Source organism: Lepidochelys kempii, chromosome 6 (assembly GCF_965140265.1).
Source record: "Lepidochelys kempii isolate rLepKem1 chromosome 6, rLepKem1.hap2, whole genome shotgun sequence".
NCBI classification, from domain to species: Eukaryota; Metazoa; Chordata; order Testudines; family Cheloniidae; genus Lepidochelys; species Lepidochelys kempii.
The window spans coordinates 78,982,759-79,126,937 of record NC_133261.1 but is presented as its reverse complement, the minus strand read 5'-3'; positions in this window follow the sequence as shown (position 1 = coordinate 79,126,937).

Below are 144,179 nucleotides of genomic sequence, written 5' to 3'. Positions count from 1 at the left end.
TGATTTATAAATTGCCTCCACACACCCCCATTAGCATTTAAAAGAGAAAAATCTTTTTGGTCAAGTAAATATGTAATTATATATTTTTCATAGATTTTGCATGAATCTGGTAGACTGCAGAGAATTATTCTTCAAGCTTGTCAACACGGACAAGCTTGTCATCACAATGCCATTGCTAGTTCGGTCCTGAGTTTCTCTTGATTGGAATCTCCAAATTGTACCCTAACCTGACTCGCATTTTCACTTCTGACCTGAAATAGGATTTAAATGCAGCCCTCCAGAAGTGAAAGGCAAGACATTAGCTCACTGTATCACATAACCCTCTAAGAAGATATCTTGTAAACCACATATTACAATGCATACTCTATGGTCTGTACTATTGAAGTATACAGAGTGTTATCCCTTAATGTAATGGATGAACTCCTGGCCACATTGAAGTCAATGGAAATTTTGCCATTGACTTTAAAGGAGTCAGGATATCACACAATAAGTTTAGGGCCAGAATTCAATGGAGCTATGCCAGTTTACGTCAGCTGAGAATCTGATCCTGATACTATATCTCTTATCCCAAATTATATGCAAAAATTACTTCATCTGTCACTAAAATGCAGTCACTTCTGGGTTGGAACATAGCACCTGTTAATTAGGGTACAGAAACACTATTCAGTAGTTCAGGCCAGCATATGAAGAAGGATAACTAAAGTCACTGGTACTGCAGGGAGGATTAGAATAGCAGAACACAATTACCCAAACTGGAATTTGCCCAGAGTACCAGGACTAGAAACTGTTAAACTGGATAGATATATTCAAAATGTTGTAAAAGTTGCTGTGCTTATGCAGCAGCCAAATTTCAGTCTTGACTATCCCCTCTAACCTTTTATTCCCTATTGGGGTCTGTAACTTCCTCCTCTTTTCAAAGGAGCTCTTTAAGCTGCTCTAGTCCCAAAAGAGAACAATGCCTCTTTCTGGAAGCCTTCAGCCTCCTTTCCCACTAGATTGCCTTTCCTGTTTAGCAAGCAGCTCTCTAGTGGGTACAAATTCCCGCATAATAAGCCAATGAATTTTGTTTGCAGATTCCAATAAATATCTAAAAATGTAATATATTGTCTATGTATAATGTATATATGAACACATAATGCACCATCTACACATACACTAGATCAGTGGTTTTCAAACATTTTTCTGGTGACCCAGTTAAAGAAAATTGTTGATGCCCACGACTCAACGGAGCTGCGGATGAGGGGTTTGGGGTGTGAGAGGGGCTCAGGGCTGGGGCAGAGAGTTGGGGTGCATGGGTGAGGGCTGGGGTGGCGCTGGGAATGAGGGGTTCAGGGTGTGGGAGGGGGCTCTGGGCTGGGGCAGGGGGTTGTTGTGTGGGAGTGGGTCAGGGCTCTGCGCTGGGGATGCAGACTCTGGGGTAGGGCCAGGGATTAGGGGTTTGGGATGCAGGAAGGGGCTCTGGGTTTAGGGGGGCTCAGGGCTGGGGCAAGGGATTGGGGCGCAGGCTTACCTTAAGCGGGTCCCCATCAGCGGCGCAGTGGGGGTGCTAAAGCAGGCTTCTTGCCTGTCCTGGCACCACGGACTGCGCTGCGCCCCGGAAGCGACCAGCAGCTGGTATGGCTCCTAGGCAGAGGCGCACAAGCGGCTCCGCACAGCTCTCGCCCACAGACTTCCTTCCCCCCCCAGTTCCCATTGGCCAGTTGCTGGCCAATGGGAGTGCGGAGCCAATGCTCGGGGCGGGGGCAGCATGCAGAGCCCCATGCCCCCCCGGCCTAGGAGCTGGACCTGCTGCTGGCCACTTCCAGGGTGCAGCACGGTGCCAGAACATGTAGGGACTAGCCTGTCTTAGCTGGGCAGCACAGCCAATGGGACTTTTAATGGCCCGCTTGGCGGTGCTGACCAGAGCCACCGTGACCCAGTGCCTTACATTCTGTGACCCAGTACTGGGTCGCGACCCACAGTTTGAAAACCACTGCTCTAGATCAATTACAATGAATCATTATATTTTACATGTTATAGAATGATGTCATATAGATATACAGTATATGTTACATATATAGCTTTCTGTTGATGCAAACTCATACCTGATGAATTTTCTGCCATTGAGAGTCTTTGCTAAGATCTCAAAGGGCAGAAAATATTGTAAATTCTGAGCTGTATCTGTCTCATGATGTTTATACAATGTGTTTAAAGTATATTAAATTATATATTCAATAATTGTATTATTATTTCACTGCATAGATATAGAATAATACATTATACATATTATGTAGGGTTGGTATAATTCAATTTTTAATATACTTTTCAAGGATAATATAGATTTTTAGAACAAATTTTCTATTTTTATTGATCTACATTTTCACAGTTGCATGAAATTATGGGGTGTGTGTGTTAATATCATATGTAAAAATACAAATATGCAAAGTAAATATCCTTAAATCAAACTTTAATAAGTTCCCAAGCTGAATTTTTCTTACTTTGTCTATCTGTAAATTTTGATTATCATCAGTAGAAATATTTTTAATTGGTTTTTGTTTGTACTGTGAAATTAATATTTACTGATAAATATCTAATCCTTCCAAGCCAACATACAGTGTAAAATTATTCTGCAGTTTTATTCAGGGCCGAGCCCTGAAAGGTGATGAGCGCCTGTTGACCTACATGCTGCTTGTACTGAATATCTTACAGGATTGGACAGAATAAGATGCATCATTGATTTGATGCAACAAAATCCTGCACGTATATCTAAGTGCAGAATTTATATAATTTAGGAACATAGTCAAGAGCAGGTGAATGAGCAATGTTTAAGAAATCATGACTACATACAAATGAACATCTGTATATAGGATGTTCATTTACTTCTCTTAAGTAGCTCATAGTTAATGAGTTAACTATATATATATATATATATATATATATATATATATATATATATATATACACACACACACACAAATTATTGTTATAATAGTAGATGAGGTCTTCAGGTTTTTTAGCAGGAAAAAAACAGGATGAATCATATGCTTTTTCTATTATCCAGTACCATCTTTGATTTTATATTCAATCCCAACTATGTGCTGAGTCTCCACATTCTTTGCTAAAACCTTGGTTTGACAGTAAACCGTCCAGGCTACTTTATTTCCCACTAGCAGCAATTTAGTATGTAGTTGCGTCAATTATTTAACTAAATAAGTTGTTTAATGTCAACTATATCTGAAAGGCCAGAAGATGTTTCTAAAATCTAATGCCCTTTTTATATCATAAACCTGGATTAGTTTTACAACCCTATTCCCCTTCAGCAGTTTGCAAATCAAACAAAGGATGTAGAACAATGCATAAAAATCTCTGTGAAACTACCCTCAGAGTTTTTGTTAATGACAAAAGCATTTCAAGTCTGCTGGTGGGTCCCAAACAGTGCTGGATGGCTTATTTTATATTGCATTTACTCTGAGACATTGGAGGCTACCACATTTGTGTGTAGTATATGGAGATTTTAAATGTAACTTGAGTGTCAACCTTGTTAAAATGAAAATCCAACCTTTGCCTGTATAACCTAGGGATGAAATTCTAAGGTTTCTGTCACAGGCTGGCTGGCTGGCTGGCTCTTTAAGTCAAGTCAGCTTCAGCCTTGACTGTGACCTACCAGCTAGCCCCCCAGATGATGGTGATATGGCATCTTAATGATAATTAGTGAGTTAAGCTCCAGGGAGCTACTTAAATAGAGCTGGACATTCAGTCTAAAGGGAGATAGATTACAGAGAAGGTAGGTAGATAGAGGAACTCACAGGAAGTAGGGTCAGGCCCTTGTAGGGGATGCCCTGAGGTAGGGTCAGTAAAAAGCACTTTTGTGGAGCCTGAGAGAGGTAGAAGACTTATTAGTTCAGTTGAGAAGCCAGAGGCCTGAGAACCAAAGGGAGGCTGTGTTAAGCACAGGGTGTGGGGATGCAGCACCAGGGGACATAGAGGTAGGAAGTAGCTCAGGGAAATATCAGCACGTCAGAAGAAGCAGATTAGCTGCTTAATACAGGGTCCCTGGGCTGGAACCCAGAGTAGAAGGTGGGCCTGGGTATCCCCTACCAGCCCCCGAGGAAGGAGCATGAAAGCCCAACTGCAGGAAATACATTAGACACCTGGAAGGGACGTGCAGGAGGGCCAGTAAGGGATATTTCAGCAAGCAACAGAGGAGGAACTCTGCAGGAGCAGGTTAGGCTCGTGTGTGGGAGGTCAGTAAGAACATGTCAGTGGAGCCTGAGTGGGGTGGGAAAATTGTTATTCTGCTGTTTAGCTTGGACTTTCAGTTGGACTGTTTGTTAGCATGGAAGGGGACTGAACTTTATCACTTAGCTTGAGGACTGAGACCTCTCTTAAGACTTCAAATTACATGCATAGAACACCAAAACCATTGTCTCTAAAGAGAGAGACAGTGATTAATCTGCATTAAAGTCTGTCTTCGAATTTGAAAAACAAAAAGTAGGTTTTAAACTACAGAACTCAAGAAAAGGGTGTTAAAGTATCAAGATGAAGTTCATTTTTGCTCTGCTCTCACTCAAAATGCCTAGAGGGATGTCTTTTTTCCAAAATCTGTAACATAATTTGCTTTTTTCCCAAGTTCCAGCTAAGGCATTGCTATAATTCAGCTCTGTACTTTCTAGAATGCCTCCCTTCCTCCCTTCAAATCATCTTTTCTTTTTAAAAAAAGACATGTTATATGTTTCCTCTGTTTCAGCTCTGTAATATGTCAGCAAAGCTATTTTGTTCTTAATTGATTTATTGGAAGCAATTTTGTTCTTATATTGTTGGGGATTTTATAAAAATTGTTATATAAAGGAGTTGGTTTTTTTTATAACTGACTTTTTACATCCTACATTTTAAGTGTTTACAAAGTGTTTCAGACCCTTGGTTATCCATGTCTGCGACTTTCACAATCTCATTTCTAAATTATAGGATTCTATGGGGTTTTCTTGTATCACTTCAAAACAAGAAACTAGATTCATCCTTGATGACACGGGGAAATTGTAATTCAATGCACTAGCTCCATGTATTGTGACACACCTTGGCCTATTGTGTTATCACTGTGTGTCCTCCTTAAAGATTTCTGCTGGCAGAGGCAGCTTAAATCAGTGCTGTGGGCTTCATAGGAACTCCATCAGTAGAAGCTGCCTTGGAGGATGTGCCGCCAACTTTTGGGGCAGGACTGGATGGTTTCCTCTGCAGAAGCACTCTACGGAGGAGAGGCTGTCACCTCAATTCCTAGGCACAAATTCTGCTGTCAGAGGCCGCTGTCAGAGGCCTTGCACCAGAGTCTGAGTAAACTTGATATTAATTCCTAAACTCAGATTCTTTCTTACACACTGCCCCCTCTGTGCAAAGTGGGGTCCAGAAAGCAGCTGGTTCAGGCCAGCTGAGAACTTCATTTCCATGGGGGAGCTCTCAGCTGTCATAGATCTGGTGTAGCTGGCTTTTGTGCCACACCCTTATGTGGCCCTGTTGTAGAAGGAGTATTGGAGTGGGCAGAGAGGAGTAGAGAAGAGGAGTGGCTTGCACATGGATTTGCACTGATAATCTCCTTCTGGTGTTTGTTGTTCTAATCTGTGCTGCAATGATACAGTTTGGTCCAGAGGATGAGAAAAACATAACTGGCTCCCTATTGCTCTTTTGCCAGACAGAACTCAGTGCTGGAAAGAATGTGGGCCTTAGGGTTCTTTTTCTTATTCTTATATGATGACCTTATGGTCATTATTATTATTTTAATATTAAGTGCGTCAAAGAAGGGATAATAATGTTGTAGTTTACAATTTTTGAACCAGGAGAATTAATGTTAATAGTACTGGAAAAATGGCATGATTATATCCCTGATTGGACTCTATGGGCCTGATCCAAAGTGTATTGAAGCCCATGGAAAGACTCCTGTTGACTTCAATGAGTTTTCGATCAGGTTGTATAGAACTAGCTGCCACAAAATAAATACTGTAAAAAGCATTAAAATTATTTATAAGCAGTGCAAAAATACTGCAGTACATTTTTAGGGCAGGCAGTGTGGACTGGCTGATAAAGGATGAGTTATTTGGTTATACTAATTAGTTTTTTATTCATCCTCTCATAATTAAAAACAAATATAATATGGCATGGTATGAATTTAAACAAACATTTTACAAGAGTTTGGTGGTTTTCTGACAAAGAATTAAAAAGTGAGTTTGAACAGAAGGAATCTCTCTAGGATAGACTTGTGCAGTTAAGATAAATGTTTTGTTGCATAGTTCTACTTCAAATCACAAGCCTTTCCAGCATTTTGCAGAAATGAAGGGCCAGCTGGACCATTTTAATGATACCACAAGTTTGATGGAGAGAGTGACTTCAGTTTAATAATAGATGCATCTTTATAGGTAAGGAAAACTCTTTTGTTCAGACTTAACAAAAACGGCAAGATTTTTTGTAATTGCCATACTTAACTTATGGCAAAAGATTCACAAACTTTTTTTTTTGGTAATAATTAAAACATTGCATGTGTTAGTTTTTTGTGACAGCAAACATCCATCTGGCTGCCTACTTGAGTAACCCAAGTGATGGTATTTATGAAAAGTTGTGCATTGCATTTGCAGAAACAGACTGAAAAAAATAGTGCTCTAAATGAAATGAATCTTTGTAGTTTCTCTCTTTACATGGTTTTTTTTTTTGGGGGGGGGGAAGGGAATAGTGAATTCTTACTTTTATAGTTGGTTAATAAATAACTTAAACACCAATTAATTATACACACAAAAACAGGAAACAAAAAGAAGTTCATTAGTTGTGTAACAAAGGGTCTGATCCAAAGTCCAGTTAGTTAGCTATTGCCAACAAGCCCTAAATGCATATAATATGGATGCCTTCTTGCATTCAAAACCACTCAGTGAATTGCTTTATAAAGAGAGAGAAGTTACCCTAAGTAAGTTTGAAGGTTGCAGTGAGATAAGGTTGTTAAGCTTTTTCTCAATAACATTAGAAATGGAAAAATGCTGAGTCACAATGTTCAGTAAATATTACTAAAATAAATAGCATTTTATTAGTATAATAGTATTCTCATAAAACCTATAATGAAAAACTTCTGTAATTGTTTTCCTTCTAGTCTATTGTTCCTTTTCCAAGTGATGTCTCTCTTCTCTCTGAATCTATAAGCTTAATGACACTAATTCTATAAGTATATTTAGGTCTACACTTTTATCTCTTACTTTCAATGTTCCTACAATATTATTTATGACATCTTTTTCTTTCTTTCCTATAAAGTTTGTTTTCCCTCAATTCAGCCTCAACATTACTACCCTCTCGCCAGCTATCATTGCCTGCCAGGAACCTTCCCACCCCATTCTTCCACACTCCTGTTGATCAGGTTTGATTGAAGGATGAGATTTTCTTATCAACCTCGGCTCCCTGCTCATTCCCCATTTAAGATCGGCTTGTGTAGTAGAGAATTTTAAGTGTGTAGTCATCCCGTTCCTCTACTGGTGTCTACCTGATAAGTGGGGTAGCCAACGTTATGTGAACAATATCCCATTTTGACATTAAAGTAATAAGACTACTTATGACAAGTTGACCAAAACTGAGCATTGTATATTAGATGTAGTCTAGTACTTTGTGCGGTTGAAGTATGAGTTGTTATGATTTGAGTTCCATATTCCTTTTCCGATGCACCCCACTGTCAGGTTTATCTTTGTTCCTGCATTTACTGAAGTCAAACACTGGGAATATAGTTTCAAGGATTTTTCTCCGGTAACCCCTGAATCTTTTTTTTGTCCAGCAATTACATTTTATCATTGTTCAGCACTTACTGCCTAGATTGTTACTCCTAAAAACATTTTATATTTCTGTATCTTAAATGAGGTTTTCCAGTGTGTGGTTAAGTATAAGCCATTCAACTCACACAGTATCTTACCGAATTGTTATTTATTTTCATACTAAAGTTATCAGTGTCATCAATGATCTTTATTACATCTTCAGTTTTATTCATTTTTATATTTTATTACATTGAAGGTCTCCTTAACCAACCTCTCTGGGTCTACAACTGTAATTTCTCTACAACTACAAAAGCTAATATCCTCATAGGGCCAAATCTGATCTTGACTACATCTGTACAAGCCCTTGCAACACCTTGTAATTAGGCCAGTCCTTGCTTATTCTATTTTTTTAACCAGACACTATATATTATAAAATATAATGTGTTACTGTTATCATATATTTGAAAATCTAACTAGATAATATCCACAGTATTTGAAACTTATTAGTCATATCTTCAAAGAAATCTAATGAATTATTTAAGCAAGAGTCATCTTCTGAAACTTAATTTAAGAGAGCCAGCATATGATTTTGAAATGATTACTTTAAAAAAAATCTGTATATCTCTCCAATGTACAACAAGATGAAGCACTAGAAAGGACTATCCCAAAACTCAGCCCAACCATTGCCAAACTTTGGAGAGTCCAAAATTCACTTCCAAGCTTTGTGATTTGATTCCATTGCTACTAAGCTCTTATTTACATAGGACTAAATTCCTGAGATAGTATCACATTTTCTACTTAGGCAAGACTCTCATGCAAAAGTAAAATTTGAATAAGTACCTGTGCAGAAACTGAGTAAGACTCTCAAGACTGAGCCCACAGATCTAAAGTGAACTCTGCAAAGTGTTGAACAAACACCAATTCAGCCCCACATCATTTGTGGTAGGTGAATACTTGTAAGTACTTGGAAGTGTTGCCTCCATTTTAGGGATAACAAACTGGGATAAGAGGAAATTCAGCAATATGTGCTAGTAAAGCTATTCAGAATAAGTAGCAGAGCAGCAATCAGAATTCAGGAAATTCTCACTCTTCATCTTCTACTTAGTCTACTAGCCCATGATCACATTCTAGGCAAATGAACTGATCTATATTTGTGAAAAAATAAAATAAATTATAATATGTTTGCCACTCTCTGATTTGGAAAGGACTTGCCAGTTAAAAACTTCCAAGAGTATTTTGACTCTTTACACTGATCTTAATTTACAATGGTGAAAATGAGATCAGAATCAGGCCCTATATTTTTCTAGACAGAGTCTTTTCTCTATTTGAGATGTTTAGCTCTCTTTCCATGTAATCTGATTCCAGTCTTGGACTGCTTTCCATTCTCCTTTTCAGGAAGGATAATGATAAAATAAATGTGTCATTCTCTCTTTACTCCTTTTCTGAGATTGCAGTGGTTGGTGAAGTTACCTTTATAGATAACCCTGTCACCATTTATTTTTAGACCTCTGGGTTCTTTGTTTCTATAAACCTGATTTTCAGAGGTCTTAATGCCAACTGATTTCAGTGGGATCTGTGGGTCCTCTGAAAATCTGACCTTATCTGTCTAACTTCTAGGTACTAACTACATTTTGCTAAAAACTGCTAAATATAGAAGCATACATGAATATCCCAAACCATATGTTGTCTTTCATTTTTAATGGTGTCCACACAGCATGAAACCAGGAAAAATTAAATGCAGTCTGTACAGAAAATGTTCTGGACTGAAAAGATAAGCCCCATTGCAAAGCATAGTACAATGGAAAGAGCAGATTATATAAGGGCAATCCAATTTCAAATAAACTTGTGTAGTTAGATAAAAACATTAAATTTGAAAATCAATCCCTGTCCTATATTTGTAAGTACTGATGGTGGTATCTATAGATGGCATTGAAAACACTGGAGTATAAAAAAACCCGTTCAAGTAAGATAACTGGCTGACTAAACTCTATACTTTACACTCTATAAAAAGTGCTAATGTCATAAAGACAAGGTCTTTCACTAAATAAGTTAATGAAAATCATTTTTTTTCTTCGGTTTGTTTAACCCAATGGTCATAAAGTTTCAGCTGAGCAGTCCAATACTGCTCAAAGAAGTAGAAGTGCTTTGAATTTCACTGTACTTCAACAAGGTACAGTTCTGGAGAAATTGGACTCTGTACCTTTAAGAACTTAAAACTGGCCTTTTTTGACGACATCACTTTCCCACAGACAAATGGTTGGAGGCTAAAAGACAAAAGGAAGATTTTCTGTGTAAACAATGGAAACAGCAGCAAGATGGAGGGCCTGTTGGAGAAGCAAGACTATGCCTTTTATTTTGAGACTCAGCAAAGAAACAAAGGACTGCATGGATATGGATACAAAGGCTGAATTGCCCTCTTAGCTCTAGAGATGCCATATCTATTTTGTGGCTGCTCTGAGTGAGTCTTTAGAATTAAGATGTCTCAGTGCCTCTCAGAGTTATTTCTACTTTATTTGGGATTTAATTTGGCTAGACTGTTCCCTCTTTAGACATCCTTTTTCCCTAATAGGTTCCCAGCCTTGCATCCTAATTTCTTCTGTCTTCTCTGGAGAAGCTCAGGTGGTCTGCAATTTCCCCTGTCCCCCTCACAGGGTTTATAAGAGGCAGCCAACTGTCCCACTTCCTCATCTGCAGTTATAGAGGGTCCCCAAACTTTCTGGCCAATAAAAATCTTCATGGGTTGAGCTGCTTACCTGTTCCCCATACTGTTACAACAGGGATCTCAAAGACTGCTACTGCAGCCTTTACCTCAGTCTGGGATTGGGATGCATGAATCCAGATTAGCAAGAAAGCTTCTCTTGGGTTCCAGGCCCTGTGAGTTGGTGGGAAATCTTGACAAATTTCTTTGGTTTTGCTGGCATTCATTAGGGTTCATAGTGTCATTGAATTTTCTTTTCGTTTTGAGGTTTACATTAAACTCTTTCAATTTAAAACTGCATATTTCACGCAGCTCTAGCTACTCGTCCTTCTTACAACATGAGTCCCTTTAGTTTTCCTTTAACCTGTGCATAGTAACAAGGATACTCGTGTGGCAAGGAAATGAGATGATTTGACGCTTTACAGAAAAAATATTCTATATGGGTTCTTATGCCATCTTCATCGCTGTAGCGTCTTTTAATAGTGCATTAAGTGATGTAACTAACATTTGTCACATCCAGCTTGTATATACTTCTCTTTCTCTCATCCTCTCACCAGGGTGTATATTTTATGTGAATTGTGGTGTTTTGTTTTGGAAGGGTTGTTTTCGTTTTCTAATATGTCACACCTGGTGTGTGTTTATATTAGAGAAAGCATGGTTGAAGAAGTGCACCTTGCACATTTTGTGGTATCCTGAAAAGTTGCCATCTTGTATACTAGCTTTAGAAAGTCAGGACATGCTGGGGAAGCAGCTGGAGTCTCCCTCCCCTGGCACTTAGAAACAGAAACAAAAGTCAGGGAGGAGTCATGCCTGTTTTTATTTTATTCTTGACCTCTGACCACTAGAGTACATTAGAGTATCCTGAACATTCATTTTTAATGTGAGGTCCATCGTATCAACCATGCAGGCTGTAGTGTTGAAGTTACTATATCTCAGGGGAATAATTCATTAATATTTTTAAATGACAAAGACACGTACAGGTAATTCAAATCCAGCTCTCTACTTCTTACGATGCTATACTTAGCTGCATGAATAGGGTGATACAGGTGGGCTTCGGTGATGTAAGGCAGTTTTTTCTCACTGTTGTATCTCAATATCTGCCTCCGCACTCTCCATTTCCAATCCCTCTTCTCATTTACTGTGGACTCTTTTTAGGGACTAGGGATGGAGAACATTCAGGTATCCAAGATACTGCTTTCACTTACCTCCCTAAACAGGATTGAGTATCTGTCCTGTCCTGGGCATTGTGATTCAGGATATTATATTCATTTGAATTGGCTCACAGACTTTGGAATCTTTCTATTAGAATAAACCCTCCAAAGACAGAGCGAGTTCAAATTCTTAAATCAATCTATAATAGTCTCTAAAAATAGTGCTTCTCTACCATAGGTGGCTAAAAGTCCTGCTGATTTCAGTGGAGCTACTTGTGATGTAATACCCCAGTACAGATGCAATGATGGTGCAGTTATAAAGGTTTCATCAGTGTGAGATTGGATGGCCCAAAGGCCACATTACTTGTAAGTGACAAAGCCACAAATGAGTTATACAGGTCATCCCAACTGCCAGTAAAACCACTGTAGCACACCACACCATCCAAGCGTTCTGTATATGATCCACATCCACAGCACTGCACTCCCCACTATTCTGCACAAGATCTGCAACCTTAACTCAGGCCACAAACATCAACTACTCAAAAAAACTACAGAAATGTATTTTCTGGCATTTTAATGTTTGGTTTTGGTGATCTATAAACATGGGCAATCTTAGCTGTTTTTTATCAGAATATTTTATTCACTAATATATCTTGTGTACACTTATTTTTTTTTTATAAACAATTCTTTGGATGTGGAGAAAAATAATCCCGCCAGTAAAGCCTACATATTTTTCATTATCCAGCAAGATAGCTGACCAAATAATATATTTTTCCTCTGGACTTATATTGATTCACCCTGCTGTGAATACAAATTATGGGATATGACATTAAGATAATAAGACAAAAAAGAAAAAAAGTGCAAAAATTTCTTTGTTTGCAAATCTGGAGCATTAATTGCATTCCTGTGAGGCAATATGGACAGAGCTTCTGCTAAGCAAATTAGATATAAACTGAAGGTGAGGGCAAAAGGGTCACCACAGCAAGGGAGCGACGAGTGACAGGCTCTGGGACCTCCGATGCATGGCTTGCAGAGCAGATGTTCTCAAGGATGCAGTGATTATTGAACTGGTAATAAAAAAGCATCAGCTTACAGGCAGCCACGATGGATGCTGGTAATTATAAAGCATCCCCTGGGAGGAAAATGACACAAGTCAGCCGCATCTCTGCAATCACAGGGGTATAATTAAAGCTCCAGTAACAGTTGTTAATAGGGTGCAAATAAAACAGGGAAAAAAATTGAACACAGACTTTTTTTTTTAAAGAGATGGCAAAGGACAATGTAATTGGGGGGACCGAAGTTTTATAATTTTACTATATGCAGTAAAACAAAGAATTTTAATTTATATCTTACATGTCACTATACATACATACATGTACAATATAAACAAAGACAAAAATGTTTTACTTTTTAACGATGTAGTTATGGTGGGGAGAACACATTTTTAGCAGAATACTTATCTTTTAATTTTCAAAATGGGCAAAACACAAATTGTAAAGAAAATGGAATATATGTAAATATTTGGCCATTTCATCAGCACAGAAAGATCTGTAAAGATGCAATGTGACAACATAAGGGTTGGTTGGTTTAAATGGTAGGGCAAGCTTGTGCATCCCTTACTTACACTGCTGAGAATTTACTCACGTAAGTAGTTTTGCTAACTTTAATGGAAATACTTGTTTTATCCGAGCTGAATAAAGAATGGAAAATCTAGGCCTGAGATGTTATTGAGGGCTAGATTCTGCCGCTATTATTCATGCTGAGTAGGACCACTTACTGCAAATAGTCCAATTTTAAGTGGAACTAGTTTGATGTAATTCCCTGATCCACAAAGGCATTTAAGCACATGACTAACTTTATTTAGAACCTGAATAGTCATGTTGATTTCAAGTGGGGATTTAAAGTAAGACATATGGTAAATTTGTTATTGAGTTGGGAGCTAAGGTACTGCTAAGTGGATGAAATCCTGGCCCTATTGAAATTAATGTTGAAAGTCCAATAGACTTCACTGGGGCCAGGATTTCACCCAGAGAGAATAAAGGTGACATAATCTGGCAGAAGCAGAGTCATATTATAATTTCCAGTGTTTGCAGAAATAGTTTTATAATCACCTAATGACACTTTACCAAACTTACACGCAAAACACCATGTATAATTATTGGCAACTATTTTTGTTTAAAGCATGACAGGTTCTTGAAATAATAAAGAAAGGCAAAGTTGAATAACTTTTTCATAGAGCCGGTCAAAACACTGTCCCTTTATTTTTTGGTCAAAATGTCAAAATTCAAAATATTTTGACTAGTTCTACAATGAGTCAAAAATAGGATAAAGTTTTTGTGACCATTTTTGCAAGAATGTGACCCTTTTGGGGTGACAATTTTTAAAATTTGAAACTTTTCAACCAACTCTAATTATTTTACCATATATGCTACATTATATTTTGTGTAGCCATGAAGCCTTAATTCCACCTACACTTTCATAAAGAAAGTGTTTGTCTGTTTTAACAGGATCCCAGTGTTGTCCAATGGAATTCATCCCAGAGTACAGAAGATCCATTGCAGGTTGAATTCTAAGGCATCATCACTGTACCTGTTTTCACTAAAAAGAATATAACAAGATTTATTTTAAAAAAACCAAGAGATCAATAAGGTTTCAAGAGACCTGATGGGACACATGCCTTTAATTTCTATTTGAGAGACAAGGTGGGTGAGGTAATATCTTTTATTGGACCAACTTCAGTTGATGAAAGAGACAAGTTTCAAGATACACAGAGCTCATCTTCAGGTCAGACCAACAGAAGTTGGTCCACTATAAAATATTACTTCACCCACCTTTTTCTCTCTCATATCATGGGACCAACATGACTACAACAATATTGCAAACAACTATGAAAATATTTAATTTCTATGGATTTATCATTTTAATGAATATTAATATAATTTATAAGGACACTTTATCCCACCACAGACAAAGAATTTGAAATTCACAGAAATATAAACATAGCTAACTTCCTTCTACAATGTTTCTGAATGTGGGCTGTGCTAATCTCATTGCTGTGAATTATTTTACCCTATCAGCTTCTCTTTCCTTTTCTATCTCAATATGTATGGGCGGTTAATGGCACTTGCATAATCCTATGGGATGTTATTTTTCTTCTTTATATATGATTCATTAACAAGCATATAACACCCTGTGTATTGTTACCCCTTTTAATCCAAGTGCTTAGCCAATATTTGGGGCCTTGTCAGCTTTTTTCTGTCATGAGGAGAAATTGATTAGAAGAATCAGGGATTTGTTGAATTTCTGTTTACTTAAAAGAATGACAAAAAATTCTGGTTTACTGAACACAGTAGGAACAAACGGAAAGCAGTTTCCTTGTTCAGAAATCCAAGTCTGCTTTTTCAGCAATTTCTCTGCCCAATAGGAACTCTTAACTCTTGGCTTCTTCCCAGGGCCACACTTACGCTGTTTCATCTGTTTTCACATACAGATATGTGCAGCTAACCAAATCAATGACCCTTGCCTTGAGTTTGCCAGCAGTCTTCAGGTAAACCCCTTGGGTCATGTGGGGCTCAGCTTCTACTCAGCCCAAGCATCCACACCACAGTTAAGCTGCCCCCACAAGCCCAACTCAGCTGACAAAGACCACCTGCAGGTGTTTAATTGCACTATAAACATACCCAATGTTTCACAACCAAACACAAAGTGGAACAGATTGTTTAGCATTAGTAGTTAACACAAATTGTAAGAGACCTTTCAAAGTGAAGTTGCTAGTTAACATCTCTTAAGTCATAGGACCATAAAAAGGTGTGGGGGGGTGTTAGTGGATTGCAGATTGTTGGACTAAATCATAAATTCTGTATCTTTATTAAGGCCTAGTCAACACTAGAATTGCTACAATGTTGCAGCTGTGCCCCTGTAGCATGTCTGGTGAAGGTGCTCCTTGCCAGCAGGAGAGAGCTCTCCCATCAGCATAATAAAATCACCTTAGTGAACTCTCGCTCCAACATAATGCTGGCCACACTGATGCTTAGGTCAGTGTAACTTATGTTGCTCAGGGGAGTATTTATTCACACCCCTGAGTGACATAAGTTATATTGACATACCCTGTAGTGTAATCAAACCCTCAATCCATGATTTTTAGTGTATAGCAAAGTTATGAATTTAAGCAGCTAGGCTCTTCTTTTGAAGGTGTTGTGCAAGTTTCCTTTGAGGGTGAGAAGTGAGGTCAGATATGGAGTGATCTCTCTGTGATGTGTTTGCCCATAGGTCACATGGTATTTTTTTTTGTCTTTTATCATTTTACTGTTTGAGTTCATCTGAGACCATAGTGATTGTCTGATTTCACCCACATAGTTGTTACCGGGATATTTAGTGCACTGGAGGAGATACCTTACCAAATCTGGTATGCTAAACAATGTTTATTTAAATTTTATTTAGCTTGGACACTCAGAGTACCTTTCTAAGACCTGAAGAAGAGCTCTTCACAGCTTGAAAACTTGTCCCTGGAAGTTGGCACAATAAGAGATATTACCTCACCAACCTTGTTCTTCTAATATCATGGGACCAACATGGCTGCAACAGCAATGCTTCAAAATAAAAAGACATAAAAATAAAAACACATGAATCAAGATTTTGAAGAGGCTTTTGATGCATGGATAGTTACCCAAAGGTGCTCAGTCTAGAACAAACCAATTCATCACTTCATTAACCACAAAAGGAACAGTCATGGTAAAGAAGGCCCAGCATGCAGATCTCAGTATAACCTGGGTTACAAGAAATAGGACTGTTTATGTTCTGATGTTAAACCATGTTATATAAATGTTAAACATACCCATGATTTTTCAGTGTTCTTCATTTCCCCATACGTGTACAAACTACCCACATTCCATCATTCTGCAACGTAAGTCTCGCTTCCTAAAGGGTCAATATCTAGGAAGAAGAGCCACTTCACTTGTTATGAGCATGTTCAAAACTGCTGGAATGGTACTTTAAAACTGATAGACTTAATTGATGACATACTTATATAAGTGTACATTTGTAGTAACGCTATTCAACTCAGTGAAGTTTTACCTCTGTGTAAGGGAGACCAAGTGAGATTAAAATCAGGGCTGATAACCAGTGTATAACAAAACTCCATCCTCACAAAGTCCAACATATGTACATTACATTTACTTTTTGGTATAATACTAGACGCTAAAAATGTTTTGTGCATCTAGTGCTATCACTTGCAAACAGCAGAAATACCAGCTTGTAGAAAACTGCCAAATTACTAATAGTGAAATAATGGATTTAAAGTTATACAGGAAATTCAATCACTGGATAAAAACGTCTATAAAATAAAAGGACAACTTAAAGGCTCAGAAAAAATTGGTTGCCTTACATTGAAATAAAAGAAAACCAACAGATCTAGGAATTAGATTTATTACTTAGTAATAAACAGGTTAAAAAACCATGGACTGTTGACTGCACAGGCAGCTCAACATATAATATTGCTAACAACAACTTTAGGCTCACATACTGCAGCAGCACAACCAACAAGATGCTGTCACCATATATTTCAAATGGATTGTATTATTTTCTATTTACTATTTGATATCTTCTTTTATTGATTTTGCTTTGTTTTATATAGCAAAATTTCAAACTAAAGTTGTAAAAATTTTCAGAATAACTTTTGCATTTAGTAAGGTACCTCATATGATGAACAGTCAAAGGGTCCCTATAAATGAGTAATGATTATCTAAATTGACCAATACAACTGGGACAGCATATTTCAATTTTTAAAAAATATTTAAAATACAGGATGTTTTAATAACCTTAAGTGCACAAAGCACATACCTGAAGGGAAAGGTGTTACTCCTTCCACAAAAAACATCATAGAGGGGCAAACTATACTTATAAATTTCAAGAGGTTTCTGTTAATAGTCTTCAAATATGTTAAGGGCTGTTATAGAGAGGATGGTGATCAGGTTGTTCTCCATGTCCACTAAAGGTAGGACAACGAATAAGTAGTGTAATCTGCAGTAAGGAAGATTTAAGTTAGATAGGAAAAACTTTACAAGGATAATTAAGTAGTGGATTGGGTTACCAAGGGAGGTTGTTGAATCCCCATCAGTGAAGGATTTTAAGAACAAGTTATATGAACACCTATCAGGGATGGTCCAGGTATACTTGGTCCTGCCTAAGTACAGAGGGATGGACTAGATGACCTCTTGGGGTCCGTCTAGCCCTACATTTCTGCAATTCTATGGCCAACTTTCTGTTTGTGTTTCTGCTTAATGAAAGACAATAGAAACCTCATGGAAGAAGACACTAGGTCAGGATATACAGTCACTGGATTTTCAGGTTCATCCAGACTCTTTGCAACAAATACAGTTCCTGTGTATCTTCCAGGCAAAGCAGTGCTGGCGCATGCATCACACAGCTATTGGCTCTCCAATCCTAGCTATGCATTTCTGCTTTCACATGCCAGTGGGAGTGTGAGGGCTGGTCTGACTCATCTCCTCGAATATTTCTGGAGTTTGAATCTCATTTTGTTAGTAAGGTGGGCCTTCTATGGAGTTTTTAGTGGGAGAATGAGCAGACAGAAAAGTCACATTTTCCTCATTCCAGGATTTTCAAAGCATTTCTTCCCAGATTTTCAGTTCATCCTAGTAGAGAGGATTATCTGGACCAAAGATTTTTAGCTCCTTTTGTCTACTTTAGCAGTAATCCAGCATGTTTAGGACTTTTGCCAAGAAAGTCAGCCAATTTTGTCTAAGATTTCTGATAGGACTTCTTCAAGCATATTTACTTTAAATTCTTCCTATAGGACTTCATGATTTATTTGATCTAAATTATAAATATATTATAGAAATTTGATAAGTGCAATTTCAAAACACTTCACACTTGACCCATATCAAGGCAGCTCATCTCAAAAGTGGGGCAAGCTGCATGGGAAAAGACTTAGCTTGTTTTTTGTAGAGTGTCCACCTAGCACATGTAGGAATGTGGGAATATGAAAGTTGACTTTTAATAGTTTAGTATATTTGGGGGTGCATTGTTTGAACATGCACATGCAGTTTTATAGTACCTGAAATTACTCTTTTTACTTTATCTTGTAGGTTTAAGCACTTGTTTTCTATCTTAGGTGTTAAAAATCCCACCTCTATAAAAATCCCCAACTATTCAGTTCTGCTTGTGTTGTTCCTTACATATAGGAACTTCTCTAGTAGTTGAATGGGAGTTGACTCAGATTCAAACAGTTGGGCACTTTCACAGTGCGAAGACCTTCAAGCATTATTGCTCAGTTTATAGCTCTTTATAATTGTGGCCTGTGTGTGGCTCTCTTTTAGGGTTTGTGTAAGGCATAACATGACATCTTGATGATGATACAAAGGTTTCCCTGGGGAAACTTCCTTATTCACGTCAATGATAATATATGGCAACATTTCATAAGCAATTTTGGAAACTCATTATTTCAAGTAATCTCCAAGCTTGTGAGACATGACCTTTTCTGGTTTTCTTTCCATCTATAGATGTGAAGGTTTTTTTCTGCACTTACACAAATAGATGAAATGGGCCAGATCCTCTGCCACCGTAAATCACAATAGCTCTATTTTACACCAAATGTCTATCTTCCAGGTACTTCTATACCACAGTATTTGAATGCTTGAGTTGAGGACCTGGACCCATAACACATAATCACCTCATCATCCCATATACTGTAATAATCATTGTGATCATGCAGTCTGATCTCTTGCATAAGATAGGCCATAGGTTCTTCCGGAATCAATTCCTGCTTCAAATCTCATAGCGCTGTTGAACTAGAGCATATATTTTAGAAAAAATCCAATCTTGATAAAAGATATTTCCAGTGATGGAGAATTCATCACAACTTTTGATAATAGTAATGATGGTAGGTAGCTATATACATGCCATTTAGCTAGCAGTGACATCAAAAGAACCAAACTTCTCAAAACTAGTGATAGTGACAGACTTCAAATGCTAGGTTTCTCAAGGAGTTCTATAACACCACTTGGACTGTAAACATTATGTAGTTGAATTGATGAATACAGAAACTAGGACTAGATGACCTCTTGAGGTCCCTTCCAGTCCTATGTTTCTATGATTCTATTACCTCAGAATAAAGGGATAACCATCCTTATGGTAGCACTGTGATCCTACCTCTCAGCACTAGGAACAAGGTACTACTGAGCTTACTCCTTTTACTTTTCCTAACCCCATAATAGCATATCTGCTGGTGAGACAGAATTTTCAGCCCCTGCTATGGTAAAACTACTTCCAATATCCAGGAGTTTAATGCCCAACTCATTCTACTATAGGTGAAGAGGATGCTGATGAAAGATAGGATAGAGGGTGTTCCTTCCTACAGAAGAAAAGACAACCTAGTCAGATGATATCTGAATTTGCTCAATAACATCTAATTTCACCATTCTTTTGATTTAGCTTTTAATGTGTTTTTCTGAATTAATGGGCCTTTATATGTATTTTCGGCAGCACACTGGAATCTGTATTAATGTGATGTATTATACCCACAATGTATCCCAATTCATTAAAAATATACCAAATTCTTCAAGAATATCTTTTCTGTTCAGTAGACAAGTTACATATTTATTTCATGATTTACAGATTCCTTTTCAACCCCAACAAACTTGGAAGTTGCTCTTCCATTATTTCAAACTCTACTGAGTGGTATATGTTCTTATGCAGACATGCCAATGTAGCTATGCCACAAGGGCTCATTTTGTATCTACTATATGAAAAAGTTTAGGTTATGGTTTTACCATCAGGCAATTATTAATCTTTCTGAATTCACCTGCTCTGATTACATTGCACTTAGATATGGTATCAGCTCTGGAATTCATTTTTTGTTCATTTATTTCCAGTGTCACAAACAAATCACTTGTATAGCCTTTATGAAGCTTTGTAAGTTTATTGAGATCCAATAAAGAACTATGTTTTTGCATAATAATTATCATTATGCTCCAGCTGTATGTTCTGCAATTTATTTTGCTTTTGTAGTTCTTTGTAATTTGTACTAACAGTGACTAACTTTCGCAAAATGCTTGCTTTTATTGAAATCATAATGACACAGCACACCTTGTGCTTGACACCTTTGCTTTGTGTTGTAACTTTTTCCATGTTTACTGCAAATAAATCTGGTCTCTGCCATTTATTTACACCTTGTAATTGTGCCTTTGGATGTGTATATAATTAGATGTATTTAATTTTTTGCTCTCCTCATTAAGAATTTCAATTGTGAAGTACACGTTTCCACTTGTCCTATCTTACTGTCATTGGCAAAGTCTATTTCTCACAGTAACCTTGCTTTGATTCTGGTTATCGGATATACAAAAAATATTTTAGTCTTTATTAGTCTATGTATTAGCTGGTCAAGTTCACAATGAGCTTTATTATTAGTAATAGTAATCGTCTCACCTGGCATCTGATTTCTTTTAGAGAAACTGTGCCTCTCCCAAGTGGTTTTCTTGCATGTGGCTAAGTATTCCTGAATTTTTCAATGGCATTGTTCTGTAGTTTACTGTACCCTTTGTGGTCCCACTGAAATTTTTATTGTCTATCTTCATTGCTACTTGCACCACTACAGAGGATTTTGCCTTCTCCAATTTCCTTCAGATACCACTTATAGGCAGCACTGTAACCACCTCCTACAATTGTTGGCTATGTTCCCTTCAGGATGGATGAGTGCAAGTGGCTTCATTTGTCCCTGTTTTGCCAATAGTAGTTTACTTCTGACACAATGTAATAATGAATGGTGTGACAGACAGGAGTGCTGGTAAAAGACCAGTGTTTATTTTCTGGCTTCAACCACATGATATAGGAAAGGGTTACAAAAGGCTATCCCCCCTGTCACATAGTAGAGGTCAGTTGCACCCCCGCCCTCCAGAAATAACTTTAATAAACTGTCAGGTTTCTGTTAGGGAAGCTGAATTTTTTAAAGGCAACATTTTTGAAAAAACAACTTCTTTTGTGGCCACGTTCAAAGTATTTCTTTGGGAACTTAAGGTTCAGCTGCTGAGTTAAGGGGTATTTGTTTTGCTTTACAACAGTGACGTAAAGAAACCCTATAACCTATTATTTAGCCATGGGGAGGACCTGTAATTAGAAGATGATTCCAGATATTATGGACTGATAATGCCTTTTTTATTTTAAGAATGTTTCACCTCCTTTAATACTGTGTCAAATGTTTCCCGCCACCACGAGTGAGGCATCAGAGGCAAATTCCACTGCAGACCTACATTTCACAAGAAATAGTTGCCATTACTTCACAGGGCTGCCTGTCAAGACGCTTACTCAATATCCTCAATCAGTTTAAGGGGTAGAAATAATCATTTTGGCAAGATATCTTATTGTTTCGCCAAATGCTTAGTCTCAGTGGACGGCCTTCAAATTCCTGCTTCAAAGTAGTGCTCGGTGTGACACTTCTGAATTTAACAGCATCAAATTATCCCCAATTTGTTTTGTTTGATTTCCTTCTTGTGAACAGTTATGTGTTCTTAAAGCCCCATTTCTGTGCATTAATGCACAGCAGGAAGGCAGATGTCAAAAGGTGACTTTACTACCTGTATGTTCTCCTCTGTGATAGAACTAGTTCACATTCCAGTTTTAAACGGCTTCCCCAAAATACATAATGGTCCCCACCCACTGAGATCTAAGTCAGCCCTGGCTGGCTTGGAGCCTGGCCAAAATTACACCGCTGTGATGCAGAGCATGGCACTTTGCTTCTCCCTCTGATGTGGAAATGGAACTTTAACAGTCAGCAAATATCCCCAGTTTGAATCTCTTCGGTGTAGGATACAGGTTGGAATCTTCACTCACAGCAGCAGCAACAAGAACAAACCCATGCCTCTCTCTGTGTTTAAATAAACTTTCAAAGGTGTGTAAAAGCAAAGCTTTAGTCTCAAAAGAGAAACTTGTAGTAACAGAAACAGCCAATCTTCAGAGTAAGAAAATGCATTTTAAATTACTTGTTTTCAGTGCTCCATTTCAGAAAGCAAAAAGAAAAGGAGTACTTGTGGCACCTTAGAGACTAACCAATTTATTTGAGCATGAGCTTTTGTGAGCTACAGCTCACTTCATCGGATGCATACTGTGGAAAGTGTAGAAGATCTTTTTATACACACAAAGCATGAAAAAATACCTCCCCCCACCCCACTCTCCTGCTGGTAATAGCTTATCTAAAGTGATCACTCTCCTTACAATGTGTATGATAATCGAGGTGGGCCATTTCCAGCACAAATCCAGGGTTTAACAAGAACATCTTGGGGGGGGGAGTAGGAAAAAACAAGGGGAAATAGGCTACCTTGCATAATGACTTAGCCACTCCCAGTCTCTATTCAAGCCTAAGTTAATTGCATCCAATTTGCAAATGAATTCCAATTCAACAGTCTCTCGCTGGAGTCTGGATTTGAAGGTTTTTTGTTGTAATATCGCAACTTTCATGTCTGTAATCGCGTGACCAGAGAGATTGAAGTGTTCTCCGAATGGTTTATGAATGTTATAATTCTTGACATCTGATTTGTGTCCATTTATTCTTTTATTTAGAGACTGTCCAGTTTGACCAATGTACATGGCAGAGGGGCATTGCTGGCACATGATAGCATATATCACATTGGTGGATGTGCAGGTGAACGAACCTCTGATAGTGTGGCTGATGTGATTAGGCCCTGTGATGGTGTCCCCTGAATAGATATGTGGGCACAGTTGGCAATGGGCTTTGTTGCAAGGATATGTTCCTGGGTTAGTGGTTCTGTTGTGTGGTATGTGGTTGCTGGTGAGAATTTGCTTCAGGTTGCGGGGCTGTCTGTAGGCAAGGACTGGCCTATCTCCCAAGATTTGTGAGAGTGTTGGGTCATCCTTCAGGATAGGTTGTAGATCCTTAATAATGCGTTGGAGGGGTTTTAGTTGGGGGCTGAAGGTGATGGCTAGTGGCGTTCTGTTATTTTCTTTGTTAGGCCTGTCCTGTAATAGGTGACTTCTGGGAACTCTTCTGGCTCTATCAATCTGTTTCTTCACTTCCGCAGGTGGGTATTGTAGTTGTAAGAATGCTTGATAGAGATCTTGTAGGTGTTTGTCTCTGTCTGAGGGGTTGGAGCAAATGCGGTTGTATCGCAGAGCTTGGCTGTAGACGATGGATCGTGTGGTGTGGTCAGGGTGAAAGCTGGAGGCATGTAGGCAGGAATAGCGGTCAGTAGGTTTCTGGTATAGGGTGGTGTTTATGTGACCATCATTTATTAGCACTGTAGTGTCCAGGAAGTGGATTTCTTGTGTGGACTGAACCAGGCTGAGGTTGATGGTGGGATGGAAATTGTTGAAATCATGGTGGAATTCCTCAAGGGCTTCTTTTCCATGGGTCCAGATGATGAAGATGTCATCATTATAGCGCAAGTAGAGTAGGGGCATTAGGGGACGAGAGCTGAGGAAGCGTTGTTCTAAGTCAGCCATAAAAATGTTGGCATACTGTGGCGCCATGTGGGTACCCATAGCAGTGCCGCTGATTTGAAGGTATACATTGTCCCCAAATGTAAAATAGTTATGGGTAAGGACAAAGTCACAAAGTTCAGCCACCAGGTTAGCCATGACATTATCGGGGATAGTGTTCTTGATGGCTTGTAGTCCATCTTTGTGTGGAATGTTGGTGTAGAAGGCTTCTACATCCATAGTGGCCAGGATGGTGTTATCAGGAAGATCACCGATGGATTGTAGTTTCCTCAGGAAGTCAGTGGTGTCTCGAAGGTAGCTGGGAGTGCTGGTAGACATTCTTGTTAAACCCTGGATTTGTGCTGGAAATGGCCCACCTCGATTATCATACACATTGTAAGGAGAGTGGTCCCTTTAGATAAGTTATTACCAACAGGAGAGTGGGTTTGTGGGGCGGGGGGGGAGAAAACCTGGATTTGTGCTGGAAATGGCCCACCTCGATTATCATACACATTGTAAGGAGAGAGGTCACTTTAGATAAGCTATTACCAACAGGAGAGTGGGGTGGGGGGAAGGTATTTTTTCATGCTTTGTGTGTATAAAAAGATCTTCTACGCTTTCCACAGTATGCATCCAATGAAGTGAGCTGTAGCTCACGAAAGCTTATGCTCAGATAAATTGGTTAGTCTCTAAGGTGCCACAAGGACTCCTTTTCTTTTTGCGAATACAGACTAACACGGCTGTTACTCTGAAATATTTCAGAAAGCGTCTCCTTAAAAATGCCTCATTTTTTTTGCACCTGTCTGTCCTAAATGTATCTATCCACATCTCCTAAACACTCAGATGCAAGAGACAAAAAGTTTCCCTGACACTCATGAAGACAACTCTAAACTGCCTTAAATTTTAGTCCTGGGGAGCATCTTCTTATGGATGTTGTATATTACATCAAACTGTGTCTCCATGAGATTAAACATTCCTGTATATGATAGATGACAACATTTTGCAATAAGACATGCAGGCTAAAGAACTTGCTTATTTTTGAATGATGAATCTGCTTCTAATCTAAACAGGACAGAACAAGATAGGGCACTATAGAATCACTCTTATGCTACCTTATACTAGTGTAAGGCCAGACAGAGATCTGTGGTGGTGGATAAAATGACAGGCAACACATTATCAGCATCTAAAAGTGACTGCAGCTTCAGTGATGAGTGCAGGAAATCTCATGGACCAGAGCTGTATGAAAAGTGGGTGGGTAGTACACTGACTCACCACCTCCCGCAATAGGCTCCCATTAACAGAGCTCATTCCAATATTAATTCTACCCGCTCTCCAGTGGAAACCTGATGATAGGACAGCAGCAGTGACACCACTTGCTATGTGCAGAGAGAATCCTCTCGCTGGTGGAAGGAAGTATCATTTACCTTTCCCTGCGGCAGTATTGCTGAAATTTGCCACCTACGTCTGCAATGAAGGGTGCATGAACCCATGAACACATGCAGAAGGGTGTTTCGTTTTACATGCATAACTCTCATTACATAAAATAAAAGTATGAAGTCTGAAACTCCTAACTTCTATCTTAGGTACTTATGTGGCCCCCATTATTGTAGTATAGTAGTGGCTCACAATCTTTAATGCCTTTATCCTCACAACATCCCTGTGAGGAAGGCCAGTGTTATTTTCCCTATTTTATAGTTGGGGAACTCAGGTTGAGAGCGGCTAAGTGACTTGCCAAGGTCACACAGGAATTTGTGGCGGAGTAGAGAATTAAATCCCAAATCCTAGGCTAGTGCCTTAACCAATGGACCATTTTTTCTTGTCATGGACACAGTTGCTTTGTTGAGGAGAAAGCTCCTAACAGGTGGTTAAGTTTTGTAAGTGCAAATTCTAACACGTGGTTGCACACAAGTGTGAAGCTATTTAAAAGGTATGCCTAAGTGCTAGTGCTCATATAGATGGCTGCACCTGCTAAGTGGAGGCATTACGATTTACTCAATTGTTCATGCAAATGTGGAGGCTGCCATTTGACATTTCATTGTTTAGACAGAACACCATAAATTAGACAGAAACAAAACAGTATGATTCTTAGAATGCATATTCAAAAAATGGTATTTCCCATTTGTTCGTGAATAGATTATACATGCAAACAAGCTGACTTTCCAAAGTCACATGGAAGTTTTTATCCACTACATGAAAGAAGCTTATACAGAAGTGCACAGTGCTGTGCATTTTAACTATTATTCCATGGTAGAGCCTACAGAAAAGGCAGACTTGACCTATGAATGCTAATAAATGAATTTGACAGATTGCAAGCACAAGCATGCTTTTGAGTAGTTTAACATGACGATCTAATGGGGCTTTTCCATTTAGGTCAACCAGAGAGTGTTAGCTAGTAGGTAGAGAAGAGGACTGGTAGTCAGTAGGCCTGGTTTTATTCTTGACTTTGTCCCTGTTTTGCAGTGTGATCTTGGGCAAGTCACTTAACCATGTTTAGAGCCTCAGTTTACCCATCTGTAAAATAGAGATGATAATATTTACCTATTTCACAGAGTGTTAGGTAGCTTAATTGAGGTTTGTGGAAACACTCAGATTCTCAGATCACAGGTGTCACACATATGCAAAGCATTTTTTAATAGGCACATTTTAACAAAACCCTCTATATTTCTGAAACGCTTTACTCACACACCCTACAGCATGAACTATTTCTGTCATGGTTTTAGCTATGCTATGGGAGAACTCTCTATGAAAAGTTTGTATTTTTACCCCAAATACAGTTAGTACCAACTAAAAAGGGCCTCATTTTCTAGGGGACAAATTATCTCTTGTTGCTGTCTTGTAGCTCACCAAAATATGTCAGGAAAACTAAAGGTTTTAGTTTTTTAAAGGAAATACCCAATGCAGGATTTGAAATTATGTTTTCAGACTTCTGTAGACAAGCACTTTTTATGGGGGCTCTGTATTTTCCCCCAGTAATTTTCCACCCACTTTTCTTTAAATGACTTTGTTGTTTTTACTTAGCTTTTACTGTCCAAAAGCAGCTTTCATCACCAGACTGGGGCTCTCCGTTCAGCATTTTTAGAGCAGTCAGGGGTGAGGGTATAGAACTCCCATGCCCATATTAGTAAACTGCAATTTGGCTCTGTGGCACTATCCATTGCTCCCTGTGCAGCAACAGATCATAGATTGATTGTAAATCACATCCAGTATGTTTTCCTAATTTTTAGGTTTGGGCTAACCATCTAATAGTAAAAACATCTGGTCTAGTTTTGCTTTTATTCTGTTTTTTTATAGCAGGAACCTCATCACCATGGGACCAGTGCAGTCACACAAGGTCAAGTTTTGTACCTGTACACAGTTAATGTGCAATATATGTGAATAATAAGGGATTGCTTTATATTTGTGTTATATGGCTTTTATAAGCATAACATTAACAATAAAACATTGATATGACAATCAGATTTAAGCAATAAATTCCAGATCAGTGAAAGGCCTGGAACCTGATATATCCTGGATAAAATGAAGCAGGGAATGTGATAGCCGAAGCATTTTGATGTAATATAGGTCTGTCACTGATAATAAGTTTGCAGAGACACAGGACATCCGAGCTTCAAAACATTCAATGTCTGTGTTGAATTTTGCTTTCATACACCACAGTAAAGCATGCATTACCTGAAAGACTTTCTCATGTACCAGTATCCTGGAAACATCACAGGAGAACCAATGTCATGTGAAGTTGCTTTGTTTTCTATACATATTCAGCTTCTGAGATAAAAATACATTGGAAAATAATTCCAGCCCCAATAAATAGGGGAATAAAAGTAACTTTAATTTTACTATTGTGATTGAAGCATAGAGCAATTTGAGTGCTTAAAATAACTTCAAGAGGCCCTAAAAACTATATTTTCACGTAATTTTTCACTTGAAGTTCAGTGTTTAAAAATACATTTCTTTTAAAATACATTTGACCATTCTGGAGAATTTTCTAATCAAATTGATAAAAATCTTTTCGTTTGTTTTCTGTTTTAATGCTGTGAGACTTCCTCAACTGTCAAAATAGCTACAAATTCACTACTTAGTTATCCATCTCCTATGAATCTGATAGAAATTCAGGGTCATCCGGAGCAGCATGGGAGCATGCAGAAATAAATTTCATATAGCCTGGGGGCTAAGAAAAAGCCCTTCCCAAATCTACAGTATGTTAGGGGACTTCTGCTCCCCAAAGTAATGTTAATGTTTATGCACTCCAGACTCAAAGTTCCTTTTAACTGGGTCTTAGCAGGAGTGCATAAACAGCAACATTAGTTTAGTCAGCAGGAATTAATTATTGAAATCAATTATTGCTTCTTTCAGATTACAGCAGTCAGTCCACAGTGAGCTGACATAAAAACCAGTTGTCTTGTTTGCTGCCTTTGTGGCAGCAGAACAAAATAAATCATAAAGAACAGGCACTGGTACAGGATTTCTGCTCAGTTCTAGCATCGTAGATTTTTAGAAAATGTATCCTATTCTTTATTCTGTGTATTGGCAGGGCAAGACAGCTATGCGCGCGCACGAGAGAGAGAGTTAGGTTTTGCTCTGGTCCAGTGGCATTTAAAAAAACACCAATTAGTCTATTTTTATCATGTCTGTGATGCTGTATAAAAGGAAGATGACGAGGTACACTAATACAGTCACCACTGTTACAAAGTTGCAATAAATCTTATACAAACTATGTCATGTACATTATCAGTGGAAAAGTTATAGACCACTAAGTATTATTGTCCTGTTTAAATCCATGTATCATCTTTCTATATGAAGTTATGAATATTTGCTATGTGTTTGTATCTCAAACATGTTGTTTTCTTGGGTGGCTCCCCAAGACAGATTTGCATCCAGGCTAGTGCCAGCCTGTTCGATGGCCCATTAAAGACAATCAGCTCTCCCAGTGAGCCCCTCCTGGAGACTTTCAGAGGACACTTTGGCTGCCCTATGATTCAACAAGGCAGGTAAGGATGTGAAAAGGACATGTGATCTAAAACTCCAGGTTTGGCCAGTAACTTTCCATGCACTGGGGCTGCAAGTATAAAAGGAACCTATGATATCACTTGTCTTCATTCCTGCTCCACAACTCTGGATGTGATTTCTAATAAAGAAGAGCTTTGAACAAAGGACTGATGACCCTCAATCTAATGAATGAACCAGAAAGTCATATTACAAGCTAACAGATTTACAATCACTGCTGTGACTATAGACTCTGAAATCACTTGTAATTTATATGATTCCTTTAACCATTTAATAATGGTCTTCTTTTCTTTTTAGTTACTAAAGGATTGGCTACAAGGGTGGTATTTGGTAAGAGCTAAAGTATATATATGGACCTGGGGGTATGGCTGATCCTTTGGGATTAGAAGAATCTTATGTATGATGAATTTGGTTTTCAGTAACCTCTCATCTAAAAACCAGATGCCTGGATGGTGAAAGGGGCTAGAATGCCGAAGAGGACTTTGGTTTAGCTTCTTGTTAAGCTGTATGGTACTTACTTTTGTTACTGGCTTGATGAAATCTAATTATAGAATAAACCACAAGTTTTGGGATGTGTCTGCCCTGCTTTTTTATCAGTCTGCCCTGAATTTGGCATTCACAGCTGTGACCCACACTAGGCACGGTCACAATATACATTTGAATCAAAGTTTGCTTCTGCCTAGAGTTCCATTAGTAGTGTAAAGCTTGAAATCTAGAATGAGAATTATGTTATGAGAGCACAACTGGGACCTCATTATTCTAGCCCAATTTACACCACTTAAGGATCTGGTCTTTTATCTCTTAAAACAGTTCACTGACTGTTTCTGTGTTTTGTCTGAGAGGATTTCCATTTTATTTTTCTTTCTTGTAAGCTACTTTAGAAAATAATAGTTTGTTCCAACCTTATCTTCCCAGCAGTATTTTCTAGCATACCTACTTTCACTGGGATTGATCTATCAAATAGTAAGTATTTTTTCAATTTTCTTCCTTAAATTATGGATCCAATTTAGGTTAGATTAGTTGCTTTTTTAGCCCTTTTTCTTGATCATATTTCTAGTTCCTTTGTAGTAATGTGCATCCCTGCATGCTGTTGTAATCCAATCCTTACATAAATCCTTTTGCAGATATCTATCTTTTCTGGGAAAGGTGACTTCACATTTCCCAGAATGGATATTTCCTGTCACCTGTATGTCAAATGGCTTCTTCAAAGATGTGTCATAGAGGGCAACTGCCAGAACTTCCTGCAGCCACCTGAATATTTCTCTGAACATTATTACCCCAGAACTTGAACTTGACATTAGGGACAAAAGGTAACACGACATATGCTACTTTCTTGTAAAATTCAGGAGAAGATCTGACCTTCCTTACCAGCTGTTCTCACAACCCCAGGATGCTGTGTGCTGATACAAATGCTTTGAATTAGACCTTGATGTCTGAGGAAGCCTATTACAATACCACACACACATATCTATATCTATCTATCTATATATTAACAAAAGCAATTATTTGATGAGAAATGCAACAGGCTTCCTTAATATTATGGCCTAATGAGCTCACAACTCTAAAATCTTCAATTAACAATATATCTCTATCTGTGTAATCTACAAATATTTATATCTTTTGTTTCCCTAGAGAGAAAAAAAAATTCTGGGTCATGGTCCTTACTTGGTTTAAATTGTCAAAGTGCTATTGGAGTAGATGGATCTATGACAATTTATACCAACGGAAGATATAGCCCTCCCCCCCATATTTGAAATTGCAGCTTTGACAGCTGTTGTAACACAACTGCAACCTGTTTGATAGATTATTTTACACCTGGCTTATGCTGGCTGTACTACTGCTTCCTGCTAGTCATGCGAAAGGTGCTAACTTAAACAAATATAATACATCACCTCCAACAGTTCTTGGCCTGCAGCAAGTTCAGTGCTTTTCCAAATAGACAAACAGGGATCCAGTTATAACCTTACATAGCAGTCTGACTGGTGTTTGAGACTGCTCGATACACAAAACAACTGTTCAGTCTTAAAAATCAATATTGTAGTCAAACTATGTAACGTCAATGATTTCTGTTCTGGCACTGGATAGACAGGCATCTTACTTGTTATAATGTACCATAAAGCTCCTCTTTCAGTTTGCCAGTACAATCAACATTTCAAGCAAAAATCTTGTTTCCAGCTCAAACCACTTTGCACTGCCTCTGCCGCAGAAAGCAACTGGAAGGTAGCCCTAAAAAGAGCAGCCAAAGATTCTTCCTAACTGATGGGAATCTTCAGATCATGCAGTTCCAGCATAGCTCTATGTCTTTCATTCCTCACGCAACACATAAGATGTGTTAGCAATGAGGAGGAGGCATGACATGGTTGTGGGTGGGGAAAGGACATGGACTCTGGCTGGCCCTAGCTGGTACCAAGTTTTCTATAGGACCACTGCATCTGACATAATTTAGAGCAGCCCCTAGACTGTTATAACTTATGACAGGGGCCTTTTTAGTTCCTGGATAGCCCAAGACTGGGGGAGTGGAAATGTGGCTTAGATCCATTTTCTTCCTTAACTCTTTAGCTGCACTGATTGTCCATTCATCACAGCTGAGGATGTGTCTCTTCACAACACACACTTGTCTTCTATTTCTGTCTTTCTCTTTTCTTTTTGTGTGTTTGTAGTTTCAATGCCATGCCTAATCTAGAGGAACCTTGACATACTTAATAACCAATATTTAACAAAAAGACAAACTTTTGCTTTGCTCCCCTTTTGAAAAAAGTCTAATGGAGAAAAATGCTTTTCATATATAAATTCAAATCTGCAGTTTAGGTTATCCCCAAATTATGTCCTTTCCTGAGAAGGTTGATTTTGCATCCCATATTGACTTCAAGCATTTAATCCTTTTAATTGTAAATTAGTGCATATATTACAGAGCTTTTTAACATAAACCCAATCATATCTGATATAAATGAATGACATCTGTCTTTTGATTTTAGGGTGAATTCAGTAGGGTGACAAATAACTATTCAAAAGGCAGATTTATTGGTATTTCTGTCCTCCAGCTGATACATAAAATATATTGCTTGTTATCTTAGTCTGAGTCTATGAGTCTGACGACATAGGCTGCAAGACAACACTGACTGGTTATCTAACAACTCCAGGACCGTTGGTCATTCTTTGTTCCACTTGAAATAAAATAGTTAATTAGTTTAATGAAACAAGTGTTGTTTGAAAAATACATGGTTGGTTGATTCTTGGTGAGTGAAAAGTTTACTTGCTTTACCCTTTCAGTATTTACGACTTCCCAAATAAATATTACACCTGGGACACACAGACAAATACACAAAACTGCAATTTGTAGAATGCTAGTTTTACTTTCCTGATGGGTTTTGTTGGCACTATGAAGACAGATTTGTAGCTGGTCCTGCATGAGTATACAAAATGGGGAAAACAAAAGGTAACTGCACATGGATTTTTTAAGAAAATCCCAGAAGTTTTAATCATCATGTCACATTTGGCTGTACCCCATGAAACAGAAGGGGCTAACAAGATGCAATATGGTGTGGCCAGCTAAAATAATAACGAGAGACAAATCACCTAGCTCCTCTCCTCAGGGAAGGTTCAGCAAGTCAACAGATCTTCACTGGACCTTGTGTTCCAGCAAAAAAGTGGGTTGAAATACTTAGGAAGTGGGTGGATGAGGGAAAATACATCAATATCAACTCTTCTTCTGTGGGTGTGCTCACCCACAGAGTCACTCTTCAGGGGCCCAAATCAATGCCTGTTGAGACCAATGGATGTTAGCTCATCCCACTTGGTGAGTGCTCTTGAGATGTCCTGGCAGGCTGGCTTGCACTGACACCCCTTCTGTCTCAGTCCTTGCAGCTAGCATGTTTCCTCTTCTGCACTGTCTGGATTCAGTGATATCTGGCTCAGATTGATAGAGAGAAAACAAGGCTCTACCTGCACAAGTACTTCCTAACCCCTTACTTCTTTTGATCTCTCCTACTGGCGAACTTAATTTCTCAACCGTCACTCTAAACCGCCACGAAACCTTCAGGTTTCAACCTTCCATCCAACAGCTCCCCAAAAGCTTTAAAATGCTACAGAACTTTCAGGCATCCGTATTTCATCCAACTACAACTGTCTCTTTAGAGCCCCTCAGATCCTATTTAAGCAGCAAAGAAGAAAGAAATAACATTATCACATTGTCTTCCTGTTTCTGAAGCTTTTCATCTCTCTTCATTGCTTCACCCTCTTCCTTTCACCTGCTTCTTCGACTACATTGGCCACAAGCAAAAGGAGAAAGGGAATATGATTAACTCTAGAGATATTTCAGCAACTGTGGACAAGAAATCATATTGGTAATCTCCTAGAATAGAGGTTTATGTTTCCTTTTGGAACTTAAATATACACTATACCTAGTGTATGCAGTGTTGTTGTAGCTGTGTTGGTCCTAGGATATTAGCGGGAAAGGTGGGTGAGGTAATATCTTTTATTGGACCTCTCTGTTGGTGAGAGAGACAAACTTTTTCACTTAAACAGAGCTTTTTTTCAGAGAAGACGCTTGTCTTTGAAAGCTTGTCTCTCTCACCAACAGAAGTTGGTCTAGTAAAAGATATTGTCTCAGCCACCTGGTCTCACTATACTTAGTATCTCTGAAAAAAAATCCATTTTTTGAAACTCTGTTCAGTGTTCTTTATCTGGCTTTTCACTTTTTGTTGATTACTTTTGACTGATGTACTGGCCTATGAACAAAAATTGGACTTATATTTGATCAATTTTAATGATCTTCCCTTTCAAGAAAGAAAGAGAGAAAGGAGATTTTCAAAATACCAGCTGAGTAACTTCCAACCCAGTGAATCATGTATTTCCCCTAAAAGGAAAGCATTTAAATGCAAAGTCACTATTTATTTTCTGTATCATCAATGACCTCGAGGCTAGAGTATTAATGGTCTTTGCCAATTGTGAAGTAACTGGCCTTCAAATCAATAAGCATACTTAGCTGCTTGCCATTAAAATTGATCAGTACTGCCCTTCCGATTGACGTCACATCCAACTGTAAATATCATCAAGTGAGCTGTCACCTCATTTTCATTATGTGTGTTCTTCCTTTCAAAAGATAGAATTCTTCTTAATTATTTTTGACATTTCCCCAATGGCATCAGGATCTTCCTCTCAGGACAGAAATGTCTGGCCAGTATCCTTAAAGAGTAAAAAGAAAGACCAGTACTACAGGATGGTGCTGCAGCAACTAAAAGTTCTACAGTTAACACTATATAACAAAATACAATGTTCAGAAGAATGATTCAACAAATTAATTTGGATGTAAATTGATCATTTAACCAGCAGAATGACTGTAATGCCTGAAGTTTGAAAGTGCATAACTTAGGTATGCATTTACATATATTTCCAACTTCTGTACATATGAGACAAATTCTACTGCCATTTACCTGAGTATTAATACAGACTAATTCCATTAATTTCAGCAGAGATGGTATTCAGCCATATGATCTAGGGTAGCCATTCACAATTTACACCAGGAAGAAAAAACATTTAAAACATAGATGTTAAAATGAATAGATGTTGGGCTTGATTAACTCCCACGGATACTGAGCAGTGCACATTGCACCCCTTGTACCTTTGGGGGAAAATACACCAAGGAAAACACACATCCCAGGGAGACAGCAGGTAATGATACTGCTGCTGCTGTTTTATACTGTAGCTGGGCTCCAGAAAAAGCCTCCTGGGAAATGTGTTGAATCATCATATTCTCTGAGTGTCCAGGCCATCACCTCCTTGACTGACCGGCCCCACTTCCTGGGCTGTGCAGGCCACCTCTGGGGCCTCTGGTGGAGTGTGTAGTGTGGATGATTTCTGTTGCTGTGACCCTGCTCTATGCAGTCTCTCTCTCCCAGGGGCCCGCTGGCTTGGTTGTGCCAATGGAATCAATCAGGCCTCTGTGAGTCCAAATCCAGGCCTGATTGCTTCGGGCACATACATATTATAGCTGGATTTACATAGCTCTAGTCTGTATTTCATACTTGACAAAATTTTGATGAGTGCAATTTCAAAACACTTCACAGTCTGTAATGGGGGCTATACACGGTGCTTGTTTTTGATATGTTAAGCAAACTCAAGTGTTTAAATAAAAAAAGAAAAAAAAAAAGAAGGAAAGGAGATTCAATTTACCCCAATAACAAAACTACAGCTTGTCTGTTATTTATGACTTCCATCAGAAGTCTAGGGGAGGATCCTGACTAAAAGAAATAGAATGACTTATAATTGGATTTTATATAACACAGTTAGGGTACATTTAGATCTAATTTAATGACTGACTGATGTACATTCATATAGCTCCTTTCCTTCAAAGATGCCAAAATACTGGACAACGTTTGCAAATAAGTTGCAAATTGTACATATAATGATTGCTTCATTCATCACTGAAAGGCAGCTCCCTCTATGGTGGAATACAGCAGCATTTAATGAGTGCCCCTAGTAACTCCCCAGTGGCTCAAGACTGAGAATAACATATCCTATCCGATTGAAACTGCATGGGAATCTTAGGCAGGCAGAATATAATTTATCCCACTGGAATTTGGCCATGATGACTTGGCTATCATTTCAAATCTTGCAGAAATTGTCAGGGGATTTTAACTAACCACATATCATTAAGAGCTTGATTTTAGACCTCACCAGAAAAATACCATTTCTATCAGCTCCCTATGCCCATTCTGGAGTATTGGTTCAGTACTCACTCAGAGGAGTGAAGGCTACCTCCTGAATCACTAGTCCAACTGCCTGGAGCACCCTGGCTTTGACATAGAGATTTTCAAGAACTTATGCTACCTATATCCTGAAATTGCATATCATTTGAATGGAAAAGTGGTGAAACATGGCTCTCTCACTTAAATATGATGCTGATGGTGTCCCTAATAGACTCTTTTTAACACTGTAAGATTTGCAGATGTAAAGTTCTATGGAGCTTGGGGGGTGTGTGTGTGTGTGTGTGTGTGTCTAATAAAGCCATTCAGGATAGACAGCCCACCTCTGTGCTTTCCTGTCAAATTGGGAGTGTTTTATCAAGTCCTTACATTGTAAGTATTGCTCCTGCTATTGAAAGAGAGAGTTACAAAGTTTCCCTGTGCAGTTTCAAAGGGACACTAACACCCTGCGTTCAGGATGTGATTAGTGTTATCCAAATGTAAGCTCCATGCATTCTTCACTCTGGTTCTGGACGTCTCCTGGAGAACACCTGCAAGATTCCAGTAGCCTCATGTCTCTAGCATAAAGCCTGAGTCTGTTTCCCAGGGGTAAGTGGGTAAGTGAAGTGTCACAAGTATATTTATAAAGATTTTTAAAGATGATTAAAAATAACATTTAGATTTTCTCTCTTCCCCATGTACTCTTTTGTCGCCCAGTCTCCTTGTATTTGTTTTTCTCTCCATTTGAGCACTGCTCCATTTTTACCTGTTCTTGATCTTTTCTCCCTGTCCTTTCTTTGCTTTTTGTTTCTGAAAACACAACTTCTTCTAAAAGAAGAATGTGGACCCAATAATAGACTTTCAGATTGAACACTCTACTACTCATCACAGCTGTAGGGTATCTGTGTGTTCAGTGAGCGTTCAATTTGGGTCAGATAAAACCAAACAAGTTTTCTGTGTTTATCTGAACCTATGGTGTTGGCAAAATGAGATGGATATCTAAGGAGAACTAGCCCTCTCCCAAAACTTCTGTTACTTCCTGCTTCTGGTCACACCAGAAATACCCAAAGAACTGTTTTTTGTAGGCTTTTGTCACATCTCTTTCTAATCTCAGCAGGAACTAAAAAATACAGAGGAGTTTAAAAATGAAAAACAATTAAAGCCTTTGGTTTTCCATTACAACTGAATGTCACATTGAACATCAACCATAATTTAGGCAAAATCTCACCTAATGGCAATTCAATTCTACATATTTTGACATTCTTTAGGCAGAATACCACCCACCTTAGGAATCTTTCTTTCACCATAGAGAATACACGCTACTCAGAGACCCTATACCCATAGACTCTGATAACTTCCAAAGACTTTCACTACATAATTCAACATTTGAGTGCAACATACCCTCTTCTGTCACCCTAGAAGAATATGAAAGGAATTGTTCCTTTGCAGTCTACATTTAATATGACGTGACTAGAATTTGCCAATGACCTGAACCCTGATTCTGTCATTCTAAGCTCACCATATTCACATTTTTGCTATTCCCTAAAGTCCAGTAGTTACAGAGACATATATTGATTCACCCTGCTCTTGAGTTACTCATCTAAACACATGCTTCAAAGGTATATTTTTCTCTGCCTTCAAATATTCACTTAGTCTTTTCATAGACTTGTTTGAAATCTTCAGCATGACCTCCAGCATTTCAAAGGCATTTTTACCTTATGTTTGACTACAGATGAAGGTAAGGTAAGGTACTAGTGAGATACGGCCATTGTTCATTACATTAGCACAATTATCCATTTCAGAGTGACTGTTTCCTAGTCACTTAAATTACTCATAGTGAAATGTTACATGCCCTGTGATTAGCAATGTCCCACTGCTGGAATATAAAGAAATTTCATCATCATCAAATTGGACTGTTTCTTCACACAAAAAATGAACAAAGAAATTGTGAGTCAAAGTCAGGCAAAATAGTATATAATTAAATTGTGTCTGTCTTCTGTAATTAGTAGGTCACTCTAGATGTCTTCTGTTAATTGTCAGAAATTCACCATTTGAGTGTTCAGCAACTGAGGACTAGATAGAAGCCAAGAATATGCTAGATGTAGTCAGCGCAAGGATTGCCTAGTCATTGACAACAACTTTCAAATGACTTCCCCTGAAGCTATTGTGAAATCTGCTCCTGGAGTGGATCGCAAGGCCATTATTTGGGAGATTTTGGCCAGCGTCCTTCACCAGAGTTCCTCATAGAAATTTTCACATTCTAAAGCCATTGATGCTCAACTCTCTGGCATTTCAGTTCAAAGTTAATATATCACCAGGTCCACTCATAAATTCTCTTTAATGATTGACCGGTGTAGTCCTTAACAGGATGGAACAAATTGTAAATGAGAAATATATTTGGGGCATAATTATCATTTTAGTTAAAATGTCTGTGTACAAATGAGGATCTCCCAGATATCTGACCGTGATCTTGATTTTGCTGTGCATCACTATTACCCCAAAGGCTGAGCCAGACTCTTTTTCTTATCTTATCCTTTTATTCTCATTTTCCCTTATCCCCCACCTCTAGGGAGTTATACTAATTCCAGCTAATTAAACAAAAGCTAAGCTGCCTTTATAAAATAACACCTCTACCTATTCAATGCTTTTCAGTAGAGCTTTAATTTTATGGGTAAAGTGTGCTTACTTACCAAGGAGATAGGTGACTCTAGGGATACCTTAGATAGATAAGATATATTGTATGCATGTGTTTCCTTTCAGACACCAAGGTATATGAAGAAATACATTATTTAGGGTCAAATTCATCCCTGGTATAGCTCCATTAAAGTTAAGTTGTTTTAAAAATACATTCTTATTCAATTTTCATTTTTTGATTTATTTTGTGTTGAGTTATTATTTAGATATATTACCATTTGCTGGAAATCCCAACTCAGTAACACTATGTTAAGTTCAATGAACAGTGAATATCCTGCAAGAAAGATGGGGACTAGTCTGCTTGAAAGTGACTATTTCTTCTCTTTATCTTCATGCTGAGCCTCCCAGGGCCTGAGTGAGTTTGAATGATCATCAACGGGGAAGATAATATTTTAATTTGTAAACATTAAAATTATTAACCACCCTATATTAAAGAATATACATTTATATACTCTCAGAACACACTGAACATACTATACACATTCCTGTTTTCCACATCCTTTATTTTAGATAAAATTGTTTTATCTTATTTAGTTTACTACCTTTATTATAATTGCTTTGCTTTTTCAATCACAACAGGTACACTGTTTTAATGTGGTGTTTAATTTTCTCCAGTTTTGACAAATGGTGTAAGCTGCTTACAGTTTCCATTCTGTGTTGTGGGTTTTCTGTTTTTTGTTTTGTTTTTTTCCCTTCCAGTCCTGCATTCACTTTCCATGGTTGCTTTGATTTACTCGCAATTAATATATTAATTTACAATTAATTAATTAATCCCTCTCTGACAACTTTTTAGAGGCATCACAACTCATATTAATAGTGGACTGCCCATTCTAATTAAAATCAATATGTAGTTCTTAATGCATTTACTACTATCTCTACCAGCAAACTGGATCACTATATAGAAGTAATTTAGTCACTGAAATGGAGAAATATCTCTGTGATCTTTCCATTTGATAGCTTGTGGAATTGTGGAAAGACCCACCTTTTTCTGGTTTTACAATCCAAGGTTACTGGGTACATTTCTAGATCAATAAGTATATATTTTATAGGACACTGTTTTAATTATATGTAAAAATGATTGTAGCCCTGTTCTGAAGAGGCCTGATCCAAAGCCACTCTTGGTGATTTGAAAAGGGCTGAATTTTTGAAATAGCTTGAGGATAAAAAACAAACCTCCATGGGACTAATTCTCGATGGCAAACTTGAAAGCACTCCTGGGGGCTATTAGGCAATATGCTCCATTATGTGGCTTCTATACAAACTCCCAGTGTGGACTACTCACCTGAAGTTAGGTACATGTTTAAAGTAAGGCTTTGCTGGGTTGAGTTGGGGGTGCTTAACTTCCTGAAAATTTAAGGCCACAGAGCTGCCCTATTGCCTCCTCAGCAAAGTCCCTGGTACAAACACTGCCTGCCATCTCCCAGGGTGATTTCTCCCTTAATGTTTGGTCTCTCCCTCCATCAACAGGTATGCATCAAGCCCAGTGTATTCAAATATTCATTAACATGTTTCTCCTGACTCTGCCTTGTGATCTCCCCCTTTTCTTGTTAGAGATTATTACATTAAATACCCTGCTACTATTATTTTTACTGAATACTGTAGCTATTAAGCATTTTCATCGTTGTTGTTCTTTTACGTAGCAGACCAATATTTTTCTTTGTCGTCCTTCTACTACAGATAACCAGATAACCTTTTCTTGTTCCCATTGATATTCTTTGCAAATAGCATCACCCTTCATGTGCCCCCCGCCCTTACTATGTTTCTATATTCACCATGTAATTTTCTTTTTCCCCATGTCCTATTGCTTGTGTGAACTTTACTTCATTTTCAGGTATCTAAGTGCAGAATAATTGCAATCCAGTCTTCAGAGACAGGAAGTCCAAGTATAGTATCTAGTTTTATACTGCACCAGCATGATACAATCTCATGTATTTCTCCTTAAAGAGCCACTGTATATGCTTTTGGGAGCCCCAAGGGGTTAACGTAAAGAAGATATTCTTTCTCATTATTGCTAATACTATACTTCATTTAAAACTACATGAGAAATAATGTACTTGATAAATCTACAGACCAGTGTAGTTTGTCCTTTCAGTGAGATATACTAAGGTAACACATCAACTTTTTAGGTTTAGGAGCCTCCTGAGCTTTCTCTTTTTAATCAGAGTATCAGACTATTGATTTTTCTCCCAACATTCATTGTCTAAAACTTGATCACTGACATAGTTTTTACCTTCATGAAACACTCTGGTAATCCCAATAAGGTATGTTGAGGCAGATAGAATGCCCATCAAAAATACAAATCTGGCATTGTTTTTAGTTGCGGGAGGGGGGGAGGGCGGGGGGATATCTCAGCCTCATAGGTAAACTATGGGAATTGCAAAGCTTTGGCATTTGTGTTGCTGTTTACTAATACAAGCCATTCAATTCATTTTGTTTCTTAAATAAACATGCTAAGAGGCATGTTTTATAGAGTTCTACAAGATACTGAGCACACGTCTTGTAGAAAGTAATCCATACATGCACAAATCCACTTCCCTGAAAATGGCCTTCAACATTGCTAGAATGGAGTAATTTCCTACTCCACCAGCAACCACACTGGAGGGACAGAATTAGGAAGAATAATTGGCACCATTGTGGTCTAGAAGTACTTTGCAGAAAAGTGAAGAGTTTGAGCCCACTTCATAAAAAAGATTTAACTAAATTATTTTATTGAATTTCTCAGATGAGGGAATGCATTGATTGACACTCGTGTGTCAGGAATTTGATGTGTCACTCATGAATTCATCTGAGAGCATTGCTACCTCCTCGTTTTGTTTCTGCTTCCAATTTTGTCTTTACTGTCTCCTGATCCTTTCATAGGCCTTGATGTTCTGCCAATAGATCCACCACATCTTGGAAAACTCTTTAAGAAGGTACCATTTTAGTTGCTTTTCACAAGTGAACTACACTTTAAAGCACTTAGAATCTATTGCAATCCAAGTAATACAAAAAAGGCAATACGCCCTTAAAAGAAATATAATCTGTAGTTTTGCAAGCACTCTAGAGATTTTCTCTTTTCCTCCCCACCCTCTACCTCTTTTCTGATATTTCTAAGGCGTTTCTTCACTTACTGTACTTGTTAAAAACAAATGAAAAACAAAAACAAAAACAGCCTCCCCAAAACACAATCAAGGATTATCTTTAGAGATAGAGGAAAACATTAGGGGGTGCTTTTAACCCTGTGGATGTGATATGCCAGCAGCTAATTTTCACTTGAAAAAACAAACTTCTTAAAAAAAAAAGCCCGAGTCAAACAGAACAAGCTATTCTTGCAAAAATTTAAGATATGTTTGCAACTAGAAGGAATTACGTTTTTTTTTTGTAGAAACATGCACTTCGATCTGCCTGCTGAAGGTAGGGTTAGGTTGATACAATCAAGTATCAGGGGGTAGTCATGTTAATCTGCATCCACAAAAACAACAAGGAGTCCGATGGCACCTTAAAGACGAACAGATTTATTTGAACATAAGCTTTTGTGGATAAAAATCCCACTTCTTCAGATGCATGGAGTGAAAATTACAGATGCAGACATAATATACAGTATATGTATATTACATACTGTATAAAGTATATATGTATACATATATACATTCTTTATATGTGTATATGTATATTATATACTGTATATATTATATACTGTATAAAGTGTGTGTGTGTGTATATATATATATATATATATATATATATATAGTGACAGAGTCAGGCCAGATGGCTACAGGAGAGTAATAGAAAGCAGATATATTAGCCCCAGGTTAAGTAGGTCCCTTTTTCCTGGGTAAGGTAACCGGGAAGGTTCCACAACAATCAGGAACCTTCTGGAGACAATTAAGACAGAGAGGCTGATTAGAACACCTGCAGCCAATCAAGAAACTGCTAGAATCAATTAAGGCAGGCTAATCAGGGCACCTGGGTTTAAAAAAGAAGCTCACTTCAGTCTGTGGTGTGCGTGTAAGGAGCTGGGAGCAAGAAGCGCTAGGAGCTGAGAGTGAGAACGCATACTGTTGGAGGACTGAGGAGTACAAGCATTATAAGACACCAGGAGGAAGGTCCTATGGTGAGGATAAAGAAGGTGTTGGGAGGAAGCCATGGGGAAGTAGCCCAGGGAGTTGTAGCTGTCGCACAGCTGTTCCAGGAGGCACTCTAGACAGCTGCATTCCACAGGGCCCTGGGCTGGAACCCGGAGTAGAGGGCGGGCCCAGGTTCCCCCCAATCCTCTCAACTCCTGGTCAGACACAGGAGGAGTTGACCTGGACTGTGGGTTCCTGAAAACGGCCAAACTGAGGGCTATCGTGAAGCTCCAAGGTGAGCAAATCCACCAATAAGTGCAAGACCCACCAAGGTAGAGGAGGAACTTTGTCACAACTAGTGTCAGTAGTGGGATTCTAGGTGTGCACAGCACACTGGAAGAAGGAGTGTGTTTGGGGGGTGAAAAAAAAGGGAGAGGGTTTATTTTTTTTAACACAATGTAGGGCACTGATACAAGCCATGGCTGCCCAACAGGAGGCTACCCATGTCCAGGCAGCTGCCCAACAGGAGGCAATGCGGCTGCAGCAAGAGACTAATCGCCTACTGATGGACCAGACTGCTCAAGACCGGGCTATGCTGCAGGAACTGGTAAACCAGATAAAGGCCCTTACAGAGCTGAACCACGGCCATGATGGGACGCAGATCATGCGGGCCAGCAATTGGCTGCAGAAAATGACACGGGAGGATGATGTAGAGGCATACCTCCTGGCCTTTGAGAGGACAGACCTGCAGGAGGCTTGGCGTTGAGAACAGTGGTCTGGCTCCATTCCTTTGTGGGGAGGCCCAGAAGGCCTACTATGATTTGCCTGAAGAGGCTGTGGCAGACTACCGCCAGCTGAAAGCAGAGATCCTGGCCAGATCTGGGGTAGCGACCGCAGGATGAGCCCAGTGATATCATGAGTGGAGGTACCAGGAAAACAAAACCCCACAGTCCCAATTATATGACCTCATCCATTTCACATGAAAGTGGTTACGAACTGAGTCCCAGAGTCCGGAGGAGATACTAGAAGTTCTTATCATCGACCGGTACATGAGAGGACTACCACCAGACCTTTGCGCCTGGGTAAGCCAGAACGAACCGTCCACCTACAATGAGGTTGTCACGCTGGTAGAAAGGTGAAGGACTTGAGGGAGCTGACCCGACCAGTTAAGGAAGAAGCACCCCGGGTTAAACTAGAGGCACCAAGCCCTAGAGTTCCAGTAACTGGGCCACCTGGAGAGCCCAGGTGGAAAAAGAGAGGGGCTGAAGGCCCACCAGAAGCCACAAAGAGTCAGAGCACTGAGGGGGAAGAGGATCGTGATGTTAGACTGCCCAAACCAAGAGACCAGGGAATGCCTAGGGCACCATACAGATGTTATGCCTGCAGGGAGTGGGGACACATAGCTTCACAGTGTCCCAATGCCGAGGAGCCTATGCAGTGTAACCTGGGGAACTGGGCAGACCCATGCTCCCTAATCCACCTTGTGGAGGTCTCTCTAACCCCACATATGTACACCAGACCAGTGAAGCTAAATGGGGTAGAGACCACGGCACTGGTTGATTCGGGGAGTGCTATCACACTTGTCTCGGGGAACCTCGTGAAGCGTAGTCAGCTGCTGTGGGCTAAGCGTACGGGGATAACATGCATCCATGGGACAGTTGGTTATTACCCCACCATCCCAGTAAAAATCGAGATTCAGGGGAACACTACTGAGGTAGCAGCAAGTGTAGTCCCTAAACTCCCATTCCCAGTGCTCATCGGGAGGGACTTCCCAGGGTTTGGAGATTTACTCCCGGTAGGGGAATTGGAGAAAGGGGGAAGCCCTGAAAGTAGTGAGGCATCCACAGTAGACTGTCAACCCCCAACCTTCTCTGAAATATCCCCAGATTTGTTCTCCACTCCCAGACACGGTTGAAAGATGAAAAGGGAAAGAAGGGGAGCTCAGGCCTTGGGAACCCGAATACTGGCCCAAAGCCAGAGGGTCGCTCTCATAGGTAGGCGGACCCGAGCAGCTGAAAAGGAGGCCACCCAGGAAGGAGAAGCACCTGAGTCTGACCCACACCCTAACACCTCTGAACCAGTAGAGGCAACAGAGACTGGACCCCTAGATCTTGGGCAGAGTAGCCCCAGGAGAGGAAATTTTGGACGGGACCAGGCTGAAGACCCAAGGTACGACAACATTAGGAAGGAGGTGACCGAAGTAGATGGGGTCCCCGTGGAAGGGAAAACCCAGGGACCACGACCCTACTTCATAATGAAGAGGAATCTCGTTTACCGGGTTACACCAGTACAGGGGCAGAAGGTAGAGCAGATCCTAGTACCTCAAAAACACCAGAATGCTTTATTAAGTCTGGCCCATAGTCATCTTTTTGGGGGGCATTTCGGGGTAGCGAAGACCCTGGCATGGGTCCTGCGACTGTTCTTCTGGCCCGGAGTACATGAAGAAGTGCGGAGGTACTGTGCGTCCTGCCCGGAGTGTCAGCTGCACAGTCCCCATCCCCACTTGAGGGCACCTTTAGTACCCCTTCCCATCATAGAGGTCCCCTTTGAGCAAATAGCCATGGACCTAGTGGGACCCCTGGAGAAGACAGCCTGGGGCCACCAATATATACTTGTCGTTCTGGATTATGCTACTTGCTACCCAGAAGCTGTCCTCCTGTGGAACACAGCTTCTTAAACGATAGCTAAAGAGTTGGTGGGGATCTTTGCCCGAGTGGGGCTACCAAAGGAGATATTAACAGACCAACGTACCCCATTTATGTCGAAGCTAATGAAGGACATCTGTACACTGCTCCGTATACATACCCTCACAACTTCAGTCTATCATCTGCAGACCGATGGGCTGGTAGAAAGGTTTAACCAAACCCTCAAGGCAATGATAAAGAAAGTGGTAAGTTGGGATGGGAAGGATTGGGACACCCTATTATGTTTGCAATCCGGGAGGTACCTCAGGCCTCAACTGGGTTTTCCCCCTCTCAATTATTATACAGACGCCACCCCGTGGCATACTAGATATTGCAAAAGAAATCTGTGAAGAGGAACCCAATGAGGGGAGAAATATAATTGACCATGTGTTGCAGATGTGAGAATGGATAGCCCAGGTCACCCCTATTACACGGGAACATTTGGAAAAGGTGCAGGAGGCCCAGCGAACCCATTACAATTGCCAGGCAAAAGTCAGACAGTTCTAACCAGGGGATCGGGTGATGGTGTTGGTACCCACAGCAGAAAGCAAGCTTTTGGCTCAATGGCAGGGGCCCTATGAGGTGGTTGAACCTGTGGGGGAAGTAACCTACAAGGTGCAGCAGCCAGGACACCGGAAACAAGAACAAATTTATCACATTAACCTCTTAAAGCCTTGGCACCAAACGAGAGGCGTGTGTAGTGGCGCAAGAGACCCTGATCCAGGGAAATAACATGCAGGAGCAGGTCAGGATATCCACTGATCTGACACCAAATCAGAAGAAGGAGGTAACTGTGAGTTTCAATGCATTCCACAAACCTTAACTAAGCCTCATGATAATCCTCAGAGGAAGGAAAATCTTATCCCCACTTTCCAGATGGAGAAGTAAACAGAGAGAGGTTCAGGCCTGCATTTTCATAAAAGTGGCAACTAATTTTCAGTGCTTCAGTTTTAGGATGTCTAACTTTAGCTATGTAGAAGCCTGATTTTTGGAAAATTTAGATCTTGATGACGATTACAGATTAGACAGAAAGTCTAAAATAACTCTGTTCTCATGATTCATAATTTTGCCAGAAGATGACAGACCATTTTATTTGTACCAAGCCTTTCTCAAATAATTATTCCCTTGCATGTGTGTGAATCCAATTGCTTGAATCATCTTTCAATGTTCTATGCAGTGTACAATACTGCATAGCACAGATTAGAAGATTTTTTAGAAAAGAGGTGGATTGAACAGGTATCATGAAGTTGGAATGATTTCAGAACACAACTGGCATGTAAAAGCCATTGAGACCATAAAAGTGTACATGGAGTAAAGCTTTGGTAAAGAAAAATATATATTTACATTTCGTTTGGGTGTATGAGTTGGGCACCTTTATTATGAGGCAATGGAGAGTGACTGGATAGTAATGAGATTCCTAGAAGACAGAAAGTGCCAATTTACCAGAGGAAAAGAGGCAGATGAAAGGAAGATGTAGTCTATTGAAAAAAATACACATACATTAAAAATAAAGAATACAGAGGGACTGTCAGCCAGCACCGATCAGCTTAGACAGATAGAAATTATATTTTGTTTAAGAAGCTTCCTCTTCAGCCTTGGTCAATTCTAAATAGCACATTAGAAGATTTTTCAAACTCACTTTCCAATTACCTTGGATAACAGGCAAAGTGCTTTGAAACAAAAACTCTTTTTAAATTGGTAAATGTAACCAGTCCTGACTGACAGTATTTTCAAAATTCATAACATTTTGTTACTGGACAAACTAATTCCAAAGGGGACACACAAAGATACCCTGTCTTCTATTAATGAGAGCATGAAGACAGGGATATCCAAGGAACAAATGTGAAAATTATTTGAGATGAATTGGAATCAAAAATAGAAAGAGGGAGAGGGTTTAACCAATTTTACATCATCATCTGTAGGTATTACAAAATTAAATACCAGTCCTTCCAGGCAGCCACAATCTTCATGGGCAGTATACCATTTCCTCTCAATCAGTTTTCCTGTGACCCACTAAATATTAGAACTCATATCAGTTGGATGTTGCTTTTTATTGGGCCTTCTGGTATATGTGACATCCATGAAAGGTAAATCAGCTGTCAGAATTGCTAAGTAATAGATACCGGATGTCTCAGCAGCCAATGATAGTTATGCTGATTTTGTAATGGATCCACCTTGTATGTCATTGGCGGAATGTGTTGTCACTTTATATCCGCCCAGAGAGCTACGGGGTGGCATCCTGAAATGAGCGATAATGTTCCTGCTTCAGCCATTTGTGTCATTTACATTTAAGTTCAGTTGAATTCATTCTTAATAAACTTGTTATTTTTTTCTAATTTACCTCCACGCTTTTTAATACTATTAACACAACAAAACAGAACTCTTTAAATTCAGGGCATTCTGTTAAAGAGCCACCAGTAGAAAACTCAGAGAAATGGAAGGAATCATCAGTACAAAAATCTTTAATAAGGTTGTAATTAAAGCTTTCAAGCAACAGAAAAATAGACTGTGTCCTGTTTCTACATGGCATATATATATATATGTACATAGAATGATTTGTTGCTAAGTTGTGTTGCGATCACTGCTGGCTTTTCCTGAGCTCTCAAAGCAAAAACATTTTGTGGGAGAAGGACATCTATCATATTTATGTCATTTTAGACTCAAGGCATACAGTTTGCTAGCTGCTGGTATAAGGTGCTTTTTTTAAAAAAGAAAAACAATAAAACATATATCACAACATTAACTGTATATGCAGGATATGCTGTGGGATGTCCAATATACTGCATCTTTCTCCTTAAGCTGGAAAACTATGCTGCCCATAGAATAAGTATGCAAAGGGATAGGCTCTAATGTTAAAAATGTTCAACAATCTAGCAGTGAACATCACCATTTACATCTTTTAAACAACCGTTTTATTAAGGAAATTGAAGTATGTCTTTGGTTTGACACTTAGCCATCAGTAGTTTTTCCTTCACTGTTCATGCTTATGTAATTGCTAAATTATAATACTTAAAGAAGGAGGACAGAACTTCCTTAATAAAGAACCAAGAGGCTCTAAGAAAACTCCAACCAATCAGCTGTGAAAATGACACGTACCCTTCCTAGCTGATAAAGTCAGGTGACCCTTGCTAAATGAGATCATCAACACCCCCTTTAAAGTAAACAAGAATTGTTTACCAATTGCCACCCTGACTCCAACCTCCCTTTTCTTAGGCTATTGAGAAAGTAGTGGCATTGAAGCTCCCACAACATTTTTTCTCTACCAATATTTGGATTAATCACAACCAAGTTTCAGAGGAGGATACGGCACAGAAATGGCTTTGTTCGGCAAATGGACCAGCTGCGTTCACATGGCCTTAGGAAACGACCCAATCTCAGTGCTCATATTGTTAGAACTCCCTACAGTTTTCCATGCACTGATAAATAATCACCACTGAGGTCAGTGAGAATTTATCTGAGTAAGAAGTGAGCACAAGCTGAGAAGGGACCTCAGGATTTGGCCTAATTATTGCTAACCTCAAGCATTCAAAAATCATGATTTAGTCTGCTAAAAGCTTACAGTCTCAAAACGTTCTATTCTAAAGGCCATCAGGGAAGGCAGATGATTTGTGATCCACAGGCAACAATTTGAGAACAACCATATCAAATTAGTCCTCAAAGAGAAGTAGTGAAATCTCCATGAGATATTTAAAATTAGTTTAGACAATATGTTGATCTAGACCAAATATAGAAATAGGGAACAATCTTGCCTAGGAAGGAGGATTGAATGAACAGTCAGACGGGCCTTTTCCACCTCCAACATCTATGAGTCAAAGCAAAACTGATGATGTATACTACACAAAAATGTCTCTACAGGGTCAGTCCCTGTGAAAAATATCACTACTGTTACGCTGTCAAGGTCAATGAGAGCTATGGAGATCTTCTCTGTGTGTCCTAGGTGTGCAGCTACAATGCGGAGAATGTCCAGGATTCAGTCTTTTGTAAGTCACAGATGTAAATTGTCCTGCTATGTGATGTAGGCTCTGTCAATTTGCTAGCCCCCTATTCTGATGATCTTGTTTCTTGTTGCGAAACAACAATGCAAACCAAGTGAAATTTGTAGAAAAATTGCACAAAAAACTCTGGGAAATAATGCAAAAAATATCTAAGGCCCTGCCTTCCTAGCACCCCAATTAGTGATTTTTACAGTTATAGATGCCAAATTACACAAAGGGAAAATTGGGAGTGTGCAAAGAGCTAGTGTCAATCCAGAAGATACAGCATCATAATTTATTCTCCTGTGATGTGATATAATCACCAGAGAGAGGCACTACTCATGAAACTGGGCAAAAGGAGAAGGCTGATTAGAAATGTTTAATTGCAAATATCTGAGCAGTCAGCAATGATGGAAAAGAAAATATAGAACATATACCTGACAGAAAAATGAAGGTATGATAAAATACCCTAACCCTAAGTATACTTGAGTATGCAAGTAGTTCTTTACTGTGAAAGTAGAAAATATAGTCTCAGAATTTTGTAATTGTTCTGAGAATGTGGAACCCACAAACTACAGCTGATCGTCCAATATCAGTGCCGCCCACAGCACTCAATATATGTTCAGTACTTAGTAAATATAACACACAGTGACAGGAAAGCCAGGTTTAGAGCTTAATCCTTCCAAATTTAGGCACAGTTTCTTCTTGTTTTCCAGTCAGTTAAAGGGACTTTTTATATCTAGAGATTAGTTATGGATGTGATATATATCTAATTTTAGAGGAGCACACTGACTTTCTTTGGCTATACATACCCAAATCATTACACTTTACAAGCACAGTGTACTCCATTAGTACCATAAATGTATCACTAGCATTTCTGTTGCTCTCAATTCAGCATTTAATATTGTTTAATTGAAAGGCAGTATTGGCTAGTGGGTAGGGCACTACAGTGTCTGTCCGGTAGCCTGGGTTCTGACCCGCTAAATGACTTTAGACAAGTAATTTCACCTCAATGTGTCTTTGTTTCCCTTCTCACCCTTTGTCTGTCTTGTCTACTTAAACTGTAAATTGTTTGAGGCAGGAACTCTCTCTCTCTCTCAATAGGTATTTGTACAGCTCCTAGCACAAAGGGCCCATGGTCTCATAAACACTTGCATGGCTATCAGAAATTAGACAATAAAGAGCTCTTTAACCTATCAGGTGTAACAGGAGCCAATGCCTGGAAGCTGAAGCTAGACAAATTTATATTCAAAATAAGGTGCAAAATGTTAACAGTGCGGGTAATTAACCATTGAAAAACATTACCAAGAGTTATGGTGGATTCTCCATCACTGGAAAATTTTAAATCAATATTGGATGTTTCTCTAAAAGAGATGCTCAGGTTCAAACAGGAATTATTTCAGGGAAATCCTATGTCCTGTATTACAGAAGAGGTCAGACAAAATTATTACAGTGATCCTTTCTGGCTTTATAATCTATGACTATTAAATTAAATAACACAGTCTAGAGCTGCAAAGGATATGACTATTTTGTCTTCTAGCAGTGGTTACAGAAACTTGTTTTTAAAGTGCTTTTTTGCCTTCTCAAGTTGGATATGGATTCCTTTTTAGTAGAAACATATCCAATATGTACTGTAGCACTATACTGGCCAAGATGTATGCTGCCCTGAAACTGCTTAAGTGGTAGATCAAAACTGCAAAAGGATAAACAAAATGATTATCTGCTGCCTTTATAACACAAATGAAGGCTATAGGTTGCTAGGCCTGATATTAGGCAAAGTCAAACAGGCCATTTGCATGGAAAATTAAGATTGTCATGTTTTTCTCTTAGTATTTTCTTTATTTGTCTTCATAAGAAAACAAAAAGGGGAACAAGTCCCCAGTTTCAGGACAGATTTAGTATTTCTAAATTATGAATCCCAAATACATCCATCTAGTTACTTTCCATCCCAAACCCTTCTCTTCCTAGTAGCCCACTTCTTGAGGATATATACCAAGGTGAAACCAAGAAACCACCCCTTCCTCTTCTTATTTATGCCTAGATAATTTTAATGAGGCAATTGTGTCTTAACTGATCTCAGCAGATTCTCTGATTGCAGGACAATCTTTCTGCTTTGATTTGCCCTAATTCCTATTAGCTCAGAAAACAAGTGTGGGGAGGGAAACTTTTCCTTCATTACTCCCTAACAAGCCTTGACATACACCTACCTCATTTATGACCCTAACAAAAAAAGCACTTAGCTGTTATCCCAATCATTGAAAACTTCATACACTCCAGTTTTTTCCTCAGAAAAATTCAGGGGTCTGTTGATGTGTGCAATAGATTAAGACAGCAGTCAGTCTGATAAAATGGCCAGATACCAGGCATGATAGATTTCAGGCACTGTATCAATGAAGGTAGCAGGTTATGTCTTGATATGGGATATGGTGAAGGAAAAATTAGCATAATGGGGCATGGATGAGTGGGACTTACTAAATATTTTCCAAGAAGTTCTGAAGGGAAGAGTTGGAAAGGATGGTAAGAGGAGACATCCAAAGATTGGGGGAGGGGTTCATAGATTTTAAGGCCAGAAAGGATCATGGCCCTGATCCACAGGGACTTAGACACTAAACCCCAGATTTAGGCACCTCTGTGATCCACAAAACCCCACTTAGCTGCCTGTAGGAGCCTAAACTTAATTGGTATCTAACTCTTTGCGGTATAAGTTCCCTCAGTGCCAACATTTCTGCCTCTAATTCTCCACACAATTCCTGACTTTAGATGTTCTGATACCTGTCTCATGCATAAGCCCCAGGAGGATCCTCAAGCCAGGTGAAGTTAGGTGCTCCCTTATGTAGCTTATGTCTGGGGCCCAATCCTGTAACTATGCTCAGAGCATTAGTTATTGCAGCAGGGAGATGGACCCAGGGTCTCCAACCTCCCCGGTGAGTGGCCTAGTCACTGGACTATAGGATATGGATTCCTTGCCACTCTCTCCCTCTGGCCAAATGACACTTTAAATATTTATTTAAAATGGAACAGCTTCAAAAGGAGTGATTGAGAGAAAACTGCATCAGAGTTTAGTGGGAGACCCTAGTTCAAATCCTTTCACCTCAGCAGGTAGAGAGGGGAATTGAACCTGGGTCTCCCACATCCAGGATGTGTGTTTTAATCACTGAACTGAAAGGCATAAGGGAGACAGTACTTTTGCCAATGTTTCTGGCAAAAATGACTTAGGTGCCCAAGTTGCCTGACTCCAAGAAGGCGTTCTCAGTTTTGGATTATCTCTTTGCAACCTAGATTTAGGAGCCTAACTCTGTAAGAGGGGTGGGGGTTAGGACACACTTCTCTTGCCAGCATCTCCCATTAGCTATCTTAGTGCTCCCCACCTAGTAGGTTGGCTTTTATCGATCTTGTTCATAGGTGCCTATATCTTCCTTTGCTTGCATAGGGAGCCTAGGCACCTAATTCAGGATTTGTGGATTCCAGTAATTTTCTAGGCACCCTTTGTGGATCTGGTCCCATGTCTGACCCCTTGTATAACACCAGCCATACATTTTCGTACATTTACTCCTATCTCGAGTATGATCACCTGTGTTTGATTACAGGATATCTTACAGAAAGGCATCCAGTCTTTATCGAAGGATTTCAAAAAATGGAGAATCCACCATTTTCCTTGGTAGTTTGTTCCAATGATTAATCATCTTCACTGTAAAATCTTGTGCCTTATTTCTAATTTGAAACTCCCATTGATTTCATTAGGGTCTGGATTTCACACACATACCCGTTCTGTCGGGAGGAGAGAGAATCTAGTACATAAAGAAGTCTGACATGAGATAAGAAGGAGAACCCCTGAAGCTTCAATATTTGAGTAGAGTTGTGGATTTCTCTGAATAGGATAGAATGTTTGATTGCCCATCACTAATGCGGAGGCCAATGCCAAAATGTCAAAAGTGCTCAATGATTTTGAATGCCTCAGGTTTTGGGTGACCAATTTGAGATACTTTGGGTATGACTCCTAGCAACGGTACTGTTGACTTGACTTGTGGTACTCAACACTTTTGAAAAGGAGGTACTTCACTCTGAACACCCAAACATGAAACACACCAAACCAGTAGCCACTTCTGAAAATTTGGCTGCAAGTGTGTTTTGTTGGTTTGGCATGGGCCAGCTCCTAAAAAATGACAAATAATTCCATGCATCTAGTGGGTAGGAGAAAGCCCATCCTTGCTTGCATGTTTCTACATATCTAATCTCAACCACCTATACTTTCAAATGAACACAAAATGAAGAGCTTTAAAAGAGTTTAACTTTTTCATTTATAAACTTTAACACTTTTTAAATTATCTGTGTTTTAGAAGTTAATAGGACTTAACAAAAACAACTGATTTTCCATAACATTAATTAAAGGAGAATTAAGGTCAACTCTATTTTATATAACTGTCTCTACTAAGAAAAAACATCCCTCTTCATTAATCAAAAACATCCAGGCCTGCGTTTCCTCTGCTAATACAGGTATATATAAAGTGCCTAACATTTGTAACCAATCATTGCCTTCTCTAATGGATCTTTGGAGCCTTTATTGATTTGGGTAAATTTGCTTCTGCTAAGGTCAATAATGATAAATTACTTGTTCTGCATGAAGTGACTTGATACTTTGAAATTAAATGATTGTAATTATCTGTAGTTATTCTGTAACTGCAACCATTACTGCTGCTGACAAAATGCCCATGTAATTGTGATAGGGACATTTTTTCCTTTAAAAATTCTTGAATTAATTTAGAACTTCTAAAAGGGAAAAGCAATGGCCTGACCATACATTGTGATTGCAAAGTTCTGCATCAAACTCTGTCAGTTCTCCTCCATCTTGACCTGCAACACCTTTGCTATTTCAGCCCATAGCTTCCACTCAGTAAAGACTACCAAAAAAACTAAATTATGCCTGTTATGATTATTTAATGTGGACAAAGAAGTTCTAGTTGTATGAGACCTAAATCAGGGTATGCTTTTAGGTCTCCAGATATAAAAGTTCATCAGTCCACTGTTCTTTTAAAGTCCCATGATTGAGACTTTTTGTGGGTTTACGCTGTGGATATATTTGTAGTGGATTTCCAACTCCAGGTTGTTATGTGTTCTTGGGCCACCCATAAGCAACAAGAAAATACCTGTTTCCCACAGCTTTTGCTACACTTCCATCTACAATAATATTTCATAGTGAATAACCTCTGACTGAAACACTGCACACTTAGAACTCAACCGGGATGTTGTATGTATCAGACATAAATGAATGTTAGAAAACCTAGTGTTGTGGTGAGCCATTCAAAGGTGTCCAATAATATTGAACAAGTTCATGTCACCTAAGATGGCATTTGGTGGGAAGAGTACTGCTACTGCTAATTGTGAACAAGCCTCATTCATTAGCATCAGATGGACTCAAGATCAATTGCTTGCATTTACAGTAGGTTGGGCAGGGAGAGGAATTAGCTGATAAACCTTGATCATCCAGTCTCTTCATATGTTTCTAAGTGATTTCAGTTGATCTCTACAGCTCTGAATCTGATGGAAGCTGCGTGTTAATTCTTGAGGATTTATTTGATGTTATATTTGGGACTTGTAAAGGAGCAGAAGATAAAGACATTTTTATATTCAGCGTGGTTCAAATGACACAAAACCTAGCAGTTTTGGTTTGCAGGAGTTCATGCAAGATCTGTTCAGTTCTTCTGAATTAGCATCCCTTTCACTGTGTATTCTGAGTTTGAATGTGGAAGTCAGCTAAAACCAAGTTTTGCCTTCTTAAGAGCTGAAGCTATTCTGAACATTTGGTGACGTTTCCATTGAAATCATAAATACCTCAAAACTTTATTCAAATTCACTAGCAACTCAGCCCAAGTATACCAAAACATTTTTTTTCCAGATCTTTCAGAAATCCTGGACCAAATGTCAGTTTTGTAATGAGTAAGATAGAAGATTCCCACCTGGATTGGGGTTTTCTTTTCAGTGTTTAATATAGCATGAATAACAGAAATTGCAAAAAAGAAAATAGAGTACAGTAGACCCCACTTCTTGGGTTCCTCCTGCTTCCATGGGAAGAAACAAATAATATGTGATTGTAAGTGTCAAGGTTCCTTCACCACTCTGAACTCTAGGGTACAGATGTGGGGACTTGCATGAAAGACCCCCTAAACTTATTCTTACCAGCTTAGGTTAAAAACTTCCCCAAGGTACAAACTTTGCCTTGTCCTTGAACCATATGCTGCCACCACCAAGCGTCTTACACAAAGACCAGGGAAAGAGCCCACTTGGAAATGTCTACCCCCAAAATATCCCCCCAAGCCCTACAACCCCTTTCCTGGGGAAGCTTGGTAAGAATCCTCACCAATTTGTACAGGTGAACACAGACCCAAACCCTAGGATCTTAAGAACAATGAAAAATCAATCAGATTCTTAAAAGAAGAATGTTAATTAAAGAAAAGGTAAAAGAATCACCTCTGTAAAATCAGGATGGTAAATACCTTACAGGGTAATCAGATTCAAAACATAGAGAATCCCTCTAGGCAAAACCTTAAGTTACAAAAAGACATAAAAACAGGAATATGCATTCCATCCAGCACAGCTTAATTTACCAGCCATTAAACAAAAGGAAATCTAAGGGCATTTCTAGCTAGATTACTTTCTAACTAACAGTTGTAAGGCTGCATTCCTGATCTGTTCCCGGCAAAAGCATCTCACAGACAGACGAACCCTTTGTTCTCTCCCCCTCCAGATTTGAAAGTATCTTGTCTCCTCATTGATCATTTTGGTCAGGTGCCAGAGAGGTTATCTTAGCTTCTTAACCCTTTACAGGTAAAAGGGTTTTGCCTCTGGCCAGGAGGGATTTTATAGCACTGTATACAGAAAGGTCGTTACCCTTCCCTTTATATTTATGACAGCAAGTTTGGAGACTCAGATCTTGTCTTGTTGCTGATGTAATCATCTGTACCTATGCAAAAGGAATGCAGATTAGATGTGGAATACTATCCAATCAGAATGGTAGCTTTTACACCTTGTCTGCAGTCCTGTTTTCACAGCTGTAAGGACAAGGCAGTAGATAATCAGGCCAGTACTCACCCCCTGGAAGCAGTGTATCCTTTCCTATATTCTGTTGGTTAGCTGATCTGAGGAAAGCAGCAATGAGCCCTTTCAAAGTCATCTTACATTGAAGAAACTATTAGAAGAGCAAGAACTGCTGTAAATCCAAGAACTAACAAGCTTAAAGCAGGTGTCAGTATGTAGGCATCTAATTCATGTTAAACAATCTTTTCCCAAGTGTCCCAAGTAATGGACTCAGAAGGAAAACAGAATTAAAAAAAAGAATTAAATAAATCATGAAGAATAGGTCCATCTGTGGCTGTTAGAGAAGATGGTAAGAGACACAATCCCATCCTTTGCATGTCCCTAAACCTCTGACTACTTGAAGCTGGGATTAGATGACAGGGGATGGCTCACTTGATAAATTGCCCTGTACTGTTCACTCCTTCTGAAGCAACTTCATCGGCCACTGTTGGAAGACAGGATATTGAGCAGGTCTGACCTACTATGTACCTGTATCATCCAAAAATCAAAAGTTGTCACAAAAAACAATTATTTTTAACAGAGATGCAGCTGAGAAGAGCTGGATTTTGGTTTATACACTTCATTGATTATTTCTGATGTATAAAGAAGGCATCATGGGTATGTTTCTTCCCTTTATAAAATGTTTCTATTTGTTCTTTACTTTAGGGTTAATTGGAGTGTTGTCTTGTCTCCCCTGTTTCACAGAGGAGAAAGAGAGACACAGGATGGATGAAATCCTGGCTCCCCTGAAGTCAATTGCAAAATTCCCACTGATTTCCATAGGGCCAGGATTTCACCATAGTTCCTGCCACTAAAGGCGTAAAATATAAATTTATTAGTAATATGACAAGTGGGGGAGAAAATCCAGTGGAAGGGATTGGGAAGGCTTCAAGGAATAGGATCACATGATTACTCAATTAGGACACATGCACATCATGATTGGTTAAATAAGTATAAAAGTTAAGAAGATGGTTATTTGTGTACCAGACAAAATGCACAGCTGTCAGTTTGCCACTGCTGGTTAATTTGCAGAACCTCATATCCCTTGTGTTTACTAAGGGCTTGATCCAGGCCCTTGATGAAGTCAGTGCGAGTTTTTCCATTGACTTCAAAGGACATTGAATCAGGCACTAAGGATCTTAAAGACAGAAAGTATCTTTGGTGTAGTTTACTAGTGCGTGCGTGTGTGTGTGTGTGTGTATTTGCTGTACTATTCTCCCCTTCCACTTCCCACCCTACACCTTGTACAAGTATACAGTATTGACATAATCATAAGCACTGTTGTAATTAGGATGACCAGACAACAAATGTGAAAAATCAGGACAGGTCGGTAATAGAAGCCTATATAAGAAAAAGACCCCAAAATCGGGACTGTCCATATAAAATCGGGACATTTGGTCACCCTAGTTCTAATTAACCCATACTTGCTGAACTCTCAATATAACAAAATACTATAGCACTTTCACAATCAGAAAGCATATTAAGTTGGATTTGTGAATTTGTTGGACTTCACCCTCCATGTTAAAGAACAGGCTGATGCTGATCAGAAGGCTACAACAGTTTGATGTAATTTTCCTTTAAAGCAACAATGCTTGGCTAAATTGCAGTAGACAATTGAAAGTAGTTTCCTTGAAAGTAATACTGTGGCTTTCTTGTTTGCTGCTATTGAGGGTCAGGGAATAAGAAAAGACTGTAGTACATAACATAACATTATATATATAATATTATGATTTTTCAATTTAAATATAAATCATGTACTGTAGTATCACATAAATGAATAAGGCACATGCTTTTCATATCCAGTCAAACTTGAAGAAAATGAGATATGTTTGCTAGTATCAACTCACCCCCGTAGACAGTAATACACATCACAAGAAACACTTAATTGAGCCCATTTGGCAGTCTCTGCTCAGCAGGGGCCTTGTAATGAAATAACAAGTAATAACATACCTCTCATCCGTAGAGATGGTGTCCCTCCAGGTCAAGGTTGAGGTCATTCGAAGGACAAGATTGGGGAGCTTATGCTTTGGCTGCTGTCACAGCATCAAATTGTACCTGGGGTAAAAAGGGGAAAATTCATTTTATAGGCTATTTTCTAACCTTTCACTCTCTCAAAGGCATGTTTGCACTGTCTCCTTGCAAAGAAATTCAGTAGATGATAAGGAAAAACCCTTTAAAATGAGAACAGGACATTACCACTGGAACGAAATGTCTCATGAAAATGACTCAATTTTGCATATTAGTACCTTGTAACACTATAGTTTTATACTATTCCCACTGGATGAGCTCATGACCTCTAATAAATTGCTACACAATGCCTCTAATAAATTGCTTTCACATTAACAAAGGAGAACTACCGTAAACTGAGCCCTTATGGCCCCATCGTGCAAGGTGCTGAATGCCTCACAGGAGATACTCAGCACCATGAAGAACTGGACCATGGTTAGCCAGGGTATTCAGAATTTACAAGGATTAGGTAGTGAATACAACTGAACTTCCTGTTTACATTCTATGATATTATAATACATTAATAAAATATCTCCATAGCAAATAAATAATTAGCAAGAAAAATCTGTTTTTATAATTGGTTTAGTCACATAAAAATAATAAAATTCATTATTCTTATCTTCCTTTGAGCAAATGTGTTACAAGTATAAGTACTCTAAAATAATTAATGGAATCGCTATCTTTTGAAATTATATGCTCAAATTATGGCCATGATCCTGTAATCAGATATGAATGCGTGACTCTTACAAAAAGTCAGTGGGATTCTATATGGGAGCAAGGATCCACCCATGTCAATCCAGTTGGAGGATCAGGGACAGGATTTGTAAAGTAGCCATAAATGGAGTGGTCATAATCTCTTAATTCTCTTCTTCACTGGGAAATAAGGACAGAACTTTTCTGTTTGCTGTATTTATGAAATCAGAGAAACAGAATCATTTTCTGATTTAAGACTATTTTTCTTTTTTCCTGAAACAACTGAATCTTACTGAGGTGACAAATTGTGATATCCATGCCCAGTGATGAAACATGCAAAAGAAAATGAAAATCACATTCAGTTCTACTCGACCCCATGTGTACGACATCATTGTTCTATGGAGAATGTCATGTTAATGAGACAGAACATATGGCTATCATTATATCATGAACGACAATGAGGTAGATAAAATATTATAGGTAAGCTCAATTTTTATACATTTAATTGTTTTTTGCTGTTTCAAGACTGTTTCAAGCAATTTATCAGAAAGGCTTTGAAAATGATCTGTATTTCTACTATACTCTATGGATCAGATCCTCAGCTGGTGTAAATTGGCATAGATCCACTGAAGCCAACAGATCCATCCTCTTTTACATCTGTTGAGGATCTGCTTCTACCAATTTCTTAAGTCATCTGAAGTTTCTGATACCATACTGTGAGTTTCCTCAAAGAAAGAAATCAACAGTCATTCTCTCAGAACTTTAAGGCTGGATATATCATCTTTTCCTTTGAGGAACTCATAGTACTGTGCACTGAGCAAACATAATCAAGAACTGCCTGTGTGATAACCCAGTAGTCTACTTTGGGTGTCAAGTTTATGCCTTTCTTGACTGAAGCAGGGAGGGGTAAGAAAGCAGGAGACAGTGCCAGCTCGCATTGCTTTCCTAGAGCAGCTCTCTTTAGCTCATGGCTGGAGCAGGGTTGGTGGGTTGGTAAGGGCATCATACCTACCCTTATTCATACGTGAACATAGTGCACACAAATCCCAGCACTCACTAGTGCTCCCCACAGCCTCAATGGCAGACTGAGCGGCACGTACCCATGTGAGTAGTCCCAATGCAAGTAAGGGTGGTCAAACCAGGCCTTCAGTAAACTGTATTTGTGTGTATTTGTCAATGTAGGGAAGAGAAGGGATGGAGAGCAAGCAACTGTCTACAGATGAAATTGAATGTTAATGTGTGCAACACTCAATTAAGAATTGTTTTAGTTTAAACCCCAAGAAGTTTTCGCACTCTCCAAGTGACATATTATATCTATTTAAGCAGCTTTTGTCAAGAGTATAATACATAGCACAGTTATGAATAATATGGAGATTTAGTTGGGAGCTAGTTGTAAGAGTCCTTGGAAGAGAGGTAGAAGAGAAAAGAAGAAGGGAGAGTGGAAATAATATGAAAGTGAAAAGACCACGACAGGGTTGGAGAAATGGAGATAGGGAGGTGAAAAAGAGGATGCAATGGTCAAATATCACCACGAGATTACAGCTGGGGAAGTGAGAGGTTCAGATTATATTTTCCTGTGCTGCAAACATCATCTATTCATAGATTCATAGATTCATAGATATTTAGGTCAGAAGGGACCATTATGATCATCTAGTCTGACCTCCTGCACAATGCAGGCCACAGAATTTCACCCACCACTCCTAAAAAAGACCTCACACCTATATCTGTGCTATTGAAGTCCTCAAATTGTAGTTTGAAGACCTCAAGGAGCAGAGAATCCTCCAGCAAGTGACCCGTGCCCCATGCTACAGAGGAAGGCGAAAAACCTCCAGGGCCTTCCAATCTGCCCTGGAGGAAAATTCCTTCCCGACCCCAAATATGGCGATCAGCTAAACCCTGAGCATATGGGCAAGATTCATCAGCCAGATACTACAGAAAATTCTTTCCTGGGTAACTTGGATCTTACCCCATCTAAAAACCCATCACAGGCCATTGGGCCTATTTACCATGAATATTTAATTACCAAAACCATGTTATCCCATCATACCATCTCCTCCATAAACTTATCGAGTTAAATTTTAAAGCAAGATAGATCTTTTGCCCCCACTACTTCCCTCGGAAGGCTATTCCAAAACTTCACTCCTCTGATGGTTACAAACCTTCGTCTAATTTCTAATCTAAATTTCCTAGTGGCCAGTTTATATCCATTTGTTCTTGTGTCCACATTGGTACTGAGTTTAAATAATTCCTCTCCCTCTCTGGTATTTATCCCTCTGATATATTTATAGAGAGCAATCATATCTCCCCTCAACCTTCTTTTAGTTAGGCTAAACAAACCAAGCTCCCTGAGTCTCCTTTCATAAGACAAGTTTTCCATTCCTCGGATCATCCTAGTAGCCCTTCTCTGTACCTGTTCCAGTTTGAATTCATCCTTCTTAAACATGGGAGACATGTTTAATTTACATTAAAACATGTTTAACATGCATATTGATCAGATCCTTACCTGGTATAAATTGTTGTGGCTCCCATGAGGTCAGGAACTATTTAGGATCTAGTGCTAGATTCTCACAAGTTAAATTATAAAATATTTTGTAAAATACTAGTAGTTGCTAGGAACGTTCTAAGAGTTTCACAAAATCAGACATTTGTCTTAATAGTCACAAAATACTGTAAATATTGTAACTCATTCTCACCATTTAGATATTTTGTGACAGGATGTGCCATGGTCAGAAAACAATTGCATTTCCTACCTTTGGGATGAAATCTTGGCCGTGCAGCAATCAATAGCAAAACTCCCATTGACATCACTAGTGCTAGAATTTCACCCTTGCTTTCCTTCATTTGTGACACTCCTATTAGGCATCCTCCAAAGTAACTTCATATGTTTAATCTGATTTAGAAAACTTTAACAAAAACTTAAGTATTTTTCTGAACTAACACTGATTTTGGGAAATGCACTTTTTTGGTTACTGGTAACTTCTTGCAGCAATGGCTTTTATATTTTACATTGGAATGAAACTTGGCTCTTCATCATCAGCATCCCAAAATAATTTGCTCTTCTGTGTAAGAATCAATTGCTCCAACTCTGCAATAAAACATTAAATGGATCGTGTCTGAAATAGTTCTGTCAGGCAGGAAATTTGAATCCAGTGTATTTTTGAATTATTTCCTTTATTAAAAATTGCTTCCTCCCACCCAATACGCTTGCATCTCACTTTCAACTTGGCTCCTTTACTCAATGAAGTCACCTTGTGGAAGTCTCTCTCTATAACCCAGAGGAAATGCCAGCAAAGTTCTTGACTGTAAAAGATAAATTAAATGGAATGGATGCTTAATGCACTCTCTTGTTCCTGGTTGTTGTTTTTTTAAAGCTGAGTTTTTACATTACTCACTGTGGATCATTTCCTCAGTTGGAGTAAACTGGCATAGCACAACTAATTTCAATAGAGCAGTGGTCATTTACACTATCTGAGGATCTGGCCCTATAATATGTATGTGAAAAGAGCAAGGCAGAGAAATTATGAGACTGATTTTGCCACCCTTGCTCATGTTCTGTAGTACCCTACTAATCAAAGAGTTCAGCTGAAATCAATAGAGACACTCAGAGATAAAGGCGCTACTAACTATGAGTAAAGGTCTGACCCCTGAGAAAGTAATGTCCAGATTGCTTTCATTTTAATGACTAGGAAATTCCTTCCATATATCCATGTATACATTTTGGGAAACTGAGTATTGTCCATTAAGTTTCAAGATTTATGACTGATGTCCAGTCCAATTTCATTAAGAAGAAATTGTTTAAAAAATTGGTTCTCTGACTCTAAAATTAAAACCAGATGCAATAAAAAAAATCTCAACTGACACAGCTACTGATAAATGGCAATATACTTATTTAAATAAGAAAACATTATTAAAGACACATTTACTATTTAACAAGGATCTTTTGAAAAATAATAAGCAGAATTTGCCTTTATGACATTCCCTATAGGCTGTTGTAGGGGAAATCCATGCAGTAATTCAGAACTGAAATTCAACAGTTTGACCCTTTGGGTCTACAGCCAAGGCTAGATCATTATGCTAAAAAATTTCCAGCCTAAGGTCACAGCACAGTCTTAGACCCTATCCCCAGTTAGAGAGAGGTTTCAACCCCATTCTCATCCCAAATCCCATCATTCAGCCAATACCTCTGAGACAATAGATACTAGATCTGCAAAGCTTGTATTGCATAGCAGCTGTGTTGATCACAATAAGACTGTGTCTTTGTGATTTCAAATATGTGAGATATGAAATGTCAGCTCCAAATTTCTGATCTTTTTAATGTGAATTTTAAATTATTTGGGACTAAACTGTACCCTCAGTTAAGCCGTTTGAAATGAAGTCAATGGAAGATGGATATGTTATATCTTAGTATGGACTTTGGCCCTCTATTTCCTAGGGTGTTGAATTTTGAATGTACACTTCAGCCAGCTCAGTTACAACTAAAAAGTGTATTCTTAGCAGATATCTAACAGATTATGCATGTTCTCAGTTAATATTGTTTTTTCTACCACTATAACTTGTTATATTAACTAATACATTATTCAATAAGGGTGAAACTCATCTCTTCCTGCTCAAAAGACCAAGTGATTGTGTTTTGCATAAGGAGATGATATTTTCAAAATAAAAAATTAGGACTTTTTGTGGAAACATGGTCTAGAAATATACAAAAGAACAGTAACAATAATACCTAGCTCTTGTACCCTTACTTTTCATTTAGGTGTGTTGGTGTTGCTACTACCAGCTTCTGACTCATCTATGACTCTTAGATATTTTCTAGTATCTGAGGGTGAGATTTTCAAAAGAGCCCAGCATTGGTCTGACTCTGCTTAAGTGGGTGCAGAGCAAGGCCAATGCTGAGTGCTTTTGAAAATCCCAACCACAGTGTACTGATTTTATTCCGAAACACTGAATAATTGGCATTAACAGACACCTTGAGCAAAACAGAACTTAAAAGTATCCGTGCAGATATGACTTTCCTCTTCATTCCAAATACTGATCATTACAATGAACACTCATTCCCCTGGACTACGTTTTCCTGGTAAACACAGAGCAAATTCTGCTACCTTCTTGGTATTTCCAGAAAAAGTCATTTCAGAATCAAAGTGGTTAAAGATCTCAACCCAGCATCCATCCATAGATTTATCATTCACTTACTAGTCATTTACACTTCATGTAAGTGAATTAGGAGCCTAAATCCCCAAGTTAATATGACTTTTTCTTCTAAATTTCTTGGGTGCTTCTGGAAATCCCATCCTTATGCACCTAACCATGAATGTAGGAGTTTACTTTTATACCTTTATCTTAGCATAGCAATATATCCTGTACAAACATTTTGAAAGCTTTTATTGATGAAATGAAAACTAAACAAGGGTTTGTGGAGTTCACCCCCCCAAAACAAGCAGTCCTTACGACTGTGTTGCAACCCTCCACAGCCTCTCTTCTAGGACACCAATGGGACAAGGTGTTGTTTTTCTGTACTTTTGTGATTCTTTGGCAGGATTTTTCAGCCACCATATTTGACTAAATCCATCAGCTCTCCCAATATACCAGCTTATTTGGCATCATTGGACAGAGCCGCAGGTATGCAAAGACAGACCCCCTCCTCCCAAAACTCAGCTGCTTCACCTGAAGACTCCCACTAAAGAGCATAAGTGGTAATAAGAACGGGGGTTGAGGGCTTTGAAACTGGATGCATTTAGGGGTGATTAGTCTGGCTTTAAATACATTTTGCAATGTGTAGCACCACCAGCATCCTTACAACCACATCAATTTTGATATGCACAGAGAAAGTTAAATCACTTTAAGAATTTCTTGTTAATGACTTTAAATGCATTTATTTCAATAAGGTTATGTACTTGCCTTAATGCACAAGGATTTAAGCAGTTAACTTAAGGGAATTTAAATGTATGAATGAAAAATGACAAATCACTGCCTAAGGTCATTGCCTTGATTCTAGAAGTGACAGAAATTTAGGAGCATAGAGTGCGGTTTTCAAAAATACCTGACGGTGTTCGGCACCTAATTTCCAAATAATTTAAATGGGGATTTGCATCCTGACTCCTTGAGCAACATTTGAAAATCTCATCCACAGTTTTTCCATTTAATAAAACTCACTACTGTGCACAGGGCCAACATCTAGGCTTATGTGTTGGATTGGGAGTGGAACTCCCTTGGACAGCAAGCTGAGACTTATCCATATTAGTACAGCTAAAATGCATACGACAATATATCACTTGCTATTAAATAAATATGACCATGCTCCAGTGGCCCCAAGGAGTGAAGTAATGCTATTGTAAGATGTTTGGAACCATTAGCATAGAATATGGTAATATATCTTTATAAAGAGATTCGGAAATTGAGGAACTTTTCACCAAGACTATGTGGGGACCTTTTAAAAATATTGACTTTGTTCATTTAGTTTGTTCTTAAATGAACGCGCTGAACTAGCTCAGAAATATCTGAATTTAATTGGGAAGTTCAGGCACCTACTTTGTAAGTCACATACCAGGTAACTGTTCCATAATGCAATGTGGTACTGCCATTGAGGGCAGATTACACAGAGCTGCCAACCTCTGCGGTTCTAAATAAATGACAAATCATTAACAGCAAGTTTGTGCAGTGAGTGGTTTCTGCAGAAGGGAGGGAAGACCAGAGGAAGAATTGTAGAGATCTGAGTAGGTAGATGCTGCTAGATTAATGACTGGAATTGTCAGCACTGAACTGTGGGGATGACTGCAAAAGCTTCACAGACTCACCCCTACTAGTGGGTGTTGCTATGGGGACCACCTCAGAGGTGTCATATAAAAAAGGGAGGGGGAAAGACTGATGAACAACAAAAGGAAATAAAGGATATGAATACCATAGCAATATGAAGACACAGACTTCCTACTCAACAGAAATGTCTTACCATCTGTTTTAGAGAAATATGAAAAAAAGACAGAGAGCTAGAAAGAATTGTTGAACTACCAACAAATTACATAAGGAAATAACACCACTTGCTTTTTGTGAATGTTTGGATTTAAACATTATTGTTTATTATTAAACATATGGGCTTTTAGATATGAAAAGCAATCAGCTCATGAATCTCAGCATTATTTTAAGAAAGAAATGGAGTATTTGTACCATGCAATTAGTATTAATTAACTATTAATTAGGTGCATGCACAATCTCCAATAAAACACATTTAATAAATCAATCTATGTTGACACAATTTCAGCTGAAAAACTCTCCAAATTGAAAAAGCTAAAACGAGGAACTGCCTACTCAACCTACTCCACATTATGTCCTGGTTCAGCAGGGTACATTTGCCCTGGCCTAACTGCTCCTAACTTCCGTGGGATGTGTTTAAAGTTAGGCATATGCTTAAAATACCTTGTTGAACTGCGGTGCAGGAGAACTAGCTGAGTGGTCTTCAGAGGTAGCACAGTGTAGTGTGTGCACTGCAATAATCTAGTCTGGAGGTGACAAAGTCACGGATAACTGTGGTGAGGTCCACATGAGGGAAGAATGTTCATAATGCCATAGCCAGATGTAGGTGCAAAAACCCTCCTTTGGTGATTGCTGCTATTTGGACTTTCAGGAGCAGTTGTGGATCAGGTAAGACCCCTACATTGCCATCTTTCATCATAACAACACACCAAAATCCCCTTAGTAGAACGGACAGATATTATTTTTACCATTTCCTCTGGTTGCTTCTATCTGTCTAACACCATCACCCTCACTTTTGGATTGAGATTCAACCAGCTAGATCTCATTCAAGCCCAAAACTTGATAAGATACTATGAAAGCTGAGTAACGGCATCAGCTGGGTCCAAATAAACAATTGTAGCATCATCTTTTCTGTATGTCTTCACTATATTGGTAACACTGTTCACCATGTCACTGATATTCACTATCTCCCCCTGCAGCTTTATATTAACATATTATTCACATACATGTTGCTTTGTTGTTAGTATGTTTTGAGGTGTGCCCAAGAGTTCCTGGTAACCTGTGCAGATTCTCCTTTGAACTGGCCTCTTGTGCACCAGAACGACATCATTTCTGTGGCATTGATTAGACCTTTATGCACCAGCATAAATTCCATGAAGATCTGGACCGTGGTGATTAATTAGCTACTGAAAACCTTGCATTTGTTATTTGGGATCACAAGTATGTTGGAAGCCATAACAAACAAATCATAGCAACGACTGTGCAACCAATGGAAATGAATTGCAAAGTAAATCCATGATGAAAGCAATTCATATTCCAAGGAGAAGGAAATGCCCATAAACCCATAAACATATATGCTTTAGAAAAGTACCATATAAACAACAGATTAAAATTCAGAAACCAGAAACCTTCCTGAAGACATTTTAAACAATACTGATGAGAAGATTATATATTTATTGCCTGATATTGCAAAGGCTTATTACCAAGAATTGTATAATGGAATCAGTTCTCTGCTCCCTCAACAAAGGTATCAGAGATAGACCTAGAGATAGATAGTCCTTAGCTAGGATACCTCCAATCTGCAACACATATAGCAGAGAATCTGAGCTAACATGCCTTTTGAGATTGTCCATAAATATGGACAATCTGAAGCAAAAAGTTCCACACTTTTCCTCTGTTTACACACACACAGACAAATGCACTGTTAAAAACAGTGAAAAAATATAACCTTACAGAAACTAGCAAGAACTCAGTGGAATCTTTTAATTTTTTCTGTAGTATCAGAAAACTTTTGCTAGAATTTTTAAATATACCACAGTGCTCCCAGCACCAGTAATTCTATCACAAATATCGTGATAATTGATATTTGGTGTTTTTCTTAAAGCCCTATTTTCTGGAGTTATATTAATGCGAAAGTCTTTGCTTTTGCTTAAAAAAAATTCTAGCATTAATGGTTGTAGAAAAAAAGCATGAAAATGGGATTTCAGTGTTTCCCAAAGGCTCAAAATCCGGACGGTAAATTAAAAAAAAAAGTCCAAATGCATTACTTTTTAAAAATCTCATACGTTTTAAACCAATCTTGTGATTTTTGGGGAGCCTGACTCAAGATGCTTGATCAGCTGGCAAGAACAAATGGGACAAATGCGGATGATCATGCAGGGCTTGCGCAGGGGGGCAGGCAGAGCTCTGGTCAGCAGTGACGCCAGCCCCATGCAGGGTGCAGAGGGCTTGGACAGGCGGCTTGGGTGAGCAGCTTGGGCCAACCCCATGCTAGGAAGGGGGAAGGCTCCAGCTAGCCTTACATGGTGTCCCATTTTCCCTTTAAGAAATATGATCACCCTACTTGACAGGTCATGTTTTCTAGAACTTAATCATTTTTGTTTCTCTCCTCTGGACTTTCTCCAGTTTGTCCACATTTTTCCTGAAATATGGTGCCCAGAACTGGACACAGTATTCCAGCTAAGGCCTTATCAGTGCTGAGTAGAGTGGAAGAATTAGTTCTTGTGTCTTTCTTACAATACTCCTTCAAATACATCCTAGTATGATGTTTTCTTTTTTTGTGACAGGATTACATTGTTGGCTCATGTTTAGGTTGTGATCCACTGTAACCTCCAGATCCTTTCCTGCAGTACTCCTTCCTATATAGTCATTTACCATTTTGTATTTGTGCAATTCATTATTCCTTTCTATGTGTAGTACTTTTTATTTGTCCGTATTGAATTTCATCCTGTTTATGCTAGACCATTTCTCCAGTTTGTCCAGATCACTTTGAATTCTAATCCTCTCCTCCAAAATGCTTGCAACCCCTCCTACCTTGGTAACCTGTGCAAACTTTATAACTGTACTCACTGTGCCATTATCCAAACCATGTATGAGGCTATTGAATAGAACTGAACCCAAGACAGATCCCTGCAGGACTCCACTCAGTATGATTGATTGTGAACTATTGATAACTACTTTATGAGTATACTTTTCCAACCAGTTGTGCACTCACCTTATAGTAGGTTCATTTAGGCTATTTTTCTCCAGTTTGTTTATGAGTTCATGTGAGACAGTATCAAAAGCCTTACTAAAGTTGAGATACATGACATCTACTGCTTCCTTCTATCCACAAGTCTTGTTACCCTGTCAAAGAAGGATGTTAGATTGATTTGACAAGATTTGTGCTTGACAAATCCATGTTGACTGTACTTAACATGTGATTTTCTTCTATGTGCTTACAAATTAATTATTTAATTATATGCTCCATTATCTGTCTGGGTACCAAAGTTAGACTGACTGGTCTATAAATTCACTGGGTTTTCATTATTTCACTTTTTATAGATAGGCACTGTATTTGCCGTTTTCCAGTACCTCTCCCCTCCTCCACAAGTTCTGAAAGATCATTGTTAACGGCTTAGAGATCTTTTCAGTCAGTTCCTTAAGTATTCTAGGATGTATTTCATCAGGCCCTGGAGACTTGAAAACATCTAACTTGTCTAAGTAATTCTTAACTTGCTCTTTTCCTATTTTAGCCTCAGATCCTACCCCATTTACACCGATGTTTATTATGTTAGTCTTCAAATCATAGTTGTCAAATCACTGCTAACTTTCTGGCAAAAACTGAAAGAAAAAAGGCATTTAACAATTCAGCCATTACTGCATTTTCTGTAATTGTCTTTCCCACCTCATTGAGTAATGGGCCTTGTCCTCGGTCTCCCATTTGCTTCTAATGTATTTATAAAATTTTTTCTTCTTATCCTTTAAGTCCCTAGTTATTTTAATATTGTTTTTTTTGCCTTGACTTTCTAATTTTGTCCCTACATGCTTGTGTTGTGTTTTTATATTTATAAAAGAATTCCTCTGCATCCCTCATGCCACAGAAATGTGCCTCCTTAGCACAAACAAATCCATAGAGTGAATACCTCTAGTAACTGTGACTCTGAGTAGATAAATAATAACCTCGTCAAAAATAGATGGATTTGAGGGAAATGGATAGTTTAGGGGATTAATACGTTACCAAATTTCACCTCCATTTTGCTGGTGCAAATCCAGCCCAGGTTGATAGTGACTGAAAGCGCTTACTGTTGGCTTTTTAGGGGTCTCTATTAAGTTGCTTTCTCCCCAATGCCTACTGAAAAAGAATTCACACCATAAACCCCTTCCCCGCAAAGTGGAACCCTTGTCTGCAGTGTAAGTGAAGGCACCAAGGACAATACTCAGACAAACTAATCTACCCTACCACCCCTAGAAGTAGGCCTTCCAGCTCAAGTAAAGTTTCAATGTCAAACTTAAAAGCTCTTTCACCTGTGTTAAATTCATACACACACAAAGAGTGCAGAATGAAATGAAGGTAGGAAAAAAGCAAAGGAAGAATCTTGCATCCCCAAATACCTATATATTCACAGAAGAAACTTGACCTTTTTCTCTCTCATTTTGTATATTTTGATTTTTAATTACATGCAAATTTGCCATATAGTAATATACAATGCTCATAATGTAACTCCTCCTTTCCTCCCTGGGTTACTCGGGAGCAGGCAACACGCACCTGTGTGCCTAGGTGCCTGATGTTCTTGACATTAAAGGAGATCCTGAGTATCCCAGTGGTGATGCTGGATAGGTGGAAACCCCTATGCATCCCTCTGCTGCAGTGCCTTTACTCCTAAATGAAGTTAAAATTGGTGGTGCCTTCACCTGGCTGGCCCCTGTACACACTCAATGGCGTGCCTTGGAAACCTCCAGAATAAATCCCTTAAAATAATAGTAATAATAATAATCTCTGGCATGGATCTAACTCAAATACCAATTATTAATTATATACATCCAATATACTTAAATTAGAGCTAACACTCCTTTACTTAACAACTTAAAGAAACAGGCTTTAACAGACTAAGATTAAATGTCACTACTAATTTAAATCCACAGGAGCAGTTGCATACAACCAATTAACAAATATAATATACAGTATTAAATAAAACTTATGTAACTAGCATTTACGCTGCCACCATTTACCCCACCCCAGAGTGTACACTCCTCTGGATTTCAGAGTCCTAGATACTTGCTTGTGTGGGCGCGCTTGAAGATCTGAAGCTGGACACAACACTCTGTTGGTTCTATGTATCAGTCCAGCCAAGGCAACGAGTGTAGAACCCCTCAGAAATTGGAGTTGGCCCCACCAAATGTCAGCAGCTCTGGGTCCTGGTTCGATGGAAAGATCACTCTGCCTCTCCTCAGACTCAGTCTCTCTGCTGTGCCCCTTCCCTTGCAGTACTTTCCCAAACAAGAGTGGGGTTACTCACAGTTCCTTCACTGCAGGCCCAGCTCAGCCAGCTCTAGGCACAGCAGTAGTCTCTGTTCTGACTCCAGTGAAGGCACCAACAGCCTCTGAGGCTCCCTGCTCGATCAAAGCCCCTGCAGGCTCTCAGCAGCAGCTTCTGGCTTCCTAGCAGCAGCTCCAGGTATGGACAGAGCACCATAGCAGCAATCTCACTCCTTTTCCCAAAATGGAGTCCATCCCTGCTCTCCCTTCACTGCCTGGCAGATAAAGTCTCTCACTCTTTCCCCAAGGCATCACAGGAGCTGTTGTCTCTAAGGCTAGATTGCAGCATACAGGATCTTCCCAACTGGAACACTCCCCATAAAGTTCAGAGGCCCCTCTAGTAAAGGGGGCCTACATTAACATAACATATGGCAAATGGGATTGTTACATTATCCACATAAAGAAGGACTAGTACACAAATGGATTGCAGGAAATATACAGTTGATAGCTTTCTGAGGCAAAATAACAGGTTATTAAACACACCAGTAGGAGACTGAAGGAATTCTTTAAAAAATCAATTTGCTTATTAGATTCTCTAACTCCTTGAATAGCGTCTATTATCTTACAGATGGGGTCATCTACATACTCTCTGTCTTTTGACAGAGAATCCAAATGTTTTTATTGTTGTCTCTTTTCGAAGTGGAATTTGCCCATGCTTATGTAAAATTGTTTTGATACACAACCCAAATTAAGCCTACACTAGAAATCAGGCTGCACCTTTAAATATCACATGGCATTTCCAACCATCACAGTAAAATGAGGATGATAACAGACAAATCCCTCTGGGTGTTGCATCTTTTCCTCCTCCTCAACACAAGGACCATATGAGGGAACACAGCAGAACCACAAATTACTGTACTGCGCAGTTCCTACTTAATAACGACATCCCATACCGTTAGCAAAAAATCTGCCAACATCTGCAAGCTTCTCTACACTGCTGTGAGCCAAAGTTAAAAATCATGTGTGACAGTGCTGTAGAAAAGACAATTGATTCCATTCTGATTGTGTCAGTTCCAAACACAGACAATATTGATGCTGCTGCACAGTAATCTTACTGGGCTTGGGCCCAACTGAACATTGGTCTTTGTCAACTCATTATTCCTCTATCAGAAGGATCTCGGTAGATTGATCTTGCCAGAAGCTCTTGATGTGTCTCACAAATCACTGTTCTGCTCTTGGCAGGCAGATTCGAGTACTGCACGGTAATTGCTGTGGTTTTTTTTCTTCCCCCAGAAGGCAGTGACTACATATTGCAAGTCATTGTCATATGAGAGACTATAACTGTCCTAACAAGATAATGTAGTTAACTGTGCAGCATCCGATCATGCCAAGAGATATGGTCATGCCATAGATGTTTCTGAACTGGCAAAATAAGGTAAAGTTATGCCTTTCCTGCTTTCTCTTAAATATAGATCTAAACTTTTTTTCCAGTGTGCAAACTTATTTGCCTAACAGTTTTAGTTTTAAATTGGGGCCCAAATTTCAAATAGTACAGATGCCTAACTTCCATGCATGCACACATAGGTATGCCCCCAAGCAGCAACTCTCAGGGAACATTGGGCATTGCACATGCAAAACTCAGAGGCACACATTTGAACATTTAAATTTGTTTACAAGTGATTACACCTTAGATTTTTATCTTTATCCAAAGGAAAAAGCTTGTTGTCTTGTAAGCAGTTAAACTGATCACTAAGAACCATCCAAGCAAATTAACGATAGCCTTTGAGCAAGGCATTTCTTCCCCTGTGATATAATCAATTTATCCGCTGGCTAATCTTAGTAGGCATGAAAATGAAACCAAATCCAAACACTTGATACATTGGGTTGAGTAGTTTGGGTAATAACATCAGTGTGTGCTGAAGTTTCCTCAGTAGAGTTTAGAAATATGCAGACTTCATGAAAGGTCCAGACCCTGGCACCCAGCTCCATCCTGGCAGTGCAAAAGGGAAGGAGAACAATGCTAAAAGGGGATTGCTCTGACATAACAGAATCCCTGGCGGGGGGGGGGGGGGGGCTTAAACCTTGAATAGTCATCTGTATATCACCCCAGCCAGATGGAGTGGTCCCTAAATGGCATAAATGAGAGCTGTCTGAGACATGAGATAGTAGTGCCATGCTTTACCTCAGCAAGGTGGGGTGCAAAATTCAGGAAGGCTTTCACATGTGAATCAGTAGGAGAGGATGACAGTATCATTTCACTTCTATTTTGGTATAACACCAATCAGGACAATGACTCCTTTCCCATTTACTTCCCAATGTACGTCCACCATTGTAATCCAACAATTACTTAGAGGCTATGGACTCAGGTGGCAGCCAGCACAAAGCAGCCAAAATGTTGACCTAAAAGACACTGCTGTGGGTTACTCCTGAGGCAGGGGAATCCTCACATGGCATGAAGCTGCCACAGCTGCCTTTTCACCACCTGTCCCCCAACCACCAGTATAGGGAGCGAAATGGAGGTTAGGAAGAGGTGTGCCAGGGGAGAGGAGTGAGCTAGATCCCCTTGCACTCTGCCAGATCCTCAGTGGCCAGTCATTAGCTTCATGCAGTGTAATTGAGCAGCCGGTGAGATTGCTATAAATTATGCCCTAAAGCCATAAATCAGGATTAGGAGACAAACTGGATTAAAGCCATCATCTGTCTTTGCCTCGCTCTACAGCTGCATTTAGTATAAACCCAGTGCATCTGAGCACTGAGCCCTGTGTTTCTCTTTGCCATGCTTCACTACTGTAGTGACATTCTGCTATGGTGTAGTGAGTGAAGAAACACAAGGAAAATAAGCAATAAAGTTCCAGAGCAATGGGTCAGTTCATTTTAAAAACATACAGGTAATTAACAAAAGAAAATGACTGCATTCGATGAAGTGAGCTGTAGCTCACGAAAGCTTATGCTCAAATAAATTTGTTAGTCTCTAAGGTGCCACAAGTACTCCTTTTCTTTTTGATCCAGGAAAGTTTTCTATTCGACTTCCTTTGATTTGCTTTGGCAGGAGATTCAGATTTCTGAATTAAAGTAGATGTGAAATAAATTTCTGTCAAAACACGTTTGATAGATTTAAATCAAAATTAGAGGTACAACAGCTAAAACATTTAAAATTTGCATTAGGGTGTTGACTAAAAGGTGTTACTATATGACGTCTGATGAGTAGTACATGTGAAATGAGTTGATCGTCTCACACCAGTTATTAGTGCACAGTTGTCCACATCCTCCAAAATAACCACCCTAAGAATAGCAAACACTTAGCCTCAATTCTGGCTTGGGTTGGGGTCACTATATTGTTACAAATAACTCTAAAACTAACATAGCCAGCCAGAGGAGGGTCATCCCATCATAAACAGGAACCTGTGATGGCTTAGAGCCACTTTAGGAGTTCCTACACTAGGATGTGGCTAGAAGAAAGAAGATGTGACAGCCTCTTGGGATTTGGAAGTAGACATAAATTAGAGCACTTGCTCCGATTTATTCTGTGGGGAGAGCACAAATCTTAAAGCTTTCTCAATACCTTCCCTCATGAGTTGTGCTGTTTGTTCCCTAGCAGCAACCAACAGCTTAGATCAGAATCTTCAAAACACTATACACTCAGTGGCCAATTAATCTTTACAACACCCACATGAGCTAGCTGTTATGTTTGTTTTACAAGGAGGAAACTGAGGAAGAGCCATTTTGTACATTTCCCATGACACAATTTATGTCATTGTCAGAACCATGTTTAGAATTCGTGAGTTTCTGGCTCCTAGACATGTGCGCATAGCATAAGACTGTACCCCTGTGTAGTATCATCTGTCTATACTTAGTTACATGACTTAAATTTATGCTCTTCTAAATTACATTAGTAAATATGATAGGTGAATCTAAAGGGTTTGTTTTTTATTAAGAATCCTAAAAATTGGATTATCCAAAGAATATCCAATCCCCCCTCTCTCTCCTCATACCTCCTGCTTCCTCCTCAACTTCCTTTCTTAAAAGATCCCACAGCAAGCCAAGATCTACATTTTCAGTATTGTTTCTTGTGGCAAAACTTCCAGTGAAATGTTTGGAACCTATTGCTTCACCCAGAAAAAAGATACATTGATATGCAGAGAAACATAAAAGTGTGCTATACAGGCAGAACAATGCAGACCCTTTAATTTGTCTTCAGCCAGTATTCCTGTGCCCCATTTAATGTTCATGCACTAGACCCATTCCACTACCAAGTGTGTGGAACTAGCAGGTCTTGGCTTACAGGTGTCTGTATCTTTTCACTAGTATTTGCTGGTCTGACACCAAACAAATGTTCACTTTCCACTGAGTAGAAAATGAGAAAAGTGGTAAATATCTTTGATCTGCATAATGATCTAAGGCTTTTTTTGTTCTCCATAGGTGCACAAAAGCCCATCTGGCAACATCAAACTGTGACAGCAGAAGAGTCTTGAGATCCTCTGTGCGGGACTGAGAGGAGAATTTAAATCTGTGGGCCTGATTCTGCCCCCCAGCCCAATAGCTTTACTCTGAGGGAGCTGCATTGGTGTAAATCTGGTCTAATGGAATCGAGAATCAGTCCTTTAATTTTTACAGTGGACTCACAAAAAGTCAGATATCATATTTATTTCGGCAAGTTTCAGAATTGGAAAAATCAAGGTTCAATGGCAATTAAACTCACTTAATGTGGCACCGTCATGCTATAATGTTAGATATAAGATTTTAGTTGTAGTTTTACATACATTTTAGTACTTGTGGATCACTTAGTCTGAGAGAAAAGGGAAACTTAATAGGGGATTAAGGGGATGTGAATTGGCACAACAATCCATGGCTGTATATGTACAGACACCGGACCTGTCTGTTAAGCCACCCACATGAGGAATGGAAAAAAGAACTCAAGCTTGTCTGGTCGTAGAACCATGTGACCAAAAAGAAACTATGTTGTCTGTCAATAGTATTAAGGCTCCTGTGCTCTTTGTAGGCCTGCAATTAGAAGATAACAGAATTGCAAACAGCTGAACAAGTCTGACTCCATCCAAATCAATGCACAACCAGTACATGACAGTATGACCTGCTCACTCCACTCAAAGGCACAATTGGAACAGGCACATTATTAAAGGTTAGTAAATCTTCCTCATAGTCATTCGGCTAATTACATTTCTTTTTTTGGAAGTAAATTTGTGTGCAAAATACCTAACTGATGGTAGTCTGGGTTAATACACAGGCATTTGGGTGATAGAATGACAGATCAGATAGTTTAAACCCCAGTTCCTTCTTTTGTCAACTCCTTGTTTTATTTAACCAATATTGCCAGCATGTAAATATTACTGTTTGCTAAAACCACTTCCTCTGTCAGATACTTCTTGCTCAATGGCTTCATTATATTCACCAAAAACACCAGAAAACAGAGAATCACAGTGTGTGTTTATGCAACCTCTGCTGTATGGCAATAGGTAAATTAACCTTTTTATTAACCTTTATTAACCATGCTTCACTGATGCAGTCATAGGGATGCCAGCCTACATAATCAAGTCAGCTGAACACTGTATTTTTCAATTTTTAGGTCCCAATCCTTCTCCTATTAAAGTTCATTGTAAAAAGTAAGCAGATTCTGACCTTTATTGACTTCCAGAGTGTAGACGTAGAACAGAATATTGAACATAGCTTCTTTGGTTTCATAAACTATTTCTGCGTGTCAAAGGACTAACAAAGATAACTACAAGTGCATTTATGTTTATACTGCACAGTGGTTAAAATAACTAAAGCTTTGTGAACAGTATGGTGTTTTATAAACCACTTGGTTTCCCCCACTTGATTCTGTATTATGGAAATAGACCATGCACAATAATTTGCAGTAACATCCATCCACACTGATATAATACTCCAACAGCTTGATTTTCACAGTTGCTGAAAACCCACAGCACCCAGTGACTTTGGCTGGAGTTGCGGCACTCAAAACTTCTGAAAATCAGGGCCTAAAAATATGCTGGGAACCCTGATTCATATGTGGTGATTGGACCCAGGAAATATGGTTCAGTCTCTCTTGTAATCTCACATTTGTTACAGAAGGATTGCAATTGTACCTGGCTCTTATTTGAGCTGTATAAGGGAGGGAAGATTCCTCAGGCTCAGTCTCTCTCACACACACATAAGGCAGTGTTGCCAATTCTCATGATTGTAATGACAAGTCTCATATTAACTGATGTTCTCCTAAGAGCCTTGATTCCTGGAGTCATGTGAATAAAGGAGAAGCTCACTTTTCTTTTCTTTTCTTTTCTTTTCTTTTCTTTTCTTTTCTTTTCTTTTCAGCTAACTTTCTAATCCTCCGGGTTGTAAAGAAAACCATGAAAATATGAACCCAGAGTCTCCTAAAGGCTTGCCTTTTTTCAGAAGGCAAAAAAAGAGAGACTGAGAGAGACCAAATGTAGTTTAACAAAACAACTCATGATTTTGAAGCCAATCTCATGATTTTCCGGATCCTGACTCAAGTTTTCTGGACATTTGTGGTAAAAAAAATACAGCAGTCCAACCTTTTGGGGTTTCTACACTCAAAGAGAAATAACTTCACTATGACAAGTTCAAATAAATTCTTTTTTTTAAAACTAGAGCAAGAAAATGTAAAAGATATTTGACAGTTAGGAATGTAGGCAAAGGCATGTGAAAAGCTGAATCCTGCTATCTGACAAAAAAGCTCAGCTTCTTCCATACATAGTGCCCTCAACTTCAGTAAGAACTGTTCTTTTAAACTGCTTAGATTATTAGTTTATCCAACCGGGACCTTGACTGCAAGCATACAGCATTAAAAGTTAGGCTGAAAACTGGCAATGTCAGGTTTCATAGAGGAAACTGGTTTATCTTTTACTAACAATCTTTAGCAATGTGCAGTGACTGCCCTTGGAGTAGTGGTTTAACAACCTTTGTCCAAGCATTCTGTGGTTCTTCTTATATCTTTAATAGTTTACTTGATGGACTATGAAGAGCTGCCAGATGACAGTCCTATTTCATTTTTGTCACTGCATGGCGCTCTGTTTTTCTCTCAGTCTTTTTCTCAAGGGCACAATTCTATAAGTCAGTGTGGCAATATTCAAGACAGGTATTGCTCTTTCAGCTACTGTATCTTGATGGCCCATGTGCAAGTCACAGGCATGTCAAGATTCCAAGCCTTCAGAAAAATATAATCATGGAGCACTTTATAAATTCTAATGTCCTTCCCACTGATGGCAAATTGAAACTAGGAACTGGGATCCTGTTTTAGGGATTTACTTGAGGCATAAAAACCTTCTTCGATGATTAGTATTAGATCATCTATGTTAAAAATAAACAAATGACATCTCTTTTACCCTTATACTAATTGATTACACAAACTAGTACTTATTTAGTGGTACTAGACAAATCTATATCTCCTATGCTCCCCTTAATTATAAGGCATAGAGGGGAGCAAATAAAAATAAAATGGGACAGAACATCCCAGAAAGGAGTGAAAGAGGGGAGAAGTATATGTCAGACCTTTTTGTCCACAGTTTCAAAAGGCCTCTAAAAATTCACAAGCAAATTTTCTGTGTGCACCTGTTTACAAGTGCAAGTACTTACATTTGTATTTGCAAACTAATATTTGCATATGCAGATTGGGTAATTAAAAACAGACATGCATGTTTGTGTGTGTAACTTTCTGTTTGCATGTGCTCATCTCGGGAGTTTGCTCTTGGAAAAGGGTTATAAAGTATATTTTGTGGGAGCATTTTCAAGGGCAGCCCTTTGATATTGCTTCTTGTATGTTTAGTTTCATTTTGATTCTTTAATAGATTACAGCTCATGGGTCTCAGGCTTTTAGACAATGAACATTTTACTAGCACACAGATTGCAGTAAAACATGATTTGCTAAAAACAGGGATTACAATTATAGTCAACAAATAAAATGGGATTCATAACACATCTAGACTGAAATTCTGCAAAACAGAACCAGATAAGGTAATTCTGGGACTCCTAACTTTGCTGCCAGCACGCCATGTCTGCACCATGGCCCCAACCCTTATTTTGAGTGTCAGTGGCAAGAGCCCGTGTGAGGGGGCACACCCTCATTCTATTCAGGAGGAAGCTAATGAACTCTTCTGGGTCAGCCAGCACTAACCAGATTCACCTGCAACACTTGAAGGGAGGACATGTGGAAAGGGAAAGCCTGCCACAGGAAGGGATGATAACTAGGGGACATAGCTGTGCCTCAGAGACAGCTGGTTGCAGGGTTAGACCAGCAAAGAGGGAGACTGTTGTTGACCCTGGTTCCCCTGAGACTACCTGAACAAGTTACTGGATAGGTGCTACAAGAAGTGGGGGGAATGTCTAAAGAGAGACTAATGCTAATTAGGACACTAAAAAACTGCTTACAAGCAGGGTCCCAAGGAGTAATTGAGAGACTGTTCAAGAGCCTGAGCCACTTTTTTCTCCTTTTTCCTTTTGATATTCCCTGTCCTTAGGGAGGAAGAAAATCTCTTTTGTGTTTGGAGAGAATCTTCTATACCTTGAGTGGGGGGAAGGACTCTGGGAGTGCTAGAGAAGCAACTCAAACCAAGGTCTGGTGGGGACTCACAAGTATTGGAGAATCCCGGCCAAAAAAACCCCAAACAAAACAAAAAAAGAAAACAAGCTACACAGGCAGAACAGAACCCAGCAGCTGTGCGCAAGATGTAACCTTCGTGGTGCTGAAAATAGTTGGCTGAAATGCAGCATGTCAAGCAGTAACCACGATTCATGTTCAAGAAAGAGCACCTGTACCAAGTGGAAAGAGATCAACAAACTGGGGCTGTAAAGACATAGCTGCTGGTGCCATGCAAGTATTGCCATATGGTGTTGCAGCTCACACCTGACATCCCATACATGGGGCACCTGGGAAGAGAGAAAGCACAGTCATGGATACTAGCCCCATTGTACTGGCCGGGCTTGCATCAGGAGTTGAGGGAATATTAGTCCTCCACTCCAGAGTACCATCTGTCCAGCAACAAATGGATCCCAAGGCCCTCTTGATCCCTCTGCCCTATATTGAGACACGCTTTGAAAGAATAAGAATAGACATGTTTGGAAAGGATTGCATCTGGGTATCAGTACATATTAGTAATTGTTAACTATGTGACCACGTACTTGTAGGCTTTTCCCTTTTGCTCAGCAAACTCCAATTGACTGAGGATTTTGTTACTGTATTTTTCCCCCACCCAGGGAAAATGCAATCAAGTCAATATCATCTAGAGACCACCCGATTCCAATGGGTTGGGGAGAATCCTTGACCTTACTGTGCCAGATTGTACCCCCAGGATGCAGCCTGGGAGCCATTGGAAACGCTGCGCCCGCTAACCATTGAGGTGGGCTGGCCTCTCTCACAGTGCTTTGTTGGTGCCTCAGCCAGCCTCTCTAGGCCCTGTTATCACCCAACACAACTGCAGGTGCACCACACACCCAACTGAGTTACCTGAGTGCTCTACCTAAGCTACTCATGGACAAACGGGAGGCCGGAAGTCAACTTCCCAGCTCCTCAGCCTTGCACCCCTACTGGAGTATAAACCCAGAATTATACCATCTTGCACTGCACGGGGATCTGTAGGATGCAAGCTCATTAGTTAATTTGTTTGCCCCTTGATGTGGGGAAGATATGCAACAAACCTTGTTTACCAAGCTGAGATTTTCCAGACACTTCACATAAAGAGACACTGGTTAAGATAAAACATAAAACAAGTTTATTAACTACAGAAAGATAGATTTTAAGTGATTATAAGTGATAGCAAACAGATCAAAGCAGATTACCTAGAAAATAAACAAAACCGCAAACTAAGCCTAAATATACTAGATAGATAGGATTTGAATTAGCAATACCTTACCCTGATTGATTATACAAGCAGGCTTACAGATTCTTGAGGCACAGCTGCACCTGCTTTGTCTTCCAAAGGTTCTTTCAGGTGTTGAGTTGTGGGGGAGTGAAGACAAATCATGACATCACTCCCCACCTTATATAGTTTCTCCATATGATGGGAAACCTTTTTTCCAAGCTAAGTTGCCAGCCCAGTTTGTGGAGAACACTAAAATGGTGTTCAGTGTCATGTAGGTTGGTCTCATACCCTGCATACCATGCTGAGTCATAGCAGCCATTGCTCATAGGCTGGCTGAAATGCTCCCTGGTGAGGACAAACCTTTCCCAGTGTCCATTGTCTTTGCTGATGGGCCGTTAGCACGTCTAGCTTCTTCATTGTTGTACCAGAAGGGCGAGCTGTAGGTGTTTTCAGCTTCACTACATCTTTCAGTAACACATACATAGCAACATTTGATAACTTCACATACAATCCAACAGGATATTATGTGAAGAACAATATTGTCAGACATATAGATGAACCCTTTAGTAGGATTTACTTAACTATTTTCACAAGCACTGTCGTTCATACAGAGGTGACAATCTGCTACAGGCCCCGACCCCAAAGCCAAGGCTAGCAGAGCCCCAGATGAATTCCAGGCTGCCTGATGAATTCAGAGAGGAGGCTTTGCTGTCAGGAGCTAAATCACCTGAGGATCCCAGAGGCCCATGGGAACCATGGATCATTGCTGGAGAAGACAGGGTAGGAAGCAGCCCAGGGGACTTCAACTTTGCTCTGGTGGGTGAACCGGGGAGCCAGTCAGCGTGTTTCAGGAGGATCCCCGCTGACTTGGTGGAGAGTAACCCTGCTGCTGCAAGGGCCCTGGGCTGGGGCTTGGAGGAGAAGGGAGGGCCTGAGTCCCCCTACCCTGCACACCAAACAACTGTAAATGGCTCCCCAACCAACGGGCCAATAGGCCACACAATCCCACAGAGGGGTGCGACTTTATTGACTCTGGCCATTAGACCATGCAGCCCTGTGTGGAAGGGTGACTTTGGGCATGGCTACACTTGCAGATGTAGAGCGCTTTGAGTTAAACCAAGCTTCGTAGAGCCCAGTAGGGAAAGCGCTGCAATATATCCACACTGACAGCTACAAGCACACTGGCATGGCCACATTAGCAGCTCTTGCAACAGCCACAGAGAGCAGTGCATTTTGGTAGCTATCCCAGCATGCAAGTGGCTGCAACATGCTTTTCAAATGGGGTGTGTGTGACAGGGAGTGTGTTGTGTGTATGTGGGGGGAGAGAGAGTGGGTTTTAGGGGGGGCTGAGAGTATGTAAGCATGCTGTCTTGTAAGTTCAGACAGCAGCAGACCCCCCCCTTCCCCTACCTCTCGCTCTCACACACACAGCATTCCACAGTAATGGTTGCTTTGTCTTGGAGCAGATAAGCAGCCAGCTGCCAGAAACGGAGCTTTCAAAGGGCATATCCGAATTCCTGCAGTGATTCACAAACAATGAGAAGAGTGGTCACTTGATTTAAGGGGATTATGAGATGTTTCTGGAGGCTGATCAGAGCGCAGTAATGCAACACCTTGTTCACACTGACGCCCGGGCGTTTCAGCAAGGCACAACAAGCGTTAATCTTCTCGCCGAGGTGGAGTACGAGGAGTGCTCTAGCCGTGGAGTAGAGCGCTCTACATGCCTTGCCAGTGGGGATAGGTAGTGAGCTAGGGTGCCAGGGGCTGCTTTAATGTGCTCTAACTCTCAAGTGTAGCTAAGCCCTCAATTTACTCTGGCCACTAGGCTGTACTACCACGTTCCATAATAAGGGTCATCAGCATAGGACCTAACTGGCTGCGGTACAGCCTCTTCACTTTCTTTTGACAACATGTGACCTGACACCCCATGATGGGGTGTACATACCCAGCGACAGGCCTTTGTCAATAGGTCAATAGGGCTCTGTATGGGTGATAGATTTCATGACCAGGCCTTGCATTGTATGTTGCAATAACTGTAGTCAAAGATTGCATAGGCAACCACAGGTCTGTAGATGGCATGTATTTTCAAGGATGGCATCTCCGAACTGACCCTCCATGTCCTATGTGTCCCATCAGACATAAATTATGCAGACAAATTTAACTTTGGTGTAACTCCATGAAAATCAGGAATGAATTGGACTAGTTATTATTATTGTTTTTTAGGCATATTACAATAGCATCTAGTGCCAATCTAGAATGAAGGCACTGTAGAAACACAAAGTAGTAGATAGTTCTTGATCCGAAACAGACAAAACAGATGAAGGGTAGGAGAAAGGGATATTCCATATAAGCCAAGTGGTGGTTTGAAAAGATCACAAATTCCTAGATTAATATATCTGTAAGCCAGAAAGTATGATTATGATCATCTAGTCTGACCTTTTGCATGACAGTTAGTATCGGTCATGTTAGTACCAGGATCTTTTTTGTTTTGGTTGGGTTTTTTGTATGTTTTCTTGTTTGACTTAGCCTCCTTAATCAATACCTTACAAGCAGCCAAGCACCATTAATAAAAGCATGGAATGATAGACCTGCTGTCCATCTGTTTTTGTCTTATACTTAGATTGTAAACTCTTTGGGGTAGAGACTACCTTTTGGGGATCTTAGTCTTTGGCTGGACTGGAAATCTCATAGAAAATGCTTTCTCAGAGACATATATATCATCAAGAGGTATATCCTTCTTCCAGTTTGTCTTGAAAGTTGAGTGCAGCCTTTCATACTGTTTTTTGGCTTATAGCTGAGATGTAAGTAGTTCAAATTTTTAAAGCATGCCACCCTTTCTTGTCCACCAGTAGAAAGAATCGGGACTCGATCCAAAAGTGATCTCAACAAAACCTAAACTAATACTAAATATAACACATTATAATTCAAACCATAATTCTACTTTTTGAAACTTGATGGTTCAGAGCAACAACTAATATAAATTGTCATTGAAGTCAATGGAACTATGCCAATTTACACCTGCTGAGGATGCAGCCCCATGACTCTGAAATCCCTAATGAACTGAGGAAATGGATGAAGTAAGTTCTGTGACTGCTCCATCTGGCAGATCAAGAGGAATTAAGGATAATGGTGAGCTGTGTCTTTTATACCTATAGGTTAGAACATTCAGATTTCTATTTGATGAGCAATTGCTCCTTTGTCAGTCTACTGCAATCAGTGATACCATGGCTCGCAAAACATGGCATGTGACACCTGCCGTGTAGATCTGCTGAGGCAGTTTCATGAGGGAGAACAAGGGAGTATTAGCATAACATTTCCAGTACATATTTGATTCTGGAAATTTACAGCTAAAGTATGTGGGTCATAGCTCACAGTCACTTGATTTCACGTTTTACATATCCCCTAGATCTTTGAAAGTTATATACTCTGGGAATTGGTCTTTTTAATATATTTGACAGGCCCAAACCTGATGTGGATGGGACAGCATTTAACACATATAGTATGAAAATACATATTCATAATATAAAATCTAAAGTATTATCATTTCAGTTCATTCATGTCTGTAAGTACATGTCAGGTGAAAGATGGATAGAGGAGGTTAAGTGATGTTCTTGTAGATTCACTATGATGTGTAAGATAAAAGAGACCCATTAAAATGTATATCTTATTTATGGAGAAGCAGAAGTAGCCCCTACAGATTGTCAGATACCATATGAAATATCACCAAGCATGGTAATGTGTTCTTGCTAATAGTTCCATTGTTTATCTGAGGCTCAGCACTAAGACAGATACTCAATAGATGTTTAATGGTTCTGTACCTTTTAAAGGCATTTTCTGCTATTTTTTATAATTAGACTTAATCAAATAATGTAATATTTTATCAGATTCAAAAAATACTTAAATATATCAGTACACATGACCTGTATTGTTGGCACCATGATAACTAGGTAATTATATAATAAAATATCTGTTGTCTTATACATGATTGTTCCCCTGTTTTGATATTTTTAAATTAAATTATCAAATCTTTGATGGCCTTCATCCAGTTCCTACTAGACAGGTGTCCACACCACAGAAGTACAGCCCCACTGCAGCTAAAAATATTAGCACTCTATTTTGAAGTTTAAATACAGAGATCAATAGTTTGACTAGTCATAGAGCCTGCACTATGCTCTCCTTGCTAGATATAAACCCTCCATGTCAAGGAAGAGAAATGTGGTTGGTCAGTGTGAGGAAGTTCGCACTCTCTCTCGCTGTACCAAACCTGTTCTATGGGAAAAGAAAGTAATTTGGTCTCAAGGACTATAAGTCTTGTACAATTCACTACAAAGGAAAACTGTGGGGCTACTAGAACTAGCTAGAAAAATAACTTACTCACACTACAAAGCATAATCCATGATCAGGGCAGTGACAGGTGACCTTCAATTTTGTTGTTTACGCGTGATCTTTTTTTTTTTTTCTGGTTTAGTAACATTCCAGCTTTTCGTATAAGAGAATTGACCCTTCTTTTCAAAATACCAAGGCATTGTCTTGGAATTTCTTGCAGGGCCGATAATCTAACCCTAAATAGTCATGAGGTAAGAGATATATAATGCCACAGATTAGAAACAACTTAAAACTCAGTGAGTACGAATAAATAGTCTTCTTTTGTCATGGTAAAAGATTAACAGCGATACCCAAAGGTTCCATAGTGGCACCAGTGTTGTTTATATAAACCCTCATGTTTCATGGAATTAAAACAGTCACTGATGGGGATTAATAAGAAGCTTCTTCTATGGACAGGTTATTTCATAATTGTTCACTAGAAGTAGGTTTCTTGATGCATATTACACTGTCCACTGTAGTGCAGAATACTGGATTAGACCGATATAATGGTGTGGCTGGACCTCATGGATCTTCTGGGCACAATAATGTGCCTGCCAGTCTCCCTGCAGGAGGAAATCTTTGTCTCCAGTGTACACTGAGGTAGGTTCTGCCCACTGGCTAATTGTCCCTTCAGTCTTATTCCCTTCTAGGCAGGGTTGAGAGACTCAGCCCCAAAAGTGTTTTATGACAGAAAAGCAAATGTACTGGGCTGTCCCCCAGTCTTCTGGGGTGGAAAGGTCACTCCTGCCATGTCCTTCAGGCTTGTTCCACACAGCCTCTACTTAATGCATGGCCCACTCCTTGGGATCTTGCTGTTCCTCTGCAGTAGCTGCTCTGGCTAGCAGACCTATCTGTGCAAATCCACAGGTGAAGCTCGCTCAGGCAGAGCTCCATTCTCCTTCCTGGCTAGTCAGCCCTGAACTGAACCAGGATTTCTCCTTTTATTTCCTCTCTAAACATGATGTTCACTGCAGGTATGGTGGTCGGGCTAGCTGGGCCCTTTTTTGCTGGTCACACATCCCTCCCTGACCCCAATAGGGGAACATCCCTCTCCTGCTGACTCTCCCCCATCACGAGAAAAAAAATAGCATTCAGCTCTTTTGGCTCTGTGCTAGATGTGGAAGGAGGAGGACTGGCAGGACAGGTATAACCTCATAATTTGAGGCTGCTGTCCTTTATGGCCTGGAACCAATATAGCGAAACATGGTTGATGGCTATGATGAAATGATTGCCAAGAAGGTAGCATCAGTGTGAGGCCATTGCACACTCACTGCCAGTGCTTCTTTTTCGATTATGAAGTAGGCCTTCTCCCTTGAATAATTTTCTACTCAAGTGGAGGATGAGGTGTTCTTCATTTTCCATCACATGAGATAAGACTGCCCCAATCCCACACTGGAGGTGTCTGCATGTAATAGAAATTCGCTGGTGAAGTCGGGGCTATCTAAGACCATTTCTCCTAACAAGCATTGATCCACTGGATCTTCTTTCCGCTATTGTTTATAAGGAGATCTGTAAGAAGAGCTGCAAAAGTAGAGAAGCCTGAAATAAACCATCGGTAGTATCCAGACAGTCCGAAGAAATGGTGTACCTGTTTCTTTAAGGTTGATGTGGGGCATATATGGAGGGCTTGGACCTTATCAACCAAGGGTCATACTTAGTCCTGGGGGAATTCTGTGCCACTGTGCATGCACAGAATTTATGTCCCTGGCAGATTTCTTTGTTTCCACACAGAAAAATTACTATCTGACAGGGAAGCAAAGGGAAGCCACAAGAGCATTCATGCAACCCTCCCAATCAATATGTTTTGGGTGCCAAGGGCAGCCAGCAGAAAGGTAAATCACTGTGGGGCAGGAGGTGTGACTGGGGAAGACCCAGCTGGTGGCTCCTACCCTGTACCAGGCTCAGCTGTTAGTCTCAGCTGGGCTGGGGAAGACAGAACTTCCTCTTCCCCTGCACAGCATCCAGGGCTGTGTCAGACCCATCCCTATATTTTTTCCCCAGCTGCAGGAAGCTCTGCAAACCCCCCTTACCCGCTTCCTGTACCCATCGCTTCTCAGCTGCATGCATCCAGACCCCCTCATACTCAGAATACCTCAACGAGCCTCACCCCCTGCTGAGCCTCACCCCCCTGCACTTGGAACCCCCCGATGAGCCCCACTACTCCTGCACCTGAACCACCCCAATGAGCCACCCGCACCTGGATCCCCACCCCACTGAGCCCAACTCCCCCAGCATCTGGACCCCCACTTAGCCCCCACACCCAGACTCCCTGAAGAGCTCTATCCTCCCCTTACTCAGCCCCCCCCCCCTCGATGAGCCCCAACACCTTCACCTGGGCTCCCCATAGAGTCCAATTACCTTTGCACCCAGAAACCCCCAACAAAATCCTGTGCATCCAGATCCCCCCCATACCCAGAACCCCCACTGAGCTGCCTACACCCAGATAGTCTGTAGGTTTCTTCACCTGGATCTGTGATGTCTCCCACATCAACAAAGTTTACTGGGTCATGCGGAACTGAAGGTGGCGACTTAGGAAGTGGAGACTCATCTCACAGGAAATATGATTCCCACAACAGTTCCCCAAAGTATTCCCAGTCATGGCCAATGATAATGGGATAGGCAAGGAATGGGACTAGACTAACCATCAGGGACTTTGTATGTTCCCCACTTCCCCACAGTTAGATGAACTTGGATGCAAGTGTAGGATTTTTACATTTATGTGTACACATTATAGAAGGATGGTGCATGGGGGTAACCCAGGATTTGGGAATACAGAACTCCATACAAAGGTTTGCACATCGCAAGTTGACAAGGCCCACTACTTAGGTACCATTCACCTTAGGTACCATTCACAGGTCTTCGTTGTCAAGCTTGGGCCGCCATCATCCAGATTCCCCAAAACTCCACTCCATAAAAGGGCAATTCTGGGACCAGTGCCCAGGGTGGCCACAGGAGAAACAAATATTTGTGGTCTCACCTGATGAACAGGGCTTCTGTGGGGTCACTGGGAGGTCCCCTCTTTGTGCCCCCCCCCTTTGTTTTCAGTGATTGTTCCCTTCTTCAGACAAGGTAGATCAGCAGTTTCTGGAATTGGGACCTGGGTCGATGGCTCCAGACCTCTGTTCCAGGCTACCCATGGTTCCCAGGACCAAGGGAAACTCCTGAGTTCTGATGAGGGGGAAACAGGATGAGGTTCCTCAATGTTCTACAACACAAAAGCAAATGTAACTCACTACTGTACTATCCCCCAGTCTTCTGGAGGGGAGGGGAGGAGAAGCTCCTGTCCTTTCGTTCAGGTTTCACTCCATAACAGCCTCTTCTCAAGGTGGTGTCACTGTTTCTCCCCAGTGGCTGCTCTAGCTAGCTGGCCTGTCTCTGCAAGTCTGCAACTGAACCTCCCTTCAGGCAGAGCTCCATTCTCCTTCCTGGCCAGTCAGCCCTGAACTGAACTAGGCTCTCTGCTTTTATTTCCCTTCCAGGCTTGGCATTGGCTGCAGATATAGTATTGCAGGGCTAGGTGGGCTCAAGGCTGTCCATAACCCCTTCTCTGATGGCATGGGGCCTCTCAGCCCCATCACAATGGGTCATAAATTGGAGTGCTAAATAATATATTATTATCAATTCTCAGACATGACCAATGCAGAGGAATAAGACTCAGTATTTATCTCCAAATTTCTTAGATGCTGCTGGAATTCTGGTTAGATGTTTTTGGATATTCTGGTCTTTAAATAAACTCATCCATAATATTCACCTCAAAGACTAGCTGCTTTTAGCTCTCTGTTTTTAAAAATTCATATTTTGGGGTACTGTATTAGTATGGTATGGTTTCTGGACATCATATTTTAATATATTAGGTGGAAATATCTTTGGGGATTTTCTTACTATCATTAAGGCTCCCATGCATCAAAGCACTTAAGCACATTCATAACACTAAGCGTGTGACTTGTTCCATTGAAATCGAGCAATTGTACCAACAGCAAATCAATGGGATTACTCATACATTATCCATATAGTTAAATATTTTCTGGGTCAGGGCCTAAATCATTACTTACATATACAAATTGGGCAATCCACAGATAGAGTCTGATTCTGCTCTGACTTTCATTGTAGATGAAGAGTTTATCTACTTGTGGCACCTTAGAGACTAACCAATTTATTTGAGCATAAGCTTTCGTGAGCTTGTCATAAATATAAAGGGAAGGGTAAACCCCTTTGAAATCCCTCCTGGCCAGGGGAAAGCTCCTCTCACCTGTAAAGCGTTAAGAAGCTAAAGGTAACCTCGCTGGCACCTGACCAAAATGACCAATGAAGAGACAAGATACTTTCAAAAGCTGGGAGGAGGGAGAGAAACAAAGGGTCTCTGTCTGTCTTTATGCTGCCTTTGTCAGGGATAGACCAGGAATGGAGTCTTAGAACTTTTAGTAAGTAAGCTAGCTAGGTATGTGTTAGATTATGATTTCTTTAAATGGCTGAGAAAAGAATTGTGCTGAATAGAATAACTATTTCTGTCTGTGTATCTTTTTTGTAACTTAAGGTTTTGCCTAGAGGGGTTCTCTATGTTTTGAATCTAATTACCCTGTAAGGTATCTACCATCCTGATTTTACAGGGGGGATTTCTTTATTTCTATTTACTTCTATTTCTATTAAAAGTCTTCTTGTAAGAAAACTGAATGTTTTTTCATTGTTCTCAGATCCAAGGGTTTGGGTCTGTAGTCACCTATGCAAATTGGTGAGGCTTTTTATCCAACATTTCCCTGGAAAGGGAGGGTGCAAGTGTTGGGAGGATTGTTCATTGTTCTTAAGATCCAAGGGTCTGGATCTGTAGTCACCTAGGCAAATTGGTGAGGCTTTTTACCAAACCTTGTCCAGAAAGTGGGGTGCAAGGTTTTGGGAAGTATTTTTTTGGGGGGGAAGATGTGTCCAAACAGCTCTTCCCCAGTAGCCAGTATTTGTTTGGTGGTGGTAGCGGCCAATCCAAGGACAAAGGGTGGAATATTTTGTACCTTGGGAAAGTTTTGACCTAAGTTGGTAAAGAGAAGCTTAGGAGGTTTTTCATGCAGGTCCCCACATCTGTACCCTAGAGTTCAGAGTGGGGAAGGAACCTTGACAGAGCTACAGCCCACTTCATCGGATACTGTGGAAAGTGTAGAAGATCTTTTATACACACAAAGCATGAAAAAATACCTCCCCCCACCCCACTCTCCTGCTGGCAATAGCTTATCTAAAGTGATCACTCTCCTTACAATGTGTATGATAATCAAGTTGGGCCATTTCTAGCACAAATCCATTTCCAGCACAAACTACTACATGCCGCAAGGGGCCACAGCAATGGTTCCCTCAACCCACCCAGCAATATTGTTAACCTATCCAATTATACTCTCAGCCCAGCAGAAGCAGCTGTCCTATCTCGGGGCCTCTCCTTCTGCCTCTCCACCCACACGAACATGATACAGTTCTGTGGTGACCTAGAATCCTATTTTCGACATCTCCGACTCAAGGAATATTTCCAACATACCTCTGAACAACATACTAATCCACAGAGATTTCCCTACCAACACTACAAAAAGAAGGATTCTAGGTGGACTCCTGAAGGTCGAAACAGCAGACTGGACTTCTACATAGACTGCTTCCGCCGATGTGCACGGGCCGAAATTGTGGAAAAGCAGCATCACTTACCCCATAACCTCAGCCGTGTGGAACACAATGCCATCCACAGCCTCAGAAACAACTCTGACATCATAATCAAAAAGGCTGACAAAGGAGGTGCTGTTGTCATCATGAATAGGTCGGAATATGAACAAGAGGCTGCTCGGCAGCTCTCCAACACCACTTTCTACAAGCCATTACCCTCTGATCCCACTGAGAGTTACCAAAAGAAACTACAGCATTTGCTCAAGAAACTCCCTGAAAAAGCACAAGATCAAATCCGCACAGACACACCCCTGAAACCCCGACCTGGGATATTCTATCTACTACCCAAGATCCATAAACCTGGAAATCCTGGGCGCCCCATCATCTCAGGCATTGGCACCCTGACAGCAGGATTGTCTGGCTATGTAGACTCCCTCCTCAGGCCCTATGCTACCAGCACTCCCAGCTACCTTTGAGACACCACTGACTTCCTGAGGAAACTACAATCCATCGGTGATCTTCCTGATAACACCATCCTGGCCACTATGGATGGAGAAGCCCTCTACACCAACATTCCACACCAAGATGGACTACAAGCCATCAAGAACACTATCCCCGATAATGTCACGGCTAACCTGGTGGCTGAACTTTGTGACTTTGTCCTTACCCATACCTATTTTACATTTGGGGACAATGTATACCTTCAGATCAGCAGCACTGCTATGGGTACCCGCATGGCCCACAGTATGCCAACATTTTTATGGCTGACTTAGAACAACGCTTCCTCAGCTCTTGTCCCCTAACACCCCTACTCTACTTGCACTATACTGATGACATCTTCATCATCTGGACCCATGGAAAAGAAGCCCTTGAGGAATTCCACCATGATTTCAACAATTTCCATCCCACCATCAACCTCAGCCTGGACCAGTCCACACAAGAGATCCACTTCCTGGACACTACAGTGCTAATAAATGATGGTCACATAAACACCACCCTATACTGGAAACCTACTGACCGCTTTTCCTACCTACATGCCTCTAGCTTTCACCCTGACCACACCACACGATTCATCATCTACAGCCAAGCTCTGCGATACAACCACATTTGCTCCAACCCCTCAGACAGAGACAAACACCTACAAGATCTCTATCAAGCATTCTTACAACTGCAATACCCACCTGCGGAAGTGAAGAAACAGATTGATAGAGCCAGAAGAGTTCCCAGAAATCTCCTACTACAGGACAGGCCTAACAAAGAAAATAATAGAACGCCACTAGCCGTCACCTTCAGCCCCCAACTAAAACCCCTCCAATGCATTATTAAGGATTTACAACCTATCCTGAAGGATGACCCAACACTCTCACAAATCCTGGGAGACAGGCCAGTCCTTGCCTACAGACAGCCCCCCAACCTGAAGCAAATACTCACCAGCAACCACATACCACACAACAGAACCACTAACCCAGGAACCTATCCTTGCAACAAAGCCCGTTGCCAACTGTGCCCACATATCTATTCAGGGGACACCATCACAGGGCCTAATCACATCAGCCACACGATCAGAGACTCGTTCACCTGCACATCCACCAATGTGATATATGCCATCATGTGCCAGCAATGCCCCTCTGCTATGTACATTGGTCAAACTGGACAGTCTCTACGTAAAAGAATAAATGGACACAAATCAGATGTCAAGAATTATAACATTCATAAACCAGTCGGAGAACACTTCAATCTCTCTGTTCACGCGATTACAGACATGAAAGTTGCGATATTACAACAAAAAAACTTCAAATCCAGACTCCAGCAAGAAACTGTTGAATTGGAATTCATTTGCAAATTGGATACAATTAACTTTAGGCTTGAATAGAGACTGGGAGTGGCTAAGTCATTATGCAAGGTAACCTATTTCCCCTTGTTTTTTTCCTAACCCTCCCCCCTCCTCAGACATTCTTGTTAAACCCTGGATTTGTGCTGGAAATGGCCCACCTTGATTATCATACACATTGTAAGGAGAGTGGTCACTTTAGATAAGCTATTACCAGCAGGAGAGTGGGTTTGTGTGTGGGGGTGGGGGGTGAGAAAACCTGGATTTGTGCTGGAAATGGCCCAACTTGATTATCATACACATTGTAAGGAGAGTGATCACTTTAGATAAGCTATTGCCAGCAGGAGAGTGGGGTGGGGGGAGGTATTTTTTCATGCTTTGTGTGTATAAAAGATCTTCTACACTTTCCACAGTATGCATCCGATGAAGTGAGCTGTAGCTCACGAAAGCTTATGCTCAAATAAATTGGTTAGTCTCTAAGGTGCCACAAGTACTCCTTTTCTTTTTGCGAATACAGACTAACACGGCTGTTACTCTGAAACCAGTTTATCTACTGAAATCAAGAGTGAATTATGAATAATGAATTATTACATTGTCCTTATGGTCAGTAAGAATATCTGTTGTACCAGTTTTTCATTACAGATAAATGATTATCATTCTAACAGTAAAATTTGCAAACAGTTTAATATATAGCCTCTGTTTTCAGACACTCCCCGCACTATAACTTTGGTTATCAAAACTGGATTCTTTGCAGTGGATGCTAAAGACAACTTTTCTGCCAAGTCTGAATAAAACTGATCAAACTATTTTTGAGTTACAGGTCATTAAATTATTATATTGATTTGAAATTTTGTCTTGTGTTTCCTGGTTTCCCACTAAAAATGGCTTTTCTCTTCAAACTATCCACGTACGGTAGTTACATCTCCTCGGAAATTCATGTAAAGAAAATAATTTATATATAATATAAGTATCTAGTGGTATAAAAGATAGGAAACAAAGGGTAGGAATAAAAGGTCAGTTTTCAGAATGGAGAGTGCTATATAGTGGTGTCCCCTAGGGGTCAGTACTGGGCCCAGTCTTATTCAATGATCTGGAAAAAGGGGTAAACGGTGAGGTGGCAAAATTTGCAAATGATACAAAATTGCTCAACATAGTTAAGTCCCAGGCAGACTTCAAAGAGCTACAAAAGGCTCTCTCAAAACTGAGTAACTGGGCAACAAAATGGCAGATGAAATTCAATGTTGATAAATGCAAAGTAATGCACATTGGAAACCATAATCCCAACTATACATATAAAGCGATGGGGTCCAAACTGGCTGTTACCACTCAAGAAAAATCTTGGAGTCATTGTGGATAATTCTCTGAAAACATCCACTCAATGTGCAGCGGCAGTCAAAAAAGCCAACAGAATGTTGGGAGTCATTAAGAAAGGGATAGATAATAAGACAGAAAATATCATATTGCCACTATATAAATCTATGGTATGCCCACATCTTGAATACTGCATGCAGATGTGATTGTCCCATCTCAAAAAAGATACATTGGAATTTGAAAAGGTTCAGAAAAGGGCAACAAAAATGATTAGGGGTATGGAACAACTGCCATTAAGGAGAGATTAATAAGACTGGGACTTTTCAGCTTAGAAAAGAGATGACTAAAGGGGGATATGATAAAGGTCTATAAAATCATGACTGGTGTGGGGAAAGTAAATAAAGAAGTGTTATTTACTCCTTCTCATAACACAGGAACTAGGGGTCACCAAATGAAATTAATAGTCAGCAGCTTAAAACAAATAAAAGGAAGTATTTCTTCACACAACGCACCATCAACATGTGGAACTCCTTGCCAGAGGATGTTGTGAAGGCCAAAACTATAACAGGGTTCAAAAAAGAACTAGATACGTTCATGAAGGATATGTCCATCAATGGCGATTACCCAGGATGGACAGGGGTGGTGTCCCTAGCCTCTGTTTGCCAGAAGCTGGGAATGGGTGACAGAGGGTGGATCTCTTGATGATTACTTGTTCTGTTCACTCTCTCTGGGGCACCTGGCATTGGCCACTGTTGGAAGACAGGATACTGAGCTAGATGGCCCTTTGGTCTGACCCAGTATGGCCGTTCTTATGTTATTTTAAGTAATTTCTGCTATAATGGATTGTCACATCTTAGAAGAGGCTTAAAGGTGACCTGCAAAAGATATTTTTAAAATTGTGTTCATGCCTTGTTTTTTTTTTGTTTTTCTATCTGCATTATAAAAGCCCCGAGAACAGGTTTTTTTAAAATCAAAAATAAATAAACGGGAGGCTCACAAGTTACTGCTCTTTGGCACAATTTAAGGGCTCTGAAAAACATTTTGTACAATGCCACCAATAATCCCCCTGCATCCACACTTCCCTTACTTATGCTTTGTTTAAATAGCAGTTTTGCCTTAATGGTGAAAATGTATTTGCCAAGGCTTTTGACATCATTTTTATTATCCACATTTCAGCCTTTTTCCATTTCTGTGAATTCATGTTTTATCACAACAATAATACTCGCTTTAACCTCTGCTACTATTTCAGAAGTCCTGCTTTCTGTGCATGGTATCTGTACACTCTTGCAACTTTCTGATTCAGCTTTCCAGCTTGGGTTTCTTTCTTGTTTATCACTTTTTCCTTTTAGATTTTTCACCTAAAATTCTTGCTTGAGATTAAAGGACCATGGATTACTTATGTCCAGTTTGTTGCCATTCTTGTGAGTAGATCTTGTTGGGTATGTTTATTAGGTTCTGATGGACGAAGGGAGCAACATGAGTAAATTATTTGTGCCCATCATCTATTGTGTAATTTCCTCAATTAATTTTTTTTCCAATATGCACATTATTATTTCTAAGGTGTTTCTGATTTTCTGTGTGTGAATCTCTAATCTGTCATTTATATTTTGGACACAGAAGAGAACTCTTGGTAAACTTTGTATATATGAAATTTAATCCTGTTCTTTAAACCCACAGGATGAGTAGGGACAAGACTGCAGGATCATAAGCAGAAAGAACAAAGAAACTTTGTTTGCTAGTACACTTTTTCTGTAAAAACACATCTACACCTCATTCTCCTCTCACTTACACTGCTGTAAATCATTCCACAGATGTCAGTACAATTACATGGGTGTAAAATTGGAATAAGTAAGAGAAGAACCAGACCCACCTATACTTTCTGGACTTCATCCTGAAGTTCTTTTGCATGCAAGATTTGCAGTGAGGTATCTGGGAGTTGAGTGGTCATGAGGATTGTCAGATAGCTGCTTTTGATTGTTTGTTTCTTTAAATTATTATCTGATTAAGCATTTTAATTTTCTTACTTTAATGTAAACAAAGTGTTTGCTGCATATGGTGAATCCCAGACAATTGTTCCAAGATTAAAATATAGCAGTCTTTGGAATGTACAAATATAATGGAATATCTCCAATAAGCTGCTCATGACTGGAAAAAAAAGTAGAAATTGGATGGTTACTCTCCTCCCCGCTGCAGTTAAAACCTTCCAAAAATATTTCTGCATTGCCACCACTTCAAGTTTTATTGCATATATGATGTCTATTGGCAACTTGGAATCAACTTCTGAGACAACAGAAGGGAAGCAGACCATCTTTAGTGTCTGAAACACAGGTCAGAATCCATGAGAAAACATCCCATTGTACACACAGAGTCCATCAGGAGAAACGCAACACTGAAAAATAGACCTTCATGCTGGAAATTTTTGTGTTGAAATTTACGAGGCTGTCATTCTATCAGTTGAAAGAGTTTCCGTTTGGGGCCTAATGCTAAGGTTTTAGAAGGGGAAGTGATTTGTTTCATTTTGCATAGGCCTTTATGTGGCTGAATTATATTTCAGTAATCCCCAGTATCCATAGTTACAGTATTTTCCCACTGACAGAGCAACACTTCCTGGTGAAGTTTCCCCATAACTCAGCCAGCAAGCTTGTCTTAACTCCAGCTTGGATTTCTTCACTGAAAGCTAATTGCAGTTCTATGGCAGTCCCCTTTCAATTCTCCCTCTCTTGGGGCTTGTAGGTTGCCAAGAAGATCTATCTCTGCCAGCTAAAAGAAAAGACTCAGTAAATTGGTACCAATTAACAAAACAAATAAGTTGTAACTTGATCAGAGATACAAGAGCCCAAATCTGGCCCCACTCGGTAGAAAGGTGTTGTAGGGATAAACAAATGGCAACACTTAACCACTGGCAGACTGGGAGGGCATAATGTTTAGCCAAGGCATGCATTTCTGCTTTGTTTCATTCATTATGACTATGTACTCTCTCCCCTCCATATCCTGCCCATGATGCCTAATTAATTCACATACATTTTGAAAGACTACATGATTAGCTATCGTAAGGCTAAGCAGTAGCATACTGAGTCACAGGCTAGAAGGCCTGCTTTGGGCATTGGTTCAGAATGACAGGATCTATGCCAACTTGAGAAGCTAAATTGATTGCAGGGAGTGGGAGGGGGAGTTGCCAACTAACTGCCTAGTCTCATGGCACCATCTGCCAATTTTTAGACTTATGTTGGCATCAGATCTGAAGGAGCCACTTATTCACTTGTAAGGCTATAGGCCACAAGAGTGAAAGGAGAAGCATTTGAAAATTAAAAGGAAGTTGACCAAAAAAAAAAAAAAAAGCACTGTGCCTAGCATGATTCTGATCTGTTCTTGATCTGCAATATTGTGTCCTCAGAAAGGACTATTTCTTCTTTAACCAAAAGAAAGAGATCTCTATTTTTCATATCTACATGTTATAGTAATGTCTCAAATTCCTAAAAGCCTAGGATCAATGTACTCAGATTCAGAATACATGGAAAGGATTATCTAATTCATAAAAATATTTATATCCTCTGTACTTAGCACTTTCTAAAATTGCCAGCACACACTGGATGTTTTGCAAAACCCAGAATGGATTCTTTGGTGGTGCTCTCCACTTTGGATTTTCAAAAGTCTGAATGAGGATTATAGGTACCACCCAGGCTACTTCAGGATAATGTAGTTGAAGTACTGGTCTCCCCATAGAGTATATTGTATTATTTCCAATCATCCCTGCTGCTTTGTTTTTTCTATTATTCTCAATTTGTGATAATGTAATTCAAAAGCAATGTAATTAAAGATGATGCCCCAAATTCTAAAGTCTCTATACTGATCCTGTTCAGGTCAGATTCATAAGAACATAAGAATGGCCATACTGGGTCTGAACAAATTTCCATCTAGCCCAGTATCTTGTCTTCCAACAGTGGCCAATGGCATGTGCTCTAGAGGGAATGAACAGAACAGGTAATCATCAAGTGATCCATCCCCCATAGCCCATTCCCTGCTTCTAGCAAACAGAGGCTATGGACACCATCCCTGTCCATCTTGGCTAATAGCCACTGATGGACCTATCCTCCATGAATTAGTCTAGTTCTTTTTTGAACTCTGTAATAGTCTTGGCCTTCACAACACCCTCTGGCAAGGAGTTCCACAGGTTGACTGGGCATTGTGTGAAAAAATACTTCCTTTTGTTTGTCTTAAACCTGCTGACTATTAATTTCATTTGGTGACCCCTAGTTCTTGTGTTATGAGAAGGAGTAAATAACACTTCTTTATTTACTTTTTCAACACTAGTTATGATTTTATAGACCTCTATCATATCCCCCCTTAATCATTTCTTTTCCAAGCTGAAAAGACCTACTCTTATTATTCTCTCCTCTTATGGCAGCTATTCCATACCCCTAATCATTTTTGTTGCCCTTTTCTGAACCTTTTCCAAGTCCAATATATCTTTTTTCAGATGGGGTGACCACATCTGCATGCAGTATTCAAGATGTCGGTGTACCATGGATTTATATCAAGGCAATATGATATTTTCTGTCTTATTATCTATTCCTTTCTTAATGACTCCCAACATTCTGTTTGCTTTTTTGACTGCCGCTGCATATTGAGTGGATGTTTTCAGAGACAATGACTCCAAGATCTCTAATTAACAACTCTTTCTTGAGTGGTAACAGTTAATTTAGACCCCCTTGTCCACTTGCTTGTTGATCCTCTCAAAGAATTCTAGTAGATTGGTGAGGCATGATTTCTCTTTACAAAAACCATGTTGAATATTCCCCAACAAATTATACTCTCAAAGTAGTTGTCAATAAAAACTTTTATCTTCAATCTTAGATGACTAAACAATGTTACCTGACTGTTTGTATTAGTCCTTCTATTTCCTTATACTAATTACCAAGGATATGATCATATGATCATGTATTTTCTTGATTTAAGATGAACTGATAAGGATGTCTGAAAGTTTAGTTAAGAGCTATTTGACCTAGATCCTTTAAAGAACTGAGGTAGCAAAGGCTCACTTTTTGTTAATTAGAGACACCACTAGTGTATCTTGTTAAAAGATCACAGTCAAATAACTGCAAAGTGACTACAAACAGCTTTTAATTATGCATTCTCTCTACAATACTCTACAATTTTCCACTGAATGCATCCGATGAAGTGAGCTGTAGCTCACAAAAGATTATGCTCAAATAAATTCTACAATTCTGATCACTCATTAGTGTAATATTCCTTCAGATTTAATCTGAGGCCCGGTCTACCCTACAGCTGCTGATCAACCTAAGATATGCAATTTGAGTTACGTTAGTAGCGTAACTCAAGTCAATGTAGCTTGGATCTACTTACTGCGGGGTCCACACTATGCTATGTCGACAGGAGACGCTCTCCCGCCAACATTGCTTCTGTTTCTCATTGAAGTGGAGTACAGAACTCAATGGGAGAGCACTCTTCCATCGATTGAGCATGTCTTCCCTAGACTCACTAAATGATGCCACTACATCAATTGCAGCAGCGCTGATTTAGCTCTGTAATGAAGACGAGCCCTTTCTAATACAGAGGTAATGCTGGTGGATTGGTGGAAGTATTTCAAAGATCCATTAGACTCCATGACATACTCCTTTAGTTGTGTGCAGTGTAGTTGTAGCTGTGCTGGTCCCAAGTTATTAGAGAGACAAGGTGGGTGAGGTAATATCTTTTATTGGACCAACTTATTTGGTGAGAGAAACAAACTTTCAGCCTGAAGAAGAGCTCTGTGTGGCTCAAAAGCTTGTCTCTCTCACCAACAGGAGTTGGTCCAATAAAAATATTACCTCACCCACCTTGTCTCCCTTAGTTGTGACTCAGTTGCCCTGAGTCTTGTAAGTCAAACTCGCTCATCCTTTTGCCTGAATGCCCAGGAGGTAGCAGTGCCCAGAAAACCTGCATCCATCTGAATCCTGCAAGAATTGTGCACCTACTTCACCTAGACACTCACCTGATCACAGTGCTCCACATTTTTTTTTCACCTAGGCTAGGCTGTAATGGTCTGTGTAGAAGGCTGCCCAAAGACACTACTCAGAAACTGCAGTTGTTCCAGCATGCAGTAGCCTCATTCCTAAGAAAAATAGGTCGATGAGAACCCATCTCTCCAGTGTCAGGCACATTCATACCTGGCTCCCATTCATTTCTAGATACACTTCATGGTCCTGGGTCTTTATCTACAAAGCTTTTACTTAGCTTTGTCTTGATTATCTGAAGGACAACTTTTTCCTCTGTAATCCACGAAGAACAGCATTAACAACAGGAAGGATGCAACTAATGAAGGTCAAACAAAGCCTTCAGTAGTAGAGGATAAGCAGTTCTCACAGACCTTCATACTGCAGAAGGTCAAGAGGAGTTCATGTCTTGCCTTGCGTTCTTTGAAGCACAATGCAAGGTTTACCCATCCACAAAACACAACAACTTTTAAGCAAACACTCACTATTACCCTAAACTGCTCTAATTTAAACCATGAAAAAGCAATCCCCTAGGATGATGGAAGGACAAAGCCACTTTTGCACCACCCCCATGCTGCATTTATCACTCCACAATTACAGCTCAGGTTTCTTGGCAGTAGATATATAAACAGACTTCCAATACAATAGTTTAGTTAGGTCCCTCTCTGCTTATTGTGGCTATTTTGAACAACAATGTAACCCTAATAGAACAGAAATATCCAGATATCTTTGATGGCTGAAGCCCGTGTCTTCAATCTGTTGCCTCATAATTCATCTGTGGCACACAGTGTGGATACCCTGGCATAAACACATATCTTGTTGTGTGTTATTAATTAATAAATATATTTTTTCTATATTTTGTAAAAATATTTTCCTGTGTATGTATTTGCTATGCCAGTCACAGCTAAGTAGGCATCTCTAGAGTCCTAAGAGAATTAACATTTTGTACCATGCTATTACAGTAGACCTACTAAATTATTTTTAACAGACAGTCAGAAATGGGTGTTATAGATCAGATAGGGGGTGGGGGAAGGAGGAATGCAACCTCTTTAATATTAAATGATATGTATTAATATTTAATAGAGTAAAAGACACATCTTGGTTTGTGTTACTACTTACAGGAAAATGGGCTGTGTTAATCTGCACTGAATCATCTAGAGGATAGTCAGAGTGGTGAAAAGAACAAAGCTGTGAAATGTTGCAACTTACATCTAACATGTACTGGAGAGCCTCTTGCCACATCCGGTAGAATAAATTACAGATTTTTTTCAGACTTAAAAAAAAGCTAGACAATCTAGAGAAAAATCTTTGCTTGAACTTTGTGATAAAGGCTGCCACTTCCTGAGATGAGAGGACTGCACAACTATGAGTGTACATTTTTTTTAGTAGAGATGAATGAGTTCTTTCATGGAAAATGCCTACAATTAAATGTTAAGTATTTTCTAACGTGTGATTAATTTGACAAAAGGCACGAAACAGTATCTTTTTTTCACCCATCTCTGATACTGAGATTGAATCAAAATGAAACCAAAAATATGAAAAAATATGGAAGCAAATATGTTACAATAGCATGAATATGTTAATACAATAAAGACCAAGGACATTCTGAATGTAGGCAGCCACAAAGTGCCCTGCACGCAGTTCATTTATGCCTACCAATTGCAGCACAAATGGTCCCCTAGCAGAGAGTCTCAGAACAGTGGGATAGTTTATATACCATATGTATGCAATTGGTAGCACAACGGGGTTGCGTTAAGGTTATTGCACCTGCCCTAATTCAGAATTCTCTTGTATTTGTTGCTTTATGCCAGACAGTAATGTTATTTTAACATTTTTTTGTTAAATTTAACATTTTTTAAAGATTATAGCTTCCTTTATTTTATTTTTATTAATTTTGGTTTTGCAATAGCATCTCCAGAGACTGAACACTGAAGCACACTGAAGAGCAATCACTGTTAGAAGCTGCACATTCACAGCAATGATGATCGGCACTGCCTGTCTGGTTACCGTATCTATGCGACTTACCGGGAGCTATTTTGAATTTCCCACAAGTATTTTCTCAAATGTATGCATTCTGTCACATTTTTTACCAATAATTCCTGAAAATCACATTTGGTCTGTAGCTCATTCAGAAGTGTGTCTGTGAGACTTTGATGTTCCAAATAGAAGTTGTTTTGATTGGACATATAGGTCACCGGATGTGTCTCCATTCCCTTACGAGATGAACATAACTCTTAGAAGCAGGTTACTGTTGCAAATACTGACAATTATAAATCTGAAATTCACTTTCCACCAGTATTCTGAATTGTTAACCTAAATTTCAATGTTTCAGAAAATATTCCTGTCAGCAAACTCATCTTCTAGAATTAGTCAGGGACAGTGAAAACACAAGGGGTACAACATCTAAGTAAATTTGTCTAAAATACCAAACAAGTATTAGTGGAAGACATTTTGCAGAATTCCCCCAGTTTTAATCATATGCAAACAGGTTGGGCGGTCTCTTTAATAGGCTTTGATGTCTATATAATCACCAGTGTGTAAATCAGCCATCTGTTAATAAAATATCTGTTACTTCATTTTATCCAGTGTGTATTACCCATCACCACACAGGAGACGAGAAGCACTCTGATCCACAGATTCCAAGGAAAAATATACCTCAGACAATAACCTGTAGCAGTTACTGGAACAATTTAGACATTGGTTTACCTCTAACTTCCTTGTTCCAGGATTAATAGTGTCTGGCAATCGCATCAGTATCTTGAAAGCAACAGGAGATAGTAAGCACATTCATATAACACATTTCAAACATAGCTTAAATCTTCTTGTAAATGACTTTTATAGTAGACCTACAGTGGGAAATTATTTTGCCTTCCATTGATAATCTGTGGGTACTTCATCTTCTTTTCAAAGGCAAAGAACTCCTGAAAAGTTTAATCGAGGCCAATAGTTTACTATTGAAAAAGCTAAAGTAGGAAGTAACCAGAGAATGAAATTCCATCTCCTCTGATGACAAGCTTGAGAGGCTACCGGAGCTTGGAAATATAGTGCAGGTGAAAAACGACCCTGGAAAGCATACTATAGTTTATGTGTATGTGAAAACCAGTGGGACTTTATTGCTAAACTAGTCACACATTCCTTTGAGATTGCAACCATGAGGTCAGTGCAAAGGAGTCCTTTCCTAGTGACACAGTTTCTCACACTCAGTACCTGGAGAAAATCAGATAGGATTTTTTTTTTTAATTATAGCAACCAATACAATTTATATAAAGATCACCAATATACCCAAAGGCTTTACATTAATCAAACTAGAGTAAATTCCTGTATCAAAGGAATTTTTAGGGGCTAAATTGTCATTTCTTGCAAAATCTGAGAAGAGAAGCCAGTCCGTGTACTGTCTATGAAAGTACATTCCCAAGAGCAGGTAGAAAATCTCAAAGGTCAATGACTAATGTATTTTAAGTTTTAATGGGACAGTTGCTAAGGTGTTGTTTGTTTGTGGGATTTTTTTTCTTTTAGAACAACTGAAGATAGGAAAGGTGAGCAACAACACTATGGTACTTCAGAGCTCAATGACTAAAATTAAAGTCATGTAAAATATTGGATGCTACAAGGAATCAAGATAGGGTTTAATCCTGCACCTCTGACATTAATGGGTATGTTGCCATTGATTTCAATAAAAGCAGGAGCAGGCCCTAAATTTGACCATAGAGTACTAATATTTGTTTAAAATGAAAATACGCAATCTAGAAATAGCTCTATGTATGCAAAATGCAACCATTCTGATAGGGAATTGTTTTACAGTGCACTTATTTTGCACTGGTGTAAAAAACCACACAAAGTGTAGGGCAATAGTGAATTAGGGCCACAGTTTCCGGTACCATGGATATCCCTGGGACTTGTTTAAAAGGGAGATTCCAGCCAAGGGGGGACTTCACAGAGAAATACCGCAGGATGTTCGGGGGAGAAGGGAAGGCTGATGAAAAGCCTAACCCCATCCAACAAGGCTATACCCATTCTTCATTCTAGTCCTCATGTTAACCACTCACACCACATGGGCAGATCCAGTGCTGTGGAGCACCCTCCATAAGTTCTGGTAAGAAGGAGAGGAATGGTAGCATGGAGACAGTTGCTGCTCCCCCTCCTCCATTTGTGGATTGGAGTGGGCAGATGCACGTGTAAAGGGGAACCTTTCAAGTGTGGATCATGGGGGTATAGCATGGACTCTTATAACTAAAGCCACAGAAGGAGAACAACACAGGTCTTACTCACGGGGCAGCTGAGTATATTTAATCATTTAACTTAAAACATCATACTGAAGTCTTAGGTCCTCTGGAGCAATTCAGTACAGCAGAGGTAGGAGTGGGCATCCCATTAAAATCTAAAGATTTGTAGGACTGGATAATCTCATCTAGTTATTACATAGTCCTTACTTGAGTGAAGGAAACTGAACTAGATGACCTATTGAGGTCCCTTCCAGTCTTACACTTCTATGATTCTATGACTCCAGAGCAACAGAATAGAATGGCATTGAAGTCAATTGGAGTTTTACCTCAGTGAGTACTTCCGGTCTGGGCTTTTTGTTTGGTACAGGTTACTAGAAGCTGTTGGCAAGTAACAACTGTAAGTGATAATCTGGACACGAAAGAAAAACAAAGGATCAGCCAGCGAGGCCAGCTTATAACAGTAACCTAAATTTAATTTTACAAAGAAGAAAAACACTTACCACATTCCTGATGAAATCCAGGAAGCAGCAATGTTGTTACCCAAATAAGAGAGAGTGGGAGGCCATGGCCTCCTGCTTCCCCCTGTTCTGGCACCCCTGTCTTATACCCAGTAGCCACCACTGGCAACTCTTACGAAATGCCTCTGATGTCCTGTTTAATCAACGTCCATGTTTCAGATCCATATAAGAGGATCAGAAATACACAGGTTTGATAAATCTGTACTTTTGTATATAGTTTAACCTTCTTTTGGTTCCAGACCCTATGCGTGTCCTTCATGACTTAGACCAGCTGTCCTTAGAATGTCTGGCTGACTTTGCCTGTTTGATGACAATTTACTACCTAGATAGATGAAATCATCCACTACTTCCATGATTTGTCTGGAGGAACAGATGGCCAGTAGTATCTGATAAGGGCCCTTGCTCAAGGTTAAAAGCGCAGGCCAACTGTGGTCTCAGGGGAGAATGGAAAAATATTCCCCAAACAGTGATGAAGATGCATGAGCTATGACCTCAAAATGATCTGCTACATGTGGACGGGTTTCTTGGGAAAGGGTTTGATGTCCCCAAACAAAATGTCCCCAAACTAGTCTACATTTCCCTGGTCCCCAGGAGACAGAGCAAATCAAGGGGCATTTGATGAAACATGCTCCACACTTTAGGTCAAACTCTATAATGCCTAAGTCATCCATAGCTAACTTGACAAAATCCACCAAATCTGGCATGTGGAATTTATTAACCCTAAATGAGGTTGGGTACCAGGTTTCACCAGACTGAAACGTGGAAAGATACAATGTTGCAGTTGCTAGAATAACCCAGGCAAGACTTGTGAATAATAGTCAATCTTTTGCGGATGATGCAAGTCTACTGTACTCTGGAGGAACCAGGCATATAAACAGAGTAGCACTCATCCCCGACCACATTTTTAAAATAAATTACTCATAACATGGCACCCTATTTCTGATTGACTGCTATACACAAGGTTGTGACATTGTCATGGACAGCTGTCCATCACTGTAGCCTATGCTCCCACTGAGGAAATTACAGATGCTAATAAAGGTGAATTCTATTCTCTCCCTGTGGCCCATAATAACAAGATAACTACACTACATGTGAAACATAATAGTCTAGTCTTCTGTGGGCTGTATTTCTTTGATCTAATTTCAGTTGCTGGCTTTAGTATGTGGGTGGTAGCTGGTGTTGGTGGCTTGTGATATACAGAAGGTCAGACTAGATGATCTGGTGGTCCCTTCTGGCCTTAAACTCTATGAGTAACTCTGCAATTTAAACATTTCATATTTAAAACATGAAAGTATTTTCAACCACAAAAAGAATATTTGAGTCTTTGTGTTTCTCGCAAAATGTAAAAGTCGAGTTAGGAGGGTGTGTGTCTTTTGGTTACGCTGTTATTCAGCAGAGTGTTTGTGCATAATGGCAAATAATGGCATTTTTTGCATAAGTAGTTTTAGAAATATCTACTTGAAATGTTTAAATGTAAATCTACTTCTTATTTTGGCACTCCAATTTTAATAAAACATCATTAGACGAGACAATGTGACAGATTATGTGTTTTTAAAGACATGGCTTGCCCTGTGTTCAGGTCAGCCAGGAGACAAACTAACTTAGTGGATCCCCTCAGCAATCTACAGCGCACTGAAGGGGTTCTTATGGAGCACTCTGTGGAAATGTATGAGGACATCCCTTGATGGCTCCATTACCTATGCTGAATCCTTCTCATACCCTTCTCCCCACTGGGATGTATTAAGCCAGGCTGGAAAAGAGGTAAGTGTGAATCAGGTCCACTGAAGTGGATTGATATGAAGTGTTTACATGCAAAGGGAATTTCATACCAGAATGTCGATTGTGATCCTCTTAAAGAGTTTAGGTATATCCGGTGTATTTTGCAGAATTTAAGCTCTTATTTATGAAATTAGGTTGCTAAGCCTTCTAGAAAATATGTCCTTCTAAATGAAAGCTGATGGAGTGCTAGACTTCCTGACACTGAGAAGAGGGACTGAAACAATAACAATGATAAAAGTGTAGACTGCACCATTGGTTCAAATTCAAGGGCCATATTTCTAAAATGCGACATACAACATCCATATGCTAGAATGCACGCACACTTACTTCCTTATTTGTGGGTGCAATTTACTGCCACTGAATATGCAAATCAGTGGATTGCACATGGGAATCTATGTTTAGCTGCATAATTACCCATTTGCTCAGGACAGATATTATCCTTGGAACTCTGATTTTCAAAAATGTGGCCCTAAAATGTCAAAATTGGTAACTATTTCTCTGCTGACTGCTTTAGTAAAAGCATCTAGCTAAAACATTTATCAAGGGTGAATGGATTACAGTTGAAAGGCTGATCCATAGGAATAAAATTTAAAGACACAAGTTACAGGAGATTCTATCAAATATTTGATTTTTTTCTTCACTACAGGAATCTGGGAGAGAGAAGAGAATATTTAGATTGACTGGTAGATCTCTGACCACAGGGGATCTCTGGGGAAGATCTCAAGGAAGGGAAGGAGGCATTTTATATCAGTATAGATACTGTAGAAAATAATTTACCATAAAGCTTATTAGTATTTTCTACAGTATGAAAGCTGATAAGTTAAATAGAGTTGTTGGGGTAACTGTATTCTTTAGAATTGTCTAAAATATTTAGTAAAGTATTTGAAATTATTCAGTTTTTACATAATTTGAATAAATTACCTATTTATTCTTTTTGTGCAGCCGTTTTCTCATATTTAATAATTAACCAAGCCATATTCAGCTAGGCTTTACATGAAACTTGGCAAAAAAAATTCCATTTGCCAATGTTTGTTCATCATTATGTTTGAAATTCATCCAAAGGTAGAGAAGGCTGTGCACAAGACCCTCCACATTACTTAAGCCCCAGGCTCAGTGAGCAGAGCAAATGAACAGTGGGCCTCTGTATGCTGCTCCAAATAAGCTGAGGTCAGAGTCCCCCATGGGCTGGCTGGGAGAGGGGCAATGGGATTCATTCTTAATCAGATGCAGTGCTCCTGAAACACTGTCTAGGTCAGTAAAGTAGCCATGGAGGGACTTCACTGCAGCACTGTGGACTATCTGAAGGTTCAAGTGGGAGTGAGTTCAATCCATCTTCTCAACCCCTGTGCATTGCCCCTTGCAAAGTCCCATTATTCGGGATATATGCAGGAAGGGGTGAATTTCATCTTAGGAGTTTACGTCCTGAACGAGGAAAATATTTCTGTTCAGGAAAGAAAGTTCAGCACATAGTTAGATAAAATAAATGGGACTTAAGCATGTGCTTAAAGTTCAGCATGAGCTTAAGTTCTTTCCTGAGCAAGGGCCCTAATGGGGACTTACACCATAGGAATGAAAAGCAGTACTGATTGGCTGAATACTGCAAAACAGCGTATTCAAATATAGGGATGTGGAAAGATGAGATCATATTTTTGGTAAATGGAGTATTTTGTTCAAAGGAAAAGTGAAAATGTTGTTTATTATTTACATAATCAGACACTAACCCATTTGGAATCCTGTTTATGCACAGCGTGACCAAACCGCCTTGACCTATGCTTACCCAACTGTACTAAAGAAATTTGCATATGGGATTGGTGGCTTGATTGGTGTCTGAGCTTGACTGGTGTCTAGGTTGACCAAACAATGCTCTGTGCAGCTTGTGGAAATACACTTACTCAGAATATGTGGAGGATGTAAGTTCTTTGGGGCGGGGACTCTCTTTATTTGTCTTTCTTGTTTGGCACATAGCTCAGTGGGGCCTAGGTACTACCACAATACAATACTACTGTTACTACTACTACTAACAATAATAATAATTGTGAATAAGTTGCTTAGTCAAGTATTGTAATATCTGCGTCTTGGCTGTGGAATAGGGCTACTGTTTGCTTATTATCTATGGGTGCCCTCCACACGCATTTTCTCCCTTTTGGAGTGATTTCAGGATCAGACTACTAGACAGCAAATAAAAGTTAACATGTGATGATCACAAGCATCCAAGGGACAGGTCTGTCAGCATGCCTCTCATTGGTCCTGCCTTTTGAGGGATATTACTCATTTAGTCCCTACATTATTCTACACAAGTTTGGCATCCCTTCACTTTTATTGTTGAACATTATTTACATCAGAAATAATGAATAATGAATAATAAACATAATGACCTATGTTATTTGTACTAAAAGAATGAATTTCACAGCATTTTAGGTTTCCTGTTTGAGTAATTATTTTGTGTCCCGCATTTTGGATTTTTATTTGGGCCTTGGCAGGTGGAGATAGATGTTTGTCAAGAACCTTAATTCTGTGAACACTAGGCACTTCATTGTGCAGTAAACAAAGTGGGGAGAAAACCCACAGAATCATTGCAAAAAAACCTTTGTTGGTTTGTGTTACAGATCTTAAGAACTTTTCAGCAGCTTTGAGCCATTAAAAAATTGCAATTTAGTTGACAGTTTGTATCAGAGTGTCAGCTTGGTGTGATTTGAAAAAGCTGAGAAATTAACTTCTGAACGAGAGCATTATAATAATAAAAGCCACATAAGTGGATATTGTACTAGCAGCTCCTCTATAGTTAACATCCTTATCCTTGTTTAGCTAGCGGATGGAAAAATAACATTTTATTTTAAAAGAATTCTCTCTCTCTCTGTTTTATATATATATATAAATTGTTCTTCATACTGAGAATGCTTGTATGAAAAACATTTTTCTTAAGAGTTCATCTGGGCTGACTCTTTATTCCTCACCTGAATTGATCAACTCTCTTTAGGATATCATCATCACTTCCACTGCAACCCAGCTGCCAGACCAAAATAAACAAAGATTCTGTCTTCTGGCAAATATTTTTAAGTATTAAGAAAACGAGAAGAGAAATAAATAAGAGATGGAACAGAAGCTGCATTGTTTCTTCAGATAAAGTTTTGCAAAGTTTGCCATGAGGTGTCAGCAGTTCTTTAATTTTCAGAAGCCCTTCCTGGCATTAGCAATTTACACAGCAAACTTGTTCAAACTTTTCTTCACTATGATTTTATTATTCAATTATTTATTGAAAATAATGATCTTTTCAAAGTCATTAGATACAGTAGGGCAAGTAGTCCCATAATAAATAATAATAATAATAATTTATCCAATCGTTATGAACACAAATCTACATGCAGGTATGTTACTTCATGTATTTAAAATAATTGTATAACTTTTTTTCATGTCTCTGTTTTTTAAAATGCCAAATAACTTACCTTTTAGCCTTTGCCTGATTTATAGTTTTTACAGTACTTCTCAGAAGCCCATTAGAGAGTGAAAGTATATGAACTGCTGTGAACATGTAAAGGATATAATATTATGAAAGTTAATAATGATATTCACTGGAAATAGGAGTTAGTGGTTGGACGCAATATGAGTAACAAGGTTCACAAAAGAGTTCAGTGAATTTTACAGCTAGAGTGTCAGGCTTAAGTATTGTCCCTTTAGGTTTCCACAGGTGGCAATGTGGATTAAGGAATAGCAGCCTATTTCTGGAAATCCTATTCCTTGCCATTTCTCTTTTCAAATAATCATGTAGCTGATGAATGTAGTATTACTCTCAGTCTTAGGGCTATTGTCAGATGAAAAGTAGAGGCAGAGAATATGCTAAAACAATGACTATGGGACTCAATGTAGTGGGATTTTCGGAGAGCTAAACCTTCAACGAGGCTTATGAAAATAAAATGAAGTCAAAACTTTGATGATCCAACACTTACACATAATCACTGTAACATGAAGAAGCAGAAATAAAAGCTTATTTAGTCTCCTGCTCTGATAATGTAGTTTTCAAACGCAGTGCTAAAATGAACGTTTATTGGAGAGTGTGAAACAGTCCCCTTCCGTCACCTCCTCCAAAGAGCGAACAAACTATTAGAGTGAGAAAACAACCTTAAACCTTGTCACTCTATTCTCAGCCTTTGTGGTTTGCTCTTCATTATCCTGTGTTGCTAAAACTCAAACTGTCTGTTATGGTCAGTAGCAAGCTTTACAATAATATTTCTCCACTGGTCTAACTGAAAATTCAAAATGCTCCACAAGGCAGGAACCCATGGAGCTTGTAATATTTAAGGTAACGTTCAGAATAGGATCACTGCTTCACAAAATTGTTTGGAGAGTTCATCTGAGCCCATGAATGGAGATTTTATTGGAAAGTCAGCAAGGAAGAGGACAAGGCATAGGCTGAGCACCAACTTTATTTATTTAAAATTATATTTTTGCCTATAGACATGGTATGAGGTCGTGGAAAGCAAGCTGAAAACATGACCTTAAACCATTTTAAATATTTTTTCTTTATTTCGAACACCTGAGATTGAGGGACGATTAGGGAGGATAAGGACTGTGCTGAGTATTTTATATGACTACGTCGCACATGTGAGTAATAGGTCACCCTCCACTTTGAAGGGCAGATACAGCCACATCTTTTCTGGTGCTTCAATTCTGAAAAGTGCTGAGCATTCTGGCTCAAATGCAGCAAAGTACAAAAGCACATGCTTAACTTTAAGAATCTGAGTAGTCCCATTATGTTAAAATTGAGCATGCATTTAAGTGTTTTGCTGGAACAAACCACTTAGAGTCATAGTGCTCAGCACCTCACAAGACTGAGTCAATGAGACGGAGGCGGCAGCTTAGCAGTAAACTTTGGTTTTCAATTATGTTTCCTGTTTGCATTTTAAAAACAAAAAAACGGCTGTTAAATACAAAGACTCCTTGCTTCTTTGAGAAGATTAACACCTGGATGGAGTCACAAAACTGCACTTTAGTAAAGACAAGAAAAGAACAAGATACCCACCTCATTTGGCTGTATGCAAATCCCCCCTTTTCCCAAATAATCCCTTAATGACCAGTTAGCACACAGAACATTCAGGGTCTGTTTATTTGGCAATCAGAGGTCTTGTCTTTAAGAGTTGGCCTTTGCAGCTGGCTCAGTCAGTCATATTCTGCTCTGAGATGGAAAGTCATTGGATGAAGTTCCAGAGCAAGCTTGGACTCATACCCAGTGCTGGCACGATAGTACAAGTATTAAGAAGAGTGTTTCCCTGTTAGAAAGGCCTTCCTGTGAAATATCTAAGGTTTCGTCTGCTCTTTTCTGGTAGTGGGACTGTGTAGAAGTTAAGATCTTTCCTTTGAGAAGGCTGGCCTCACTTTTGTGGATGCATTTTGTGTCAGATAAAAAGGATTTCTTGCCACAAATTGTGAGCAAATGTTAGCATTTGGATGGTTAGCTACTTGACTTGTGCTTTATATCCAGGAAAAATGGTGTTTAAGATGGAAACCATGAGAGTGAAGAAGGGCTAGTTACAGTATTTTGACCACTCAGCTTTCCTAAGTATGCCTGTGCAATCCTTGGTTCTGAAACATTAAAAACTACTACTTCTTAAACATGCACTGCACAGTCTCTCTACTCTCACCATCCCCAAAAGATTCTAAAAGAAAAATTCTAAATCTAGCACCTAAACACAGTCAAGGAATGATAATAGGCTGTTGTCTGACTAAATCAGAAGCAAAAGAGCAGTTTAAGTGCTTTTTAATTTTGTGAATTACATTGTGAAGAGTGTTGTCACTTTGGATGGGCTATTACCAGCAGGAGAGTGAGTTTGTGTGTGGGGGGGTGGAGGGTGAGAAAACCTGGATTTGTGCTGGAAATGGCCCAACTTGATGATCACTTTAGATAAGCTATTACCAGCAGGACAGTGGGGTGGGAGGAGGTATTGTTTCATGATCTCTGTGTGTATATAATGTCTGCTGCAGTTTCCACGGTATGCATCCGATGAAGTGAGCTGTAGCTCACGAAAGCTCATGCTCAAATAAATTGGTTAGTCTCTAAGGTGCCACAAGTACTCCTTTTCTTTTTGCGAATACAGACTAACACGGCTGTTACTCTGAAACCTTTAATTTTGTAGTTTCCTACCTAGATTTTAAAGGAGTTTGAAGGAGGCTGATGACAGTGGCAAAGTTGGAAAACTTTTTGAAAAGGAGACAAGGGGGAAAAGAGGAAAACAAACTGGACAAAATGGAAAGTCACCCCATGTAGTTTTGCCCTAAGCTTTAAGTGAGGTTGAAACAAACTACTTCTGAGGTTTAAGAAATTTCAGTATAATTTCAATTTAATTATTTTAATTATATATCTGTTCTTCTGGTGAGATACATAGGTACTATGAAATATGCAGTTCCAACTGGAAGTAGAAAGTGTTAGAAATCTTATGTGAAAACCTTTTCCTGCAAGATGTCTAATTATCCAGTCCCATCTTGTAGATGTAAGAGAGTCATATGAGCGTCTAAACCTGTAGAATGTATCCAAACAAAACCTCAAGACATTCCAGAGGTTCTTTCATCAATAAAAAGAAGTTTGTTCACAAAAACCACATCCAGTTTTTCATGACTATAAGACTGCAAGAGCCCAAGCCAAGTTAAAAATACATCCACGTCTATATTTAAACATCAAGTTGTGAAAAGAAATCTCAAATTATAAAAACAAAAGTTGCCTGATTTTTTTAGTCTATTTCTTTTTAAAAGCTGTGAAAGGTCAAAGCCAACTGTAATAAAACCTAAGGAACAGAATTCATTCTTTGTGTAACTTCATCATACACATACACTAGAGATAGGAAGTATGGTCTCATGGTTGAGGCACTAGACATATACTCAGGAAGCTTGGGTTCAGCCCCTAGCTGTGCCACAGACTGTGAGCAAGTCATTTAATCTTTTTGTGCCTCAGCTCTTCATCTGCAAAATGTGAATAATAATACTCCTTTCTTCCATTGTCTGTCTTATCTATTTAGATTGTAATGGATTTTCTCTTCATATGCACCTATACATTGCCTAGCACAAATGGACCCCGATCTTGGTTAGGGCCTCTAGGTTCCACTATAACACAAATAAATAATAATGATAATTTGGGCCCATTCAACCTAGAGATTAGATAAAGTTCTTAAAATATTAGTGCAACAGAAGGTTATTTCAGAGATAAGTCCTCAAAGAATTTGTTAACAGAGATTGGATCATCACTTGGGCATTTTATGCCTTCAAACCTGGTTACTCAATGCTTAGTAATTGTGTGAACAATATACTATGTCTGATTTTAAAACAATTCAGTGGTTGTCAAGCTCCTAAGATAAAGGTACAGTTGATCTGTATGATAAGATTTTTTTTTTAAGTCAAATAAAGATGGAATTAGTAAACTGATTCTGATAAACTTGATCTGATTGTATGGGGGAAGTTATTTTAGAACATATCCTTTATTTTTCTTAAAAGGGGAGGCATAAAGGATCTTTTACAGGGATCTTTTTCTCATTCTGTTTTTGCTTAGCTATCATCCGCTGCCAAAGGTGTTCACACAAGACTGAACTATGAGTTGTGGCACTCTGGTAAACTACCTTCTTTCGAAGATTTTTAGCAGCACTTCTTTGAAGATTTGGCCTTTAGCCTATGAGGGTCAAAATACATTTGGGAGCTTCTATTATTTGTCACCAGGGACAGTCTAGGGTAAACTTAGAAGCACACTTCACTTCAAAATGCACATGATTAAAATTAAAATAGCATGTCCATTATTTATACAGAAAAAAATCATCTGGCTTTTCTTAAGCATCTTGAAGCAGATATAGTAGGCAATGATATTATTATCCATTTCTGAAACAATAGACTTTGTATGTATATCAAATGTATATACAAGACTTCTGTGTCAGTATATAGCAGTATATATATATGTCAGCATTATAGAACTCAGCAGTATACATTTTGTTGACCTAATTTAAATCACCTTGCAATTGTTCCTGGAACATGTGTAGTGAACACAAATGCAGTAACATGAAATATTCTTATCACAAGATATTGTCATCAAACTGGAAATGAAATTCAGCACAGGTGGGTCAGAAATGCAAAATTCGTATGCATATTTGGATCTAAACTTTCCAAAGTTTCAGCAATTTGCTCTTCTGATGGTTGGTTGAAGGACATGACCTGATAACCAAGCAGAGGAAGATTGGGCTGGGAGATGATCTAGAGGATATTTTCCTTACCTTCCTCCAAAGATGGAGATCCACTGCTTTATACCAATTCACAATTTTCAGCTTGCTTGCCAGTTAATCTGTTTGGAAACTGCTGGTGCTCTCCACAACAATTGCTTCAGTGGGATATTCAAATTCTTGAGAATACAAATATGAACATCCCTGTAGCTCCTGGGAAATCACACAGTTCAAGATTATGCAGTACATTTAAACTTAGATTTCCATAGCATGAGGACATCCCAAGGTGGCAAAGAATTGGCACCACCCCCAGGGTACAATGCATTTTTGGATGATCACAGCACTTTTTGCACTCTGGCAATTCCTTGAGGCTGTTAGCTGGCACAATTCAGAGCATTGGGCCTGATTCTCTTCTACCTTGTACCTTGTGTATCATATTTACACCAGTGAAAAAGTGAGTGCAAAGTGGGTGTAAAATGCTGCTAAATCAGATTGGTAGTGTTTTACCTGGTCTTTGCTCAGGTATAAATGACTGTACAGAGCAGTTAATAAGTTGCTAGGTTGGGACTCAGGAGGCCTTGGTTCTGCTCCAGGCCGTGCTATTAATCTGCCATGTACCTTTGAGGAAGTCACTTCCCCTTCTGTACCTCTAATTCCCCCCGTCCCTTTGTTTGTCTTGTCTATTTAGAATGTAAGCTCTTCAGGTCTCTATCTGTTTATTCAGCGCCTAGCATGAGGTCCTGATCTTGGTCAGGGCCTCTAGACACCCTTTAATACAAATAATAATAATTAATACACAGGTGGAAAGGTAGTGGAGAATCATTCCCATTAACTTTCATGGAGTTGCTCCTGATTTATGCATATATAAGTCAGAGGAGAATAAAGCCTTTTATTTTCAAGTACTTTTGATAGTAGAGGTAAGAAACTGTATCTTAACAAGTAAACTTTTGTATGTTCTTTCATCTTCCAAAAACTTCAAGCAGATTTTTTTAGAAGTGTTTTTTTTTTTTAAGAGTAGTACAAACAGTGATTTGGTTACACAGGGCAGAGAGATAACTGACTCTGAGATTTGCAGAATGAATGACATTTTTGCCAGAGAAATTCCATAGTCTCGACAAATTTGATGCAATATGGAAACTGAAAATGTAACATTTACTAACAATCAGATTAATAAACTGATCATTGGAAATAGCTTCTCTTAAACAAAATAACAGAGACTGTAATATTGTCCACCACCACCCCTCCTTCTTTCTCCCCTCAGAGAAAGCGAGTCACAATTACACCTCTGGGAAAAAGGTCTAGTGTTCACACTTCATCAAAGGAGGATCAAACACTTTTAAGCTGTTCTTTTTTTAACTTAATCGCTTCCAGACCATCATTAGTCATTTCTTATTTTTAAGTGTGAAAAGTCAAGGTACTTAAAATTAAGGCTATATCCCAAGATCATAGCTACTAAGGAGAAACAACATAAACTGTTAAAGTTTGATCTGAAATATCTGATCTAGATCCTTCACTGGGTCTTAAAATTTCCTGATGAATGTAAACATATATATTTGCTTCCTTTTGTATTCAATACAAAGTTCTGTGATGCTTCTGTTGTGATATTACTATTACAGCCCATACTATGATGTAATATCTAGTGTGATATTTTTCTGTGCTTCAGTGTAGCTCAGTTGATTAGTGTTGCCCAGTCAGGTTTTAAGAGACTATTGTACAGAGTTGTAAATGTGAGCAATTGCATGCTCAAGATTTATTGAGAAGTAGAGTCTTTTTATGGGTTTCTTCTATTCCATGATGTTGCCAAGGTGACCATACAGAGTTAAACCAGTTTAAAATATAAATAATGATACCCTGAACATTTCAAACTCAGAATCTCTACTAAGTAACATCTGAACTGTCAGAGTTATACAAGTAATCCTACTTGAAAGATCCTACAGCTTTTAGTTACATATCTTTTTAAGGTTACGGCCTCACAGAAGACCATTCATCGAATTATATATTTCCTCCCATAAATTGTAATGCAGCAATATGCTGCCATAAGAAGGGAACTGCTAAGGGAAAGCAAATTCCAGACAAGATGCAGCGCTCCTGTAATATCACTTTGTGATCACAGATTCTGCCATGTTAGTGTCTAATCATTCTTAGAACATTCTGAAAACATTAAACATACAGTTTTCAGACAACTTCATCTGATCTTTGGAAACTAAACTAACTTGAACATTGATTTTAGGATTTTTTTAGCCAACTTTTCCATTTTGCAAATATAAAGCATACCAAACCAAAACGCTTCTCAGACACACTGAAAAGATTTTAGTCAGTCTACAGGAGTCAGACAGATGTCAGGGATGGAAAGGGCCTCCCTAAATCATCTAATCCAGCCCTTCACATACTGTACTGTAAGAGCAGGAGGGAATACCTTGAATCTCGTATTTCAGTCAGTTGAAACAGAAGGTTTAGGCTTTCATAGAGAGGAGAGAATGTGCAGCTTTCAGAACTAAATTACTGTAGAACCTTTCGTAAAAGTTTTAGATATTTCATAATGTTAGAACATAAATATTTGGTGTAAAATTTTCAAAAGTGCCCAAGGGCCAGATTGTTAAAGTCAATGTTCAATGAGACCGATAGATGCCTAACAAGATCTTCAAGAATGCCTTGGGGACTAACTCCTAAAATTTAAAAATCAGATCCTACATGACTTGGGAACCTAAGCCCCATTTTCAAAAGTGACTTAGGTACTTAGAAGTCTAAGTCACATTGACTTTCAATAAGTTAGGGTCCTAAATCAGGTCTGAAAATGGACCTTACGTTCTAAATCATTTAGGCACTTTTGAAAATTTAATCCTAATAGTTCAGTTTTATTGTTTAAGTATAATCTCATTAGGGGGCGAGTACATAGCTACCTCACCTCAGGAAACCTTGAGATGAATTCCATTTAGTTTCCCAGCACACAGGCAGAATGCAGCATGCTCCATGATTAATTCACAGCCAGCTCTGCCAGACAGTGTGTAGGAGACAGGGTCCTGGTCCTGCATCCATGCCACTAAACACCCTTTGGGGATGTCTTGCACACATCAGACAGCGCATGGAGTACAATAGTGTCCCATGCAGAGGCATAAGAAGGGGGACTCCTTGCACCTTCCCCCATTATGCACCCACAGAGCAAAAGGGTACATTCTGTCCCTAAATCAGGGAATTCAAATAAAAATGCAATAAAAACCCACTTTAGTAGAGATTAGTTTCCCTTCTGCACCATAAAAACAAGGAAAAGAAACTCCGCTTAGATCTATAAACTGAGCAGATTTCCTAGTATTGGATTCCTTAGACGTGCTCCTTGGGCTTTCCCTTTTCAGTGTCTGATCTCCTTCTGCTTCTTGGGTCCCTTCCTCCTTTCTCCTCCAATGCTTCCACAGTTCCACTTTTCTTCTTCTGTTTCCAGCATTGTTCTCACTCAAGGCTGTGCACACATGCACACAGAGTCCAGTCATTCCCCGTAGTTGAAACATGCAGGCAGAAAAGCTGAGCAATAAAATTTGGGAATTGCAACATACTTGTTAACCTCCATTTGAGCTGTGCTGACACTGGCTTTGGGGCAGCCAGGAGTGTGAAGTGTAACTAGTGTGTACTATGCCCACAGAAGAAGTGACAGTTGGTGATGAAAGCCATGGAAGCAGACAAGGAAGTGGTATAGGAGTCCCATGCTGGGTTCATCTACTGTCTATATCACATAGCTGTCATCTGTTCTAACCAGGGAACCAGCCCAGCCTTGGTGAGTAATATGATAGGGGTGGGTGAAGTCTATTCCCAGGGATAATTAGGGGGAAGGACAGGTGAGATGGGAATTAATACCATGCCATTCCATAACATGGATATTTTAGAGCAGAAATTCACACCAAGAAGGTGCCTCAGCTGTAAAGCAGTGGTCAGACTAACATTTTCATTCCACATGCAAGGACCAATTCAGCTTAGGTGTAAATAGCTGCAGCTTCATTGAAGTCAATGTTGCTGCACATACTGGGTCTGAATTTAGTTCACAGCAGGACTTGTGTATTACCCTACTGATCGCTACGGCAACATACTGTTTTTCTACATGACCTAGATGCATTCTCAACTCACACAAAGGAATGTTACAGCACTGAAACAATGTTGTTCTGATCTTGTTCATCAGGGAAAAAGATGAACTTCTGAGGTGCCTAAGGCAACTCTAGCCTATACCTTTGTGGGGTGGCTTTAACCCATGCATGGAAGTAGCACACAGTGCTCTTCCTTGTCCTGGGATAATGCTCCCATTTTTGTTTGGTGTGCCCCCTTTCTGTTTATGCTCCTAATGAGCACATTGTAATGTGCTACCCATGCTGTTCTAAGCAATGAGGCAGCATCATAATACTAGGGACATTTTTTAAAACTGTTGCTGCCCCTGGATACAGTTACTGTTGTTTCATTATTTTTTTTTACTGAAGTTTCAATCTAGATGAAAACTTTTCCATTGGTAAGAGTTTGCAGAAAATGTTCTGAAAGGTAAAGCTCACTGAAATTAACCAGAGTTTTTCCATTTAAGTTCAATGGGTTTGGCACATTGTGCACATAGGGATTGCAGAGCATAAAAGCAGTTCTCCCAGCATCTCCTGCCCAAGAGTAACCAGCCAGCTAGCCCACCCCTTTTGCATATAGCTGGGATTGAGTCAGCCAACTCCTCTTGAATGGAAGACCAAAGGGGAAATCAAATGTCAGCCATGGGAGATAAGAGTCCCCCTAGACACACTTCTTTGGTAGAATAAAGATGGTTGAGGTAAAGCACACATAACAGGAAACCTATTTATGTGACTGTAGAGTTTTATCTGGATATAGAGACCTTCAAATTATTTATTTATGCAAAGCAATATCAAACACAATTTCCACTCTAGGGGGAACTCTTAAATAATCAAACAAAAGGTTGTGGCTTCCTTGCCAAGTTATTTGAGGCTTCAGAGTTTAAAAAAAGGGAAAAAAAGCTACAACATGAAGTAATTTGATACACTTTGGCTCTGTTCCAATGAATCTGTTTCTCTCCACCTTCCACACAACATATTGTTTAAGTCTTGGCTATTTTTTTCTCACCCTTCTGCCCTGATAAGAATAGAAAGAAAAACATAAAAGCGGACTTAAATTGTGCTTAATCTTTTTCAAAGTGCATGTACAGTACATGGGTAAGAGGGGGTGTATTACAGTCGTCAGCATAGCCAACCCTTTCTTTAGTCCCATGCACACTGGAACACCATAGAGGATCTGTGTAGAATCTTTCTTTAATACGGAGCACCAGAAAACAATTCACATAGAGTAAAAATAAAGCTAATCTAATAAATACAAAACATACGACTGGAGAAAATAATCTCAACAGAAAATTGAATAAAAGCTGCATCAAAAAGACAATGAAGTCATTTTTCTTTCTGATTAGTTAAGTAAACAGCTGACTAAAATTAAAGTACATTACAGAGAGATTGCACAGTGGGTTAAATTCACCAGATTTTCAGCTCTGCTGACGTGAGTTCAAATTGTGGACAAAGCCTTGGGGTTAATGATCTTCTCCTAGTCTCCATGTGTGCGCACCCTTAAACCACTTATAGTTTGGCAGCCTCTGCACAGGAAAGGGCCAGGACAGGGTAGCAGGAGGTTTGCATGGGAGAAATAGGGCCACGTATAAAAATAAAACCCTCACTACTAGCAAAACTAATGAAAAACCCATGGCCGGATGCAGTGCTGGGCCTCTTAGCTGGAAGATCACAAAATGCAGTCCAAGAAAGGGAGACAGAAATGGCTTTATGCCATCTTTGTGTTCTGCTATTTCTGGTTGTTCGAGGGGCCAGAATGACCCTCAATATAGTTGATATATATTAGACTAGGCCCAGAGGCTGCTCTGATTTATGGCAACCTTACACAGCAATTGGGGTTTGTTCTGTATCCTAGAACAGCCAAAGCACAGGGTCCTTCAGTCACTCACTCTTTTGCCCACCCCAGCCCCACCTCAGCCTACTCCTATTCCGGGGACTACACAGGAGAGTAGTTCAGAGCTGCTTGTGGCAGCCCTATACTATCACCATGCTCGGGGACGTAGGTGCTGGAACTAGGGGTGCTGGAGGTACAGCAGTACCCCCTGGCATGAAGTGATTTCCATCATATACAGGGTTTACAATTTGGTTCAACGGCTCTCAGCACCCCTACTATACAAATTGTTCCAGAGCCCCTGCGTGGGGATACAGGTGTTCAGAAAAAGGAGTTTCTCTTCCGCATTCCAACACTGAGAAATTTGTTTTCATTCTGAATCAGAACAAGAAGTCATTATCTCAGAATTTCTCACAGAAAGAAAATTCCAATAATAATGATAATTTGAGACCACTGAAATATTTTGTTTTGATAAGGTCTAATTCTTTCATTTTGATAAGATAAAAAAAGTTTCATTCTGACTTTATCATTCTGAGTTATTTGACTTTGTTATCTATATAATATGTAATATTAAATATATTAATACAATATAATACTAACATTAATATTTAATATAATACAAGTCAAAATGAAACATTTTGACATTATTGAAACAAAATGAAAAAGTCAAAATTATTTGTTTCAACTTTTTCCCATAGAAAAGTTTGTTGAAATCGTAACATTCCTGCTAAATGTTTCAGTTTAGAAGTACTTTTTGACAGAAGACTGTTCTATGACAGCACTACTACTTGGGGATTCCTTACGGAACAATGTAAAGGGGCCACAGCAGGTTTTTACCAATTTCACACAAAAATTTTACATTTTTAAAGTGAAAATGGGCTGTGTGAAATTGAAGCAAGGCATGATTTTCAATATTGTCTATGTAACATTTACAGATGTCTCACATGCGAAAATGCCACCTATCATTCTGGGTTTTAATGCTCTCTCCACAAATTCAGATATTTTTGAAGTTTTCTGCTCTGGATTTTGGAATTACTGGTAGTTTTGCATCTTCAGGCAGAGAGGCATCAGCAGAGCTGTACTATTAGTTCCTGACTTGATCCTCCTGCCTTAGAGCAGGGGGCTGGACTTGATGATTTTTTGAGGTCCTTTCCAGCTCTACATTTCTATGATTCTCCCGGGCAACCAGGGATATGCCAAGATTTGGAGCACTGAAGATTCCACTGAGCAGGAATATCAAATAGGAAAGTAGGCTTTCAACATCCCACAATGAGACAACTGGGTTCTGAATTCATCTTCAAGGTAGAGAAGAGATACCTAAGGCTCGGTCTACATAGCCCATGGCTGGGAGGCCGAATTGACAACTTGGAATAGCTGGGCTCATGCTAGAGCTCTAAAAATACTTGTCTGTAGAGCTTTAAAGTTGCTACTTGGGCTCTGAACACATTTACCATCACCACCCCTCCTGGTCTCTGTAGGAGGGAAAGGGGTTGCAGCCAGGAATCAGGGACAGACCACTGGGTAAGTGAAATTTCACCTGCTGATCACATCCAGCAAAATGAAACTGGGACAAAACACCGGTTTTTATGTACATTATTAGGATTTATCTTCACTATACCAGAAACAGTAACAGTGAGTGCTTCCTTTCTTACATAGCCACACAGTTTCCTACTATACTTGGTTTGCTTCATGATATTGATGGTACTAAGAGAAAGCACAAGGCCCTCAGACAGTGTAGACTCTCTCTCTCTCTCTCTCTCTCTCTCTTTCTCCTCAGGTTCATTGTGTTTCTTTATGTGATTTTCCCCCTCTAAGTCAGGGGAAACTATTAGGAGAGAGACAGATTTCTCTAATGAGCCTAGAGGTAATGCAAAATTCATGTTCTTTCACCTGCAGCTGGGTAAGGCATAATACAAAAATAGAAAAGGGGAGCTGCTGCTGCTCTCTCTTTCTCTCTCTCTCTCTTTTTCAGAAGCAGGTACCCTGGTTGCTACTGGGCATCATGACCCACTTGTTCATTTTTAGGAAGAAGTGGATACTTTCAATGGGAGAAGCTCAAGCATTAGATTTGCTCCTTGGAGCATTAATAAAAGGTCTCAGTTAGCTTCATCTCATTATTTTACTATGAGTATTGACTTTGGCCTAGAGTCATGTATAGATAAAATGGTGCAAGGTCTTGTCCTAAGTGATTACTCAGAATTACAAATCATTTCACGTGTAACTGAATACTGCAGCCTAGCTGGCAACCTGCCCCTTGCTTTCCCCACCTCCAGCCCCCCTTCGCCTCTAATAAGAGCGTGAATCCAGCTTTGGCTGAAGAGGCAATTAATCTTATTCACTGAGAGCTGAATTTTAATTCACCAGCATGAGGAGAACATACTTGCCTATCACATGGCATTATGCCAACAAAGATTTCAGAAAAATGGTTAATAAGTGCCTCAGTAGCAGGCAAGCAACCAGCAGCATGTAACTGTATATATGTCCTTTCTCTAACAGTGTAAATTCTATTAGTCAGGACTGTTTTTTAGTGTTTGTAATTTGCTGATCACATCTGATCATGTATAAAGGTTACCCACTAAATGTATGTGTTTTAAAAGAAATGAGCAAGAAAGTCAGAAAAATAAATTTTAGTAGCACTGGGATTCTAAAAGCCCATTATTTTTAAGAGTACAGAGAGGATCAATAAAATAAAGGGACACATAAAAGCACTACGTACTCTTGGTACATCCAAATAAAATAAAATTGAAAGCGTAAGGTTCAAGTTGTAAAGCACTGGACAGGAGATTAACACATAGTCTGTTAGGGATATACTGGGTTTCCTGAGTGCATCTCCTGTGCTATATTTTAGCAATTTTCCCCTGAGCAAGACCCTAGCATTTTGTCGGAGGCTTCTTTCACATCTAGACTTGGTGGGAAGGAAAAATAAAAATCTTGAAGCAGTTTCTTTGTGCAAGTACCTATGAGCAAGCATATGATTTAAGATATGTCCCTGCTTAGTCAGATATCAAATTCCTGTAAGGTCACAAAACAGATTCCCCCCCCCCCAGTTTAGCACTTCCCTAAACAGTATAAAATGCCTTCAGTCAAGCCACTTGGTATACCAAGCCATCAAAGACATAAAAGTGCCTGCTCGCAAATGAATCTTAGGTTCAATAATAAAAAAAATAATATTTTATTTATTAAATATGGTAAGATCTTTTAGGGGAATATGGCATTGACAACACTTTTGAATACTACGATTATTCCCACATTTTTTAAATGGATCAAAATATAGAAAGCACATATGGCATTGACAGCAGATATTTCATTTCTTTTGTAAAGATGTTATTATTATCTTAATAGAATACATTGTAATTTCATTGTTTAGAATACAAAGGACTAAGCAATATGGCCCCAGTTCTGCAAGCAATTTCAGGACAGGGCTAGTCCACTGAAATCAGTGAGGCACTGACCTTGCCAAATGGGGGCCTAAATTATTAACTATAAACTTTTGCGATATGTAATGGATCTAGCATTGCAATAATAGCTTTGTAGGAGCATATGTATTTTTGGAATTGATAGGGTAGCTGTTCATTTTTCTGTTCAAATGTATATGTGTTTTTAATGTTTTTTAAGAAACCTTTTCAGGTCTTTAAAATGGAAATAATTGTAATTTATACTCTAAGTTTTATCTAAAGGGTACCAGGTATTTAAACATTTTCAACAATTGGGGTAATACTTCGCAGACATAGTTTGAAATTTAGCCCCTTCTAGTTAAACTCTAAAGATTTATACAACACCCAGACCTGTGTTTAACCCCTTGGTGTGATTGTTTCCTTTGCCTGTGCCACTGCTAAGTACTTAAGTATCAGGAAATAGTGACTCCTGGAAAAAGGGGTTAATCTTGCAGTGTCTAGAGCTATTCTTAAGAGCTTTCTTGACAGAGTGTTGCATGGAATACATTTGGTTATTATAATTATTATAACTAGCTGAGGGCCCATTATGTGATAGGGTGTACTCAATAAATCTTTTGCCAAGCTGTGGTTACTTTACATGTCAAGTCATATTTCTACTTTTCAGATTTCAGATTGTCAGAGAGGGTTTGCGTGGTTTTGTTGTACCTTTCCACTTCTTCAGTGACATCTCATGGATTGTTACTCCTGGCTTATAATCATAGCATGAAAATTGCATTTTATCTGTTTCTACTTAAAGAAACAGAAAGAAGGAACCAATAGAAAGCTACACTTTCTAAACACCAGTTCACAATAGGGTTATGCTATTCCACTTGTTCTTGGGTGCACTTCAGTGGTGGGCAGCTGCACAAAACCTTAAGGCAGATAGGTGGATTCTGCTAAATAAACCAACTGCCTTCTTAGTAAGGATTCCATATGACCTATAGATTGTGCTAGTTCATCATCATTCGATCTATTCTAAGAATTAAAGCCACTTTTGACATATACAGACCATGAGCTTTCTAATGATATTTACCTGTATACATATGCTTGAAGGCATGTACAGTTACCATAGCTGCATGTGCAGATTCAGTACCTGTTCCTGCAGATGCCTCACTAGCACCTAACTGGCAATGTATGCATATATTTCATAATGTTTGTATGCACGATGGCTGTGCTTGAATTTGCTATCCAGAGCATACTTTTGCATGCTCATTTATTGTACATGTGGTCCACTAAAATCTCCATTTTTGAAAAATGATCCTAAATATCTAGTGATACATTATAAAGAACTGGTCAGTTTTAGGGCAGGAGGGGCTGATGTTAGCGATATATATCATGATGGTATATATCTCCCCCAGAGATTTGACTCCTCCCTATGGGCCCACACAATCCACCATCAATGAGAAACTTGAACACCTGGGTATTCAAATTACTCTAACAGCTGGGAGAGTTGCTACTTTTGATATACCGTTTGACATATCATTATAGAATCACTGACATTTTTCAAAAATTAAAAACGTTGATAAAATTTTTTGAGTTTTTTTCTGGCATTTTTTACCAACTCTGTACCAAGCTTTCAGCAATCCTAATAAAATCAGGAGGTATCAAAGCTGTGTTTGGTTTTTGGGAAACTAAATATACATTAAACATAAAAATACATTAAACGAATGTTAAGGTTGCAAAGTCAAACATTTGAAATGTAGGCAATGCCAGCATTAGGTTGACTGTGCAACCTTAATTTGAGCCCCTTGTATGTATGCACCATGATACAGTCTTTAATTTCATGTTTCAGAGTAACAGCCGTGTTAGTCTGTATTCGCAAAAAGAAAAGGAGTACTTGTGGCACCTTAGAGACTAACCAATTTATTTGAGCATGAGCTTTCGTGATGAAGTGAGCTGTAGCTCACGAAAGCTCATGCTCAAATAAATTGGTTAGTCGCTAAGGTGCCACAAGTACTCCTTTTCTGTTTAATTTCATACATACAATTATTTCATATAAGACCATGGCTCATTCAGGGCACAAGGTGAACCTCCTCTGGGCATGAAACAGGGAAAAAACTACAAAGATGGTTTGAGTGAAAATGAGACCATCTCTGGGGAAGCAGAAGACACGTGAAATGAATTTATGAGTTAACATTTTTATTAAACACGGTGCTAAAAGACTGATTTGGACATGAGATGTTTTAACATCCCTTAGTGAAGGAGATCTGGCACACTGACCGTAGGATGGGCCAGCTTGGCAGGAGCTGCTCCATTGGGAGGAAGGATGCTCCAGAGCTTGCCAGCTGTTAAGAAAATGAGGTGTTCATCTAGTAAAATGCCTAGTACTGATTCATATTAGTAAAATAGTTTCTTTGCGGCCATTAATTGAATTGTTTCTTGTGCATTGCTCTTTCCTTTTTAACACAAAGGACTAGATAGCATAACTTTCACTGACCTCCAATGACATAGGGAGATGCGAAATCCACTGGTCCCTACTGGCAGGGTTTGTGTCTCCTGGGCGGTGCTGGGGGTGGGAGGAGGTGTCGAGAGGGCAAATGTTGTTTGCAACCTATGTTTTCTCAAAGGATTCACCAAGGGAAAGCGGCCTTGAACTGTGATGAAGCCCTACTTTTAGAGTCTGCTCATGGTAAGTACTGTATCAGCATATTCCCTTGCTGCCCTGCCCTTGCTACCTCTCTTACTGGTGCTGCCCTTTCTGGAGGTGACATGGGTCAGCTGTAGACTTCCCAGAAGGATGAGGGCTGTAGATACCTTTCTAAATAGATCCCTTCGGAATAGATTTTATACAGCTGGGGCCCCGTGCCAGCGTTAGGTCTGAAAGTATCTTTAAATATTATGGAGAGAAGATCTGTGCTTTAATTATATCTAGAACTTTGTAGGTTTACACCATGAAAAATTGAAAGGGCTTGAGATTTAGGGCCAGATTATTCCCTTTCTTCACCCATTTACACTGATGTAATCTCATTGGCTTCAGTGAAGTCACTCTTGTTTTATGCTGGTGTAAATGAGATCAGAATCAAGCCCAGAGGCTTCTTCATTCCAACCCTGGATTTTATACTGACTTTTATATATTAATTTATTAAAATTTATAAACCCTCCATTTCCAAGATATAGGCCTCGGTGGAACCATCTGGTGAGAAAGAATGCTTATCTGATGAAAGTAAAAATTTAGGGACAGATCTTCAACTTGTGTAAATCTGATTTATTCTAGATGAGTCTCTGGCCTTCTGAGTCCAAGTATTTTCCTTCTCTTACAATGCCTTTTTGATTTAGGCTTGTGTACACATGTTCCAGTACTGAATTGTAGCATGCTATGCAGTATCTATTTGTTAAACTTTAGGATCCCAATGCTAATGGAGATAGGAAAGGATTAAAAATGAATACGCACTGCACAAAACAGTGGGCTTTTCTTATTTTTCTTCTATTTTGTAGGTGGGAAAAACAATTAAAGGACATTATGGGAGGAGGGGGGAAACACAAGTGAAACCCTATCAGAGTTTTTTTATTGATCACAGAAAGCTGGCATTAAGCATTCTCCAGCCAAAACTCAAATGAATATCAGATTCATTTTAGAAAGTCTGCATCATGTTTCCCTGCCTGGGGATTTTCTTACTTTACAGTGCATGGAACACAGAGGACAGATGATATAGCTTAGGTGTAGGTAATCCCCTACCCTGAGAGAGATTTGTAGACTCAGTGATCATGTAAATTATTAATTAAATGTAGAGGAAAAAGAAAAGAGTAAACAGATTTGGTATGTGACCATGTTATTTGGTTTTAGCTTTGATAACCTCTCACATTTAATTACATGTAAAGGGCTTTCTTGTATCACTTGTCAAAATTACAATAGATATTTTCTGCTTCCTCTCTGGCCCTTTTAGGTGTCCTAGGAAAACCACAATAGGGTGTTGAATTTATATGTTTGTCTGGGTGACTACTCTGCTAATCAAGATGGATGGAATTTTTTTACTTTAATTAGTAAGCCCAGTTGCTCCCTAAGAAGGAGAGTGGTTTCATTTTGTGGGACTTCTAGGCTATTGTACCACCAAAAAGAAAAGGAGTACTTGTGGCACCTTAGAGACTAACCAATTTATTTGAGCATAAGCTTTCGTGAGCTACAGCTCACTTCATCGGATGCATACCGTGGAAACTGCAGCAGACTTTATATATACACAGAGAATATGAAACAATACCTCCTCCCACCCCACTGTCCTGCTGGTAATAGCTTATCTAAAGTGATCATCAGGTGGGCCATTTCCAGCACAAATCCAGGTTTTCTCACCCTCCACCCCCCCACACAAATTCACTCTCCTGCTGGTGATAGCCCATCCAAAGTGACAACTCTTTACACAATGTGCATGACAATCAAGTTGGGCTATTTCCTGCACAAATCCAGGTTTTCTCACATCCCCCCCACCCCCATACACACACAAACTCACTCTCCTGCTGGTAATAGCTCATCCAAACTGACCACTCTCCAAGTTTAAATCCAAGTTAAACCAGAACATCTGGGGGGGGGGGGGGTAGGAAAAAACAAGAGGACACAGGCTACCTTGCATAATGACTTAGCCACTCCCAGTCTCTATTTAAGCTTGTGTCCTCTTGGTTTCTAATTAAATCTGAAATTTCTATGTGGCAGAATATAATACTGCTACCAAGCCACCATCATATGCACAGAAAGATCTTTTAAAATGTGATTTTCTACTAGGGTTTTGTATTTAGCAAGACCTTCAGGAGTTAGATTTGCTAGTGGGCTTTTCTGCTGGTTTGCTAAATATACAGTAAGTAGCTCTGCACTCTGTTTTAAAACTTAATAAGTTTTTACAACTTATATCAATACTCCATAACTGAAAGTGTATAATGATTCTTAGAGATGGGTGGTCCAAAACTGTTACAGATGGCCCATGTGCTGGTGTCATAAATGACCATTTTATAGATGGATAATGTACTAGAGTCATAATTCTTTATTGCTGATGGTTATTGCACTAGATCATGACCCTTGGATATTGAAAGTCAGTTTTTAATATCACAACCATTTAGAGAGGTTAATGGACTAGGTTTTGCAGTTTTTGACCTTTTGCTGCTGAGGGTTAGAAGGTTGCATTTGTGCACTAAACTGCCAGAAAATATCTATTTATTTATCTTAGCTTTAATAGACATAAGTTACTATTTTTCTCAAGAAGCTAAGAGAAGTGTGACTTGCAAGAAGGTAAGTTATCAGAGCTGCAACTTGTGAGGAATGTGCAATATGAGATATGCAATTCTTATTAATGAAATAGTGTTTATTAACATCCAATCCTTATGTTTTATGCACAAAAATATACTTGACATTAGACTGTATCAGGTAGAAAAAAATGAAACCAGCAGTCCTGATTAAAGAAATGTTTAGAGGGTCATGGTAGGTTATCTGATTGGCTAGGCTACCTATCGATGGCTGGTTCAGGTGATTTGTGTATCCATCTGAAATGGTCACAGGGGACTTATCACAAGGGTTAAGCCTTCCTATTTAAGTGTGTGAGTTCACTTGCTTCAAAAAAACATTTCTCCTGTGCTATAAAATGTCTGCAACATAAAGGCAGCCATTTTAGTGCTTCTCTGACAGTAAACCTGGCATTAGGACTGTTGCATCAATAATGATAGTGAGTACAGCACATAAACTTAACAAAAAATTAAAAACAAGGTTTTCTTCCTTTTACTAGTGCAAACTAATTTATTTTTACTTCGGAAGTAAAAGCTGTGGGGAGAGAAGGGAGGGCAAAGGACAGATGCCTATCAGCCTTACAGTAGTCAAACACATTGAAGGAAACAGTCATTAAATCCTGGGTGTAAAGAAAGAAACAATATACTTTTTTTAAAGAAGTTTGTTTTTAAATGTGTGTTTTGATTTTTTTGTTTCCTAAAAAGCGATCTAATGAAGAGAGACCTTGACAACAGAGACAGAGAGATGGTGAAATCATGGGAGCAAGAAGTGGGAACTCTAAAGAGAAAATGTCAAAACATAACAGCATCTCTAAAGATTGCCACCCAACCAAAGCTATTATGGCAAAAGCTGTAAGCCCAAAATATCTGTATAGTTCTGGTTACATGTCCATGCTACATAATCCAGCATATTAAATCAATTCTATAAGTGCTTTAAGGGTGTGCACACATGGAGACTAGGAGAAGATCATTAACCCCAAGGCTTTACTATTTACTTATTTTAAAAGCTTTCCAAACAGCAGTTGTTATTACTATTATTTCTTAATAAAGTTACTTATATATTACTGCTACAGTACTATGCCGCTATAGAGAGGTTTACAGGCAAACAAAGCATGTTCTGACCTCAGAGAGTTTATATAAGATTTCACTGAGACCCAAACAGATCTGAATTTTTCATCCCTATTTATCCTTCTTCTGCTCACCCCCACCTTTTTTCTTTTTTCCTGCTTCTTCTTTTCTATTTCAGAAGGGCAGGTGGGAGTGTTGCACTTTCACTTGCAAAGTCTGCAATGCTGAATGATTCCAGTATAATCAAACTACACTTTTATAGTGCTCCTTTCTGCCATGCAGCCCAGGGTGCTAACTGACTAATAAAATTAGCAGCTCAGATAATGATGAGCAGGGCAGGTCAAACAAACAATCTTTGAGTCTTGGAATTGAACCTGAAATGGTATCAGTCACAAACAGGCCAGAGACAGCAATGAGGGGCAGTGAGATAGGACTTAGCCAAATCCCAAACGTAGATATTTGAGGAGTATTTTGGATGCACTGGAGGATGGATCCTGTATGGTGCTGAGTACCTCCTGCAAGTTAACAGGAAGTCAAACTAGACTAAATTAGTTTTAGTCAATTGGAACTTAGAGAACTCAGCACCTTGCAGAATCAGGCCCTAACATCCAACCTGTTTGTTTTTGTTTTATTTTGTATGGGTTTGGGGTGGGGTTTTTTTTTGTAACCAGTTGCCTATCAGAATTGTGTTTTCGGATTTACCTAGGTGCAAGGGATATTTCTAACTCTAGCTCATCTGTAGTTGATTATCATTTTACCTTCAGCTTGACTCCATTTGCAATGAAAAAAAGATATATCCGTTAACAAAATGTTGATGTGATGAAGTACTTCTGATGGGGATTTTTTTTTCCAGGCATGTTTGGGGAGGTAAAAGTCAACAGTACATTTGCAGCTTGAGTTTATGGAAATTTCCTGAACTTTAACCAAAAAGCTTACAAATTTCACTGCACGACAGGCAATGTTTCTTTATTTTGGGGATCTAATCCAAAGCTGCCATATTAGCGGGTGGGAGGCAGGGAGAAGATACTTTTTGAGATTTACACTGGTTAGGTACAAGTGCTTTTCACGTATCAAATGGGTGACAGTCAGATCAATTAACTACAAAATATAGTACTTAAAGTGATGAAGAAAGACATTGGATGGTCAAGGGATTAATGCCAAGCTAACCATTCTGAGGTTAGAAATCCTAATTGTGTTTAGCACTGACCTCCGTCCTGATTGCTCTCAATATATGTACAGGATTCTAATTGAGACTGGAAAAAAAAATAACTCTCTCCAGCTTTTTCTCAAAAAATCTCTTTTTACGGAAACAAAACAAAAAGCCATAACATAGGGAAAAGAATGATACATTTAACTATCTGAAATGTGGCTCCTGAGGGATAATAGTGTTGAATTGCTCAGAATTATATATTTTTGTATTTCCTTCCTTTTTTTATTTTCTCTCCCCCTTCTCCTTTGCTCATTGCTTACTCTTTTTTTGTTTGTACAATGTTCTTTTATTCTGAGCAATATAACATTTTAGTTCTTGTAATAAATGCCTTCATGTGAAGCCGTTCAGCTAAGAGAATGTTATTAGACTGTGCTCTCAGGCGGTGCACCTTCTCACGATCAATACAAATCTGGGGTTCTGTTCATTCCTTCTTTGCTTAAATTCTCTGCAAATGTGCAAGAGAAGCAGCAGAGGGTGTCATCAATCATGGGCTACTGTGACATATGCTGAAACCTGACCAATGTTGAGATGTTTTAATAAGGCATCCATTAAAACCCTCAAATAAATTGCAGTTTGAAAACAGAACATAATACCAGCCAAGTTTTCCTCATCCATCTTGTGGCATGTCATGTAATGTAATTGCACTGTTAATTTATCCAAGAACTTTCTCAGTACACTGTTTCATTGGCATTGCTTAATTTCCCTGAAGACTATTTGTGTATGTGTGTGTGTGCACGTGTGTGTCTGCTTCTGCTTCGGGGGTAGAGTAATGTTTCTGCTTAGCATGGCATTAGCCAGAGAGCTAATCAAAGATTTGAAATGTTTGACATTTTGTCAATGGCTCTTCAGCTTTCTGATATAGCCTCACCAGCTCTGGCCTAGAGCATGACCCCCTTCCTCCTCGTTGCCAAACTTGCCATTGGTTTATGCCCCTTAAGAGTGGGATCACTCAGAGTGCCTGTGGATCCCATCAATAAATATTGACAAAAGGGTTTAGGGACCATTTCAGATCGCAAAGCAATGGCACTCAAAATAAGACAATACTGATTTCTGTTCCCTAGCTTAGGATGTGTGCAGGGAGTTTTGACAAGGATGAGGAAAGTATGAAGCTGTAAATCAATAGGAAAGAATGAAAAAGTGTTTCTGTAGAATAATGTCAAAGTGATTACATTTAATATATTTTTTTTAAAAGGGCTGGGAGGAAATATACAGGCAGGATCTCATATAGATTTTTTTATCTTCCTTACATAAATCTAAAAATAAGCAATGCAATTCCTCATATAGGAGCTGCATCAGCAGATTTTTTCACTTTTATTTATTCTTCTGTTTTTTTTAATCAATCCTTTATCTCTTTTTGCTGTGAAAGAAACCACTGATAGGCATAACACAGGGCTGCCATGTACATTCAGTTAAAATCTAGTCTGCCACTCTAACTGTAATGCCAATCAGATATTGGTTTAAATCTATTAAATGTCTTCTCAAGGTCCTCCATTCTGAAGAATTAATGGTAGTAGACAAACAAAGGGTGCTGGCTGTTTTTTCAACAAATGAAACCACTGCTATATATCAAACAAGAATAATAAATAGTTATCAAAATCAATAAACAAGGGCAATTACATTTAACTTCTGCAATTGATATCTGTCAGGACAACATTACCTTTTTCAGTAGGGTTGGTCCTAATGTCAAATTAGACTTCACTGACTTCAGATGTGCTATAGGCATGTATCTAATCAAAATTTTTGGCCTTTGGTTTTCAGCAGTGCTCAGGATGACAGCTATTGCAATCCATGTAGTATAGTTGGGGATCACTGTATTAAATTTATGATTTACATACCATGGTTCAAACTGGATTTTCCAGAAACTAGGAGAAAAAAGGAAGAACTTGGGATATATAAACGCTGAGTTTAAACAGACTCAGGGCCTTCATTTTGAGTGAGCAATCGGACAGGACATTTTGCCTAAGAGGAGGCCCTAATTCTACTGAAGAGTTGGAATGGCTGTTCCCTACTAGGGCCCAAAAGACTGAGGGGTGATTTCTGGTATGTTTATTAGTAAGTATGTAGGAACTTTTATTGTCTTTATGTGTTTTCGCTGTTGTATTTTGTCCTTCAAAAAAAAAAAAAGAGTCTCCTGAGAAAGCTGTGTGGGAACTTGTAACTTCAGGCACACACTGGTCATTGTCCTCGGAGAGAAAGCAAAGAACAGGAGATGATGTTTAGACAGCCTGGCTTACCGGTGGTATCACAGTATATGTCAGGGAATGTACAGCCTTTAATAACTGTCAGAAGGGAGTGGGCAGGGGTCCCTGCCCAGAGACAGGTGATTATTAGAGTCCTGAAACCTGACTGGGCACTCCTGGAGTGGACTACAAAGTCCAGGCAGTTACCGTAAAACAATGACACTCAACACCCCAGTCTCCACTGGAAGTCAGTGAGAATGGCAAGTACTCAGGACCTCTGAAAATCAGGCCCTGAATGTCCAGGGGTGAGTAGCGAAGGTATTAAGTGCATAATGGATTCTCAAGCCATTGTACGTCTAGAATCCAGCTCATCATTTTAAGTACTGTGAGATCATTTGAGAAAAAAAAGCCGTTAGATTTAGGCATCAAAATATAATGCATTTTAGCAGAGGCATATATATGGGGAAGTCTTACTGCTGTCACTAACAAGGGTTTCCTTCCATGTATGGAGGGCACCTGACAAAAGCAACAGAACAACACATATTATCTATCAAAAAGCCTGAATTGCTAGCATCATTTATATGGACTTCAGCCACAATCCTGCTAATAGCCAATGTTTTCAGAAAAGTAAGTGTGCATTTATCTGCAGAAAAAAATGTGCATTTGCTCACTTAATTTTTCCATGCAATTACCATCATTTCACATCCAAACGAAGCAACTGTATGCACATACACTTCCTTGAAAGTCACATACACGCTTTCACCCTTTTTTATCCTTAAACATTTAAAATAATAATAAATGTAAAAGTGCTTTAAAATATTATTTCTGTTCAACCAGTCTTAAAAATCCTCATTGTGATTATCTAAGCGTGATTTTTTAAAATCCATTATGCAGTGAACATCGGTGAAACCCATGTCTTGCCATTGATTGCAATGACACATCATTAGCGCAATAATCAACAAATTACTTACATTTATTTTATTTTCAAGGTATGGAAAATGCAAATACCGGGGTAACGTTATTTAGCTACCACAGTCCAAAGAAATATTTTTAAGGGTGACAATTGTCCTGTGTGTACGAACTGTTGCTTTGGGTTAAACTGACATTTCATTCCTGCTCTCGAAATACAAGAGAGTAACGAAACGTCAATACATAGAGAACATGAACTTCAACTCCTTCAATATAATTCAAGGAGAAGATATGAATATGAAGATATTGATTAATGTGAAAATGTGTGCTCGGGGAATAGTTTAAATAAAGGTTTTGTGTTTGTTTTACACAATTTGAGCATGATTCTCACTGATACTAAAATTGCTTTACACTGCTCATTCTCATGATGGTTGCTTTTACCAGAGCAGTGTAGAGCAGTCTTAGGGGCTGCTGCGGTACCGCTTTTACGTGGCAGCACTTTAACGTGGCAGAGCATTAACGTGGGAGAGAGTTCTCCCAGTGCTCTAAAAATCCCACCTCCATGAGGGGCGTAGCACGGCTCCCAGCACTGGTGCACTGTCTACTCCGGCACTTTACAGTGCTGCAACTTGCTGTGGTCAGGGGGGGTGTTTTTTCACTCCCCTGAGCGAGAAAGTTGCAGCGCTGTAAAGGGTACATCTACACGGCAAACAAAGGTGTGATTGCAGTGCGGGTAGGCATGCTGTGCTGGTTTTAATGTAGACGGCCTGGGTAACAATGGTAGTGAGAACGTGCCAGCCTGGGCTTCGGTGCAGGCTAGCTACACCAGTACTAGCCTACCAGGGATTTGGGATAGGTACTTGGGTTGCTGGCCCATGTTGGGGTCCATGCTACTGCATCTTCACTGCAGCTGTTATCCACACTATCTCAGTTAAAACTAGCACGGAAATGTCTACCTGTGCTGAAATCATACCTTCATTTGCAGCGTAGACATACCCTTGGTGTAAATGAGAATCAGGCTCAGTGTTTAAAATAAAAAGAAACACAACAAAATTGAGTAAGCACAGGCAAAGCACAAAGGACATACTCATGCATTTAAGATACAGAAATGCACCCTTTGTAGAAATCAATGGAATGACTATTTAGTTTCTTCTTTGAAAAACACAGGGACGTTTAAAGGATAAGGGTTTGACTGTACAATCCACTGTGGCCTGCCCCAGTTAACCCTGAGATTTTTTTTAAAATGGGTTGATTTGTTTTACTTTTTGATTTCCTTTCTATGAGCTCTTTCTTGAACTAATTTACAATTTTTTACATCCATTGCTGCCTTCAGCAATGTGTTCTATATTCACCCACCCTTTGTGTAATTAAATTCTGCTTGAATTGCTTATAGGCTTAAGCTCCCTCCTTAACTTCAATCTGTGACCTCTTGTTTCTGAGTTACTAAAATTGTACTGAGCATACCATGAATAACCTTGTTTGACTACTAAAATACCTGTGTCTGAATTCAATTTGAAGTTCATATATATGGGCAAAAAACTATGTAAACTTACATTTTAATAGAAACCTTAATCCTTAAAAACCCCTTACGTTGTTGTTGACATTTTAGAAGCCTAGTGAGATAAAATCGTATTTTACATTCTAAAAAAAACCCAGTCACACACACAAAACCCCCAACAATCAACAAGCAAGCAAACAAGAAAACACTCTTCACCCAGCTCTAAACTTGCCCGCCCCCCATCCCCCCAAAAAATTAGTTTAAATATTTTACTCCAAACATGGATATGGTTGAATGTTTTAAGTTCCCATTTGCTCTATTTATAATATGCATTTGATGTACTTTTCTAATACCCTCGTAGTTGTGAGTTTCTTAAAGCAACAACCCCCTTTTTAACTCCACTGATTTGGAAATAATCCTGGGAAAATGTGCCAGTAAACCAGCATGACCACATGCAATGATATTTTCAAGACAACCTCAAGAGAAAACCATTTAAATTTCATCGCATAAATCTGCATTCCTGCCCAACCTTCTGTTAGCAAGTTGCTTGCAGAACTCATGCTAATTCTCCACCAAACCTCCAGTTTTATGAAAACTATATTTTACCTGTTTGGTTACTGCCACATGAGAGTTGAAAAAGGAATATTAGCACCACTCACATTTTATACTGGTAGTCACAGTACTTGGTTGACCCCTTTTTCAGGTCCTATTGAATTTCCTATACAAAGGAAATGAAAATGTTTTATATTTAATACAGCAACACATAACAAGAGGTTTAGTTATTATGTGTAGTACTGCAATTTCCGGCTTTGGTTTCAGTGCTTTGAACAGAAGTGAAAGTGAAATTTTCTGCTTCTGTTATTTATCCCTAATCAGCTTTGATATAGCATATATATATTTCAGTGTTTTTTACTTCCATTTTACAGCTATGAGCAAATTAGTGAAATGACTTGACTCAAGTCAAAAGCAACCCACACTGGATTAGACCTCATCCACCTACTAATTCCATCCTCCAAACCCATTGTTCTAACTACTAGACTAGAAACTTCCCTAGGTGGATATACATATGGAGGTTAGCTCATACTAACTAAATTACATCAGCAATATAGGAGAATACACAGAGTCTTAAAACTCTTACTCTGGCAAACGAAGTAGACTTTTGCCTCAAAAAGAAATGCAAGCTAGGCCCATAAAGTCAATATTATGATTTTATTTAGATTGTTCAAATCCTTTCATTGCTAAATAGAATATGGAATATACATGGTGACCCTACTTAAGTCAGTGGGGGCAAGTACTTGTCTAGCTGGTGATTGCTACTACTTTGGAGCTAACACAGTAGTGCCTAATATGTGTTTATAGATTTAGGCTTTAACCATGGATAATACCAGTGGTCATCTCAAGCTCTGGGTGCCCCTTACAAAACTTAAACATTCACTATAATCACATATGGAAAATTTCTTGACTAGATTATTAGATTAGTACTAAATGAAGAGAAAAATGTAGAGGGGGACTACCTACGGAGTAACGCCAAATATATTCTCAAGAGGACATTGCAGGGCACACTGTAAAGATAAAACAAAGCATAGCTGAGAGAAATCTCACTACCTTCTGGGCAAATGCTGGGAGCATTTGTAATAAAAACTGATGAATTGGGAGTTGTGTGTTTTCAAAGATAAATATGAGATTACAATAGCAGAGAAACAGGAGAACCGAGTATATGACAGGAAAATGTGAAACTCCAGGAATTAAAATTAAATGAAGGGGTAGCAAAAATAAAAAATAAACATTGGAAACGGCAGGATGATGAATAAAGGATTATATTCAGAGTTTATAACCCCCCTGCGGTTGGAATCATGGAATTAGAATTTTCCTGTGAATTTTGCTCTCTTCTCCATATTCTTAGCTTTCACTTTTAAGAGATGAAGCTCCTATCCCTTCTGGTTGAGAAGGAAACTTTAACGGATTTATGCATTCCCTGTTCGGTCCCTCCCAGGACCCAAGCTTTGGTTTCTGGCATTCTGAACCACCAAACCTAATTTTCTCCCTGAAACACCCAGTGCTCACTACTCTGCTGTCTCCAAAGACCCTAGTCCACCACTGATGCCCTCCTGATTCCTCGAGCCTCTGAGCCTCTTGCCTGTGAAAAATAAGATTATATTTTATCCTTAGTGCTGTGTTGCCCACACTGCACTGATCTGCTGTGTTGTCCATTTGCCACACACAGTACTCCTACTACAGGGAGTGTTGAACATGTCAGAGAGAAGTGAGTGTTGTCCTTGCCAGATTAACACATGAAGGACAGCACAATGGTAGGGACTAAATGCAAAGCTTAGTTTTGTATTTTTAGCAGGACCAAAGTTTGGGGGCACTCATCTTGGGTTTTCTCATTGGGCTTATAATTTGGATTCTGACCCCCCCAATCAGCCAAAGTTTAGGAGTATTTGACTCTGCTGTTTTTGGCTTAAGCCTAGTGTCACAGAGTCCCCGGGCGATGCTCTGGAACTGTTCCCTACGAAGCCAGTCAGGACTCTGGGGAAGTCTCCTTTGTGTGAGCAGACTGTCTGCAGGACACACAGCTCACACAGCTTCCACCTTCCTGGGTCTGACCTCGGAGCATTCAGCACCCTCTGCCCCTCCGTGCGCTTCCCACAGCGAGTCCGCCCAGGCGGGGTCCTGGGGAAGCCAGAGGGTCCTGCACCCCAACTCCGCAGTCAGATGTGACTCTCAGCCAGCCAGTAAAACAGAGGCTTATTAGATGACAGGAACATGGTTTAACACAGAGCTTGTAGGTGCAGAGAACAGGACCCCTCAGCTGGGTCCATTTTGGGGGGCAGTGAGCCAGACAACCACGTCTGCACTTCACTCCATGTCCCCAGCCAGCCCCAAACTGACTCCCCCTCCAGACCCTCCTCCTCTGGGCTTTGTCCCTTTCCCAGGCCAGGAGACCACCTGATTCCTTTGTTCTCCAACCCTTTAGCTCTCACCTTGCAGGGGGGCAGGGCCCAGGCCATCAGTTGCCAGGAGACAGAGTGTCGGCCATTCTCTGTGTCCAGACCCCTGCACATACCTGCCCTCTAGGGCTCTGCAATGATCATACACCCTTATCCCACCACCTAGATACTTAAGAACTGCATAGGGGAAACTGAGGCACACCCACAATATTCAGAGGAAAATTAAGAACAGTCCCACTTCGTCACACCTAGTTCCAGTAAAGACTTTTACAGAAAATATTTTGCTTTCATTTTTCCTTCTGTGCTTCACTGATGCAGAGAGTCTGTGGCACAACAAGGAAATAGACTTTTAGTAACCACCTATATTCTTGGGATATTCTTACAGTTGCAGTATATTTGTATAACACCTTCAGGATATTATAATACATTGGGGTGAGGAGCAGGACCATCTTTTAGCCTACAGCAGTCCTTCCATCTATGGTGAAAAATCCTATTCCATGGGAAATCCACTTCTGATTGGCTACCCTTCCAGGTTGTGTCATGGGAAGGGCAGCCAATCAGAGATTCTGCATGTGTTAAGGGTGAACCTTTGCTGGAAAAAAGGGGCAAAGAGCTGCTAGAGTTTTCCAGGTCTGCAGCATCTACAGTGTGCCCCTGCTGGCCAGGTAGGCAGGGCAAAGGTCCTCTGGGCTTCAAAAGGCAGGGAGATGGAAGAATTGAATTTTTTTTGAGTAAAAGGAGAGGAATTAAATCTTTCTCTGAGGGGTTGGGGCGAAAGCGGCTGAAGTGCTGTGGTCTCCCCTCATTTTCCTACTTCCCTCACTGTGTGCATCTTTTTATGAAAAATATGTAGAATTTTGCAAATTTCAATCTATTATTTTTCTCTTGGAAGATGTTGGCAGACATGCTATAAGAAGTCCAAGGTAATTGTTATCAGTTTGAGTGTTTTCATTTGCTATCTTCAGGTTAGGTCCCAAACAAAGACTTTTGATTGGCAGGGTCTCACCTGTGGAACATACTCACGGAACGAGATCAGTGGTACATATGACATATGGAGCAATGTAACTGTTATGATTTTTTTCTATGTACTGTATCTGTCTCCTCTGTAGCTCACGAAAGCTTATGCTCAAATAAATTTGTTAGTCTCTAAGGTGCCACAAGTACTCCTTTTCTTTCTACAGCACTGGTCATTTTTGTGAGGTGAAATTGATGCAGCCTGTTACAGGGAGACATCCACTCTGCTCTCGTCATGGTTTTGTTCTTTTTTGTTTTACTATTTCCCTCAAGCTAAAATAAAACTAATTAAGATTGGAAGTTCACAGGCTGATTTTTGTGTGTGAACTAACATAGCATGGGGATCTGCAGCAAGACCAATGTGCAGGCCATATTCACTTTTACTGCTAAGAAAGAGTTTAAGTTGCACCAGTTTTTGGCAGCCTGGCTTTTGCCCCAAGGTGATTCTCTGCTACCTGCCTTTACTTAAGGTCTGAGATGGAACAGGACATCTTTTAGCTCTGCCTAGTACTCCATATAAGCCTTATCAGAAGAGGCTGACTAGAGGGTACTCTGAATGAGCACATTCCCTGGCTGCCCCAACCATATCACCTCTTTGACCAGCACCGTCCATTTTTGTGGCTATGTTGGCTTCATGCAGGCCCCCTGGTGGAGGGAAAACTGCAGCAATTTGTAAATTTTAAGGCCAGAAGGGGCCACTACAATAATCTAGTCTGACTTCTTACATAGCACAGGCCATAGAATGTCACCCTCTGGTTTCTACATCAAGCCCATAACTTCTGTTTGAATGATAGCATATCTTTTAGAAAGACATCCAGTCTGACTTGACAATTGCAAGTAATGGAGAATCCACCATGTCCACAGGTAAGTTGTTCTAATGGTTAACTACCATCACTTTTCAAAATGTGTACCTTATTTTTAGTGTGAATTTATCTAGCTTTAACTTTCAGTTATTGGATCTTGTTATTCCTTTTTCTGCTAGATTGAAGAGCCCTCTGCTATCAGAACAGTATCTTGGCAGATGTACCTTGGTGGAGATTCTGCCAAATGGGTATCTCTACCTGCTGGCATGGACCCTGTGTAAGTTCAGCCCTTTCATTGAATTTATTTTCTCTATAACATTCAAGTTCCTTACAACAATGGCAGTTGAATAAATTATTTAAATAAATAAAATAACAGCTGAAAGGGCATATATGTTAGTCTTTCAATTCATATGTGTGAAAGCATAGAGAAAGTAACATCAGACAGCTAGAGACTAGTGTAATCCTGCAATTCTGAATCTTGAGAATAAATTTGGACATTTCACTAACTGTAAATCAGTGTCTCTGATTATTTCAAGTCTACAGAGGAAACGGACATAAATATTTTGTCTGACACAAAAAGAATCAGTTTGGAAAGAAGTTAAGGAAAATAAAGGCTATTTGGATCTTATTCTAGATCTCCTGTGCTGTGAGAGAAAGGAGATGTTGATATATTTAATAGATAAAACAAAACTTGTAAGAAAGCCAGGTTTTGATCATGGGGGACTTCTCTCTTATAGTGATTGAGACAACACTCATTCCAAAACTCAGAACAGGAACATGTCCCGAAAAGGAAACGAAACCCACAGCAGTTATGTCAAAACTTTAAAATAATTTTAAGCAATGAGTAGAAGGTTTTAAAACAATGGTAACATTTTGGTGAAGATTAGGGGCCTGATCCACAGCCCATTAAAATCAATAGGCTGTCAGTTGGTCTTGGATCAAGCTGTAGGTATATAAATATTTGAATAATGTTTCACTTAATTTTGCCAAATTTTCCTAAAAAATTCTTCAAACATTTTTCCATTATTTGCACAGTTTATTAAACTGGCAGCATAAGTCACAAATATATTCAGAGAATACTTTATTTGATGGATGTACAATTTTTAAATAAAATAACAAATGATTCATTTTTTCCAGTGGTCACCCAGCTTTACTTATGAGAGAGTTATAAAGGAAAATTAGAGGCACAGGAAAAAAAACATTAACTGTTCTGGCCCTAATATCAACCCTTTAGATGGGTCTTGATCTCAATGGAGTTGGGACCTGGCTACTTAATTACCACTTTCCCTGTGACATACTGTCACAACTGAGATCAGTTGAGGTTCTTGAGCTGGATTTCTCTGGATATAAATAAGAGGGTGCTGTTAACAGGGTGTTCTTCCTTAACAGGAAGGAATTTGGAGCTTGCTCCCCTTCTTGGGCCACCAGAGCCTGGATTTTTTTAATATTCCAGGCACACACTAATTCCGTCTCCTTTCTCAGGCAATTGAAGGGCTGAGGTATTGACTAGCATTGGGTCAAGGACAGGTCCCTGGAGGATGACACTGGAAATGCTCCCACTGGATGATAATTCCCCATTTACATTTACTTTTTGATATCTACCTGTTAGCCAGTTTTTAATCCATTTAATAAGAAATACATAAGGCCCTACTCGAATTGGGGGATGATTTTCAAAAATATTACGGATGAGTTGTGGACAAGCCATGGAAAATTGTGGAAAAGTAATAATGGACCTTATTATTTGCACTAATAAAGTCTATTAGTACTTTTCTGTGATTTTCCGCTGTCAGCAGCCCGGGGCTGAGAGTGGCTGCCTGGGGCTGACAGTGGGGTCTCCCACTCTCTGCCCTAGGGTGGCCAGGGCTTCCACTGTCAGCCCCTCACGTGGTGGGGCTCCTACTGTCAAAATTGTTGTGGAAGCCTAATATTGTAGAATTCACATTTTCCACAATATCCCAAGATAAGTAGGGCCTTAGTAATACATTGATTTCATAGAGTGCTAATTTTTAATCAGAACATTATTCAGTACTAAGTAAAATACCTTCAAGAAGTGTAAGTATACTAGTCAACATAGTTTCTATCAAACAAATTTGTATTGTCAACACAGTTACCTTTATTGACCAAACTTGTAATCCCATCAAAATGGTATCAAGTTTGTTTTTAACTATTAGCAAAATATTAGCTTTTTTTCAGTTCTCTGGAACTTCTCTGGTGTTCCAAGAGTTGTTAAAAATCAACACCAGAATTTGAGGTACCTTCTCTGCCAATTCTTAAAATTCTTGGGTAGAAGCTATCCATTCCCACAGATTTAAAAATGTTTAACTTTAATATTTACTTATTTACATCCTGCCTAGTTACTGTTGGAATAGAAAGTATTTAATTATCACTAAAAGAAAAGGAGTACTTACTCCTTTTCTTTTTGCGAATACAGACTAACACGGCTGTTCCTCTGAAACCTTAATTATCACTGTAAATTGTGAGAATGTATTGTCCAGTTTCTTTCCAAACACAGAAGAAATATTAATTGAATCCTCCTCCCTTTTTGCATCATTATTGACAATTTTACCACCCTTATCTAGTAACTGACCTATACATATACAACAGACATACAAAATTACACTAGTTCAATTTAGAAATAGATGGCATATTTAACTATGGAAGGATCCACATCTGAGAGGAAAAGGCATAATCTCCTGGGCAATTAGAGATGCAAAAAAATCTTTATTACCCACCAACCCTGCCTGGAAAATTAGGAGCGGACAAATTTCAGTATGTTGCAAACTGCTTTCACAAAGGGTAATTATATATTTGCAATAAAAAGAGCAGACATAATCCTTACCAAATCGTCTAGAGAATTCCCTTGACCCACCAAAACCATCACTGTCTTGTCTGGATTAACCTCAGCCAACCCAGAGTCATCCAAGGCCCCATCTCATTCAGGCACCAGGAAAGCAAACACTGTTATCTAGTTAACCCCATGAATCACAAATAGATCCCACGCGTGACTCAGCAACACCTTCTAATCAATGGTATAAAAGGCAGTAGTAGGTGTTTAAATACAACTATCCTCAGAATCAAGCACATCAATATAGACTTTGTTTCATCTTCCTCTGAAGCCAGACTGATAGAACATCAAGGAAATCAGAAGACACTAGATTGTCCTGGAACAGTTTCATACAACTTGCCTGACCACTTAGCTCAAAGAGAGAAGGCTTGAGAATAGGCAGTAAT